The sequence below is a fragment of the Cupressus sempervirens genome, chromosome 3 (genome assembly GCF_028749045.1).
Source record: "Cupressus sempervirens isolate cs-2001-9-10 chromosome 3, ASM2874904v1, whole genome shotgun sequence".
Classification (NCBI taxonomy): Eukaryota; Viridiplantae; Streptophyta; class Pinopsida; order Cupressales; family Cupressaceae; genus Cupressus; species Cupressus sempervirens.
Genome location: NC_143120.1, coordinates 769964863 through 770109041, shown reverse-complemented (window position 1 = coordinate 770109041; position 144179 = coordinate 769964863).

Sequence of the window (144179 nt, the reverse complement as noted above, 5' to 3'; positions counted from 1 at the left end):
GGGTAAAGAATTTGTTTGATAAAAGGGAAAGGCTTAGAAAATTCATGGAGTGTAATTTGGTATTATAATTTGGGATAAGAGACATGAGCCAAAAGGTATGCATTCAAAATTTTAGTCTTTATGGAAAGGACCATTTCAGATCATATAGGAAAATTAGAATACCTCTTTCAAGTTGGCATATCCTACAGGAGAAACCTTGCCATGTTCTTCTGATGGGTAGGATTTGAAGCTATATTGAATGTAAAATTGAAAGCAGGTAACCACTGTATATGAGAAATATGTTAGCAAGTAATACTAATCTATTCAAAAACAAAAGCATTAACTAGCATATAAACCATAACATAAATGAGAGACTAAAGAGGAAACCCCAATTGGAAATGTGAGCCAAATGAATGGACTCTCCCAATGGGATTTTGCTCCTTTCTTGGTAGATGGGTCTAAAGATTTGGATGTATGCTAGCTTCAATGGAGATGAAAAATGGCAAATTGGTAGCTTTGTGAGCTCTCAATTTGGCATCATAAGGGTATGGTTGATGGCTTTTGGCTCTCAAAAGGGCATTATAACTTTAGCTCCAAGATTGTGATGAAATGGCTTGGGAGGGGATTCAATTTATAGGCTAAGGGCTTGAGAGATGGAGGGCTAATATGGAAGGAAAGATGAAAGCTTAAGGAGGGCTAGGATGCACTCAAAAAGGAGCACATGGATTGTGCTTGTTTAGCACCAATCAGCAAGTGACACATGTCACAAGGTGAGTGGATGGAGGAAAGGGGAAAGATGAGTCAACAAAGGAGGCTCAAAGGATAATATCTTCATAAAGACCCTTCATTATGGCTTGTAAGAGTTTGTAAGAGTCTTTATGGATTTTGTAAGAGCATTCATTGTTGGGTGGTTGGGATATTTTGGAGGGAGTTGAGATTGTTGACTTTCCTTGGCTTAAGAAAGTCTTAAGCTTTCTTAGGGAATGTGACAACATTAGGGGGTGGATTAGGCTTGGGTTTAGGATTAGATTAGGGATGTTAGAGATTTTCAAGTGGATGGCATTCATGAGGGTGGGTGAGTTAGTGACTAAGCTTAGTTAGTATGGGTGGATGGGGTGGATTAGGCTAAAAAGAGGGTTTAGGAATAAGTTAAGGGTTATTAGATTTGAGGGTTTTATTTATCAAATAGGTTTATTTAATAAATGGGGATTTTGGATTTAGATAGAAGAATAGGATTTAATTGATAAATAATAGGTTATTTGATTTATCAATTAGGACTATAGATGATTAATTAAATTAATCAGCTAGGGGATGGCAAAGGATTAATTAAATAGGAATTTAATTAATGATGCCTTTAGAGATAACTAAATAGGATTACCAAAGCAATGTAATCAAATTTAGGTGTCTACATTTTGCCCCTCTTTGACATAGTGTTGAGACAACACTATTTCAAAGAAGTTCGAGTGAAGACGACATGAGGAAGATGTTTTAGCAACAAGGTTGCCCCAGTCTCGGATAAGAAGAGGAGAGACTAGACTTAGATGATGTCCCCTCAAGAAGGCGGCGGAGAGAGAAATGAGGCTCGACAGCTTCTTGAAAAGTACAAGAAATTGAGATGAGCAGAGACATAGATTGGCAAAGAGGAGGGGCTGAATTAGCTCAAACTCTCACTACGGGAGAGTGATAAAGGAGAATCAAAGGCACAATAGGAAACAAGCTTAAGACTTTTAGGATTGGGGGGAGGATGAAGGAGTAGAGTGCTATAAAAGGAATCCAGGATGGAGAGATGGACGAGGGGATTAAAAAGATGATGTAATAGGATTTCAAAGAGTCAGATTGGCAGAAGATGGGTTTTGAAGATCCCTAGGACTAGGATTGTGGATCTCGAAAGATGAGGCTTGGTGGATTGATTTGGATTGGTGGATCCCTAAGACTAGGAGATTGGATCCCTAAAGCTAAAGGTGAGGAGTGATTCAAAGAGTACTGATGCACAAGCTAGGATAGGAGAGACGGATGCTGGATTTGGATGGGGGATAATGGAGATGAAGGAAAACCATTGAAGCTGTTTGAGCAGGGGGGATACTTCAAAAAGAAGTACCACCATGTAGTTGAGCACTAGATTTTCTATAGGAATGTTGGTTAATTGCCAAGGTTACCAAGAACATCAAAGCCTGTTCACCAACTATTCAGAGGACTGACAAACTGACTCGAAACAAACACGCAAGGGTTGAACCGACACTGGGTAACCCACAAGCAGAAAATAAAAAAAAATGAAAGACTTGATCAAGACCTTATGCTCTAATTGCCCCATTCACAACATACCATGATATGGAAGATCGTGGCAACCTTGAGGAGGGAACAAGGAGATTGCTTGGAAAAGATACTTCAAGACCCAAAAGGGAAGATTCCAAATCAAAAGAAAGTGAAATCCAAAAGAGAGCCATTTGCCAACGAGATGGGTAGGATGAGGTACTAACGGACCAAGATCAGACATGAGGAAAGCTATATCCTGCAAGGACCTATCGAAGAGCACCTAAGCTAGTGGATCGGGATGAGTGGTGCGTTTGGCAAGCTGAACTAAGAAGGATAACACTTTGGTGACATGAGATCTAGCTAAAGGATGCATTGGAATAGCTAACCAAGGGTTGTGTGATGTGTGCAAGATGCTGATCAAGGACAAACTGACACGAACGCTGGATAGATACAATGGTACTAAGCTAAAGAGGATGTACAAGCTGACGGACCAAGATATGTCACAAATGTACAAGTTTGTTCATGTTTTGGATTTTTTTGAGATGGAAATGTTTGTGAAGGATGGGATGTCTATAATAGTTGAGAGGTGGATAGGTAGATGGTTTGTGAAAAGTTTAAGGAAAATGGGATTCTTTGTGTGCATGTGATAGGATACAAGCTAGGATACAAGATTATCTACAAGCTGGAGTATGGTACAAGCTTTGGAAAAGATTCGGATATACAAGGTATGGTACAAGATTTAAAAGGTATAATACAAGCTTTGGTACAAGATTTATAAGGTATAATACAAGCTTTGGTACAAGATTTTACAAGCTGTACAGGAGGTATTTACAAGCTCCATTAGATTTTGGATATTTGGTTGGAACACCAAGGGAACAAGCGGGTGTTTTATGGGATGGTGGGTGAATGGATGAGGGATAGGATAGTAATAGATAATGGATTAGTCTTAGTATGCAAGGCACCTGAATTACCAAGTTTTCACCAAGGTACCTATCCAAGGTGCTTGAATTGCCAAGTTTTCACCATTGGACGCTTATTTTTCTTTACTATTTTTTTTTTGTATTTTTCAAAAGCTGGGTATACCAAGGATCTTCAAGCATAGAACTTCTTGAGATGAATGATGTTAGTAGAATCATTCAAGAGTTCTCCTTCCGGTGTAGATAGCTAATAGGCTCCGGAGCCAAAGGAAGCAGTGACAACATAAGGACCAAGCCATGTAGGTTCAAACTTGCCTTTCTTTTCTCGATCTGCTTGGACTTTCATGTTTTCTTTGAGGACCATGTCACCTGGCTGAAAGTGTCATGGAAGCACCTTCTTGTTGAAATTCCTTTTGAGATGAGTTTGATAGATTGTGAGATGTTCATAGGCTTGTTGTCGCTTCTCATCTAAGAGATCTAACTGGGTGAGCCGAGCTACTCTATATTCTTCATCTGATATTTGCCCTTGCAAAGATATGCGCAAGGAGGGAAGTTCAACCTCTATAGGTAGTACCGCTTTGGCACCATAGACTACAGAGTATGGAATTGTGCCTGTGGATGTACGAAAGGAAGTTTGATAGGCCCATAGTGCTAGATTTATTTGTAGGTGCCAATCACGGCCGGAATCATTGACAACTTTCTTTAGGATTTTGAGGAGGGTTTTGTTAGTTGCCTCTGCCTGGCCGTTACCTTTGGGAAATATGGGCTAGAAAAGCGATGATGGATGCAGAGGGAAGTGCATAATTCTTCTATGTTGAGATTTTCAAAGTTACCTCCGTGGTCAGTGAAGATGGTGGATGGGATGTCGAAGCTACAAACAATGTGGTATAAGATGAACTTGGAGACCTAAACTCCTATAGCTGAGACGAGGAGGACTGCTTCCATGTGAAGAACCTCCTTATAGAAATATCGTGAGAATGCTCGAAATAACAGAATACAAAGTGATAGCAGAACTCAGAATGAATCTACTGATCGCAGGCCACTTCGAGGGGGTAACCTCCTTTGAGCAAGCTCAATACAATAAATTCGTCCGTGCCCATCAAGGGCCTCAACCTATTCTTATATACTGGGTACGATCTAGAAAAGTAATACTACCTATGCATGTGGGATAATAAAATATACTCACGGGATGACTTACAAAGCATATGCGTCCAACAACACTACTCTAATAAATAGAAGGAACACACAGGTTCCTAACATCCCCTCTCCCTTAGAAAAAAGCTTTGTCCTCAAAGCTTAAGGTGTGGAAATTGTTGTTGAATCTGAAGAAGGGGTTCCCAGGTAGCATCCTCTGGTTGCATGCCATACCACTGAATCAAGACCTCAGAGATGGAGCGAGAGCGAAGTTGGCGAGTGCGCTGGTCAATGATTGCCACCGGCTCCAGGATAATGGATCCTTCCGTATCCATTTCAGGGAGAGTAGTTTGTGCTCTGACAGTGGTACCCAAAACTTTCTTTAGACAAGAAACATGAAAGACTGGATGAATGCGGGAAGAAGGAGGAAGTTCCAGTTTATAAGCAACTGAACCAATCTTCTGCAGAACCTTATAAGGCCCATAAAATTTTGGGGCCAGCTTATGACGCCCTTTCAGCTTTAGGGAGGATTGTTTGTATGGCTGTAGACGAAGAAAAACCATATCCCCAACTTGAAATGAGCGCTCAGAACGGTGTTGATCTGTTTGCTGTTTCATCCGATTACGGGCCATGTGAAGATTATCCTGTAAGGTACGAAGAATCTGATCCCTGCTGCGGAGAACTATGTCAACTGCCTGGACTGGTGAGCTATTGGGAGTGTAGGGAAGGAGCACTGGAGGTGCCTGACCATAGACTGCTTCATATGGAGTCATTTTAGAGGCAGTGTGGTAAGAGGTATTGTACCACCATTCAGCTAAAGGGAGCCACTTGGCCCACTGATGTTGCTGTTCGGAAGTGAAGCAACGAAGATAAGTTTCCAAGCATTTATTGACAATTTCAGTTTGACCATCAGTTTGTGGGTGATAGCCCGAACTCATCTTCAGTTTGGTGCCAGTTTTCTGAAACAGTTCAGTCCAAAAATGACTGGTAAAAGTTGCATCACGATCAGAGACAATGGAAGAAGGGAGTCCATGAAGACGAAATATCTGGTCCATGAAGATTTGTGCAACAGAGGAGGCAGTATAGGGGTGGCTGAGGGCACAAAAATGACTATATTTCGAGAGACGATCAACCACAACCACGATCACTGTCTTGCCACCGGATTTAGGAAGCCCTTCAATGAAATCCATAGAAATATCAGTCCAAATCCATGTAGGGATGGGCAATGGTTCGAGCAAGCCAGGAAGGAGGGTCGTTTCACCCTTGTGGCGTTGGCAAGTATCACATTCAGCCACCATCTGTTGAATCGTCTGTTTCATCCCTTTCCAAAAGAAGTTTCTCCTTGCTCGCTCATAAGTTTTGAGGAAGCCTGAGTGCCCTGCTGAAGGAGAAGCATGGAGTTCATAAAAAATAGCCTGATGTAGAGCTGGGTTCTGAGGAAGCACTAGCCGACCCTTGTATCGAAGAGAAGCACCATCCCAAGAGTAATGTGGTATAGCAGAAGGATTATTGGCTAGCTGGTGAATGATTTGAGATAAAGAAGAGTCACTGTCATAGCCCTGCTAAACAGACGCTAACCAATTGGGAATGGGCATAGAAATAGCGGAAAGGGAAGCTTGATTATCAAATGTGCGAGAAAGAGCATCTGCCACAATATTCTCCTTACCCTTCTTGTAGGTGATCTCATAATCATACCCCATGAGTTTGCTGACCCATTTCTGTTGTGTAGGAGAGGATACCCGTTGTTCCAGGAAGTATTTCAGACTTTGGTGATCGGTTCTAATGCAAAAATGACTCCCTAAGAGGTATGGCCGCCACTTCTGTACAGCATGCAAAATAGCCATCATTTCTTTTTCATAAGTAGAGAGGGCTAGATTCTTACCAGAGAGGGCTTTGCTAGTGAACACAATAGGATGGTCATCTTGTAGGAGAACAGCACCCAATCCATTGCTGCAAGCATCACTCTCAATAGTGAAGGGTTTGGAAAAATCTAGCATCGCGAGAACAGGTGTACTGCACATAGCCTGTTTCAGTTGTTCAAATGCAGTCTCAGCAACAGGGGTCCAGGAGAAGGCATCCTTTTTTAACAGAGCTGTCAATGGTGCTGCAATTTTCCCGTAATCTTTGACAAACTTGCGGTAGTAGCCAGTCAACCCCAAAAAACCCCGAAGGCTCTTGAGAGTTTTAGGATGCGGCCAAGTTTTCATGGCATCTATTTTTGTAGGATCCACCCGCACTCCATGGCGTGCAACAATATGCCCGAGATACTCCACTTCCTTCTGGCCAAACACACATTTAGATAGTTTTGCACAGAGTTGATGATCAGAGAGAAGTTGCAAGACAAGCTCCAGATGATGGAGATGCTCAGCCCAAGTTTTGCTATATATGAGGATATCATCAAAGAAGACCAGAATGAATTTCTGGAGGTATGGTCGAAATATGTTATTCATCACTGCCTGAAATGTTGAAGGAGCATTCGTGAGGCCAAAGGGCATGACTAAAAATTCATAGTGACCATCATGTGTGCGGAAGGCAGTTTTAGGTATATCCTCCTCATTAACCCGAATTTGATGATACCCAGAACGAAGATCTAACTTGGAGAAAAAATGAGCCCCATGAAGTTCATCAAGAAGTTCATCAACAACTGGAATGGGAAACTTGTCCTTTATAGTGAGATGATTAAGTGCTCGGAAATCAATGCAGAGTCGCCATGACCCATCTTTTTTGCGAACAAGCAGAACTGGAGAAGAAAAGGAACTGGTACTAGGGCGAATAATACCTTGCTTCAGTAAGTCACGGACAAGTATCTCGATTTCGGTCTTCTGATGAAATGGGTAGCGGTAGGGCCTGATGTTGGGCGGAACACTGCCAAGAAGGAGCTGAATACGGTGGTCCTCTGGACGAGAAGGAGGTAATCCCACAGGTTCAGCAAATATACCAGAATACTTGTCCAAAATGTGTTGGAGATCGGCAGGAGTGCTAGAGACTGTTGATGGCTGCATCTGAATGGAATGGAGCTGAGCGATGACACCATGTGAATTCTTCTTAAGAAGTTTTTCCATACGGTGTGAACTGATGATGCTGAGAGACCCTGGTTGTAAGCCTTTCAAAGTGTGTTGGTGCCCCTCGGCTGAAAACTGCATCCAAAGTTCAGCAAAATCCCAGAGAATGGGGCCAAGAGTGCGTAACCATTGGGCACCCAAAACCACATCACAGCCACCTAAGGGTAAGGCAAACATGTCAGAGCGCATGTTATAATCTCCAATAGAGAGACGCACATTGCGACATTTTCCTTTACAAGGTAAAGTGCCCCCATTGGCAATCATGACTTCAAAGCTAGAGCAGGGATGGATAAAGCAATCAGCCTGTTTGGCTATTCGTGGATCAATGAAGTTATGAGTGCTACCAGAATCAATGAGTATAGTAAGAGGGATCTTCTTGAAGAAACCCTGGACCCGCATGGTTTGTGGAGTAGTGACTCCTGCCAAAGCATGGAAAGATATCTCTGGTGGAGCTTCTGGTGAAGGAGGTTCAGGCTGGTGAGGCTCAAGCTCAGCATCCACTATTTCCTGAGCATCTACATATTCTTCCAGTTCCGGTGGAGAATCCACATCCAAGAGATAGAGCTTTTGCTGAACACATCTATGGCCCCGAGACCATTTCTCATCACAATTATAACAAAGCCCTTTGTCTCGCCTGACTCGCATCTCTGTTTCAGACAAGTGCTTGATCGGAGTAGTTCTGGGAGCTGGTATGACTGGAGGGTTGTGAGAACCTGTATTTCTGAATGGAACAAAATTAGATCTGGAGCGTTGTAGAGCACTAATCTTGTCTTCCGCTAACTTAGCCAACCCAAGGGCTTCAATCATTGTAGTAGGTCGAAACATTTTGACTTCTGAGCGAAGTGCATCCTTCAGACCACTGACAAAACAACTACGGAAGAATTCATCAGACAAGCCCTCTGTGTGATTAGCTAATTTTTCAAACTCTGTCTGGTATTCTCTTACAGTGCCTGTTTGACGTAGTTTAGTGAGTGCTCCTGTGAAATCATCAAAGGAACTAGGGCCAAAGCGCTCCAAAATGAGGGTGCACAATTCTCTCCACGTTGGGCCTACATTAGCCTTGATGTACCAACGGAACCATTGAAGAGCTTCATGTTCCAAATGAAAAGATGCAAGGGGGACTTTGTGGTTATCCAAAGTATTATGCAAGCTGAAATACTGCTCTACCCTATAGATCCATCCAGTCGGATCAGAACCATCGAAGCGAGGAAAATCAAGCTTTGGTCCACGGAAATTGCCAGAAGAGGACCCAGTATCTCCTGAATGGTTTCGGCTCAGGGCTGACTGCTGAAAGTTAAGACCCAGAATTTTGTCATCCAGATCTTGAAGTTTGGTTTTGAGGGATGCAATTTCCTCTTCCATGATTTTTGCTCCTGTACGCGTAACAACCATAAAACAAGGTTTTTTTTTTTTTTTTTTTTTTTTTTGGAATGGGTAGAAGATGAGAAACAAAAACTTTTTTAGTTACGGCAAACTTGGATTTGGGTAAAACTCATATAGGAAATGGGTGTTCGACGGGTGGTGGGAGACTATCTGGGGACAAGGGAAAAAGAAAAATGAGGGTTTCAAGGGTAGGGAGGCGAAATGAGGCGAACAGTCCAAGAGGGATAAGGGAGCAAAATGAGGAATTGAATCTTGTGGCTCAGTTTGGTGGCGATTGGATGAGAGGTGAAAAAGATAGGGCAAACCCTAAAATTAGATAAATGAGGGATTTAGGGCTTTGATATGTAAAATTTGGGGTTGGGTCGCCAAGGAAGGAAGTATGCGAAATGATATTGCAGACGTTCTGCGGAAGTATGAGCAGAAACAGAAAGCAAACAAGGAAGCTACAACTAAAAAACAGAAAAATTTTTACTCTTTTTTTTTTTTTAAAAATTTTTTTGAACAGTCGACTTAGAAAAATTCACTCACAGACAGAACAACTGAAAAGAGTTATTGCAATAACAAGAGATATTAGAAGTGAGAGGAACCTGAAGGCCACGACAGAAAAAAAATTTGATGTAATTTCCACCCAGCGAGCCCAAGAGAGTGCTCTGATACCAGATGTAAAGAACCTCCTTATAGAAATATCGTGAGAATGCTCGAAATAACAGAATACAAAGTGATAGCAGAACTCAGAATGAATCTACTGATCGCAGGCCACTTCGAGGGGGTAACCTCCTTTGAGCAAGCTCAATACAATAAATTCGTCCGTGCCCATCAAGGGCCTCAACCTATTCTTATATACTGGGTACGATCTAGAAAAGTAATACTACCTATGCATGTGGGATAATAAAATATACTCACGGGACGACTTACAAAGCATATGCGTCCAACAACACTACTCTAATAAACAGAAGGAACACAAGCGATGATGGATGCAGAGGGAAGTGCATAATTCTTCTATGTTGAGATTTTCAAAGTTACCTCCGTGGTCAGTGAAGATGGTGGATGGGATGCCGAAGCTGCAAACAATGTGGTATAAGATGAACTTGGAGACCTAAACTCCTATAGCTGAGATGAGGAGGACTGCTTCCACCCATCTAGTGAAATAGTCTGTAGCTATTATTATCCATTTATGTCCATCAGATGAGAGTGGTGTGATAGTTCCAACTAGATCAAGGCCCCAACAAGTGAAAGGCCAAGGTGGTGCAATAGGCTGTAGATCCTGTGCTGGAGCATGCACAAGATTTGCATGCTCCTGACATGGGAGACTTTCTAACAAAGTCACAGGAGTCTTCTTCAATGGTAGGCCAATAGTAGCCTGCTCTAAGGATTTGTCGCGCTAGGACAATACCACTTGTGTGGGCACCATAAAGTCTAGAGTGTACTTCCTTTAACACCATCGTGGCCTCATTTTGGTCTAAACATCGAGAGAGAGTATCGTGATAACCCTAACGATATAGGGTATTGGCTATGATAACATAGCGAGATGATTTTCAGATGAGGTTCTATTTTTGGGTACGTGTGAGGTGAGGGGATATGATACCATCGTTAAGGTAAGCGTGAATCTCATGGTACCAAGTGGATTGGGGACCAACCAAGATACAAACACAGTTTGAATTCTCATTCACGTAGGCAGGTGTGAGGAGCTGCTCCACTAAAAACTCATACTGTGTAGCTGCTTGGGGAATTTCCAAGAGCAAGCCGATAGTAGCCATAGCATCGACTGCTTTGTTCTGTATTCGAGGCACTTGTGTAAATTGAAGCCTTGTAAAATGTTGGGTTAGCCGATCAACTAGCTCTTTGTAGGGTAATAGCTTTTCATCTTTGGTTTGATATTCATTTAGGGCTTGCTTGATGATGAGCTGAGAATCACCAAAGATTTGTAGCTTAGTAATGTTCCATTTTGTAGCTATCTTTAATCCTACTATGAGTGCCTCATATTCAACTATATTGTTGGTGCTAGGGAATTGTAGCTTGAAGGCTTTTGGAATGTAATCTCCTTGAGGTGTGACCAACAATATTCCTGCCCTTGATCCATGAGATGTGTATGAGCCATCAAAATAAAGTTTCCATGGGGGTTGTTCTTCAATTAGATAGATATGCTCATCTGGAAATTCTGTGATCAACGGATAAGCATCTATTAGAGGTGCATCAGCTAGGTGATTTGCTATAGCTTTCCCTTTGATTGCCTTTTTGTCCACATACTAGATGTCAAATTTGCTAAGGAGCATAACCCATTTGGCCAAACAACCTGTAAGTGCTATTCTGGAGAGCATATACTTTAGAGGGTCAATCTTTGAGACTAGTTGGATGGTATGACTTACCATGTAGTGGCGAAGCTTTTGAGTTGAGAAAACAACTGCCAAACAAGCTTTTTCCATAGGAGTGTAATTGAGTTCATAACCAACTAGGGTTCTACTGATGTAGTAGATGGCTCTTTCTCTATTGTAGTCATCGAGCTGTGCTAGAAGTGCCCCTAGAGCATTAGGTGTTGCTGATATGTACAAAATCAAGGGACGACCATGAACTGGCAGAACCAAGATAGGGGGATTGATGAGATACTGCTTGAGATGGTTGAAGCTGAGCTAACATAAAGGATCCCACTTGAAGTTCTCATCCTTCTTCAGTAAATGTGAAAATGGTGTACACTTATCTACAAGCTGGGAGATGAAGTGCCAAACAGATTGAAGCTTTCCTTGAAGAGAGAGAAGCTGTCATAGTGTCTAGGGAGGAGGCATGTCTAAGATAGCCTTGACCTTCTTGGGGTCAATCTCTATACCTCATTTAGAAACTATAAAGCCTAGAAGCTTGCCAGATGTGACCCCAAAGACACATTTCTTGGGATTCAGCATGAGATGATATTTGGCTAACCTATCAAAGACTTTCTCTAGGTTAGCAAGATGATCCATGAAGGTATGAGACTTGACCAAGATATCATCCACATAATCCTCCAAAATGCTATGGATGAGATCATGAAAAATGGTTGTCATAGCTCTTTGATAGGTAGCCCAAGCATTCTTTAGGCTAAAAGGAATCATGTTGTAGCAAAAGGCTCCCCAAGGGGTAGTGAATGTTGTCTTATGCTAATCCTCTTCTGCAATCTTGATCTAATTATACCTAGAAAATCCAGCCATGAGGGACAAAATTTCATGTCCAGCTGTAAGATCTACAATCATATCTATGTTGGGCAAGGGAAAATCATCTTTTGGACAAGCTTTGTTAAGATCTCTGAAATTAGTGCAAATTTTGATGTCATCGAAAGGTTTAGTGACAGGGACCATGTTGGAGATCCACTCTGAGTAGTCGATAGGTCAGATAACCTTAGCAGCTAACATTCTTTCTAATTCAGCTTTGACCAATAATGCCACCTTGGGGTCCATTTTTCTAAGCTTTTGTCTGACAGGCTTGATCTTTGGATTGACTGCAAGATGATGAACTACAAACTTTGGATCAAGCCCTGGCATGTCCTGATATGACCATGAAAATTGACCAATGTTCTCTCTTAAGAACTCAAAGAGGAGGTCAACTTGGTCCATTGATAGGGATGCAGCAATGTGAACAAGCCTAGGGATCACTGAAGAACCAATGTTGACTTCCCTAGTATCCTCAATTAGAATAGAAGATATCTCTGGTCGATTATCTTGAGGAGGTAATGCTAAATCCTCATACTCTACTTGTGGCTTTGGATTTCCTTGCTGAGGGGTTCTCTTCGCTGCCTTAGCTAGTCTCATATTCACCTTAGTTCCAGTTTTGGGTGTATCGAAACTAGGTTGGGGATTTTCTCCAAAATACCCCTTGGGATCTAGCTTGTAGATATAGGTAGAATCTGGCTTTTTTTTCTTGTGAGGTGTTTCAGCTCTCATGAATCTCAGAAGTGCTTCCTTTGATGTGAACTCATCAATGTGTATGATGCTTGGTTGGTCCCAATCTATGAGTTGTGGATGGGCGAGTGGTAGGTCAATGAGGTGGATGGATAGTTCTTGGAGAATAGAGTCTTCGAGGGAGATTTGGTCTAGGATATTGTCGTAGGCTCTCTTTTCAACTTCCTTAAGAATGTCTTTGATGTCGACAAGGTCGTAGTGAATGTTTGAAAAAGCGTAACCGTTCTCATTGGTGCCCCCAGTTGTGGGTATGCCAAAGCCAAGACCTGACTTTGATTCCCACTTGTGTGCATTGATGGGGAACTGCATGCCTTTTTCTTCTGGTCCTAGATCACCACCTTGATAGTTCCATTTGTCAGTGATGAGCTTATGTTCTTGGGGATACTTCTGGCTAAAGTGATCAAGGCGTGCTTGATTTCTTTGAGGTGCATCCTTATGTAACCATTTTTTGATATCTAGAGTGAGCTTTTCATGAAGAGGGATTTTTGAGGATACAAAGGTTGTTGGGCCAAACTGTTTGTATCGAGGAGGTGGAATCTCCTTAGCTTTGTGATATGTTGGTCTTCCATGGGCATGTGGATCAAGTGGGAGTGCCCCGACAGTAAATGCATCCGACAGACTATACTCTCCACAACCTTTGTTATTGATCTTCACAGTAGATAAGGTGGAGGCAAGAATGGTTTCTGGGTCATTACAAGTGTGGGATGAGCTGGCAATGGATGTGCCGATATCAATTCCAGGGTAGTGGTTTGTATATGAAGCTTCAATCACATTGTAGTAGGTAAAGGGTTCTTGATCGGCATGGATGGTTACCTCAGTGCCTTGATGCAAAAATTTGATGCACTGATGGTAAGTGGATGGAATGGCTTTCATGGCATGAATCCATGGGCGACCAACGAGGATGTTAAATGGTAGGTTTAGATCAATAACATGGCAGAGTGTTTCTTGGATGACTGGCCCAACCTTGATTGGCAGTAAAATAGTTCCTTCTGTGGTTCTTTCCAAGTTGTCATAAGCTTTGATGGTGATAACCTCACTAGTGATATCTGCCTCAGTATACCCAGCTTGTTTTATAAATTTTAGGGTGCAAATATTCAAGGCTGATCCATTATCTATCATTACTCTTTTCACAGCAAAGTTAGATACCATGATGGCTATGCAAAGTGGAAGGGTGTGATCTGGCTTGACTATGGGTATGTCAGTGGGTTTGAATGATAGGGCGCATGAGGAGGATAGGTGTACAACAATATTATGAAAATTAGTAGCGTTGATATCAGAAGGGACACGAGATTCTATGAGAGCAATGTCAAGGATGTTCTTGTACACAGGACTAGTGCGAAGAAGGTCTAAAATGGAGATTTGGGCTGGCATGTTCCCAAGGTGTTCCAAGATATTGTACTGGCTTTTTGATGGAGCTGGTGAAATTGGTGGGCCTGTGATGTTAAATCGGGCTCTTCGAGTGGTGACTGCACACTCATTGTTTGGTCCTTGGATATTGATAACATTGACAGAAGGCTCTTTCTTGGATATACAACCTATAAGGCTACCATAGTCTATATAGGATGAAGTGTGGTCATTGTTCTTCCCATGCTGTTGGTTTGGCTGACGGTTGTTGGTGTTGTTGTTGTTGGTTTGGATAGGTGCTTTTCCAGGATTTTGATTGTTGTAAGGAGGAAAAAAATTTTGATAGATCTGTAAGCCTGCATTGGGAGAGGTTTGGGCACCAACAGTGATTTCCTTCCGATCAATGAGGTCCTGCACATAGTCTTTTAGTTTCATGCATCTGAGGGTAGTGTGACCTTTTACCCTATGAAATTTGCAGTACTCATTATCTTTGTACCATGCAGCTTTAGATTGGCTTGGGTCAATTTGCTGGGTAGGAGGAAATTTGATGAGGTTTTCCTTGACTAATTTCTCAAAAATGACATACAAAGGTTCACCAAGGGGTGTATAATTTCTAGGTGCAGGTTGGAATCTGGGCTTTTGTCCTGCAGCTACATTGATGTCATTAGCTTGATTGCTAGACCCTTGGAAGTTGGGTCTTGGATTGTGGTTTTGATAGCTTTGATTATTCTGTTGTTGGTAGTTGATAGCTTGTTGATTGTTTGGTTGATATGGTGGGTTGGACTGGTTGTGAGAAGGACCGACAATATTCACATGTCTGGTGTCAGTGACGCCATCCGTTGCAACATGCTTGTTTTTGTTCCAATATCTAGACTTGTCATTGGAATGTGATTGATTTTAGTTGGCTTCCTTGTAAATCTTGACCACACCATCTTTAATGAGTCCTTGCTCAAGGATCATTCCTTTCTCTTTGATATCTTTGTAGGTCTACAAACAGTTCATGGTCATGTGGTGAGCCAAGCTAGGATGGGCATTATCAATAAACATTTTCACCACATGGTGCTCTGTTAAGGTGCAGGATATGTAGGTGGTAAGGGTTTGCCATCTTTGTAGGTATTCAGTGAGGCTTTCTCCACCTTATTGCTTAGTTTGGACAAGGTCAACTATTGATAGCTTTGTTTCAACAAGATGGGCATATTGGGCTACAAATGCCTTAGATAATTCAGCAAAGCTTTTAATTGTGCCATAGGGGATTATGTAAAACCATTCAAGAGCTAGTCCAACCAAGCTTTTGGGAAAAAGGTGCAAGAGGAAGACATCATTGTATGCCACGTCCTGGCAGTGCATGTAAAATTCTTTGATATATGTGTGATAGGGTCTCCTTTTCCTCTGAATTTGTCAAATTTGGGTACCTCAAAGTGTTTTGGAAATGGTGTCATGGTAATGGCTCTGTCAAATGGGTAAGGACAAACTTTCTCAAACTTGAATGTCTTCGGATCATTCCCTTCTTGGATGGCTTTAAGAGCTGTCTTCATTTGCTCCCATTCTAAATTGATAGGTGATGGTTGGGGTGCCCCCAATGTAGGAGTGACTTGAGGTAGGTATGCACTAGATGGGGCCACTGAATATGGATGGCTGTGAGGGATTTTCTGATAGGGATTGTACATTGTTTGGGCAGCTACATGGTGGATGATGGGTTGTTGAGGGGGAGGTGGCGCATATTGCTGCATGTGCTGCGAGGCTTGCTGTTGATATGGGATTTGAGGTTGGGATTGAGGAACATAAGCTGGCTGTGGGATAAATGAATGGCTTTGTGGAGGTAAGGTGTAAGATGGTTGTGAAGCTTGGGGAAAGGATCGGGGGGCTTGTGGGGTTTGACCAAGGTATGTGGGCTGTGCCCCCATTTGAGATGGTACCTGCAAATAATTGGTGGGCGGCTGGATTGGTGGGTTACCTCCTAGAAGTGGCACTGAAAAGTAGTTGGTAATAGGAGGTAATGGATTAGTTAGTGGTGGAGGTGGTGGGAATTGAAAGCTAGGAAATGGAATTGATGGGGTTTGATAGCTTGGTGGCTGGATTTGGAAGCTTGGTAGAGTGGTGGTGGGAGCTGGGGTTACTTGGGAGCTTGGTAGAAAATTGGTAGTAGCTTGTGGGGTTTGATAGCTTTGTGGAGTGAGGGTAGTAGCTTGTGGATTTGTGGCTGATGGCGTTGAGCTCCCAAGACCTAATGGAAATGATGGGATTGTGCTTTGGGCTATGGTGAAAAAGCTGGGGGTGATGACAGGTTGATTACTTGGCCCCATGGGTGGAATCCCTGTTGTATATTGCTGAGGTTGGCCAAAGATGCTAGCACTGATTTGGGAGATGGGTGGATTTGGAAGGCTGGATTGGCAAGCAGCAACAACAATAGTGAAGGGCATGAATGGTGAGGTGTTTTGGGTAAAGGGGGTTTGGAGCAGAGAGGTATGAACCAAGGATGGAGTGGTGGAGGTTGGATTGGCTTGTGGAAGGGAGATTTCAACTTGAGTGGAGGCTGGTATGTTTGGGTCGGTTGGATCATATGGATTGGCTGGAGGCTCTTCTTTTGGCATATATTGAGAATAATTTGGATCATAAGAGCCTATGGGTGGTGGAAGCTGCCCAAACAATGGGTGAGATGGATATGATAATGGAGGGGGTCTTCCAAAGTCAAAGGTTCCTACATTGTCCCTTCAAAAATTAGCCATGATTGTCTCTTTGTTCTTGTCTATAATGACATTTACCAATACTGCATTTCCTGGTTGGTTCATGAAAGCTTCAATGTCAGTAGGTGATGGCATAGCTTTCTTTGGGCTGAAGGAGGGCTGAGTGCTCAAGGGGGGTGAGGCTGTTCGATCCAAATGATAGGGCTCCATTGTTTCTTTCTTCTTGTCTAAGCGAGTGACGGGTGGCATGAAAAATGCTCCTAGGGATGGGATGCAACAAATGCTGGTGGATGCAAAAAGGGGGGAAGACTTTTCTATGCAAATGATTTCCTAGGTTGAGGCAAAGCTATATGAAAAAACCTAAGGAGGATTGGGTTGGGGATTCTAACTTCAAAGATATGTTGCCAAAGCACGAATGGTCTGCTTTCCTATGTGCAAGCTTGGTGGTGATTGTGTCAACTTAAGGATAGACTGATGACCCTTTAGGAAGAACACGAGATTGACCACTTGTGGATCCCAACCTTTAGCTCAAGGTGATGAGGGATGACAAGTGACAAAGCTAGATTACCCTAGACAAAGCTCTGTCAAAGGGATAACCTTGGTGAGGTTGGTGGATTTGAAATTTTTTAGGAATGGCAAACTTTTGGCAAGGCGACAACAAATTTTGAAGGCTTGGATGTGAAGATTTTGGATTGCTGGCTAGATGGTTTGGTCCTAAATGAGATGAATGAGCTAATAATGCTTAAGGGGATAACCTAAAATGGCTAGATTTTCTACAAAGATGACTCTAAAGTGAAGCTTATCCAAGAAGATGTGGAGAAACAAGGGGGTCTAATCATCGAAATCATGCCTAGATGGTAAGGCATAAGCATTGTTAACTCCTAGATTTTGGCTAAATTTGATGGTGCGCTCTAACTAGGCCTCTTGAACTGCTTCATCGACAGCTTTGTCCTCTTCTTTGTGGAATTTGGCAATTCAAGGACTTGGTGTTAGTTCCTTTCTCTTGGCTGAAAGTTCTTGGTATGCCTGAGATGGCTTGAGTTAAACTTTGTGGAACTTTTGTTTGGGTTTGGGTTGCTCTGACATGAATTCTTGAATCTGCTTGGCTTTGAGAGACCTCAGTTATTTTGCTTCAACTTGTTCAACTTCTGGGATAGGCAGTGACTACGCTAAGTGTGCCCTAAGCTAGGATTGACCAAGTTTGGAAAACATGCATTCAATAAGTAAAAGACCAAACAATAGATAGAAACAACCAGATAGAAGTTTTGATTCCCAGAATGTGATACTTGCACCAAGGAGTGTGTGTGTTCTACAAATGTTTCGATCAGTCACTTCAAACACATTAACATCCTAGATGGTTGTCTATAAGGCTAACAGTTGGTTTAGCTAGGGAGTCCTCGATATACCCAAAGGTACGTGAGGCCCAAATCCATAGATGAAACCAAAAATATGTCACACAGCTGAGAGGAGCGGTAACCCACTTCTCCTCTTTCACTTCTCAAGGGTATAAAGTTCCTTGAGGCTTAGCCCGAGTGTCAAAAATCTTGATTCCAAGAGAGGTATCTTTGGATTCACCTCCTAATCTTTATACTCCGCCGAAACGCTGGAGTTGAGGTCATCCCAAGGGGTAATGAAATCCCCAAGTAGGCCTCCTAAAAAGAAACAAGGTTTTGGATCCTAATCTTATGTGCCCAAGATGGCCTCGAAAGACGACAAGGTGAGAGAAGACTTGGATGACCTTGGGCTAAAAAACACGCTTGTTTTTTTACCAAGTGACTCTTATGTGTGCTAATCTAGACCTTGCAAGCACTCATGTTTTTAAGAGACAATGTTCAATTCCAACTTGAAGTGCCAACAAAAGTAAATCGATCGAAGAATGCAAACAAGAAGAAGAGTTAGGGTCAACAAAAGCAAACTCGTGCGCCCAGAGGCCCTCCATGTCAAGTATCGATTAATTTTCTTTAAGGCATTCAAGATTGAGTGTGAGTTTGTTTTAAAGCCCAAAGAAAAGATGTGTGAGACTCAATTTGTCAAGCGCGTGCCCGAACTAGTTGTTCAATTTTAGTGCCCAAACTTGAAGTGTGATCGATTTAATCTAGAGTTTTGATCATTTAAGAATTTTGATAAAGTTAAAGCAAACGTTCAAAGACCAAGTGAGTGAGTTAGATTGTGGAACATTTAACACCTTTTTCAAGTAGACCCATCCCCATAAATGGCGCTGAGATTGCAACCAATGGTTGAATTGATGGGTGATTAGAAAAGAGGTGAGTCCAAGGAACTACTCAAATTGATTTTTGCAAATTTGTATTTTAACTTAACAAAGTTTCTTAAATGTCCAAAAATCAAACTTTACCTAAATTGCATGTGGAAAAGAGATTTGTTTTGTTCAATTTTAGAAGCTCCAAATGAAGTGTTTGATATTGCAATGGTTAATTGATCCTTGGCATTCAAGATTGGATTTGTTGTTTTAATCATACATTCAAGGAAAATTTGATTTTAACCCATGGCATTCAAGAGTGTGTTTTTTTAGCAACATTCATTCAATAGAAAATGTGTTTAACCATTTAGGTTCATTCCATGAAAAACCTAAAAAACATGATTAGTCACCCAAAAAGTTGCTCCAACCTGCAATAAGACAAAAAAGAAATTGATTAGTCACCAAAATCTTCAAAAAAAGGAAAGCTTAACTATGGGAAAATTTTTTAAAACTTTTTTTGCTATTTTTCCTATGCGTAAAAATGCTTAAAATGGTCTAAATCCTACGGAACCACTAAAAGTCAAATTTTGATTTATACTCTTTTTTAAAAAAAAAATTTTAAACTACAAAATGCAAAAATAAAGATTTTAAAGCAAAAGTGCAACAGTGATAGGCAAAGATGATAGTTCATCAGGCGCAGATGCCAAACTATGAAGACACTGATCTGTGGAGATGCTAATCTACGGAGATGATAGACGAAGAGGCAGAGATGACAGATTAAGTTGGTGGCGGCGGAGATGACAGTTTGTTTGATGGCGGCAGCGGAGACGACAGTTTGACTGATGGCGGCAACAGAGAGGACAGAGTGGATTTTGAATAAGAAAATTGCCAGGTGGAAATGATGGTTAGAGGCGAAGACGACGATACAAGCCAGACAGAGACGTTGAACTACACAGATGACAGAATTCCCTTCAGAGACGACAGTTTTAGATTGGGAGATGACAGTCAACCAGTCGAAGATGCTGATCTATGGAGACAACACTACGCAGAATTTGGTTTAAAACACGCGAATTTTCTTCAGAAAAATTTTGGAATTTGATTTTTGAAGCTTTGTTTTTTCTCCCTAATGCTTCCTTTAACCCGCAAGAACAAGATTAAACCCTACAACTCACTCAAATGACAAGAAACATTAGATTAATAGAAAAAAACAACATATAGATAAAAATAGAGGATTAAATGACCCATAGTGGGGTCCCACCGAGCGTGCCAAAATGTATATGAGAAATATGTTAGCAAGTAATACTAATCTATTCAAAAAAAAAAGCATTAACTAGCATATAAACCATAACATAAATGAGAGACTAAAGAGGAAACTCCAATTGAAAATGTTAGCCAAATGAATGGACTCTCCCAATGGGATTTAGCTCCTTGCTTGGTAGATGGGTCTAAAGATTGGGATGTATGCTCAAGGTTCCCAAAAACTAGCTTCAATGGAGATGAAAAATGGCAAGTTGGTAGCTTTGTGAGCTCTCAATTTGGCATCATAAGGGTATGGTTGATGGCTTTTGGCTCTCAAAAGGGCATTATAACTTTAGCTCCAAGATTGTGATGAAATGGCTTGGGAGGGGATTCAATTTATAGGCTAAGGGCTTAAGAGATGGAGGGCTAAGATGGAAGGAAAGATGAAAGCTTAAGGAGGGCTAGGATGCACTCAAAAGGGAGCACATGGAATGTGCTTGTTTAGCACCAATCAGGGAGTGACACATGTCACAAGGTGAGTGGATGGAGGAAAGGGGAAGGATGAGTCAACAAAGGAGGCTCAAAAGATAATATCTTCATAAAGACCCTTCATTAAGGGTTGTAAGAGTTTGTAAGAGTCTTTATGGCTTTTGTAAGAGCATTCATTGTTGGGTGGTTGGGATATTTTGGAGGGAGTTGAGATTGTTGACTTTCCTTGGCTTAAGAAAGTCTTAAGCTTGCTTAGGGAATGTGACAACATTAGGGGGTGGATTAGGCTTGGGTTTAGGATTAGATTAGGGATGTTAGAGATTTGCAAGTGGATGGCATTCATGAGGGTGGGTGAGTTAGTGACTAAGCTTAGTTAGTATGGGTGGATGGGGTGGATTAGGCTAAAAAGAGGGTTTAGAAATAAGTTAAGGGTTATTAGATTTGAGGGTTTTATTTATCAAATAGGTTTATTTAATAAATGGGGATTTTGGATTTAGATAGAAGAATAGGATTTAATTGATAAATAATAGGTTATTTGATTTATCAATTAGGACTATAGATGATTAATTAAATTAATCAGCTAGGGGATGGCAAAGGATTAATTAAATAGGAATTTAATTAATGATGTCTTTAGAGATAACTAAATAGGATTACCAAAGCAATGTAATCAAATTTAGGTGTCTACAACCACTGCATAATAGCTAGATAGGTAGGTTTTCCTTCCTTGCATTTTTCTTTAGTTTAGTTGCTTGCTTTCCTAGGTAGTTTGTTGTTGTTTTTCTTTTTTAGTCTATTCTTTTTGTTTTCAATTTGTTACCTTTTGTGTGGAACCAGAGATTGCTAGAGTTCTTTCAAGCATTATCATGCTTGATTCCTAGACAAAGTCAACTTTTGCGCAAGTTTCAATCTATATTTTTTCTCTAGGGTTTTGAGTCAAGTCAAATGTCAATATTTTGAGTATGAGTCTAGACTGCCTATGGGATGGCCTTTCTTCTCATCATTCCTTTGAGTTAACCTAATGTAGGAAACCATATGTGCAATGCATTAGTCCAAAGCTAGGTGATTAAGGTTCGAAGGGTTTGTTATGCATTATCTCGATGAGAAGAAGGTATGGATATTCTACTAATTTATATTTCCTTGTTCCTAATCATGTCAAAGAAAAATATTTATGTTGAGAAGTAGTTCTTCATGAAAGCATTCCTATAATCTCTGAGAAACCCTAACTTTATGATCAAGTGTTCCATTAAAGGCATAATACAGGTAGAATGGATAAATCACAAGCATAAATAGAGCAAATGCAATAGAGAACATCAAAGACTAAAGCTTAAAGATAATATGCAGATCATGAGAATAATTCAAAAGCAAGATCAATTGAATTCAATACAAAGTGAGCACTGAAAAATGTAGAAATGACAAAGAATATAGTCAAAAGTGGCAAAGACCAAAGTTGAAATCAAATAAAAAAATAAAAACACATCTGAACATCCACATCATCAAGTTGAATAGTCAAGTCACCTTCGAAATAAATCATGACTGTCAGATGAAGACTAGATTGACAGATAATGTTTTAAGATGGAATTATAAACTGTCTAATGATGCATCTTGTTGACTGTTAGATCAAAAGAAGATCCACAATCATCATTATGTCACTATGTAAAGTTGCTTGAGCATTATTTATAGTGATGTAATGATAGATCAACATGTGTCCTTGGGGCCATCACATTTCACAAAGCGCAGTCAAAATCTAGTCATGAGGTGCCATGAAGCAAGGAAGTTCATCACCAAATTCTCTGGGAAATGAAAGAGTACCAACTATTTGCCATAGTTTATAGCCAAAAATGGACCCACAACATAGAATGAAATGAAGGGTTAAGACCTTTTTCATCACTGTTTGATCAAATAAGATCTACAAAGGTCATTATGTCACTATAAAAAGATGCTTATTTGATAATCTATGCGAAAAAGTGATGTGAAGGCACACGTCCTTAGTGAACCCACAAAAGATGTTATAAAGGAAAAGACAAAGGAGGCTTGTAATAATTTAATGTTGACCATCAATTTGAGATAAAAAATGGGAATTCAAAGTTTCGATGACCGTTGGAATATGAAATAGACAATTTGGTATAATAGAAGATGAAGAATAAATGATATCTCTATAGGATTTTTTGAGATTGCATGAAGATGAAAAGTCATGGAGTATTTTTAGGAATACCATGGATTTAGAATTGTTAGTAGAAGAGATATTATGTGCTCATATCATGATGCAGATTGGATAATTTCATATTGTATTCTCATTTTCTTTTCTATTGTATGACTGTTTCTCTGCCAAAATTAAGAAAGGCTAACAACAATCTATAAATGTAACCTCATTTGATAATGTAAAGGTTATAAAACTTGATGGTGATTTGGTCTATAATTCTATTTACCCTATTTTCTTGTCATGATTTGTTGTCGATGCATAGATTAGTTTTGCATCAAGAGTTGAAGAACAATTATGTGATCAAGTGATAATTAGGTGAATTCTATTTCATTTTAATATTTGTAGTAGAGGTGATTCTATTTAATTTCTTCATATATGATTCTACTTCCTCTCTTGTTCATTTCATATCATGTTAGATAGTTTCATTTGGAATTGAAGAATAGATGTGTATGAATCTTTTGGTAACTTTCTGAATTCTGTTTCATTCAAGTCTGATTGTCCAAGCAATTCCATTTTCCCTCATGTAAATCTTTTAAAAAAAGATCTCTTCTTGCATTTAGATGATTAACACTGTATTTAGATTAAAAGTAAAAGTTAGGAATCTCAAGATAGTCTATTATAGTCATTCCATTGGATGTGATAGGTTGTCCAAATCTATTTTGCTCGAATTGTTTGTGCCTACAAACAATATGGTTATCCTTTACTGCTCTTAGGTTAAGAGCTTATAATATCAAGAATTGTAATCTTATAAAATAATATTCATTGCATCTCATAGGGAGCTATACCTAATAATTTAGAGGGCAGTGATAGAATACTTACAATGACTCATTTGTTGGTAAGCATCCTTTTGTCTCTCCAAAACATTGGTAATCAAAGAGTCAAGATTACAAAATCTAATAGGAGGACAAACTGTTAACTAATAGTATATATGTATGTATATATACACATATGTTTATGTATATGTATGTATATACATACATACACACACACATATATGTGTATGTCTATATATATATATATATATATATATATAGAGAGAGAGAGAGAGAGAGAGAGAGAGAGAGAGAGAGAGAGAGAGAGAGAGATCTTGTGGATTGTGGAGATATATAATTTTTTTGTCATGCTCTTGTGATCGCTGCATTTCATTGTCATTCCCTTGTGATCTCCGCATCTCATTTTCATGCCCTTATGATCTCTACAAATGTAGACACCTAAAAATCCTTTAGAAAATAAAATATTTTTATTTTCTGAAAAAAGTCCTTAATGACATCATCATTAATTAATTAATTAATTTTTATGCCATTAAATCCCTTTATCTTAATTAAAAATATTTAATTAAGGAATCCCTCCCAAAAATGTTTAAATCTTATTTAAACATTATTTCCTTATTTATTAATTATTTAATTAATAAATTGACCAAAAAACTCAAAATAAATAAAAAATATATTTTTTGCCCAAAACTTGGCCAATTTCCTTAAGACCACTAACCTCTTCCAAAATCTTCTAATCCTTCTTTAATTTTGATTAAAGGCTAATTCCATTATTTCCTACCCCTAATCCCAACTCAAAATATCTAATTAAGATTAAATATTAATCCTCATGTTTATTAAAAAAGTTTTAATAAATATCTCCTCAACCCAAACCCTTGAAATAAATAAAACTTTATTTATTTCCTTAAAATCTATTTTATCCTCATCCTAAGAAGTTCTAGACTCTTCTAGAAAGTTTTCATCCTCATCCTAGGAAGTTCTAGACTATTCTAGAAAGTCTTTATCCTCATCCAAAGTCTAGACTGTTCTAGAAGATGTCTTTAAACCTAATCCTAATCCCCTCCTAACCTTGTCACATTCCTTAAACATGGGTTAAGACTCACTAACCGAAGCCAAAGTTAACAAATATCTCTTCCTTCACCCACCCTCATTAAATGCCATCCACTTGCCTATCCCTAACCTAATCCTAAACCATCCTAATCCATCCTCTAATATTTGCACAATCTTAAGCAAGCTTAAAACCTTCCTAATCAAGCCCAAGTTGAAATTCCTCTCATCTCCCTCAAAATATCCCAATCATAAAACTTTATGAAGCCCACTAGGCCATAAATGACTCTTCCAAGCCCTTTCATTGCTCTTACAAGTCATTATGAGGGTCTTTATGAAGATTTTATCCCTTGAGCCTCCTTTTTTGACTCATCCTTCCCCTTTCCTCCATCCTCTCACCCTATGACATGTGTCACTCCCTGATTGGCTGTAAGGAAGCACAATCCATGTGCTCTCCTCTCATGCAATCTGAGCCCTCCATGAGCTTTTCCCCATCCTTGCATCTTAGCCCTCAATCCCTCAAGCCTCTTGCCTATAAATTGGATCCTTCCCCTTTTCAAAAGAACACAATCCATGAAGTAAAGTCATAATGCCATTTTAAGAAGCCATTTTACATCAAAACCATACGCTCACACCCAAATTTCAACTCCATTTGAAGCTCTTTTTGAAGCATAAGCTTGAGCATACATCCTTTCTATTTAGACAAAGCCACTCAACAAGAGAGCTTCTCATTGAGAGAGCCCATTAATGGCTCATATTCTCAATTGAGAGCTCATCTTAGTCTATCTTGAAGTTTATGAATTTTGTTTAGTTTGTAGAAGCTTTATTTAAATTTGGTTTTTATTAGCATACTAACATTGCTCATATACATTTTGGCACACCCGGTGGGACCCCGCATGGGTCATCTTCATTAGCTTTTTTAGTCAAATTTTGTATGCCATTTGCTAATTTTGGCTAATTTTTCTTGTTTTTGTGATTGGTAGGATTGTATAAATTGGTTTTGTAGGTCCACATGAGCATGAAGAAGACAAAGGAACTCATTGTCTATCTCATAGTGTTTGTAGAGTTTTCAAGCTTATAGGTGGACAAAGCACTTGGAATTCTTCTTCCTCTTCTTTTCTATATTCTTCTTATTCCATCTACTTCTTTTTCTTCTTCTTGTGGGAGATCTTGGCAAGTTTTTTAAAGGAAGAAAAATCATACACAGTTCTGTTTAGTGCTTAAAATGAACCCCCAAATCATACTTAAATCCATTAAAAATTAAAAATTTGCAAAAAAAAAAAAATCTTTTAACAAGTGAAACGAAACCAATCCAATCATTTGCATCCTTGCAACATCAAGGTTTTAGATGCATTCATGCAAAGTTAGGAACACTTCATTTTTGAGAATTTAAAAAGAACTTCAAGTTTCCATTTCAAAAGGTTCAAAATCAACACTAAGTGCACACTAAAATCTAAATCAAACTCAAAGCATCAATCAAGGATAAAATGAACCTCATTTGCAAATATTTTAAAGTTCTTTTAAAAATATCATTAAAACTAAGAGTCCTAAATGGTTGCCAAAATTTTCCTAAAAGCTTTGTTATTTGTTCCAAACAAATGTCTTGTTGCAAAATCTTGAATGTTTCTTAGGTTTTTCATGCATCAAAATAATCTAGGAATATCATTTTTGGGCTTAAAACATGCAAACTAGAACACAAAATCTTGAATGAAAACCAAAGTCCAAAGAGTCATTTTCACTTTTGAGCCCAAAACAATCTTGAATGATCTAAGGTTAAAACAAAGCACTTCAAAGTTCTTAAAACAACACACAAAATCTCAATCTTGAATGCTCAAAGGAAAAAATCACTCTTGAGTGCCATGGATTAAATCAAGTTTGTTTTTTTTATGAATGCATGATTAAAACAAAAAATCCAATATTGAATACAAAAGGTCAATTAATCATTAAAATATCTCACACTTCATCTTTTGGGGCATAAAAAGAATCTACATTTTAGAAACTTTCTAAATTATAAAAAGAAATAAAGACACTTTGAGTGAATTTGTTGTTGGACTCACCCTCTTTAATCACCCATCATTCTAACCATTGGTTGCAATATCAGCACCATATATGGGGATGGGTCTACCTAAGAAGGTGTTAAGCGCTCCACAAAAACCAAATTCCACTCACTTGAGTTTTTATTGGTTTTTTTACTTGATAGAAATTTTTTTGAGTGCACATTAGTCTCGCTAACACTTCATTTGGGCATAAAAATTGAACAAATCTTGACATGGAGGGCCTCCGGGCGTGCGCTTGAAACCTAGTTTTACACATCTTTATTTTGAGCTTAAAACAAACTCACACTCAATCTTGAATGCCTTAAAAAAAAATCAATCGATACTTGACGTGGAGGGCCTCCGGGCGCGTGAGTTTACTTTTGTCGACCCTAAATCTTTTTGGAGTATTCATTCTTTGATTGATTTTACTTTTATTAATGCTTCAAGTTGGAATTGAACATTTGCATCCTAAACATGTGTGTTTGCAAGGTCTAGATCTGAAAAACTTAAGTGTCAGTTGGAAAAGAATTCTGTCTTTTAGCCCAAGATCATCCGAGTCTTCTCTCCCCTTGTTGTCTTTCGAGGCCATCTTCGGTGCATAAGATTAGGATCCAAAATATTGATTGAATTTTAGGAGGCCTGTTTGGGGATTTCATCACCCCTTGGGATGACCTCAACTCTAGCGTTCTAGTAAAGTATAAAGATCGGGAGGTGAATCCAAAGACACCTCTCTTGGGATCAAGATTTTGTCACTCAGGCTAAGCCTCAAGGAACTTTATACCCTTGAGAAGTGAAAGAGGAGAAGTGGGTTATTGCTCCTCTTTTCTGTGTGACATCTTTTTGTTTTTATCTATGGATTTGGGCCTCATGTACCTTGGGTATATCGAGGACTCCCTAGCTAAACCAACTGTCAGCCTTGCAGACAACCATCTAGGGTGTTAATGTGTTTGAAGTGACTAATCGAAACATTTGTAAAACATACACACTCCTTGGCACAAGTATCACATTATGAGAATCAAAAAATTCTATCTGGTTGTTCCTATCTATTTCTTGATTTTTTTACTTGTTGAATGAATGTTTGCCAAACTTGGTCAACCCTAGCTTAGGGCATACTTAGCGTAGTCACTGCTTGTTCCAAAAGTTGAACAAGTTGAAGCAAAATAACCAAAATCTCTCTAATCCAAGCAGATTCAGGAATTTATGTCAGAACAACCCAAACCCAAATAGAAGTTTCACAAATCCAAACTCAAGCCATCTCAGGCATACCAAGAAATTGCAGCTAGGAAAAAGGAAGTAACACCAAGCCCTCGAATTGCCAAACTCCATAAAGTAGAAGACAAAGCTACTGAAAAAGCCCTTCAAGATGCCTGGTTAGATCGCACTATCAAATTTAGAAAGCATTTAGGAGTTAACCCTGCTTATGCCTTACCAACTAGGCATGATTTCTATGATTAGGCCCCCTTGTTTCTCCACATCTTCTTGCATAAGCTCCAATTTTGAGTCATCCTTGTAGGTAAGCCAGCCACCCTTACTCATCCCCTTAAGAATTTTAGCTCACCCATCTAATTTAGATCTTTGTCTTAGAACCAAACCAATCCCCTCAAACCTAGCTAGCATCCCAAAAGCCTAAACTTCACATCCAAGCCTTCAAAATTGTTGTCACCTTGCCAAAGTCTACCATTCCTACCATCTTGCAAATCCACCAATCTCACCAAGGTTATCCCTTTGATAGAGCTTTGTGTAGGGTAATCTAGCTTTTTCACTTGTTATCCCTCATCACCTTGAGCTAAAGGTTGGGATCCACAAGCGATCAATCTCGTGTTTTTCCTAAAGGATCATCAATCTATCCTTAAGTTGACACAATCACCACCACGCTTGCACATAGGAAAGAAGACCTTTCATGATTTGGAAACATATCTTTGAAGTTAGAATCCCTAACCCAATCCTCCTTAGGTTTGTCATATAGCTTTGCCTGAACCCAGGAAATCATTTGCATAGAAAAGCCTTCTCCCTTGGCATCCATCAACATTGTTGCATCTCATCCCTAGGAACATTTTCATGCCACCTGTCAATTGCTTAGCCAAGAAGAAGAAGGAAAAAATGGAGCCCTATCATTTGGATCAAACAACATCACTCCTCTTGAGCACTCAACCATCCTTTAGCCCAGAGAACACTATACCATCACCTACTGACATTGAAGCTTTCATGAACCAACCGAGAAATGCAGTATTGGTGAACGCCATTATAGACAAGAACAAAGAAATAGTCATGGGTAACTTTCAAAGGGACAATATAGGAGCCTTCGACTTTGGAAGACCTCCTCCCTTATCAGATCCATCTCACCCATTGTTTGGACAACTACCACTCCCAATAGGCTCTTATGATTCAGATTATCCTCAATATGTGCCAAAAGAAGAGCCTCAAGCCAATCCTTATGATCCAACAGACCCAAACATACTAGCCTCCACTCAAGTTGAAATCTCCCTTCTGTAAGCCAATTTAGCCACCACCACTCCACCATTGGTCCATACCACTCCATCCCAAACCCCCTTCACCCAAAACACCTCATCATTCACTCCCTTCACTATTACTGTTGCTGCTCTCCAACCCAGCCTTCCAAATCCACCCATCTCCCAAATCAATGCTAGCATCTTTGGCCAACCTCAACAATATAAAATTGGGATGCCACCCATGCGGCCAAGAAATCAACCTTTCATCACCCCCAGCTTGTTTACCTCAGCTCAAAAGACAATTCCATCATTTCTACTAGGTCCTTGGAGCTCAGTGCCATCAACCACAAATCCACAAGTTACTGCCCTCACTCCACAAAGCTATCAAACCCCACAAGCTACTACCAATGTTCTACCAAGCTCTCAAGTGACCCAAGCTCTTTCCACCACTCTACCAACCTTTCAAATCCAACCACCAAGCTATCAAACCCCATTAGTTCCATCCCCAAGCTTTCAATTCCCACCAACTCCACCACCAACTAATCCATTACCTCCTATTACTAACTATTTTTCTATGCCACTTCTAGGAGGAAATCCACCACCACCAACCACCAATTACTTGGCCTCCTTTGCCATGATACCCTCCCAAATGGGGGCACAACCCACATATATTGGTCAAACTCCTCAAATCCAAAGTCAAGTTCCATAAGCTCCCTAATCCTTTCTCCAAGCTTCACAACCATCTTATACCTTACCTCAACAAAGCAATCCATTTACCCATAGCCAGTCTACGTCCGTCAATCCTTATCCCAAATCCCATATTAGCAGAAAGCCTTGCAACACATGCAGAAATATGTGCCTCCTCCACCTCAGCAACTCATCATCCACCATTCAATTGCCCAAGCCATGTACAATCCCTACCAACCCATACCTCAAAGCCATCCATGTTCCATTGCCCCATCTAGCACATACCTACCTCAAGGCACTCTTACATTATGTGCACCCCAGCCATCACCCATTAATTTAGAATGGGAAGCCATGAAGATAGCTTTGAAGAACTTCCAGGAGGGAAATGATCCAAAAACCTTCAAGTTTGAGAATGTGTGTCCTTACCCATTTGACAGAGCCATTACCATGACACCATTTTCCAAACACTTTGAGATACCCAAGTTTGAAAAATTTAGAGGAAAAGGAGACCCTGTCACACATATCAAAGAATTTTACATGCACTGCCAAGAAGTGGCATACAGTGACATCTTCCTCTTGCACCTCTTTCCCAAAAGCTTGGCTGGACCAGCTCTTGAATGGTTTTATAGAATCTCATATGGCACAATTAAAAACTTTGCTGAATTGTCTGAGGCATTTGTAGCCCAATATGCCCATCTTGTTGAAACAAAGCTCTTAGTAGTTGATCTTGTCCACACTAAGAAAAAAGTTGGAGAAAGCCTTCTCAAATATCTACAAAGATGGCAAACCCTTACCACCCGCATATCTTGCACCTTGCCAGAATGCCATTTGGTGAAAATGTTTATTGATAATGCCCATCCTAGCTTGGCTCACCACATGACCATGAACTGTTTGCAGACCTAAAAAGATATCAAAGAAAAAGGAATGATCCTTGAGCAAGGACTCATTAAATATGGTGTGGTCAAGATTTACAAGGAAGCCAACCAAAATCAATCACATTCTAATGACAATTCTAGGTATTGGAACAAAAACAAGAACGTTGCAACAGATGGCATCACTGACACCAGACATGTGAATATTGTTGGTCCTTCCCAAAATCAGTCCAACTCACCTTATCAACCAAACAATCAACAAACTATCAACTACAAACACCAAAATCACCAAAGCTATCAAGGCCACAATCCAAGACCCAACTTTCAAGGGTCTAGCAATCAAGGTAATGCCATCAATGTAGCTGTAGAACCAAAGCCCAAGTTCCAACCTACACCTAGAAATTATACACCCCTTGCTGAGCCATTGGATGTCATTTTGGAGAAATTGACTAAGAAAAACCTCATCAAATTTACTCCTACCCAGCAAATTGACCCAGGCCAATCCAAAGCTACATGGTACAAAGACAATGAGTACTGCAAATTTCATAGAGTAAAAGGTCACACCACCCTCAGATGCATGAAACTAAAAGATTATGTCCAAGACCTCATTGATTGAAAAGAAATCACTGTTGGTGCCCAAACCTCTCCCAATGCAGGCTTACAGATCTATCAAAATGCTTTTCCCCCTCACAACAACCAAAATCCTGGAAAAGCACCTATCCAAACCAACAACAACAACACCAACAACCGCCAGCCAAACCAATAGCATGGGAAGAAGAATGACCACACTTCATCCTATATAGATTACGGTAGCCTCATAGGTTGTATATCTAAGAAAGAGCCTTTTGTCAATGTTATCAATATCCAAGGATCAAACAATGAGTGTGTAGTCACCACCCGAAGAGCACAATTTAACATCACAGGCCCACCATTTTCACCAGCACCATCAGCTCCATCAAAAAGATAGTACAATATCTTGGAACACCTTGGGAACATGCTAGCCCAAATCTCCATTTTAGACCTTCTCAGCACTAGTCCTATGTACAAAAACATCCTTGACAGTGCTCTCATAGAATCTCGTGTCCCTTCAGATATCAACGCTACTAATTTTTGTAATCTCATTGGACACCTATCCTCCTCATGTGCCCTATCATTCAAACCCATCAACATACCCGTGGTCGAGCCAGATCACACCCTTCCGGTCCGCATAGCCATTATGGTATCCAATTTTTCCATAAAAATAATAATGATAGATAATGGATCAGCTTTGAATATTTTCACCCTAAAATTTATAAAACAAGTTGGGTATATTGAGGCAGATATCATCAGTGAGGTTATCACCATAGAAGGAACTATTTTGCTACCAATCAAGGTTGGGCCAGTCATCCAAGAAACACTCTGCCATGTTATTGATTTGAACCTACCATTTAACATCATCCTCAGTCACCCATGGATTCATGCCATGAAAGCCATTCCATCCACTTACCATTAGTGCATGAAATTTCTGCATCAGGGCACTGAGGTAACCATCCATGCCAATCCAAAACCCTTTGCTTACTGCAATACAATTGAAGCTTCATATGCAAATCATTTCCGTGGAATTGATATCAGCATAGCCATCGCCAGCTCATCCCACACTTGTAATGACCCAGAAACCATCTTCGCCTCCACCCTATCTACCGTGAAGATAAATAACAAAGGCTGTGGAGAGTATAGTTTGTCAGATGCATTTGCTGTCAGGGCACTCCCACTTGATCCACACGCCCATGGATGACTGACATATCACAAAGCTAAGGAAATTCCACCTCCTCAATACAAATAGTTTGGCCCAACAACCTTTGTATCCTCAAAAATCCCTCTTCATGAGGAGCTCACTCCAGATATTAACAATTGGTTACATAAGGATGCACCTCCAAGAAATCAAGCATGCCTTGATCACTTCAGCCAGAAGTATCCCCAAGAACATAAGCTCATCACTAAAAAATGGAACTATCAAGGTGGTGGTCTAGGACCAGAAGAAAGAGGCATGCAATGCCCCATTGATGCACACAAGTGGGAATCAAAGTCAGGTCTTGGCTTTGGCATACCCACAACTAGGGGTACCAATGAGAATGGTCATGCTTTTTCAAAAAATCATCGTGACCTTGTCAAAATTGAAGACATTCCTGAGAAAGTTGAAAAGAGAGCCTACGATGATATCCCAGACCAAATCTTCCTCGGAGACTCTCTTCTCCAAGAACTATCCATCCATTTCATTGACCTATCACTTGCCTATCCACAACTCATAGATTGGGACCAACCAAGCATCATAAAAATTGATGAGTTCACATCAAAGGAAGAACTTTTGAGATTCATGGGAGCTGAAACTCCTCACAAGCAAACAAAGCCAGATTCTACCTATATCTATAAGTTAGATCCCAAGGGGTATTTTGGAGAAAATCCCCAACCTATTCTGATACACCCAAAACTAGAACTAAGGTGAATTTGGGACTAGCTAAGGCAGCGAAGAGAACCCTTTAGTAAGAAAATCTAGAGTGACAAGCAGAACATGAGGATTTAGCATTGCCTCCTCAAGATAATTGACCAGAGGTGTCTTCTATTCTAATTGAGGATACTAGAGAAGTCAACATTGGTTCTTCAGAGATCCCCAAACTTGTTCACATTGCTACATCCCTATTACAAGACCAAGCTGACATCCTCTTTGAGGTCTTAAGAGAGAACATTGGCCAATTTGCATGGTCATATTAGGACATGCCAGGATTGGATCCAAAGCTTGTAGTTCATCATCTTGCAATCGATCCAAAGATCAAGCCCGTCAGACAAAAGCTTAGAAAAATGCACCCCAAGGTGGCACTACTAGTCAAAGCTGAATTAGAAAGAATGTTAGTTGCTAAGGTTATTTGACCTATCAACTACTCAGAGTGGATCTCCAACATGGTCCCCATCACTAAGCCTTTCGGTGACATCAAAATTTGCACTGACTTCAGAGATCTTAACAAAGCTTGTCCAAAAGATGATTTTCCCTTGGCCAACATAGATATGATTGTAGATCTTATAGCTAGACATGAAATTTTGTCCCTCATGGATGGATATTTTGGGTATAATCAAATCAAGATTGCAGAAGAGGATCAGCATAAGAAAACATTCACTACCCCTTAGAGAACCTTTGGCTACAACATGATGCCTTTTGGCATAAAGAATGTTGGGGCTACCTATCAAAGAGCTATGAAAACCATTTTCCATGATCTTATCCATAACATTTTGGAGGATTATGTGGATGATATCTTGGTTAAATCTCATACCTTCATGGATCATCTTGTTGACCTAGAGAAAGTCTTTGATAGGTTAGCCAAATATCATCTCATGCTGAATCCCAAGAAATGTGTCTTTGGGGTCACATTTGGCAAGCTTCTAGGCTTTATAGTTTCTAAATGAGGTATAGAGATTGACCCCAAGAAGGTCAAAGCTATCTTAGACATGCCTCCTCCCCAAACACTGTGACAACTTCACACTCTTTAGGGAAAGCTTCAATCCGTTTAGTGCTTCATCTCCCAACTTACAGATAAGTGTACGCTGTTTGCACACTTACAGAAGAAGGATGAAAACTTCAAGTGGGATCCTTTATGTCAATGCAGCTTCGATCATCTCAAGCAGTATCTCATCAATCCCCCTATCTTGGTTCCACTAGTTTCTGGTCATCCCTTGATCTTGTAAATATCAGCAACGCCTATTGCTCTAGGGGCACTTCTAGCACAGCTCGATGACTACAACAGAGAAAGAGCCATCTACTACATTAGTAGAACCCTAGTTGGTTATGAACTCAATTATACTCCTATGGAAAAAGCTTGTTTGGTAGTTGTTTTCTTAACCCAAAAGCTTCACCACTATAAAGTCATACCATCCAACTAGTCTCCAAGATCGACCCTCTCAAGTATATGCTCTCCAGAACAACACTTACACGTTGTTTGGCCAAATGGGTTATGCTCCTTAGAAATTTTGACATCCAATATGTGGACAGAAAGGCAATCAAAGGGAAAGCTATAGCAGATCACCTAGCTGATGCACCTCTAGTAGATACATATCCTTTGATCATAGAATTTCTAGATGAGCATATTTGTCTAATTGAAGAACAACCCCCATGGAAACTTTATTTTGATGGCTCATATACATCTCATGGATTAGGGGTAGGAATATTGTTGGTCACACCTCAAGGAGATTACATTCCAAAAGCCTTCAAGCTACAATTCCCTAGCACCAACAATATAGCTAAATATGAGGCTCTCATAGCAGGATTAAAGATAGCTATAGAATGGAACATCACTGAGTTACAAATATTTGGCGATTCTCAGCTCATCATCAAGCAAGCACTAAATGAATATCAAACCAAAGATGAAAAGCTATTACCCTACAAAGAGCTAGTTGATCAGCTAACCCAACATTTTACAAAGCTTCAGTTTACACAAGTGCCTCGAATGCAAAACAAAGTAGTAGACGCTATGGCTACTATCAGCTCACTCTTTGAAATTCCCCAAGTGGTTACATAGTATGAGTTTTTAGTCAAGCAACTCTTCACACCTACCTATGTGAATGATGACTCAAATCATGTTTGTATCTTGGTTGGTCCCTAATCCCCTTGGTACCATGAGATTCATGCTTACCTTAAAGATGGTATCATCTCCCCTCACCTCACATGTATCCAACGCCAAAACCTCATTCTAAAATCATCCCACTATGTTATCATAGCCAATACCCTATATTGTCAACATTATCATGATACTCTCTCTCGATGTTTAGATGAAAATGAGGCCGCGATGGCATTAAAAAAAGTACACTCCTGACTTTTCGATACCCACATGAGTGGTATTGTCCTCGCACGAAAAATACTTAGAGAAGGCTACTATTGGCCTACCATTGAAGAAGAATCCTATGAATTTTTCAGAAAGTGTCTCCCATGTCAGTAGCATGTAAATCTTGTGCACACTCCAGCACAAGATCTACAGTCTATTGCACTACCTTGGCCTTTTGCTTGTTGGGGCCTTGATCTAGTTGGAACTATCACACCTCTCTCATCTGATGGACATAAATGGATAATAACAACTACAGACTATTTCACTAAATGGGTGGAAGCAGTCCCCCTAGTCTCAGCTACAGGAGTTCAGGTCTCCAAGTTCATCTTGTACCACATTGTTTGCCGCTTCGACATCCCATCCACCATCTTCACCGACCATGGAGGTAACTTTGAAAATCTCAATATGGAAGAATTATATACTTACCTCTGCATCCATCACCACTTTTCTAGCCCATATTTTCCACAAGGTAACGGCTAGGCAGAGGCAACTAACAAAACCCTCCTCAAAATTCTAAAGAAAGTTGTCAATGATTCTTACCGCGATTGGCACCTACAAATAAATCTAGCCCTATGGGCCTATCAAACTTCCTTTCGTACATCCATAGGCACAACTCCATACTCCTTAGTCTATGGTGCCAAAGTGGTACTACCTATAGAGGTTGAACTTCCCTCCTTGTGCATATCTTTGCAAGGGCAAATATCAGATGAAGAATACAGAGTAGCCAGACTCACCCAGCTAGATCTCTTAGACGAGAAGCGAAAACAAGCCTATGATCATCTCACAGTCTACCAAACTCATCTCAAAAGGAATTTCACCAAGAAGGTACTTCCATGACACTTTCAGTTGGGCAACATGGTCCTCAAAGAAAATATGAAAGTTCAAGTAGATCGAGAAAAGAAAGGTAGGCTTGAACCTACATGGCTTGGTCCTTATGTTGTCACTACCTCCTTTGGCTCTGGAGCCTATTAGCTATCTACACTGGAAGGAGAACTCTTGAATGATCCTACTAACATCATTCATCTCAAGAAATTCTATGCTTGAAGATCCTTGGTATACCTAGCTTTTGAAAATACAAAAAATAAAAATAAAAATAGTAAAGATAAATAAGCATCCAATGGTGAAAACTTGGCAATTTAGGCACCTTGGATAGGTACCTTGGTGAAAACCTGGTAATTTAGGCACCTTGTGTACTAAGACTAATCCATTATTTATCATTATCCTATCCCTCATCCATCCACTCACCATCCCATAAAATACCTGCTTGTTCCCTTGGTGTTCCAACCAAATATCCAAAATCTAATGAAGCTTGTAAATACCTCCTTTATAGCTTGTAAATCTTGTACCTCAACTTGTAAATCTTGTACCCCATCTTGTAAATCTTGTATCATCCCTTGTATCATAGCTTGAATATCCAAATCTTGTCCAAAGCTTGTACCATATTCCAGCTTGTATTATATGCCACATCTTGTATCCTAGCTTTTATCCTATCACAGGCACACAAAGAATCCCATTTTCTTTAAACTTTTCACAAATCATCTACCTATCTGCCTATCAACTATTGCAGACATCCCACCCTTCACAAACATTTCCATCTCACAAAAACCAAAACATGAACAACCTTGTACATTTGTAACATATCTTGGTTTGTTAGCTTGTACATCCTCTTTACCTTAGTACCATTGTATCTATCCAACTTTCATGTCAGTTCCTCCTTGATCAGCATCTTGCACACAACGTACAACCCTTGGTTAGCTATTCCAATGCATCCTTTAGCTAGATCTCCTATCACCAAAGTGTTATCCTTCTTAGTTTAGCTTGCCAAACACATCACTCATCCAAAATCCATTAGCTTAGGTGCTCTCTGATAGATCCTTGCAGGATATAGCTTTCCACATGTCTGATCTTGGTCCGTTAGTACCTCATCCTACCCATCTCATTGGAAAATAGTTCTCTTTTGGATTTTCTCTTTCTTTTGATTTGGAATCTTCCCTTTTGGGTCTTGAAGTGTCTTTTCCAAGAAATCTCCTTGTTCCCTCCTCAAGGTTGCCACGATCTTCCATATCATGGTATACTGCGAATGGGGCAATCTGAGCGTAAGGTTTTGATTAGGTTTTTTGTTTGTTTTTCTTTTCTGCTTGTGGGTTACCCAATGTCAGTTCCACACTGCTTCCTCTGGGATTCATGTGTGATGCTGGGGCAATCCTTGCTTGTTTGTTTTGAGTTAGTCCGTCAGTCCTCTGGATAGTTGGTGAAAAGGCCTTGATGTTCTTGGTAACCTTGGCAATTAACCAACAGTCCTATATCAAATCTAGTGCTCAACTACATGGTGGTACTTCTCTTTGAAGTATCCCCCTGCTCAAAAAAGCTTCAATGGTTTCCCTTCATCTCCATTATCCCCCATCCATATCCAGCATCTGTCTCTACTACCCCAGCTTATGCATCAATATCTCTTTGAGTCAATTTTCCCTTTTAGCTTTAGGGATCCACAATCCTAGTCTTAGGGATCCACCAATCCAATCAATCCACCAAGCCTCATCTTTCGAGCTCTACAATCCTAGTTCTAGGGATCTATGAAACCCATCTTCTTCCAATCTGACTCTTTAAAATCCTATTGCATCAGCTTTATCATCCCATCATCCCTCTCCCTATCCTAGATTCATTTTTATAGCACTCCGCTCCTTCATCCTCTGCAATCCCTAAGATCTTAAGCTTGCTTCCTCTTGTGCCTCTGATTCTCCCTTTATCATTCTCCTATAATGAGAGTTTGAGCTAACTAAACCTCTTCTCTTAAGAGAATCTAAGTCTCCTTGCTCATCTCGAATTCTTGTACTTTTCAAGAATTCGTCAAGCCTCGCTTTCTCTCCCCATCGCCTTCTTGAGGGGGCATCTCGCAGTGCATTCTCTCCTCTTTTGCTCTAGCCTTGGGCATCTTATTTTCTTATCTTTGATGCCATGCCACTTGCGGCATCACATCAAAGAGGGGCAAAATGTAGACACCTAAAAATCCTTTAGAAAATAAAATATTTTTATTTTCTTAAAAAAGTCCCTGATGACATCATCATTAATTAATTAATTAATTAATTTTTATGCCACTAAATCCCTTTATCTTAATTAAAAATATTTAATTAAGGAATCCCTCCCAAAAATGTTTAAATCTTATTTAAACATTATTTCCCTATTTATTAATTATTTAATTAATAAATTGACCAAAAAACTAAAAATAAATAAAAAATTTATTTTTTGCCCAAAACTTGGCCAGTTTCCTTAAGACCACTAACCTCTTCCAAAATCTTCTAATCCTTCTTTAATTTTGATTAAAGGCTAATCCCATCATTTCCTACCCCTAATCCCAACTCAAAATACCTAATTAAGATTAAATATTAATCCTCATGTTTATTAAATTTTTTTTAATAAATATCTTCTCAACCCAAACCCTTGAAATAAATAAAACTTTATTTATTTCCTAAAATCTAATTTATCCTCATCCTAAGAAGTTCTAGACTCTTCTAGAAAGTCTTCATCCTCATCCTAGGAAGTTCTAGACTATTCTAGAAAATCTTTATCCTCATCCAAAGTCTAGACTGTTCTAGAAGATGTCTTTAAACCTAATCCTAATCCCCTCCTAACCTTGTCACATTCCTTAAACATGGGTTAAGACTTACTAACCGAAGCCAAAGTTAACAAATATCTCCTCCTTCACCCACCCTCATTAAATGCAATCCACTTGCCTATCCCTAACCTAATCCTAAACCATCCTAATACATCCTCTAATCATTTGCACAATCCTAAGCAAGCTTAAAACCTTCCTAATCAAGCCCAAGTCGAAATTCCTCTCATCTCCCTCAAAATATCCCAACTATAAAACTTTATGAAGCCCACTAGGCCATAAATGACTCTTCCAAGCCCTTTCATTGCTCTTACAAGCCATTATGAGGGTCTTTATGAATATTTTATCCCTTGAGCCTCCTTTGTTGACTCATCCTTCCCCTTTCCTCCATCCTCTCACCTTGTGACATGTGTCACTCCTTGATTGGCTGTAAGAAAGCACAATCCATGTGCTCTTCTCTCATGCAATTTGAGCCCTCCATGAGATTTTCCCCATCCTTGCATCTTAGCCCTCAATCCCTCAAGCCTCTTGCCTATAAATTGGATCCTTCCCCTTTGCAAAAGAACACAATCCATGAAGTAAAGTCATAATGCCATTTTAAGAAGCCATTTTATATCAAAACCATACACTCACACCCAAATTTCAACTCCATTTGAAGCCCTTTTTGAACTATAAGCTTGAGCATACATCCTATCTATTTAGACAAATCCACTCAACAAGAGAGCTTCTCTTTGAGAGATCCCATCAATGGCTCATATTCTCAATTGAGAGCTCACCTTAGTCTATCTTGAAGTTTATGAATTTTTTTTAGTTTGTAGAAGCTTTATTTAAATTTGGTTTCTATTAGCATACTAACATTTCTCATATACACTCTACATCTCATTCATTTTATTGTACCTAATTTGATGACAATTCTATACGATTTTGTAATCAACCCAACAAGTTTTCATTTTCTTTAGAGGTTTGCATAGACCTATTAAATAAATGTAAACATGGGGTTTTTAAGCTTCTTCTATTGTCCATGCATATAGAACATTGTTGCATGTACATTCTTAATTCAGAGTGGTAGAATATTATTTATAATGTGACAAAAAAATGACATACACCATAAGATAGAGAAATGATGTCACTTTTGTAAGTCGGTAACCTTTTTTTTTAAATTTAAATATTGATCATTTCTTAAAGATTTTAGATGTTAATGAGGAATTTAGATGTTAGAGGGGGGGAATGAGCTTCCACCTTTATGTGGTTGGCCTTGATTAATAGAGAATACTAAACTATTCTCAAAACAAAGTGAAGCTCAATATTAACCTATGGTAGAATGCCAACTAACTAATGATAGTAAAATTAATATTGTATCAAAGAGATGCATATTTTGGATTCAATTGTGCCATGTTTTTGCATCAACATTTTAGATTACACTTAGTGATTGATCTCCTCTAGCTCTTTACATCCTGATGATGGATTAAACTTAATGCAAAAATTGGTACACAATCGAATCCAAAATATGGATCTCTCTACTATGATTGATTGTGAAAATTTGTTCATGTTAATATTGTATCAGTTATCCTACATTTTTTATGGGATTGTCATAATCATAAGTGGATGTTGATCATGTTGTATTGTGTCACAAAGGATTACATTACCAATCATCATCAAAATTTGTCTCATGGACAGAAATGAGAGTTTACTCGTAACCAACCATGGTTAAGGTCTAATGTGATAGTTTAAGAAAATAATGGAACTGAAATAGTGTAGGCCTATTAGCTTGAGTTTACCTAGCCTTGCTCAACCACATTTAAAAAGGGATCTTAACTCATGTAGTTGGCTACCTCTTGGCATGTGGATGAAACTACAAAGTGAATCATAGTGGAAAAATAGAAATGGGATTTGTTTGCCACCAATTTTTTTTAAAAATAATTGAGCAAGATGTCGCAATTGTGAGGACTTGTTTCGAAGGATAGTAGTCACACTAAAACCATTTCTATTAGATCCCCATCACAATTGTGATGGACTGTTCTAATAGATAATCATCACTTCCATAACAAGCCTATCACACAACCATTTTAATTTTGACAAACAACTCTGATGGCTAGCCATTAGTCTGATGGTAGACTGGAAGCTTATATAGCCACAATTATGATGGTCTACTATCACAAGTGGGAGGGTAAGAAGATAAAATCTTACCCTTGCATGTTTCAAGTTATGACACCTTTATCCATCATAGTTCAAATGCCCTTGTTGTCGTAAGTTATGATAACAAAAGTCTAACACCCATCCAATGAGTGTCAATTTATGGTATTGTCGCTTAGGTGATGGTTGGCCATCACAATTGTGACAACCTACCATCACAATTTAGATTGAAATGTAGTAGTGGCTCCTCCCATTCTTTATTTTTCTATCTCAACCTTCTATGCTTCTGTCACATTCTCACACTCAAAATAGTTTTCCATACCTTCTAACTAGTCTAAGACATGATCAACATCCAAATTTCCACTAGATAGTGGCACTCCTTCCAAGGATTTTTCATTTAGTGCCTTGAATTCTCTAAGGAATGGTTCTTCATTTTTTTAAGGATCAAGTGTGGCTGCCTCCTCTTCATTAGACACTAGCTACTTTTCCCTACCACACACCTCTTTCTTAATGACTGATCCGCCTCACAATAAGTGCATCATAGTCATGCTCTAGGCCATGCTTAGGAATAATATATTCAAACTAAAGACTATTTTTCACACTATGAGGTGCATTTAATCTTGTGAACCTAGGGATGTATACTTGAAAAGGTCAGCATAGTATGTGCACTAAGTCTCTTAATGAGTCACTAAGCTTATGCTGTAGGAAAGTAAAATGCAAGCAAAAGAACTTACACTATTGATGTAGGAAACTAACACACTTAACTATACGAATATTGGAAATACAACGAAAGGATAAAAAATATTCCAACTTAGTTCATCCACTATAACTACTCTCACATATACTGCAGAAAAATTCACAAAGTGCGATGCTACAGGAAGGAACTTGCAACTTCTACTCACAACACTATGAATGCTTGGAAATAAATCTATTCTATCCTAATCTAATACACCTTCTAAGTGGGCCCCTTGGTTAGCTTCTATAAACTACTAACACAAGATAGAAGCCAAAAACTATTTCATTAGATTTCAAAAATTCATTACATAACACAAAACTGTAAAAAAAAAACTGTAAATGTTAACAATCTATTCTCATAAACTCTTTCTTCTAACTAGCTAAACTAACACACTTGGGTCGATGCCTATATATAGGAGATCAACACTTATTTCATAACATAAAATTAAATGACCTAGCTTTAAATCCACTAGAAAGAAAATAGGAGGATAACAACTTAAGGTGGGAAGAAGGAATAATGGCTTAAGTCGGGAATAATAAAATCTGAACATCCGCTCGCCATAGAATAAATGTAGAGAACTCAATAAGTCTTCATAGATCCTCCTCACTTGTTTCCATTTCCTTTAGAACTGTTACGAATTTCCTCCATCATGGCTGCTCCTTAACATTCTCTTCTCCTTGAATGCTATTGGCGCTCAACTTTTGAATTCCTCCAATCATCTTTCAATCTTTATTAATAGGTTAGTTACGATACAAAGACATGTTTGCAAATAAACATTTATCAAATTAAATTAAAATATAAGAACACACATTTTGATAACTATATGAAATACTACATTATATATATATATATATATGTACATACTAGCTAAAAATGGCATAGTTTCTACCCATAGGTTTATCATAGGTTTGGTAAACATAGGTCCACAAATGTTTTGACAAAGATAAAATAGTGTATCAACAAAGTATCTTAAAACTATCATGAAATAAAGGCAAATTTTGGTCTCATCATCTACCCCCTGCTAAACTGATGCTTGTCCTCGAGCATTGCACTTCCTTGTTAATGACCTGAACTCTCCAATCTCCATCATTCCTTTTTTATTGCTCTTGAAAGTGTAGTAAAATTCTCTAGTTCTCTCCCACACTTCCCTTCTATGATCTTCCTACAGCTTGTCAAGTCTATTGACATTAATGTCATACAAAGGTCATAGGAGCATTGGAGGCTGCATGGTTAGGGGACACCACAACTCTGGTCTAGTCTACTTCCCTAACTCTAAATATTTTGGAACCCTGTGAAGTGCTACCTCCAAGTTGATGTGACTATGTGGTTTTGACTTTTTAAGAGATTCAGATAGTTTGGCCCATTTACTCCTAGCACCAGTCATAGCTCTCTGGAAAGCAAAGTAGGGGAAATTTTCATAATTAGCATAAACCTTAGCTCTGGCAACAAAGATCCTATCTCTTACTTCTAGATTCTTATTTCCATAAGTTAATGTGAACCAATCCTTGAGAGCTTCATGTGGCTTGCTACTCTGTGCTCTTAAAGGCAAGGGTTCTGTCCTTTCCTCATCCTTGTAATTATTCAGCTGCTTGTCATAATTTGCTTCATTGGACATCTAGGACATGAGGGCTCTTAAGCGTATATCCCCTATGTAAAGCAAGGGATTCCATTGAGTCTCTAAAGGGATAACAAAATTATGAACATATAATTCACAAACTAAATTCTATTGCCAAGGTGGTAGGATCTGATATAGTCTATAAAATTCTTGTGCCGATTTGAACTCTACATTAATATTCTTAAGAGTTAACATTAATTGAAACAAAAGAAATTGTTCTTTCAAACAAAGAACATAAACTCTTGGTGGTGGTCTACAAGCAAGAGCCTAATCAACTAACTTGAGGGCATGGTCTATTCATTGCTTTTGGCTTGCTAACTGTTCCTTTAAATCTACAATTTCTTCACCTTGAGATATTATAAGCTTATTCATCTTTTTCTTCTCTTCTTTCCACAAGGTCTCAGCAAATAGATGCTGTCCATACAACTAAAAAAGGAGTTTCTACAGTGTGATAGAACCACTATCTTTTTCATGATCTCTTTTCCTCTTTCTCTATTCCTACCATAAATGTTCTACAAAACCAGTCATGTTGATCTATGGGGAACTAGGGTAGTGTTTGGATCAACATATTTAGGAATTGTTTCATCCCTATAGCTAGTAGGTCTATTGGGGTATCATCTAGATTTTCTTTGATTTCATCCCTACATTCCTCAGTAGGATTTTTGAGAATGCTTGTAATCTCAAGATGGGGAGGAGAGTGGTCAAAAATAATTTGCACAGGGGATTCCCTAGTGGATGTTTTAAACAAAGTAGAATCCTTAGGAACTTTCCCTCTCATCCTAGGGCTTCTCCTTACGGGGGTTTCTTCTTGCATCACAACCTTTTGCCTACTTTTCCCTTTGGGTGTCTCTATTGCAGGAGTAGTTGTTGCAGGACTTTTCTTTGTTCTCTTTTGTCTTACAATTGTAGGGTTCAACTCTTCCTTTTCCTGAATAGAGATTTCTTCTTGTAGTTTTCATTTCCTCTTGACTTTGCTAGAAGTAGATTTTGGGGTCTCTTGCACAGGTGAAGTCACATTTTCTTGAACAGAGATAGTTTCTTGCACATTTTCTTGGGTCTTTTTGGCTTTAGCCTCTTGGATATTTTGTTTAGTAGGCTCATTGGTAGGGACATTTTCCTCACTAGGCTATTCACTAGGGGTAGCTTGGGGTTGCATAGTTTTGGCTTGCACAAATTCATCCCATGTCATGGAAGATACATCCCTAAGCAACCTCTCTATCAATAACTTGATTAAGGCATGATGAGTAAGAAAATTATCTTTTCCTTTATGAGTCTCTTCTACACTAATGCAGAGCATATTATATAAGAAATTTGGAATGTTTGCTACAAGATTATGCCTTACAAAACTAAGTACTTTGAAATGATGTGCATACAAGTATTAGAATTTGCCTTCACATGTAAAATACCTGATAATATGCATGGCTAATTCATTGTATGGCAATGGTAGTGACATTATCTTCCAACCTTTCTTTTCAATGTCCATTTGAGGATCATTTTGTCTAGTAAATTGAGCTCTTGCTGACCTCGCATCATGTGTGTTGGGGTAATGTTCTCCAACTGTAGGCAACCCAGTTACTTCAGCAATGCGTTCCTCTATTACAATCACTGTTAAACTCCAAAAAAAAGCTTCACCCTCATTGAATGTCCTAGTAAATTTTGTGGCCACCTCTTCATCATTTGCAGTCAAACTCAAGAAATACCCTAGCCATCCGCATGCATTAAACCTTCTCACAGCTTCTATGTCTAAGAGCAACATGGTATGTTCTACTAGTTCTCTCCTCTACAACTATCCACCCATTTTCTTAACACTTCTCTGCTTACTCTATTTTTCCCCCTTTTGAATTCAAGCTACTTCGTTATTTTATAGACTCAACTCACACTTCTTTGTTTTAATAGGCAATTAATATCATAACAAATTTTTCTACACAATAATATGGCTTTTAATGTAGGTAAATCATGAATATGTGTGAGAATCATCTGAAAATGAGGTTCGGATCACAAAAAATTTAAACATAAGTCATATCATAGCTTAGCATAGAAAATCATTAAAAAATAGGGAGTACAACACCTCACTTGTGTACTTATGGCAATTAATTTTCATTAATGAAGGGAATGCAAAGATTTGGAAAAATCTTTACGGATAAATAGAAATGCCATTGGATATTAGTGACCTTCCTTGCCCCCTGTTAAATTTGGACAAGTGTGCACACTTGTTAGACCTAGTATGAGTAAGGGACTAGCATAACACCACCATCATATAAATTATGCAGCATTAAATATAATTAACAAAATTTGCAAATTATAAGTGAAAAAAAAATTGAAAATGTTATACCTATCAATCTGATTATTGCATGTACCAAAAAAAAAGGTGGTGAAAGTGATATCATCATCGACAACATCCATCAACATCTCGTGGATTTTAGTGAAAACATGTGAAATTGATGATGTGGAAAGTGGATGGATGGAAGATAAAGAAATGAGATGAGGTGCATGGGTGGAAGGTAGAGAGATGAGATGGAAGAAAAAAGTGAATAGAAAAGTGAACTTTATGTGAACTTAAAGTCTTTATTATGAGCATGCACAAAGAAACTAATGCTGAAGAGTCGCAGTTGGAAGGTTGACACCTTCGGTTGTAGGAAGAGTTACTTGATTTGTATTTGAATCCCACTATTGAAATTGCTACAAGAAGTCCTCTTTGGTTTGGGGCTGTTTGTATAATTTCAATTTGTGACCATTGACTAGCAGTTTGAAAGGTACTGGATCAATGATAGTTAGTTTAACAGGTCCATTATCAAAGACATGACTAATTTCATATGGTCCCAGCCATCTTGTCTGCAACTTTCTTGGCATATCTTTAAATCTAGAATCATATAGTAGTGCCTAGTCACCAACTTGAAATTGTTTACTCATAATATGAGAATCAAGCCATTGTTTCCTTTGTTTCTGTATTAGTTTAGTATGTTCCAAAGTAGCTTTGCACATCTCATCCAAAGAATTAAGATGCAAAAGACGTTCTCTTTGTGCTATAGGAAGTTCAATATCCAATGTCAATGCTATCCTTAGAGTTTTATGTTCAAATTCAATTGGAAGCATTGCTACCTTACCATATAAGAGATCAAATGGTGTGAATCCTATAGTAGTCTTCCAAATTGTTCTATAAGCCAAAACAACTTCCTGTAATCTGCTAGTCCAATCCCTACGGTGTAAATGGACTCTTTTTGTTAGCATGTTCTCCAACTCACAATTTGTGACCTCTGCTTGTCCATTAGCTTGAGGATGATAAGGACTGGATTTCTGGTGCCTAATGTTATACTGTTTCATTAACTCTTAGATTAGATTAGAGGTGAATTGTGCACTTTGGTCAGTGACTAACTCTTTGGGTACACCATAACGAGTAAAAATCTCTTATAAATAATTTCAACAACTTTTTCATCATGAGCATGCTTCATAGTGTTAACTTCAACCCATTTTTTTAGGTAATCAGTGCGCACAAGAATATAGGATTTCCTATTAGATGGAGGATCAATTGGACCAATGAAGTCCATTCAATGCCATTTAAGGATTAAGAGGCATTTCATCTATGCTTGTTGGCCGGCCCATCCTTTGACACTTGTCACACTTCGTTCTATAGTTGACTACATCCTTGTGAAGTGTAGGCCAATAATAACCAATTGTCAAGATTTTAAAAGTTTTTCTTTTTGCTATGAAGTGTCCTCCACATGGTTCATTATGACATGCATGTAGAATGTCATATGTTTCATCTTCTCTCACACAACTTCTCATAACTTGATCAGGTCTAGTGTAGAACAAGAGATTATCTATCTAGGAGAAATGGAAACTCTTCTCTACAAGAAACTTCTTTTCCTTGTAAGAAAAATGTGTTGGTATTTGATTGGCTGCAATGTAGTTAGAAATGTTTGCATACCATGGAGTTTGGACAGAAATATGAAATAAATGCTCATCCAAAAATGCATCATCTACCAAAGTAGTGTCAGTATCATCATGATGGATTCTTGATAAATAATTAGCTACAACATTGGTTTTTTCAGGCTTATCAACAATAGTTATATCAAATTCTTGCAACAATAGTAACCATCTTGCTAACCTACCTATGATAGCAAGTTTGTTCATGAGATATTTAATTACTACATGATCAGTATGAAAAAATATGGAATAGTCAATTATGTAATGCCAAAATTTATTGAGGGCATAAACTACTATTAGAAATTCTTTTTCAGTCACAGTGTAGTTTAGCTCTAGTCCATGAAGGCTCTTACTGATATAATAGATTGCATTTTCAAAATTTTGGGATTACTGTGCTAGGACTGCATCTATGGCATAATTAGAGGCATCTGTATATATGTGAAAAGGTAAATTCCAATTAGGGCCTTGTAAAACTGGGGCTATATTCAAAATTTTCTTGTGTTGCAAGAAGGCTTCATCACATTCAGATGTCCAACTAAATTCAGCTTCTTTTGTGAGTAACTTATACAAGGGACTAGCTATTTTGCTGAAATCTTTTATCAAACATTTGTAATATCTAGCATGACCTAGAAAAGATCTTACATCTTTTGATTTTTTAGGTATGGGCAATGTTTGAATTACCTCTATCTTAGTTGGATCCACTTGTATTCCTACAGCTGATATGAAATGACCAAGTACTACACCTTCCTGAATGAGCATGAAACACTTTTCATTGTTAAGTGCCAAATTATGTTCTTGACATCTTACCAAAACCTTTTCAAGATTCACGATTGCTTCTTCAAAAGTGACTCCAAATGTTGTGAAGTCATCCATGTATATTTCCATACAATCATGTGATATATCAGCAAACATGCTAATAATTTCTCTTTGGAATGTTGTAGGAGCATTACATAGACCAAATAGTAAAACAAAGTATGAAAAAGTACCCCATGGACATGTAAATGTGGTTTTGTCTTGATCTTTAGAAGTAATACTAATTTGGTTATAACCACTATACCCATCTAGAAAAGAGAAATACTTCTTTCCAGCTAGTGTGTCCGGAACATGGTCTATGAATGGTAAAGGAAAGAGATCCTTTTTGGTAGCTTTGTTCAACTCTCTATAATCTACACAAATTCTCTATTTTCCTCCCTTTTTAGGCACTATGACCAAGGGTGACACCCATCTACTATCAAATATAGGATAAATAAAACCAACATTAATCAATTTTTGCAATTCAGTTTTCACTATCTCCCTAAGGCTTGGATTTATCGTTCTCTGGGGTTGACAAAGTGGTAGACAACCTTAATTGATGTATATCCTATGAGTGCATAGTGTAGGACTCAACCCTTTCATATCACTATAGTCCCATGCAAATGCCTTTTTATGCCTTTGAAGCAATTCTTTTAACTATTTTATTTGTGTGAGTGTTAATTTGGGATTAACATGGAGATTATGACCTCTAGTTAGTTCAACAGTAGTGGTGGACTTTATCACAACAACTTTAGAGATTGGACTTGCTTCTAATTCACAAGGTAAAAGTGGATAAATAATTTCAAGTTTTTTGAGAAAAGTACAATACTTATCACATTCCTCATATGTTATTAACTCCAACATAGAACTTTCAAATACATCTTTTTCTACAACAAAACTATTAGTGAGGATACTCTGAAGTACTAAATCTTCCTCTTGCAATTTTAGAAAAGACCATCTATGTGAATTTAACTCTTCTTCTTCATCCCCTAAATCTGGCTAAACAGATGTGCTTAAATTTGGTAATGGTTGGATTGGAGGATATCATTCAAATTTCTTTGTTGCTTGGCCATTTGATATGGTCATATTCCTTGATTCAGCTGTGGATAACCATGGTCTACCTAGGATGAAAGGGTAACCAGATAGATTAACTTTGGGGGATAAAATAATGAAGTCTATAGGATATTCTAGAGAATCTAAGGTTACAACTATGTTTTCTATCATCCCATCAGGGGTAACAATAGAACTATATGCAAGTTGCAGAATTGTTGGTGTAGCTCTTAGTCCTTCGATTTTCAACTTCTTCATAGTATCTGTGGTCATAACATTTATAGCAGCTCCAAGATCTATTAAAGTGTTTTTAACAAACTAACCATTTATACTGACATTCACTACTAGACTTCCTAGATCAGAATATTTTGGTGTAATCAATTTCCCTAACATGATGTTAGCCAGTTGTCCCACAACATGGATTGTGGTGGGGTCCTTTTTCTTCCTTCTAGGTTTCTTCAAGCAAACTTCCCTAATAGCTTTTCCATAAACTAGAACATCTTTAATGGCTTGAAACAGAGGTATTTGGACACACATGTTTTTCAACTGATCAATAATATCAAAAGGTTGTTCCTCTGTTTGTTCAGGTTTCTTTTGTATCAAATTTTTTGGAAAAGGAGGTTCCACTACTGGTTGAACTTGGGTTGACATAGTAACATTGGTTGAGTCAACGGTTTTAGCAACTTAGGGTTTTGATGTTGTAGGAGAGTTTGGTATTTTAGTTATAAGAGGCAGTTTAGGCATTGGTAAAGTTGTACCAGATCTTAGATGTATATCAACAACATTTAGGGTGTAAGTAGGATACTATTGAGCATCAACACTATACATGGGCTACTGTGGCTGTTGGCTATTTGATTTGGCTAAGGTTGTGCAGGGAACTGTGTTTGCTTTTGAGGTCCAAGATTTGTAGGTGGTGGCATTAGAGTAGGTTGCTGAAATGGAGGTGGTAATTGTGGAGCACCAGTATTTTGGTTAGGCCATTGTTGAGATCCCCTCTATTGGTTTTTAGACTGCCAATTCCCTTGGGGTGGTTACCATTAGTTCTACTAGTTTTTCCAGTAGTTCTATTGGTTCTACCACTGGTTACTCTGTTGGTTAGGCCAAGGTGGTTGGGAATTCTGAGGCCATTAGGATTGTTGCTGGTTGTTTTGCCTAGCATTATTCCAATTGGGTTGATTTTGTGGAGGACCTTGGGGATTAAGGTTTTTCCATTGATTACCATATGAATTTGAATTTTGCATGGGGTCCTAAGGCATACCTTGATGATGGGCCCATGGTTGGCATTGAGAAACATAGAATACTTGCTCATCATCTCCATCTATCTTGACGTACTCAGTTGGAAGATGTTGGGTCTCCATGCTTGTGACTAGTTTACATTGGCAATCCCTCTTCTGCTTCTGACAATGAGGGTAGTATTCAGCTTGTTGTAACTTAGCTTTAACTTGTTTCTTCTTTGTAGTCATTATGTCTAGATGTGTAGCGACATCATTGATGATGTCTTGTTTGAAATCTGACAATAGGTTAGATATCTCAAGCTTTGAAATGCCTTGACTAATTCCTTTAGTGACTTTGGAACAAGGTCCTTGGCCTTTCTTCATGGTTGACCTTGAATAGTTCTGACAGATCTTCTTGAAGTCATCTCGAGAAGCTTGATATACATCACCACTAGCCATTAGGTCCAATGCTTCTAGACACTCATCATTCACACCTCTCAGAAAGACTAGCTTTTATGAATATTTGGACAACGTGTGTTGAGGTTTCTTCTACAGTGTATATAAGAAACATGAAACATAGTCTTCCAATGTTTCTTCCTCCTTCTATGATATCCTAAAGATATCATCCCCTCTTGAACCAGATGCTTTGCAATATTCTTTATAATTATCTAGAAACAAAGCTTGCATTTCATCCCAACTTCCTGTTGCATTGGCTCCCAAGCCCATGAACCATCATAGAGTTGATTCTTTCAATGTTGCTAGAAACAATTTAAGCTTATGAGCATCAATGTTGTAGTCAAAACTAAGACAAAGTATATCAAATTCAAACAAGAAAGTATCAGGGTCTTTAGTTGCAAGGAAATAGAACTTTGGAAGAGTAGTGGTAGGTATGTTCTTAAGATTAGCATTGGTTACAAGACTTGGAAGAGGAAATGGAAAAGTAGGTTTTTCCATGATTGGAGGTGTTAGATTATGAGGTTGTTGCTGAAAAGGGACATTGGGTAATAGATGATTAACAACTGGTGGATTCGGAGCAGTGTTATCAAGAAAATTGGCCAATACTTTAGTGAAAGGTTGAAAACTACTTATATCTATTGGTTTAGCTCTTGATGATGATACTGTAGGAAAAATAGGGCTTGCATCTTCAAAAAGTAACTCAACTTCTTCTTCTTCAATTTTTTTGTTCAAATTAATAGACTCCCGTGGAAGAAATTTGTCATATTCATCTTGTTGTCTTCCTCTTCGATGCATGCAATTAAACTTTTCACATTGGTGAAATAAACTTCAAACTAGAGATTTCTAATTTTTTTAAAATCTAAGAACTATGACCCAAAAATGCTCCTAGCTTGACAATATCCTTGGTAGCGGTGCCAAAAATGATCTGCCTCACAATAGGTGTATCATAGTCATGCTCTAGACCATGCTTAGGAATAATATATTCAAACTAAGGACTAATTTTCCCACTATGAGGTGCATTTAATTTTGTCAACCCAGAGATGTATACTTGAAATGGTCGGCATAGTATGTGCACTAGGTCTCTTAATGAGTTAGTAAGCTTATGCTGCAGGAAAGTAAAATACAAAGAAAAGAACTTACACTATTGCTGCAGGAAACTAACACACTTAACTCTATGAATATTGGAAATATAATAAAAGAATAACAAATATTCCAACTTGGTTCATCCACTATAATTGTTCTCACATATGCTGCAGGAACATTCACAATGTGCGATTTTATAGGAAGGAACTTACAACTTCTACTTACAACACTACAAATGCTTGGAAATAAATCTATTCTATCCTAATCCAATCCACCTTCCAAGTGGGCCCCCTTGGTCGGCTTCTTTAAACTACTAACACAAGATAGAAGCCAAAAATTATTCATTAGATTTCAGAAATTCATTACATAACACAGAATTGAAAAAACACAACTGTAAAAGATAACAGTTTGTTCTCATAAACTCTTTCTTCTAACTAACTAAACTAAAACACTTGGGTTGATTCCTATATATAGGAGATCAACACTTATATCATAATAGAGAAGTAAATGACCTAACTTTAAATTTGTAGGAGAGAAAATAAGAGGATAACAACTGAAGGTGGGAAGAAGGAATAACAACTTAAGGTGGGAATAATAAAGTTTGAACATCCACTTGCCATAGAATAAATGTAGAAAGACAATAAGTCTTCATAGCTCCTCCTTACTCGCTGCCATGTCTTCTAGAACTGTTACAACTTTCCTACACCGTGGCTACTCCTTAGCATTCTCTTCTCCTTGAATGTTGTTGGTGCTCAGCTTTTGAATTCCTCCAATCATCTTTCAGTCTTCATTAATAGGTTAGTTACAATACAAAGACATGTTTGCAAATAAAAATTTATCAAATTAAATTAAAATATAAGAACACACATTTTGATAACTATATGAAATACTACATTATATATATATATATATATATATATATATATATATATATATATATATATATATATATATATATATATATATATATATATATATATATATATATATATATATATATATATATATATATATATATATATATATATATATATATATATATATATATATAATACTAGCAAAAGATGGCATAGTTTCTACCCATAGGTTTATCATAGGTTTGGTAAACATAGGTCCACAAATGTTTTGACAAAGATAAAATAGAGTATCAACAAAGTATCTTAAAACTATCATGAAATAAAGGAAAATTTTGGTCTCATCAATCACCTTGCTAGTCACTGCTTCAATCTTGAGGGTTGTTTCCTCAAGCATTGATTCCAAAGCTTCTATCTTTTCCTTCAACTCTAGGTTTTCCTCATCCTATTCTTGAACCTTCTTTGCTAACTTTGCATTTGTTACCATGGTGGATCCTATGTAGGAATCTAATTCAAATTCAGACATACACTTATATCTCCCAGAATCAAATGGCTATGATACCAATTTGATAGGAAAAGTCTAAGCTGTAGTTAATTGATGGACACTCCTTGGATATTCTCTACCTACACAAAGGATTATCTCTAATCATTAAGTGATAATTTTCCAATAGACCAACCTACCAATATAGGCTTTCTTTACTAGCTTACAACTTCTTCTAGGCCTCCATATGGCTTATCTTGACTTACAAGGGTTGGAGGCTCTTCTTAGGGTGTATGTGATAGGATTACATCCATCTTCACAATTTTATTCAATAGCTTCTACTCGATCTCTCAAAAACAAGAGAAATCCCTTCTAGGCATAATAGCCCTCAATTAGCCCTCTTGCTAGACTAAAACTTGGTTTGTGCTAAATTTTCAATAACAAGGCTCCCAATTAATCTCAATTTTAGATACCCTTTACAAATACCTTTAAGATTTTTGAGGTCTTGATTTTCCAAGGTTCACTAGATGTCCTAACTCAAATTTCAAGGGTTTATTAGGGTTTTGCAACATTTCTTGATAGTCTAAAGGAAATTTGTCCTCTTTCGTCGGACTTTGACTTGGATTAATTCTCCTTGCAATCAATCCACATTTCCTCCATGCTCTCACCACCGAATACACCAAATCCTTCAAAATAGTTTACGCTTGCAAGTTATCAACATTCCTTGCTTCAATTTCTAGCTAAGAACTACACAATCTCGCCTAGGGATTCCAAGGAAAATTCATAGCATTTATTTTTCTAATCCATCCTTGCTATGTTACAATGTAAAAGGTGTCTACTAACATTTCTTAGGGTTTCAGAAGTTTCCAACTATAGGGAATGTTGATAGACACCATTTAGTGAAGTCTACCCCAGTTTTGGCTAATGAACAGGAAATTCACAAGAACATTTATTGAAAGAACCAAAAGATTCCTAGAAGTCTAAAACCAATCCAAGAAGTAAGGTATAATTATGCAAAAACTTAATAAAAAATGCAATAGACAAGTCAAACAACATTGTCATCAAATCCATTCTCTTTCATCTGAATCTGTTAACATTTCTCCATTAATTAACTGGCATCCATACTCCCTACACCTCTAACCTCTTCCATTTGATTTTGGAGGGCTTTAATAATTAATTTGGAAATTGACTCAACCAACTCTTTCTTATTGATGACCTATTTGTCCTCTCCAACCACTTTTGCAGCTTCTTGGACAAGAAAATTGCAAAATTATCATTTTGCAACTTTTAGAACATTGATAAATTTTGCATTTTGACACTTCAAATTTTATGAAACTAAAAATTTTGAATCCAAATAAAACATGGAATTTATTTAGTCCATGATTAGGCCATTTCTACTCCTAGCTACCCTCCTGCTCTAAACTATCCCTCTAAGACAATTTTTGGCAATAATTGTCCTAGTTGACAATATTTTGACAAGTTATCTAGAATGCATTTCATTGTTCCCCACATGAATAAGGATCTAAAACTAAGAAAGGACTACTCCTATGTCTATCAAAGACTCTTATTTTCTTGATAACAATATGGAGGACCTAAATCCTAAGTGCTGTTACACCATAACTTCTATTAAACAACAAATGGGTCTTGATAAAAAACTATGATAAGGTGCAATGTCCCTTTCTCCTCAGTGATCACATGTGACATGATTAGCCTTTTTTTCACCATTCTCATAGGCTAATTTGGAGTTATAAGGGATGATATGTTTGAATTATTGATATTTTTAGGCAATTGAGGAATTCAAAGTTATAATATTATATTATATTAGATAAAAGTTACATTTGAAAAAAATAAAAAATAAAAGATAAAGTAATTTTATAAAAAAGGGATATATTAATAAAAATAATAATAAGAATTTGTATATTTCTACAATCCATGAATTTATCTTGGTGAAGCTTGTAGATTCAATTGTGTATATGTTTTTACATCAACATTTTAGATTGCACTAGAAATAGTGGGGCTTCTTGCCTATAGTGCTTACAACCAAGGGTTAATAAATCCTAGGAAATGTTAATAGAACTTGTGTTATAACAATATATAACTATAGGAGAATATGGTGAGTGAGAGTAGGGACAAGGGCGTGGGCAGGAAAGCTAGTTTGAATTTATCAAGTGGGAATGTGACTGATCCATCTGGCTCTGGAGTGCAATCAGAGTCAGCAAGAGATTCTTCTATAGGGGCAATTGATCTCAATGATGGCAAGAATTTTGAGGAATTAGGGGGAGGAATTTGACTGGTTGGCAATTCTATCTTTCCATCGGTAAAAGATATCTCTATGAACGACAAAGGTATGTATTCCATTGAAATCCCAGATCAAATAATTGATAAAAAAATTTCTTGTATGGATTTGACTTTGGTTGGAAGGTTTTTAGGCACTAGGCCCAACATTGAATATGTTAGGGCTTATGTGAGAAAGAAATGGTTATTAAAAGGTTAGGTTGACATTACAATGTTAGGGTGCCTTCCCTTCAACTTTCCCTGTGAAGAAAATAAATGAGATATCCTTTTTTGTAGTCCATGGGTAATAGGGAGGCATACTTTGGTTCTACAGAAATGGACTCCAAACTTATACTCTCTGCATGCTTCTAGGGTCCAAGTGCCGATTTGGATTAGGTTGACTAGATTCCCTCTAGAGTTTCTATGGATTCTATTATTGTCTCAAGGAGAAGGATGAACTATGTTAGAATATGTGTTGGGGTTTACTAAGGAACATATATGCCTAAAAATATTTTGCTTAAATCTAAGTTGGGTACTTGGATGTAACATATTGAGTATGAATCTATCCCCTTTGCATGTTCTAAGAAATCTGGACACTGGGCCAAAAAATTCCCATTCTTGAAAATGGATACTAAAAAGGTTAAGAAAGTTTGGGTGAGAAAAGAATTGAAGGATCATAAAAGAAGTGACAATGGAGGGGAGACTTTGGGTGCTAAAGCTTCCCAACCTAGTTTGGGTTTGGAAAAGGTTAAAGAGATGGGTACTAGAGTTAAAGAGATGAGTATTTGACATGAGGTTCAGGAAAATATGCTAAAATCTAGTAGTAATGATCTTGATCAAACCCATGAAAAGAGAGTAATCCAAAGAAGGGGAATGATATTGGCAGTGGGCTGATCCAAAAGGACCCTCGTGTTGGTGAGAATATTGATGATATAGGTGTTCAGAGTTTGCATGTACCCTTTGCTCCTAATAGAGTGTTAGATAGAAATTTTTTTAAGGGGGTAGTTGAGGACATCTTAACTATGTCACATGAGGAAGAAGAGACTTGGGAAGATGAGACTTCTAGTATTGACTAGATCCCAGTTGTTAAACCATCTAAATCAAAAAAGAAAGGGGGAGAAAACCAAAAAAAGGAGATGGAGGCTACCATGATTAAAACCAAGAGTAATAAGATAGGAGATATGTCTGGTAGTTCTCTTAGCAAAGATTGTAAAAAAGGGGATACTAAATCTAATCTCAAGACTAGAGATGTTGGGTCATCTCCTTCCTCTATGGTCAAACCCTCTAATATGTAGAAAAGAGCTACTGAGACTAATAGAAGTATTGCTAATGGTAGTAAGAGAACTATCCTTGATTAAAAAAATTTCCATAAAAAAAAGGAAGTTCATTTCATGGAATATCAGAGGATTAAAAAATCCTCATAAACATGACATTTTGAAAAACATGATTAGGGATAACAAACTAAATATTGTTGTTATCCAAGAAACTAAGATGTTGAAGGATAAAGTGGAAGGACTATCAATTTTTAAGGAAGGTAGGGTTATTAGAAATGATTCTAAGGGGGCTTTAGGGGGAATGACGGGTTATTGGAATAATAAATGGATTTATGGAGAGCTTATTTCATAGAATAGAAATATGATCAATATAATATTTTCTAACTCAAAGGATGGCTTTGCCTAGGTGCTTACTAATTTCTATGCTCTCAATACTAAGTGGGGCAGAAATGCTCTTTGGAAAGATAACAATAATCAGAGAAAGTTTTTTGCAGATGAGAATTGGGTCATTATGGGGGATTTTAATACCCAATTGAAAGAAGCCAAAAAAATGGGAGGCAGCCAGACTAATATGGATAATAGATTAGATTTGATGAATTTTATAGACAACCATATTCTTCATGATTTGGACTTGCATGGGATTGAGTATGCTTGGAATAATAGAAGAACTAGAAATGAATTTATTTAGGTTAGGTTGGATAGAGCTCTCATAAGTAATGATTGGTTCTTAAGATATAAATGTTGTCTCACTGCTTAGCTCCATTTGGGTTTGGATCATTATCCTATATTTCTTGCGGCTGACCTGCTTAATTATAAGAGAAATTTCCCTTTTAGGTTCAAAAAAATGTGTACTCTTCACTTGGATTTGGAGAATCTCATAAAGGATTAATGGAGTATCACTGTAGAGGGTACTTGTATGTTTAAAGTTGTTGCTAAGCTAAAGAATTTTAAGAAAAATATTAAGAAATGGAATAAAGACACTTTTGGCAACATTTTTGAGAAGAAGAAGATGATTTTGGAGAGGCTCAAAGAGATTCAGGACATGATCCAGATTGATGGATATGACATTGTTTCTAGGGATGAAGAATGTGCTACGTTGGCTGAGATTCATGATATCATCACCAAAGAGGAGATGCATTGGACACAACATTCTAGAAAAACCTTTTTAAGGGAAGGGGATCAGAATACAAAGTTTTTTCACACAACCACCTTGAGCATAGGATAGCAAATAAAATTTCAAGTCTCAAAATGGAAGAAGGTACTATTGAGGATGAGGAAGTTATCAAAAGGGAAGTGATGGAGTTTTTTAGTAACATGCTCTAAAGTGATCCCAATTTGGATGTGGCTAAGCAGAATGTGTTTCTTGACTGCAATCCAAATTGTATCACTAAAGATCAGAATAAATTTCTTACTTCCATTCCTTCTAATGATGAGATATCTAAGGCTATTTTCTCATTTGAGGGAGACAAAGCCCTTGGGCTAGATGGGTTTCCTTTTTTGTTCTTTCATAAGTATTGGAATATCATTGGTAATGATGTGTGTAATGGGGTTAAGGAATTTTTTGGTTCTAGGAAAATTCTTAAGGAATTGAATGGAAACTTCATTTCTCTTATTCATAAGAAGCTGCAAGTGGATAGTATGGACCAATTCTGATCAATTAGCATATGCAATTCTTTTTGTAAGATTATATCTAAAGTGCCGACTCTTAGAATTTTGCTTCTTCTTTCAAATGTTAATTCAAGATAGCAAAATAGGTTTGTTCTTGGAAGATAGATTTTGGATTCCATTATCTTAGTTCATGAAAATATTCATTCTCTCATGGTATCTAAGAAAGAAGAGTTTCTCCTTAAGCTAGACCTTTCCAAAGCATATGATAGAGTGGACTGGGCCTTTCTTCAACAAGGTCTTAAAGCTTTTGGTTTTAACAAGAAGTTTGAGGATCTAGTCCATAGGCTAGTATCCTCTACCACTTTTTCAGTGCTTGTTAATGGTTCTCCTACTCCTTTCTTTAGGGCTTCAAGAGGGTTAAGACAGGGGGACCTTCTCTCACCCATCCTATTTATATTGTAGGCTGAATGTTTGGGAAGATTTGTGGATAAAATGGTGAATATGGAAGACTTTGTGGGCCTTAATCTTTCTTCTAAAGCTTTGATATGTTCGCACCAACAATTTGTGGATGATTCCATTGTCATGGGAGAAGCCTTAGTTAGAAATGCTAGAAATATTAAAGGGGCCTTGGAGAATTATGGACAAGCTTTGGGAAAACTTATTAATTGGAACAAAAGCATGATTTATTTTATAAATGTTAATGTTTCTAGGAAAAACAAAATTAAAATGATTATGGGCTTTGAGATTGGTTCCTTGCCTAGTTCTTATTTGGGGTTACCTCTTTTTCTGGACCCTCCTAAGAGCTTTTGGAGTTCATTGGTTGATAAAATTCACATGAAACTAGCTGGATGGAAAGGCTCCCTCCTCAGTCAAGCTGGGAAGATTGTTGTTTTAAAGTCCATTCTATGGAGTGTTCTGCTTTATGCTTTGAGTGTGTTCAAGATTCCTAGAAAGTTTGCTCAAGCTATTGAAAATTTTTAGAAGCTCTTCTTATGAACTGGTACGAAGATAAAGAAAAGGTTACCTTTGATCACTTGGGAGAAAGTTTGCATGCCTATCAATAAGGGTCGACTTGGATTGAGAAGAATAACTACTATGAATGAATTTCTATTGGCCAAATTATTATGGAGATGGCATAAGGAGGAAGGGGAATGGAGGAACATTTGGGATGATAAATATAACAAGGATAACCATAATTTTTATCAATTTCTTAGCAATGATTTGGTGCAAGGGGGTTCCATGATTTACAAAAAAACTTAGAAATATAAACACATCATCAAGAAAAGGGCTAGATGGAAGGTGGGAAATGGAAGGAATGTTCATTTTTGGGAAGATACCTGGATCTTGGATCATCCTCTTTGTGCTGATTAAAGGTGGAATAGTTAAATGGAGCAATGTAAGAATATCTTTGGAACTTTTATTGTGGATTATTGGGAGAATAATTCTTGGCTAGATCTCAAAAGGGTGGATGAGAATATGGTTGAACTTAATAAGTTTTTAAATGCTGTCTTTTTAAGTCAAGAGGAGGATGAATTGGTATGGAAGCATGATCCTAGTGGGATGTTCTCTATCTCTTTGGTCTATATCAACTCTTTTGATATGCATCCCGAACCTTGTTGGGTCAAGACTTGGGTGAAAGGTATGATACCTAAAATTAATATTTTATTCTAGATTCTTTTGCAGGATAAGATCTTGACTATTGATAATTTAATGAAGAGAGGGTTCAATATTGTTAATAGGTGTTACCTTTGCAAGAATGATGCTGAGTCAACTAATCATTTAACTTTACATTGTTCTTATACTAAAAAGATCTAGGAAAGGGTGTGTGGTTTGATGAACATTGATTAGTTTTTCCCAGCCACTATCCAAATGTTTTTCATTAGTTGGAAGCCTCCCTCTAATAATTCTTTGATTTTAAGATTGTCGAATTTTATTCTCTGATACCTTTGTTGGGGTATTTGGAAGGAGCACATTGACAGGGTGCTTAGAGGTGTTGAATCTAATTCTAATCAAGTATTCTGTAAGATTAAGGCTTTAATGACAGAGAATATCAAAACCAATGGATCGAGACAACAACATCATAATGATTGGGAAGAGAAGGTGATTCAAAATTGGAACCTTGGTGGCTTGATTATGAACTAGAAGGGTCCTAACCTAAGGGATAATGCTAGATGGGATAGCCCATTGGTGGATTGGTATAAGATAAACTTTGATGGTGCCTCCAGAGGCAATCCAGGAACTGCTGGTTGTAAGGTTGTCATTAGGAATGCTTATGGAGAGAAAGTCAGTTGTATGGCTATCCCTATTGGTAGTCAAACCAATCATGTTGTTGAAGCTAGTGCCACCCTACATGTTCTCATTTTTGCTAAGAGTTTAAATTTGATGAAGGTTTGGGTGGAAGGAGATTCTCTCAATATCATAAATTACCTTAATAAAACTACTAAACCTTCATGGACTATTTGTAATATTATCTTTTAGGCCATTAACATAATTAATTTTTTTGAAATATGTGTGGTTACCCATAACTTTAGGGAAGCAAATCAAGCTACTGATTGGGAAACTAATGTGGCTTGTATGAGTAAACAAAACATTATATGGAATAATAATGACCTATTACCTATTGAAGGATTCTTATTTATTGATTATGATAAAATGGGAAGTAGGCAAAGATGTCATAATAATGATGATCATGTAAAAAATTAGCATTTATGCTTTGAACATATGTGGGAAGTGGTGGATTATGATTTCTAGAATGGAGTTCTTTATGTCACATAGATTATGGGTTTCAATTAGTAAATTGCCTCTCGACTGTGATATTGACTCAAGTGTTCTTCTACATAGGGTTTTTTTGAGAGATCATTTTATTGACATTGGAGAGAAGAATATGAGAGGGAAATGGAAGAGAGTTGAACTAGCTAGCTGTAAGGAGTGGAATTAGAAAAAGGAGGTGTGGGAAATTCTGAAGTGCAGGAATATCATCGGCTTTATGGAAAAACTTAGACAGAATAACCCTGTTATCACTAAAAAATTTATCAAGACTTGGAGGGACAAGTCTATCCTTGCTAGAGATCAAAGAGTGGAGGTGTTAGAAGAGATTATTGTGGAAGATGCAGGGCTGGGTATGGAGGGCATCAATTTCTATTATGACAGGAAGCTCTTAGATAGGGTGATTGATGAATTTGTGGACTCTACTAAAGAGCATAATCGACTGGTGAAAATCCATAGTTCTTACTATAATTCTACCTCTATCTTCAGCCTTGGAGATTCGTGCTATTTGTGATCATTAAATACCTTCATTTGGATCGTCGTTTCATGAAGCTTTATGGTTACCATTTTATGTTAGCTAACCATTTCGAGCATAGTATATAGATTAATTTTTCCTTCTATCTTAGACAATTGTTGGTTAATTCCATTCAGGCAATTCAAAATGACCTAGATGGTAAACATGTGTGTCATGAGGGTTTAATGGTATGCATAATGAATTTACTAAAATCAAAGAGGGCAAACAAACCTAGGCATAGTTTGAAAGTAGTTGAATATGATACGGAGGGCAGTGTCTCAGAGAAAGGCTATGATATGGATACTGAAGTTGAAGTGGACAGGGGTGATTTGAGTGTATATGGGGGTATTGGATGTAGTTCTCAGAAGAAGAATAAGAAAGCTAAGGAAGTGATTCTGACCGAGATAATGATTTTGATGAGGGATGGAGGAGGGATTCTTAGAAGAAAGGAAGTGGAGAAAAGGGTTCGAAGAATAGGGGCCATAATGAGGATAGGGTTTATGTCCCTTCAAATGATGAATTTATTATTCATAGAATGGAAAGGAAAATAAAAATGATGATGGCTTAGGAGAAGGGGGTTGAGAATATATCTAAGAATATGGCTCTGGAAAATTAGAATTATGGTGGAAAGGATCAATCCCCTAATCATAACATGAATGAGGGGGAGATGGGTGTTACAAAAGGGCTTTTGGGTAATCCTGGGACTATTCTGAAGGAAGTTGAGAACCTAAAGCAAAAAAATAGACTATTTTTAAGGATTTGGAGAAAATCAACAAGATGACTAGAGGGGAATGCACTTTGGGTCAACATATTGACTGACTATCAAAAGTAATTGGTAATGCTGAGGAGGTAAAAAATCTAATGAAAAAGGTTCCAATGATTTTTGATAAAAACAAGGTATTGGAGAAGGTTAATACTAATTTTTAAAAGAGGATGGAGAGTCTGGAGGCCAGAATGGGTAATATTAAGAAAATGATTAAGAAAATGGCTGATCATAACAATAACATTTTAAAAAAGTTGGCAGATAATAATAACAGTCTTCTGATAAAGGTTGAGTAGGATAAAGGGAATGACTCACCTACTATAATCGAGAACCACGGACCAAGTAAGTGCACTAGGGCTCATTCCGAGAAGGTTGGGGATGTCAATAGGATGGAGGAAATGAAGGTTACCATGAAGAACATGCATGTTTTGGCAGATTAGGATGCTGACCTGCTGAAGATTACGTAGTTGTTTGGGGGCTAGTTTTTTGCCACCTTTTTGCTATTTTGTCAGCTTTGTTTATGGTTGGCCTCCTAATTTTTTATTTATATTTGATATATATGAGACCTATTAGCTGGTGATCTTTGTTGTTAGGCTTTTTATATTTCATTTTAGACTTCTTTTGTTCTATTGTTATTAACTTCTTGATAATTTGTATAAGGTTTCAGGTCCTTTTGAAACCTATTTTTACTTAATCAAAATAGTTTAGATTGCATTGTGTGGTCAATCATCAAGATGATAAAGAGCACCAAGAAAGAATATTCTTTCTTAGTTCTCTCTATCATCCTAATAATGGATCATAGAGGGTTAAGTGCACAAAGTTGTGGTACTAAAAGGGGGGCATAAGATGCCACTTTTTTTTTGAAATCAATGATTTCTGAACTTCAACGAGGATTTGAAGATACTTACACTAAATTTTTTAAGATATGACTAAAACAAAAGTTGTAGTCCTCTGAATCTAGTTTCTAAAATACAATTATATATATATAAAAATGGTGGAGTTTTAAGGCCCTCAAAAAAGGGTGCCATAGAGAGTGGTACTACTTTTTTAGTAAAATCATAACATACTGTGAAGTGTGGCCCCCCTAAAATCCTATTTTATTTTTGAAATCATTTATTCTCTTTGGTCAAAAGTTAGCTAACACCATATAGTTTATCCCATATTTTTGAAGTAATTTTTTAATGTATATATATTTTAAAGAATTTTGTAAGTGAGCTCATCCTAAAAATGTGAAATAACTGTGTGCTCTTACTAAAAATCATTGAGAACTAATCAAAAGTCATTTAAAAAAAAAAAAAAAAATGTGGAGAATGGAGTCTAGTTTCTAAAAAACTAACTTGTTACAAAATCTAATGAATGAGCCAAAATCTAACCCCCAAATACTACACATTGATTTTTGAGAAAAAATGGACATACATTCAAAAGAAATTATAGTTGAAAGGCTTAGAATAGTCTAAAATCAAAAGAAGTTATATGGTTATATAGCTAACACAATAATCTACAATGTCTTGTAAATTAATTCTGTCGATATTCAACCACAAATAAACTTAATGGAGAGCACACAAGAAAAGTTGTCCAGTTTTTGATATGCTTGCTAGAAAATACGTCTCAGGCCTATTTGAAGCCACCAAGCCTTTGGGTTGGATCTCCAAGGAAAATCCAAGCCTTGGGCTTGGTGAATCCTTAAAAAGCACACTTGCATAATAGCACAAGCATGCTATAAAAATATAGTGGTTTCAAAATAGCACTACTGTGCTATAGTGGGAATGCACTATTAAAATATAGTAGTTTAAATAGTGCACACACACACCCTACAGTGAGCACACACATGCTATAGTGGGCACACACCATAGTGCATACTCCCACAACAATAAATAAAGAATAGAAAACCCTTTCAAATAGGGCATACTCATGTCAATCTGAGCACTAGGATCATATACATAAAATATAACATTTATGTATATATAAAATATAAAATATATACTAAAATATAAAATTTAGGGCACACTCATTCCAATTTGAGCTCTCCCTCTCTCTCTCTGCCATATTATATGATCAAATGCATCAAAATGGATCATAAAATATCTTGTGACCCCTTTTGATCCATTTAGAGCATTACATATGTGCTAAGGGGTCCAAGGACCCCTTAAAAAAAATATTATTTGGTTGAATGGGTCAAAAGAGGTCATAGGGTAATGCATGACCACTTTTGACCCATTTGACCCATTGTATCTTTGTTAGGGGGTCCCTTGGCCCCTCAAGACACACATCATGTGATTGAATGGGTCACAAAGGGTTATAGAGTACTCTATGATCATTGTTGACCCATTGTAACAATAAGATGTGTGTTAAGGGGTCCTTAGGCCCTTTCAAACACACATTATGTGATTAAATGGGTCAAAAGGGATCATAAGGCACCCTATGATTCCTTTTGATCTATTTGAACAATTATATATGTATTAAGAGGTCCTTAGAGCCCTTAAGACAAATATTATATGATCAAATGGATCAAAGGGGTGATAGAGTACCCTAAGATCCCTTTTGACCCATTCAAACCATTATATATGCACTAAGGGGTCCTTATATCCCCTTTTAACCCATTCAATAATATTATATATGCTAGTGGATTGTAAAACACTTTTAGACATATTATATATGCTAATGGATCCTCAAACCCTTTTATGCATACATTATGTGATCCAATGGGTAAAAAGGGGTAATAGGGTACCCTATGATCCCTTTTGAATGATTTGAAATATTAAATGACTATTAAGGGCTTTGATGACCCCTCCAGACACACATTATGCAATTAAATGGGTCAAAATGGGTCATAGGGTACCCTATAACTTTTGTTAACATATTCAAACTATTATATATGTTATAAGGAGGTCCTTAGACCCCTTAAGTAATACACTATGCAATCAAATCAGTCAAAAGGGATCATAGGGTACCCTATAACTCCTTTTGACCCATTTGAACCAGTATATATGTACTCTAGGGTCCTTAGGCCCTTCAGACACACATTATCTAGTTGAATGGGTTAGAATGGGTCATAGAGTACCCTATGAAACCTTTTGATCCATTTAAACCATTATATGTATGCCAAGGGGTCCTTAAATCCCATAAGATACAAATTATGTTATCAAATAAGCCAACAAGGGGCCAAAGGGTATCTTATGAGACCTTTTGACCCATTTGAACCATTTTATGTGTGTTAAGGGGTCGTCAAACCCCTTAAGATACATATTATATGATCAAATGGGTCAAAAGGGGTAATAGGGTACCTGAAGACACTATTTGACCCATTCAAACCATTATATGTGTGCTAAGGGAACCTTGGACCCCTTAAGACACAAATCATGCAATCAAATGGGTTATAGGGTACCTAATGACCCCTTTTAAACATTTTGATTATGTTATGCATGCTAAGGGGGCCTTAGACCCCTTAGGACACACATTATGTGATTGAATGGGTCAAACAAGGCTATAGGTAACACTATGACCCCTTTTGACCCATTCAATCATATTATATGTGTTAAGGGGTCCTTAAATCACTTAAGAGACATTATATGATTTGATGGGTCAAAATAGCTCATAAGGTACCTTTTGACCTCTTTTAACCCATTCAAATGATTATATATGTCTTAAGGGGTCTTTGGACACCTTAAGACATACATTATGCTTTTGAATGGGTTAAAAGGGGTCTAGGGTACCAAATGATTCCTTTTGACCCATTCAAACCATTATATGTGTGCTAATATGTTCTTAGTCACTACAAGACACACATTATACTATCAAGTAGGTCAAAATAGGTCATAAGGTGCCTTATGACCTCTTTAGAGCCATTAGATCCATTATATGTGTTTTAAGTGTTTACCCTATGGCAAGACATATTATCAAATAGTGCCAAAACACTTAGTCATTATTTAGGGAGGTTGACTAATGCTACAATCGAGCTTTGCTTGAGATATAATATCTTTGTATAGCTTGAGAAAATTGATAAAATCATGTGTAAATTGAGTATCCAGTATGAACCAAGTAAACAATGTTAATCATGAAAGTAGTATCACTAGAGCACACTGTATCACCTGAGCATTAGCATATCACCCGAGTACACAGTTTGAACCAAGAATCAACATCAATCAACTTGGAGATATAATTTAATTATTGAAAAGACACCTCTTCATTTGAAGTTGACTTGAAATAAAAATATTGATTGGATAGCTATATAATAAATATGTAATGTTGTGTCAAAACATACAAGAGTGCATGGAACAAAAAGTAGATGGAAAAAAGGGAAGTGTGAAGAATAGTAGATTGATTGGCAATTAAGTCTTGTGGCTATTGAGAAGTATAAAAGGGTAGAGAAAAGACACATATATCACAGTCAGGTGATTACAAACTTTAATAGAAGATTTGTATCAACAAATAAAGTTGCAAACATAGAATCATCTTATTGATTACATCCTAACAGTTGCATCAGGTAAAATTCTCTAACAAGGTGGAGCCTTTAGTCATTTTTAAAATCTCCTAATAGTGTACATACTTCATTGTATTGTAAAATCCTTTCACAAGGTGTACCTAGTAGTCCTCTATACTCCTAATAGAGTAGATCACGAAAAGTGATCAATTGTAAGCCCTAGCATGCCAACTTTATTACTGCAATAGCGAAGCATTGTAGGTGTCATCCCCACCCTTGTTTTACCTTCACCTTGGAGGGTTTTTGGGTTACCAAATATTGTGTCATAGTGTTATGGTGTTTATTTCTTTATTTCTTTATATTCATGCATGATAGTAGATTAGACAATCTAATAAAGAATGACAAAAGCAATCCAAGTGAAAAGTTTTAAGTGGTTCTTGATTCACCCCACCTCTCAGTCACATATCTACCATTACATTTCTAACATTAAGGGATTTGAGAACCCCTTAAGACACACATTATGTGATTAAATGGGTCAAAAGTTGTGATAGGGTACCCTAAGACAACTTTGACCCATTGAATCACATTATGTGTGCTAAGGGATCCTCAAACCCCTTACAACACACATTATGTGATCCAATGGGTCAAAACAGGTCCTAAGGTGTCCTATATCATCTTTTGACCAATTCAAAACATTATACTTATGTTAAAGGGTCCACACACTACTTAAGACATATTATGTGATTGAATGGGTCAATAGGGGTTGTATGGTGCCGTATGACCCAATCAAACCATTATATGTGTGCCAAACGGTTTGCATACCCCTTCAAAAAAATTATGAAATAAAGTGGGTCAATAGGGGTCATAGAGTTTCCTATGACCTGTTTTAACCCACTAGATCCATTATATGTGTGTGAAAGGGCTTAAGGACCCCTTAAGACATACATTGTGTGATTGGATGTGTAAAAGCAGTCATAGGGTACCATATGGCCCCTTTTATCCCTTTCAAACCATTATGTGTGCTAGTGGGTTTGTAGATCCCTTAAGACACATATTATGTGATTTTATCATATTATGTGTGCTAGGGGTCCTCTAAGGCACACTTTTGTGATCAAATGGGTCAAAAGGGGCCATATGATACCATAAAACCAATTTTTACCCATTCAAACCATTATAAATATGTGCAAAGGGCTCCTTACACCCTTTAAAATACACATTATGAGATTAAATGGGTCAAAAGGGGTTATAGTGTACTCTATTTTGCTTTTTACCCATTGGATCCATTACATGTGTGCTAAGGGGCCTAAGGACCCCTTAAGACATACATTATGTGATCAAATGGGTCAAAAGGGACCATAAGATAATCTATAACCTTTTTTGACCCATTTAAACCATTACATATGTGCTAAGGGGTCCTTAGAACCCTTATAACACACATCAGTTGAAAATTTAGAATATTTATTTTTTACATAGAAATATATAATGTTGGAAATTTACAAAGTGCACTTGTGATATAGCACACTCACACAATTTTAAAAACCTAGCCTATGGTTCACGCTGTAGACACCTAAAAACCTTTAGAAAATAAAGTATTTTTATTTTCTGAAAAAGTCCTGATGACATCATCATTTATTAAATAATTAATTAATTTTTATGCAATTAAATCCCTTTATCTTAATTAAAAATATTTAATTAAGGAATCCCTCCCAAAAATGTTTAAATCTTATTTAAACATTATTTCCTTATTTATTAATTATTTAATTAATAAATTGACCAAAAAACCCAAAATAAATAAAAAATTTATTTTTTTCCCAAAACTTGGCCAATTTCCTTAAGACCACTAACCTCTTCCAAAATCTTCTAATCCTTCTTTAATTTCGATTAAAGGCTAATCTCATCATTTCCTACCCCTAATCCCAACTCAAAATATTTAATCAAGATTAAATATTAATCCTCATGTTTATTAAAAATATTTTAATAAATATCTCCTCAACCCAAACCCTTGAAATAAATAAAACTTTATTTATTTCATAAAATCTTATCCTAGGAAGTTCTAGACTCTTCTAGAAAGTCTTCATCCTCATCCAAAGCCTGGACTCTTCTAGAAGATGTCTTTAACCCTAATCCTAATCCCCTCCTAACCTTGTCACATTCCCTAAACATGGGTTAAGACTTACTAACCCAAGCCAAAGTTAAAAAATATCTCCTCCTTCACCCACCCTCATTAAATGCCATCCACTTGCCTATCCCTAACCTAATCCTAAACCATCCTAATCCATCCTCTAATCATTTGCACAAGCCTAAACAAGCTTAAAACCTTCCTAATCAAGTCCAAGTCGAAATTGCTCTCATCACCCTCAAAATATCTCAACCATAAAACTTTATGAAGTCCACTAGGTCATAAATGACTCTTACAAGCCCTTTTATTGCTCTTACAAGTCATTATGAGGGTCTTTATGAAGATTTTATCCCTTGAGCCTCCTTTGTTGACTCATCCTTCCCCTTTCCTCTATCCTCTCACCATGTGACATGTGTCACTCCTTGATTGGCTATAAGGAAGCACAATTCATGTGCTCTCTTCTCATGCAATCTGAGCCCTCCATGAGCTTTTTTCCATCCTTGCATCTTAGCCTTTAATCCCTCAAGCCTCTTGCCTATAAATTGGATCCTTCCCCTTTGCAAAATAACACAATCCATGAAGTAAAGTCATAATTCCATTTTGAGAAGCCATTTTACATCAAAACCATATACTCACACCCAAATTCCAACTCCATTTGAAGCCCTTTTTGAAGCATAAGCTTGAGCATACATCCTATCTATTTAGACAAAGCTACTCAACAAGAGAGCTTCTCATTGAGAGAGCCCATTAATGGCTCATATTCTCAATTGAGAGTTCATCTTAGTCTATCTTGAAGTTTATGAATTTTGTTTAGTTTGCAGAAGCTTTATTTAAATTTGGTTTCTATTAGCATACTAACATTGCTCATATACATACGCTATTTGGTACATAGTGCAATCATACTTACTTTGGATTGGAAAAAAAGAAGAAAGTGACATTGTAGTACCTTTCATGTTTGTAGTTTGTACCTTGTCTTTTTTTTTTTGAGAGATACTTGATACTCTTACTATATGTACCTTGAGATGACTTGAGGGTCGAATGTTATACTTTGATTCAGTACCATAGATTCTTTACTGCTATGCCATTTAGTTTATCATATTTGCATGTTGATGCCATTTTGAGATAACAGTAGATCTATGATGATATTTGATTATCTAGTATTTGGACATATTTTCTGATTATGTTATGTGATGGATTTTATCATATGGTTATTCACTTCATTCTTGTATCTTTATGCTTTATGTGAAAATGATTGATGTAAATGGATTAATTAGGTATTTAATGCATTTTTCTTCAGATATGATATTATATGCAATTGCGCTAGATCATGTATTTTAGTGTGTAGGAATTACATCCTTAGTAGTGGCACATGGAGTTAGTGATTTAGCTATTCATATTTTACCAATGTCATCCCTGTATGGTCAACGGATCCTTGTTTTAATTGTTTAGATTTAAAACCTTTCAGTGATTAGTAAATTTAAACTCATTTGCATTATATGATTAGACTAGTGAGCATGTCTATACATTTAGAGGTTCACATTGTAGCAAAAGTTGTTTAGTGATTTCTGTGATTTTGGGTTTTCGGGCTTTAAATCTTCTCAAATTTAATTTCTGGTAGCTTTGCCTTAGGTGAATTCCTATTATAAGGAATACCATATTTTTGTTTAAGTTGATTCAGAGTCTAGCTAGTCTAACTGGCTATTTTCCTAACCAACTATTCATTTGAAAAGTGAATAATTTTTGAAAAAAAGGGATTTTATTATTCACTTCTCACATTTTGAAAAGAGAAATTTGAGAGCTTTTTGAAAATCCTCTTTTGGAGGATCACATTTTCATTCATTCTGGGAGCTATGAGCGTGGGATCTTTGCAAGGTCAGTCTTGTTGGATCTAGCTCGGGCAGACCTTGCTTTGCTATGATTTTCAGTAGCTTTGACAAGCATTTTATTTTATTGTGCGGGTTTCAGTTTCTGCCCCTTTTGTTGTCAGGTAGGGCTTTCCCATTTTATCGTTTAGTTATATTTCAGGTTCCATTTTTTGGTAGCTGTTTGGCTAGAGGATGAGAACTAGTGTTCCCCTCCGTTTCTATTTGTTTGCTTTGCCCAATTGATTAGGTATGAATATTCTCCCTATTTTTGGGATGGGGGTTTTGGGTTTTGTACAATTATGTTGGCCATTTTTGCATACAGTTTTTGAACCTAAATATTATTGGATTTTTAGGGTTTTTGTACCCATTGAAATGTCCCTTTTCTGATTTTATATGATATTCCCAACCTCTAATCAAATTTTCAAGATCAAACAACTAATATCACAAAGATCCACCAAATTTTTCAAGAAACCCCAAATCGGGTATGCTAGAAATTGTGCCAAAAGCTTCACAGCTTCACCTATTATTAATAAATTTGAAAGTGGAAATTTTTACAAAAATTTCAGTAGCATAATAGCCTACAAAATGACATTTCCAGATCTGTATAGCCTTTACACAATAGCTCACAAATGTAGGACAAAAACTATGCTCATCGGGCTCCCGAAATTAACACAAAAATGCCCGGAAACACCACAAAAATACTAATAAACTATCTCAGAAGTTTAATCACGTACCAATAAATATATTCAGCTCTATTTTAATAGCTTAAAGTCTGAAATACAGAAACAACCAAAACTGATATGAAATGCTCAACTGAAAACACCAAACTCATGCAAAAAACACACCAAAAAACCCATAAATCTACACTGTTCAGCACAAAGGCAAACTCTTTATGAGCATGCACATGGAATGGGTTCAAACTCCTATCCTTAGCCTTCTTGGAAACCTACAAACTCCCATTCTTGGGTCTCCCTGGAAACTTGCAAACTCCTGTTCTTGGATCTCCTTCTCCACAGGTTTGGCAGCCTCTGAAGAATAACAAAGAATGAGCAAAAATCAAGTTCTCCAATCCCCCCAAAATGCCTCCAAACCCCTTAAAAGAGGGCATAAATGTAACTCACATCCAAGAGAGGTTAATTAAATATATTTTAATAATAATTTTTATTTATTAGTCCAACAGTTTCCAAAGATTAACCCCCTTTTTTTGAAACTTCACTTTCTTGGGCCTGCCTGCCTTAGCAAAGATTATTATTTTTTAATTATTTGAAAAGGGGACATGAAAAGTCCTCCCCTCCCAAAAATTGCTTGTCCTCAAGCAATGGCTAAACAATAAACCAATCAATCCACCTGGATCCCAAATGTAGTCATGAACTATACTACTACCAATTAACACAGGCTCCTGCAATATCCTCTGCAATATGACCAAGAGGAATCCATAATCAAACTGACAATTATAGCTCAACCAAACTCCAAAATCACAACTTCCATAGTCAGAAACCCATGAGACACAAACTCTTAGAACATCAAAATCTGAGTAAAGTGGACTACGAACACAGTAAATACCATCAATGCATTCCACTAGCCTATACGGAATGTACAATCCAACTCTGCAACAATGGTGAATGCTCCCAAATGAAACTATACCAAGTATGGAGAATCCACATACTATACAATGCCTACAGTCAACACAACTATGTAGATCACCAACCACTATCTCATAACCATAACTACCATGCACCCCTGATGGTGAAAAGCCATCACAAGATAAATATCAAGAATTGGAACCCAAACCAAATTTTCCTACCATCAACTCCTCAACACAAGGATCAAATGCTAACTAATGTACATACCTTGCAATATAAAGTTGATAAAAAAAAACCAACCTCAGTCAACAGCTCACCATGAACAAGTGATACAGCCCACTGTGACTGATCACCAGCTAAGTCAGGAGATGTCATAGCCAAAGGAGTAGAATCAATAACAACACCCGCTGAAGCATCACTCTGAAACTCCTGCTCTAAGTCATGTATTATCAAGCTGTCAACTATAGAACCTATCACCATGTCATGCCCATCACAACTCTCATCCTGAGACGTCAAACTATCCCATAACTGATGACAAGCACTAGGAACCAAAGTACATCTTTGTGTCATCATCTCATCAACATGGTCATCTAAGGTAAATGGATGAGCGTACCTCATAGTGTAATGCCGATAGAATGCACCAATCTCAGTCAGTGGCTGAGACTGTAATCCATATGAAACTAACTGCAATTGATCATTAACCATGTTGGAACTGACTACTACCTCCGAAGTTATCACCAAGGGAGTAGTATTACTAGCAGGAACCATGCCAATTTCCAACTCACCAACATCGCACATGATCTTTGATACATCTCTAGTCTTCGTGCCATTAGTACTAGAGGCCACCACCATGTCAGGCATACAACAGTCTGCTACAACACCCAACTCAACTGAACCTAACTCTAGTGGGAATGAACCTGATATGCCAATGTTAGTATCAAAGATGTATGCATCCCCATCTCCACTATCTCTGACAATCTCGGCCATGGACATCCTCGGATCACCAAACACCACAGCTTGTGACTGTATAGAATTAGGTAAAGACTGTAGTCACTCTAACTCCATGGTCACCTTAGCCAAATGAAATTGTGACTCCTTGAAAGCCAACTGTGTACTCTCAAGAATCTCAGAAGTCACCTCAAGCTGCTCAGTAATCTCACTCACCTCATCTTCCTTGGCCAACAATGCATCATATGCTGTACCGCCCCACTCCATAAGATAATCTCTGTCGGCTACCAACTGCATATAATTCTATCTCAAAATCTGAATAGCCTCCCATAAAGAGTGGAACTCTGTCAAGGAAAGATAACTGCCTCCCTGCTCATCACTAGTAGGAGAACACCATCCATAAACTGCTAACAACTGACGAACAGCATCGAAATGCTGGGAAGTGATAGCAATGTCTCGGTCACTAACTCTCAACTGATTAGACACATGATGGCACTGGCTTGACTATCTCCTACAAGCCTCCTCTGATGCACTGTCTAAAGGAGTATCCTCAAAGTTACTAGTCTCTAGAGTATTACCATCCATATCCTGTGAATCAAATCTAAAGCTCATATAAACATACGAAGTATCAAAAAAATTAGCATTGCTGTCCAACTCCTCTATACCCAAGGAAACTAAGTCTTCAAAACTACCCACTGCATCCTCCTGGATGTCATCAATGCCAATATGATCCTGGGACTCATCTATACACACTGCCAAATATGAAATATCATCAACACATTCCAGCAAGTATGGTCGATTGGATATATGAACAAAGCCCAACATTGGTGTATAAAAACTAATACCAACATCAGACAAGATACTGGCACAAGAAAAGACAACATCGTGTAATCTGCTAATCAAATCCATGATAGCACCCAAACAAACACTGCTACCAAAAAGTGTTAAAGATCTCCAGTCAACTGAATCCCAAATGCCAATATAACAATCTCGAGTCCATATCCGTAAACTAGAATCAACTGGTAACTCAAGAAAACTCCTCACCTGAGTAATATGACCAATACCAACTAACTCCACATACCTGTCATGATGAGATAATGAAGTCACAATACTATCTTTGTTCACCTTCAGCTGGCTGGAAAAATCATGTGAAGTACTACTAGCCTCAACCTCATGTGATGAAGCATCTAACTGTGCCTAGTACTCTTTGTCAGCAAAGTCATGAATGCTCAATGTCTGCTCATCTCTACCAGGTATCTCACCATCCTGCACAACAACATCCTCATAATCATCATCTGAACCCACTACACTATAGTCACTGCCTGTTGTAACTATACCATCCTGAATACCTGTGGCATCACCCTTTGACGACCTGTAAACAATTGTCTCAATTTGAGTATCAAGTTGACCGTTACTATCAATCTGTGTAATATCCTTTCCCACCACCTCCTGTAGCAAAGTAGAATCTGAGACCTCTACCTGGCTATCAGCTAATTTCTCAAACTCCTCATGCAAGTTCTTGGGAATTGTGTCATCTGTCCTATGAGAAAATTTGCCAAATAGAAATCCAGTCAACTTATCCACCTTAGCTGGGTTAGAAAACATGTCATTCATTATACGGTGGTGCTCAACCAATTGTTCAGACATATCATGGCTTATTTTCATAAGTTTATCTCGAATGTCTAAATAACCATCCTTTCTACTTTTTTGACTCTGGATATCAATTGTCCAAGATCGTGTCCTCTGAGACTCTGTACTATACCTGTCCATTCTGGATAAAGTAGAGTGTAACCCCAATAGGACATAACTTCTTCAAACACCAAGAACTAACATGCAAATGATTAGAAGTAGCATGCAACCATAGATTTTTACATGCAATTGATTAGAAGCAACAGACAACCACCAAATTATGACATGTAAGATCTGGGTAGTTGTCAAAACTGACATGCAAGATCTGGGTAGTTGTCAAAATTGACATGCAAACTTCTACAACCACCAAATTCACCAAGAACTAACATGCACATTATTAGAAGTAGCATGAAACCATAAGTTTTGACATGTAGCTGATTAGAAGAAACATGCAACCATAAATTATGACATGCAAGACTTGGGTAGTTCTCAAAACTGAAATGCAAGATCTGGGTAGTTGTCAAAACTGACATGCAACTTCTACAAACCCTCAGGCTGGCGAGATCATGGCTCTGATACCACTAAAATGTCCCTTTTCTAATTTTATATGATATTCCCAACCTCTAATCAGATTTTCAAGATCAAACAACTAATATCACAAAGATCCACCAAATTTCTCAAGAAACCCCAAATTAGGTATTCTAGAAATTGTGCCAAAAGCTTCACAGCTTCACCTATTATTAATAAATCTGAAAGTGAAAATTTTTAAAGAAATTTTAGCAGCATAATAGCCTACAAAATGAAATTTCCAGATCCGTATAGCCTATACACAACAGCTCACAAATGTATGACAAAAACTATGCTCATCGGGCTCCCGAAATTAACACAAAAATGCCCGGAAACACCACAAAAACACTAATAAACTATCTCAGAATTTTAATCACATCCAAATAAATATATTCAGCTCTATTTTAACAGCTTAAAGTCTTAAATACAGCAGCAAACAAAACTGATATGAAATGCTCAACTGAAAACACCAAACTCATGCAAAAAACACACCCAAAAACCCATAAATCTACACTGTTCAGCACAAAGGAAAACTCTTTATGAGCATGCACATGGAATAGCTTCAAACTCCCATCCTTAGCCTTCCTAGAAACCTGCAAACTCCCATTCTTGGGTCTCCCTGGAAACTTGTAAACTCCCGTTCTTGGGTCTCCTTCTCCACAGGTTTTGCAGCCTCTGAAGAATAACAAAGAATGAGCAAAAATCAAGTTCTCCAATCCCCCCGAAATGCCTCCAAACCCCTTAAAAGAGGGCATAACTGTAACTCACATCCAAGAGAGGTTAATGAAACATATTTTAATAATAATTTTCATTTATTAGTCCAACGGTTTCCAAAGATTAACCCCCTTTTTCTGAAACTTCACTTTCTTGGGCCTGCATGCCTTAGCAAAGATTATTATTTTTTAATTATTTGAAAAGGGGACATGACACCCGTGGACCAAATGGGTTTTAATTTTGAAGTTTTCTAGTTTTTGGGTTTTTTACATTGTTTTCCATGTTGCCCTATTTTCTTAGGTTTTCTTGGCCTGAGTTTGGTTGTGGACTTGGATTATCTATTTGGATTTTGGTCAGACCTTTATTACACTTTTGTGTTGCATTGGGATGAGTGCCACATCCATCAACCTGATTCTATTTTCAGTTGAGTGAATTTTTTCTTTGTGTTCTCATCTTGTCCTTATGTTATGATCTTCATGATGGTGGTGTGACACACACAAGTATGTGCACATACATTTTTCGAGTGACTTGTGAGGCCCAATCTGCCATGGTACTTCCAAAAGTTATGATCATTAGGGTTGGGTTGGAAATTTACATGCCTATAGGCACTCATCATTGGATGAGCATGGGTAGGGTAGAGTAGCATATGGAGGGGGCTTCTATCTCATAGCCTTGTGATCATTGTACCATGAGGGTTGGCAAAGGAAGTTTTAATTAAGTGATAACTAAATAAAACACTAGGTGGTAATAAAACTTAAGATAATAAAAAGATGTGGTGTGCTAGAGCCTTCCATCAGAGTTGAATCTATATGATCTAAGCTTGGGCTTTTGGATGCCAAGCAACTCTCCATGATGTCAACCCCTACTTAGTAGCCCATTGAGTGTTTGAACACTACCTATAGGTTATGCATCATCTTTGTCTTGGTTTTAGTCATCTTACTATCTAGTGCATGTGTTAGCCATGGATGTTTTCTTTGTGTGTGTTTGTGGTTGGATCATTATCTCCATCAACATGATAGGAGCGGACCTATGAGTGCCATGTGTTTGGGAGGCATAGCTACCCATACCACTAGTAGGGACCTATGTACAAAGGTGATCTATTATCCTAGTGTGACCCTTGCTAGATGTTTTCACTTGGTACTTTGGGTACTGGAGTATGCTTTCTTGTGATTTATGCTTTCATTGGAATGCTTGTATATCGTGTTTAGATGATGGTAGTTACTATCACATTTCCTTATCATGATGATTAGCATATGATAGGTGATGTTATCTACTTTGTAGGATTATCTTATGCTTTACTTCTAGCATGTTAGATTTCCTTATGCTTATGTTGTAGCATGTTTTAGTAGTGATGTCCCTATTACGATAGTACCAACAATCTAATCAGTAGCTTGGAATGTTATGCATATTTAGTTTGTTTGTATTGTTCTTTGTAATGTTATTTTTGTTCACTGCGATGTTGCTTTCAGTACTTTGTGATGTTTCCCTTCTGTTCTTTTCCTTTGTTGTATGATTAGATGGTTAGATGCTATTTTCTAGCTTTCTGTCATTCAATATTGTATTTGAGTGTATGGCTCAAATTGTGGATCTGGTACTCCTTGGTGTGGAGAAACTTTTTTTTAGAGTTTTTTTACTTTTCTTATATGTTTTTTATTTTCATTTCTTGGCATGCTGACTTGGGATCTCACATGAAATTGCACTTTCTTGTGCGAGTCTGCAAGTCCTTGTGTGGTGTAGTGGGCTTCTTCATGCGGAGTGGCACTTTCTTATGTGAAACCCTACACTAGGCTTATGTGATTTGGCTATATGTTAAAGCACTTTCTCACACTACATTGTGCACATCCACATGTAGAATGCACTTTCTCGTGGGGCATGTTGCACATCTTCATGCAAAAACCTGTCAGTCTATGGTTCTCACATGAAAAATAGGGGCATCTCCACTGGTTTTCGAGGATTGATTTTTGGTGAATCTAGTGCCCTTTGGGTTTACTTAAACTACCATGTTCTAATAGATCTTAGAATCCTTGTATTGTTTTCATTTTTGGATTTCGGTTTCCTATTGTGTGTGTGTTATTTTGGGTAGTGGCATTCAGAGATTCATTGGTTGGTAGGATGGTAGTTAGTCTTCCATTGTGATCTATGTGATCCATGTATGATATTTTCATGTGCACTCATGCTTTTTTTTTTTAAAAATATCTTGGCTTGTATTTCATCCTTGTTCTAAGGATCTCTAAGTGGGGCATTACATCTGGTATCAGAGCCCAGTTGCAACATTGGGATCTTTGTGTTATGCTTCCAGTATGGTTTTGTTTTCCATTGTGTATTACTATATTATGAATTTTATTTTGATATTTTTTTAGGTCATGGTTTTGACTCTTATGCTTGTGATCCGAGTATTTTAACATTATCTTGTTGTTTCCAGAGAGATGCTTCCTATACGTAGACCTGGTGGCCATGGTGGTACCTGTAGCGGTAACTATGGAGATGAACACTAGGAAAAAGGATGTTAGGAATGAGAGGGAGAACAAGGTAATAATACTAATTAGAATGGTTTAGGGGCATTGATGCTAGTGCTCCAAGAGATTCTTTCTTAGTGGGGCTCTCATGTTGAGGAGTGCCAACAAGATCATGATCAAGAAGAGGAATCTTATCATAGAGATTCCCATAATTTAGAGTATAGAGAGGAAGAACATGAACATGAATGTTCTCTTAGTCCACCAAGTGGCAAAAGGCACTGTTGGGGTGTTCGAGATTGTAATAGTGAAGATTCCATCAAGTTGGTTATCATGAAGTCTCTTCATCTATCCAAACCATAATTGTTCGATAGTAAGGGAAGTGACCTCAATGCAAAAACTTGGTTATTGGACATGGAGCACTGCTTCACCATGTATCCATATGAAACCAATATGAGGGCACATTGTGCAATCATGCAGTTGAGGGAACACACATCTGTATGGTCGAATATTAAGAGTCTAATGCTCTAGATTAGTGTTGCAGATCTCACTTGGGAGATCTTTGAGGAGAGGTTTTGAGAGAGATTTGTATCTCCTTAGTTTAGAGAGGCTCGTGCTAATGAGTTCCATGTAATCCAAAAAGGATACATGATTATGGATTAGTACAAAATCCAATTCTTTGAGCTTAGGTAGTATTCATGCTACAACCATGATGATTTACTCCTGGCTCATCATTTAATTCAAGGTCTTAAGGATGCCCTCATTGGAGAAGTTCGTATGCATCAACCTATGAATCTTATTCTCATTGTTGAGAAGGCATGTATTACAGAGGAGAATCTGGCTAGAGGTTTTAGTAGTAGATTTGGTTCTTAGAACCAAAGTGGTTAGGATTTAGGGCAGGATACTTAGTTCACTCAATTTTTTGGGAAGGGCCAAGCCCAATCAAAACCCTCTTAGGGTGGTTACCACCATAAGAATAAGAAGAAATTTTTGGTAAGGGTGGACAAGATTTTGATACCTCAAGTAAGAAAGGAGATAACTAGAATCGAGGACAAAAATCTCAGCAAGATCATCCTCCTTAGAGTGTTCAATAGAATTCTAGTAGGGGTAGTGCACCTTATCCTAGTGCTACCAAGGGTGGTCATAGAATAGGTTTCAGCTTTTCAAGGAACTATTATTCTTGTGGCTAGCCTAGCCATAGATCTTTTAAGTGCTCCATTAAACCATCTGTAGGACCTGATAAGGGTGTAGCGAGATTTAAGCCTACTATAGGAGATGTGGGTAAGAATCAAAAAGTCTTTGCAGTGGTTGACAATCATCAAGCAAATCATCATGGTATGGCAGTTGAGGCTATAGGTACATTGCATGGTATTTAAACTTTAGTTTTGTTTGACTCTGGTGCTTCTGATTCTTTCATTTCAACATCTCTTGTTCAGTGATATGGGATAGTGGCAATGTGTCAAGTCGATAGGTGGTAGGTTGAGTTAGCCACTTGTTTGATCAGTAAAGGGAGCATGAGTGTTCTCAAAGATTGATCTTAAGTTGAGATACCATCAACTTCATATCTAGGTGGCTAATATTCATTGAACAATTCTTTTTCCATGGTATGGGTATTATGAGTTCACGGTTGTACCCTTTGGGTTAACCAATGTGCCATCAATATTTATGAGTTTGATGAATGGTTTATTTCACACTTACCTCAATTAGTGTGTCATTATATTCCTAGATGACATATTGATTTATTCAAGAATATTGGAGGAGCATGAAGTCCATTTATGTCAGGTATTGTAGTGCTTGAGAGACCATCAGTTTTATGGAAACTTGAGTAAATGTGTGTTCTTCTAGTCAGAGGTGATGTATTTGGGACACATCATCACTGGTGATGGAATTTTAGTGGACTTAGAGAAGATTCATGCTATCATGGATTGGCCAATACCCACTAATGTCTCAAAAGTTCATAGTTTCATGGGATTAGTGGGTTACTACTATCACTTCGTAAAGGATTTCACACGAGTAGCTAATCCCATCACTTCTCTTCAGTCAAAAGGGAAGAAGTATGTTTGGTTAGACCAATGCAAGGAAAAATTTAATGCTCTTAAGGAGTGTTTGAATAGTGCACTAGTTCTTGCAGTGCCTAATCCTGTAGGTGATTTTATGGTTTGCACAGATGCTCCATTGGAAGGCGTGATTACGGTGTTGATGTAGGATGGTTGAGTGATTGCATATGAGTCTAGAAAACTCAAAGACCATGAGCTTAACTACCCCACTCATGATTTGGAATTAGCAACCATAGTGCATGCCCTTGTCCATTAGAGGGATTTTCTTTTGGGACATAGGTTTGAGTTGCACAGTGATCATAGGAGCTTGTAGTATATTTTTACTCAGCCAAATCTGAATGCATGAAAATGTCACTGGATGGAGTTCTTGTGTAAGTATGCCTTTTACGTTCATTACATTAAAGGGAAGTAAAATATCATCATAGATTCTTTGAGTAGAAGGAAACATGAGGTATCAATGATGTCATTGGGAGTGGATTTGTGAGGCCATATCTTGGACGCTTTGCCTAGTGACACTTGGTATTAGGAGGTGAGGGTGGAGATCGAGTCTAGACATACCATTGAGGGGAGATTTTTTGGTTATGTTCTTGAGTCTAATGGACTATTGCGACACATGGGGCATATCTATGTACTCGTGTTAGGTGATCTTCATACCTTGGATTTTTTGAATTTGCATTGTACATCATATTCCACACATCTCGTTATTAAGAAGATGCATACTAATCTCAAAAACATGTACTTATAGGCAGGGATGAGACACAATGTTGCTAATTTTTTTGCTTGATGTCTTAAGTGCCAGAGAGTGAAGGTAAAGAATCAACATCCGATAGGTCTTTTGTAGCCACATACCATTCACAAGTGGAAGTGGGATACAATATCCATGGATTTTATTATAGGGTCACCTATATCATCACGGAGACACAATTGTATCATGGTGACAATGGACAAATTGTCCAAGGTAGCACATTTTTCACCAATGAGAGAATCCTACAAAGCTTCTTCTATAGTGCATGTTTTCTTGGAGGATGTTGTACATTTGCATTGGATCCCTTGTCAGATCATTTTGGATAGAGATTCAGTGTTTACTTTTGCACGTTGGATGTCTCTCTAGCATGTGTTGGGTGCACAACTCAATTTTAGTTTGGCTTATCACCTAGAGATTGATGGTCAAATTGAGAGAGTAAATTAGGTTCTAGAAGATATGCTTCACATGTATGTTATGGATAGGTAGGTGAAGTGGGAGGACTATTTGTACATTGTTGAGTTTGCATACAACAACGGGTATCATAGTTCTCTTGGCATGTCATCTTTTCAAGCCTTGTGTGGTAGACCATGTTGTACCCCTTTCATTTGGGATTGCTTAGAGGATTGAGTTCTTTTGGGTCTAGAGATGCTTTAGGATATGGAGTAGAAAGTTGTTCACATTAGGGAGCATTTGGTTACTGCTCAGGATAGGCAAAATAAGTATGCAAATGCCCATAGGTTGGATCATCACTTTTCTATTGGTGACAGAGTGGTTTTGAGAGTGTAGCTGAGGAAGAGCCCCATCCATAATGGGAAAGGCTCTAAGTTGGTGCTATTTTTTGTTAGACCATTTGAGATCCTTAAAAGGATTGGTCCTGTTGCTAATTGACTAGCCTACCACCTAGCCTATCATGCATCCATGTTGTTTTTTGTGTTTTTTTTTTGAGGTAGTATTTTCTAGATGCGACCCATGTTCTTGATTGGTATGCTTTGCAGGTAGCGGATGGGTAGCTTACTTTGGAGCCCATTCATATCCTACATTAGTGGAGGCTGACCTTACAAGGTTGGAACAGTGAGAAGTTAAGGGTCCAATGGGACCCGAGTGATGAGACCTCTGTAACTTGGGAGGATGCTACATGATTGAGGGGATTGTACCGTTATCTTTTTGCAGGCGTCTAGGAGTAAGCCCATGCTAGTGGGGGAGGATATAGTGCCTCTCATGTTTGTAGTCTATAAATTGACTATTTTGTTTTGAGAGATGCTTGATACTCTTACTATATGTACATTGAGATGACCTAAGGGTCAAATGTCATACTTTGATTCAGTACTGTAGATGCTTTACTGCTATATTGTTTAGTTTATCATATTTGCATGTTGGTGCCATTTTGAGATGATAATAGATCTGCGATGATATCTGATTACCTAGTATTTGGACATATTCTCTTATGATGTTATGTGATGGATTTTATGCTATGGTTATTCACTTCATTCTTGTATCTTTATGCTTTATGTGAATGTGATTAATTTAAATGGATTAGTTAGGTATTTAATGCATTTTGCTTCGGTTATGATATTATATGCAATTGCACTTGATCATGTGTTTTAGTGTGCAAGAATTACATCCCTGGCAGTGGCACATGGAGTTAGTGATTTAGCTATTCATATTTTACCAATGTCATCCCTATATGGTTGACATATCCTTGTTTTAATTGTTTAGATTTAAAACCTTTTGATGATTTGTAAATCCAAACTCATCTACATTATGTGATTAGACTAGTGAGTGTGTTTGTACATTAAGAGGTTCACATTGTCACAAAAGTTGTTTAGCAATTTCTATGAATTTTGGGTTTTTGGACTTTGAATCTTCTCAAATTTAATTTTTGGCAACTTTGCCTTAGGTGAATTCCTATTATGAGGAATAAATTTCTTTTTTTTGGGTTGATTCAGAGTCTAGCTAGTCTAACTAACTATTTTCCCTAATTGACTATTCACTCGAAAAGTGAATAAGTATTGAAAAAGGGATTTTATTAGTCACTTCTCACTTTTTGAAAAGAGAAATTTGAGAGCTTTTTGAAAATCCTCTTCTAGAGGATCATGTTTCTATTCATTCTAGGAGCTGTGAGCATGGGATCTTCATGAGGTTGGTCATGTTGGATTCAGCTCAGGTAGACCTTTCTTTGTTGTGATTTTTGATAGCTTTAGGGGGCATTTTATTTTATTGTGTAGGTTTTAGTTTCTACCCCTTTTTCTGTCACGTAGGGCTTTCCCATTTTATTGTTTCAGTTCCATTTCAGGTTCTATTTTTTGTAGCCATTTGGCTGGAGGATGAGAACTTGTGTTCCCCTCCATTTCTATTTGTTGGTTCTACCTAGTTGGTCGAGTATGAACATTTTTTGTACTTTTGGGATGGGGATTTGGGGTTTTGCACCATTATGGTGGCCATTTTTGCATACGTTGTTTGAACTCAAATATTATTAGATTTTCAAGATTTTTGTACCCATGAACCAAATGGGTTCTAATTTTGAAGTTTTCCATTTTTTTGGGGTTTTTACCTCATGTTGTGTGCCACTCTATTTTCTTGAGTTTTATTGGCATGATTTTGGTCATTGACCTAGATCATCCATTTGGATGTTGGTCAGACCTTTATTGCACTTTTGTGTTGCATTGGGATGCATGCTACATCCATCATCTCAATTCTATTTTTAGTTGAGTAACTTTTTGCTCTGTGTTCTCATCTAGTCCTTGTGTTATGATCTTTGTGATGGTGGTGTGCCACACACGAGTACATGCATGTACATTTGTTGGGTGACTTGCCAGACCTGATCTTCCATGGTACTCTTAGAAGTTATGATCATTGGGGTTAGGTTGGGAATTTGCATACCTACAGGTACTCATTGTTGGATGAGCATGGATAGGGTAGGGTAGCATATCAAGGGGGCTTCTATCTCGCAACTTGGTGATCATTGTGGCCAGAGGGTTGGCAAAGGAAGTTTTAATTAAGTGATAACTAAATAAAAAATTGGGTGGTAATAAAACTGAAGATAATAAAAAGATGTGGTGTGCTAGAGCCTTCTATCAAGGAGTTGAATCTACATGGTCAGAGCTTGGGATTTTGGATGCCAAGCGACTCTCCATGATGTCAGCCCCTACTTAGTAGCCCATTGAGTGTCAAATTAGGACCTATAGTTTATGCATTGTATTTGTCTTGGTTTTAGTCATCATACTATCTGGCATGTATGTTAGCCATGGACATTTTCTTTATGTGTATTTGTAGTTGGATCATTATCTCCATCAACACAATGGGAGTGAACCTATGAGTGCCATGTGGTTGGGAGGCATAGCTACCCATACCATTGCTAGGGACCAGTGTATAAAGAAGGTCTATTGTCCTAGTGCAACCATTGTTGGATGTTTTCACTTGGTACTTTGGGTTCTAGAGTACACTTTCTTGTGATTTATGCTTTCATTGGAATGCTTGTATATCATGTTTAGATGATGTTAGTTACTATCAAATTTCCTTATTATGATGATTAGCATATGATAGATAATGTTATCTACTTTGTAGGATTATCTTATGCTTTACTTCTAGCATGTTAGATTTCCTTATGCTTATGTTGTAGCATGTTTTAGTAGTGACGTCCCTATTATTATAGTAACAATGATTTGATTGGTATCTTGAAATGTTACATGTAGGGGATGGCTAGGGCCCACGATGGTCTTATGATGCTATTGATGGTTGGGAGGAACCACATATTTAGTTTGTTTGTGTTGCTCATTGCAATGTTATTTCCATTCACTATGATGTTGCTTTTAGTACTCTACAATGTTTCCCTTCTGTTATTTTCCTTTGCTATATGATTAAATGGTTAGATACCGTTTTCCAATTTTCTGTCTTTCAATATTATATTTGAGTGTTTATGCCTTCAATTGTCGATTTGATACTCACTAGTGTGGAGGAACTTTGTTTCTTAGTTTTCTTAGCTTTCTTCTATGTTTTCTATTTTTGTTTCTTGGTGTGCTGACTTGGGATCTCACACAAAATTGCACTTTCTTGCACAAGACTACAAGTCCTCGCATGGTGTAGTGGGTTTCTTTGCATGGAGTGGTACTTTCTAATGTGAATCCCTACACCAGAATTAGGGTTTTTGTTTGTATGACAAAGCATTTCTTCGCAAAACATTGTGCACATCTTCGCATAGAATGCACTTTCTTGTGGGCATGCTACACATCTTCATACAAAAACTTGTCAGTCTATGGTCCTCACACAGAAAACATGGGGCATCTCCATTGGTTTTTGGGGATCAAATTTTGGTGAATCTAGCACCCTTTGGGTTTACTTAATTTAGCATGCTCTGATAGATCTTGGATTCCATGAATTATTATCATTTTAGATTTTGGTTTCCTATTGTGTGTGTGTTAGTTTGGGTAGTGGCATTCAGAGATTCATTGCTTTCTAGGATGGTAGTTAGTATTCTGTTGCAATCTATGTGATGCATGTATGATATTGTCATGTGTCCTTATAACTATTTTTTCTTTAAAAATCTTGGCTTGTATTTTATCCTTGTTGCAAGGATCTCTAGGTGCGACATTATAGACATCTTTTTGGTCCACAACTTTGTGCACTTACCCAGAGCATGATTTGAAATGTTATGCAAATAATATTACACAAAATTGAATCCAGAAGCTACACCAGTATAAATTTTTTATTTCAAAGCTATTTGAATATTACACACAATTGAATCCAGAAGCTACATAAGGATAGTTTTACTTAATTAATTTAATTAAAAATGGTTGAAGCAAAAATGAACAAATATTAGAAAGTCTCTTAGTTAAATTTATTGAGGTGTATCTTTTAGAAGGCTTTTAAGGAGGTTAATTTTGTAATCTTCTAAAAGAATTTATGAGCCTTTAGAAAAGAAAAAATCAATTTATTTAAAAATTGGATGTTTGAGAATTTTATTATAGATTTTTCCTTCATGGCTAAAACCTAGTTCAATGAAGGATTCAAGAAAAAAAAACTTCAAATCCCTTGTGGGTTTGCCAAAAACCTAGCTTACATGTGAGAGGAGCTCATTACATGACTCCATTTATGCTTCATTGATCAATTTGGAAGATTATTTAAACTTCAAAGAATATTAGTATACAATAATTGATGCAAGAGCATCTAGTGGTAGTTGGTAATCTTGCATCACTCTAAAATATTTCCTGCATGTTTGTCTATAATTTGTTCCAATTGGATAGTGTCCTATGTTTTGGGTAATGATTAGTTTAGTTGTCTTGTTTCCTTATGTGATTCTTATTATATGATCTAGGCATTTTGGAGATCCTATCTCTAGCTTCACAACTCAATTTAATAATTCTACATGAATGGCTGGTTAGCTTGATACCTTACTAACAAAGGATTGGACATCCTTTCATAGTGACTCCATGATTTAATAAAATCATGTGTTTTCTTAAAATAACATACTAACTTCATTTTATTTTGTCAACCTGGGAGCGTAAGCTTGAGAGGGTGGCTACAAAATATATGCTCTAATTCATCTTTAAGTCATTACAACTAAAACAAAGGAAATGTTGAAGGAGACTTTAGCTAAAAACTAAAACAAAATCTTAACTTAGAGATTAGAGTAATGCTACAAGTATTAAACTTATCTGTGCACCTATGCTACAAGAATAGTTCACTAATTCTATTATCAATGGTTGCAGGAACAATATAATTCTACCTTGCAAATAAACAAACAAAGAAATGAAATCTATTCTAATGGAGTAGTTCACTCGCCAAGTGGGTCCCCTTTGATGAGTGAATAGAAAAGAGAATTAAGATAGGAGATGTAAACTTGAACTTTTTGTTCTAGTCATTCATGATAAGAGATTACATCTAATTAAAAACAAGATCACACACTACTATTATGAAAATCAATCTATTCTACCTTCCTTCCAAAAAACTTCTTTCAAATCTACAACATGCATTATTTAAAGGGAAACTAAAAAACCTTCCTAAATCTACTATCACTCCATCTATGAGGATCAATTATAGATTCATAAAGTTAGCAATAGAAATATAATTAACCATGATTAATTTCTCCAAGAATATAGCAGGTTGAGGGAGCTATATTTGTGTGCTACCATAATAAAATATATTGAATATCTTGCTTCTTTGTGGTAGTCCAACAATCTCGTCGACTTTGACGTAGCATTGAGGTGCTGAATTTGAATACATGCGGCTAGTACCTATAAAATATTGAATGCATACAACTTCTACATACATATATTCATTTCATCATCATTGTTAAAAAAAGGTGTAATGTTCAAACTATTACTCTTTTCGAATCCTATGGCTATAGGAAGGAATCTACGCAAACATAATATGGATGAGGAAACATTTATCAACATGCAACACTCCATTATACCATAGAAGTCCATAGATTCAAGAAAACATAGCATATCTGAACTATCTATACTTTAATCTTCATTTCTTGACATAGTGATAACATATTCATAAAAACATAAGTTCATTTTCTTAAAACCATAGAATCATAACTATTTTTGCAAGATAATTACCTAAAAACAAGATAAAAGGATCTGGAAATAATGGCCTTTTAGAGGTTCATCATTCTCCCCAATTGAGCTATTGCTGGTCTATGAAAATCATGAAGTTCTTGATTTAGGCCCAAATTCTCTAGTCACTAGGTGTCCTTTCTCCTGGCTCATCTTAGACATAGTTGAAGTAACAATAATTTTCCTTGAGCCTTTTCTAGTGCTGAACTTTAGTTATCATATCATGATCTTCTGCATTGTCATTTACTGCCAGTAGTGGCTATAGGAGAATAGGAGGTTGATACCTTAATGGAAGCCAATGTTTGCACTGATTTCTCCCCAAATTAATATAACATGGAATCCTAATAGTAGCAAGAGTCAAATTTTGAGGAATGTGGGGATCTCTTATCTTTAGGTCATGCGACATCCTAGTCCACCATTGCCTTGAAGCAACAATTATTGTCTTAACATCTTGAGATGAGTGCTATTCCAAGTCTATAAAATCTCATTCTCTGACTAAAGCAACCTTACTAGATCCTGCAAGGTTATCCATAATAGAGATCCATTCCAAAAATGTCTATCTAGAGTGTTGAACTTCTAGTCTCATGAGTAACTATGTTGTTGTTTCATTATCCCTGTATGGTGTAGCTTGACATTCTCTACTTATCTTTTTATGTATCCATGACATTACTACTCTCAACTATACATCCTCTACATATAGGAGTGAGTTCCACTTTGTGTCATTAGGTACTTCCAAATTATTGAGATACAATTCACAAAACAAAATTTTCATAGGCATAGGAATATATTAGAATGCATCATAAAAATCATATAGAGTAGAAATAGAGGGATTAAGACCTTCCACAATCCTAGTCAATTAAAATTTTTCAAATTTCTCTTTAAGAAACAAGGCATACACTGGTGATGGTGACCTACATTCCATTAATTCAAGAATCAATCCTATGATCTATTTAATTCTTCTTTTCAAGACTTCATTTTGGTCTAAACTCTATTTCAATTGATAGCTCTGCTCATTAATAACATGTTTCAATTTTTCTTTTTCTAGCTTCAATTGAGCTCTTTCCCATAACAACTATTGAAACAAATTAATACTTGTAGACAAAGGTGTAGATAGATTGGGTAGTGGCAATGGTTCTTGGTTAAAGATATCTATCCATTCAAATGCCAAATTGGAAGTTTTCTTGACACTCTATGGTGTGGAGCATTCTCCTTTTCTTATGACAATTGTTGTCACCACATTTTTTTTCCTACTATTTTTAGTAGTTGCTATAGCTAATGTGTCTAGCCCATCTTGATCAAGTCTTTTATTACTTCCTTAACAATTTTTGGTCTAAAGTCTAGGTAGTCCTTTGAAGGGAACTCTATGGAATTTTCACCAATATCCTACATATCAAGGATTTTCCCAAACTCCTCAAATAATTTAGGCTCACAAAACTCCTCATCACTATCAATAAGAATATAGTTAACACTACAGTCAACTTCAGGTTGTGGATTCTAGGATTCTTATTCATTCTCACTGGTTATGTTTTGTTGCAATTTTTCTTCTAGAGAGGACTCCTTTTCACATTCAGAAAACTCAGGGTTAACTATTGGAATAAAGGTTTTAGAAAGCCTATTCCCCTTAGAAAGCCTCATACTTGACCTCGTGGGTGGTATAGATAAGCATAGAGGATTCTTTTATTTCCTCTTGCTTATAGATATTTCCACTATAGGTGCTTGAAGAGGCTTTTCTGAATCTTTTGCCTCTTGTGAGTGTAGGGTTTCATTAATGTTACCCTCATCATTTAATTGTTGTTCTAACCTTTTTGCCTCAAGTTCTACAGGTTTATCATTACCTTCCTTAATGGTAGACCTAATCTTAGCAGATGATGGGGTCTCAAGGGCATTAGCAACTTCTCTATTATTGCTTCTCTTTTTGCTAGCAATGGAGGCTTCAACTTTGTAAATCCACTTCTTAGTCGGTCTAGAACTAGAGGGAGAGGCTTTAGGAACATTTTTTGTTTTGAGAACAACCTTACAAAAACTAGTAGATGTCCTTTCCCTTTATCCAACACTCTAGCCACTAGGGCTAACCAACCTAGGCTATACCTCATTTAATTGCAAAAACTCTTCCTATGTCCCAATTGATTGCTTACTCAACTCTCTTTTTACAATTACTTTTATTAAGAAATGGTGAGAGATAGACTAATCCTTCCCTGATTGTACTAAAGAAGCTTGCTTCTTAACAATATTAAACAATAAATTTAAAAGTTTTACCTATCTACAATCATGTCATAGGTGAGCCAAAATCTTGAAATGTAGGGCATGCAAGTATGTATAACATCCTTTTCAAGTGAAGTATTAGATGATAAACACTACTGGTTGGATAAACTCCATCAGCAAGGATAATCTAGAAGTACCTTGCTTCTTGTCAATTTCCAATGGAGGATCCTAGTGTACATTGGACTATGCCCTAGCTGTTTGTAGGTCAAAATATTTTTCCCAATTCTCCTTCCTAAGGTAACCCAATGACCTCACTACCACCTCTTCTATGAACTCAATTCTTAGGCCTTTAGCTACTACAATGCCATCCTTTAAGGTTCTCATGAATTGAAGAGTGATCTCTTCATCAAATCATTTTAGACTAAGATAGTAATCTAACCATCCCTTTCTTCTAAACATCTCACAATTGACTGCATCACCCAGAAGAACCTAGTGATCAACTAGCTCATACCTCTGGAGTCCTCCACCCATTGTTGGCTTCAACAAAATTTTGGAAAAATCATGATGTTTTAGAGCTTCATGAATCAAAGTTTTCAATATTTTGGCACTGGTTATCTTAGAAAAAACATGTTCTTGAAGAGTTTAACGCACAATATCTCATAATATCCTTGTTGCATCAAGTTTCATAATTTTCACTTGTGTATAGGTCTATCACCCAAACATGTTGCAAATTATCACTATAATTTAAGTAACTTCTTTTAATGTCCTTTATTTTATAATGACACAATCATAAAAAGACAAGTCATCAACATGTAACATCAATCATTTCAATTACTTCTAGTCATCTTAATTAAGTTTTAAAGTTACATACGATTTGAAATTGATTTGAAAAACAAATATTTAAATATTTCCCTCCCCCAAACTATGGAAAGGCATGGGTCCCACTAGGCTAGTATAGGCAAGAGTGAATAATTATAAAAAATACCAATTCCTAACAAAGCATGAATAAAATAGAATGTATGCAAAGTTATGTGGAATGTACCTAGCAATTGCTGTAGGAAAGATGTTCTAGAAAAGATCATCAAAATTGTCAGAGTGATGGGATGGAATGGGAAAGAGAGAAGGTGAAGTGGAGTGGATGGTGAAGAAATTACTTTCAAGAAGAAAATGTTTATTATGAATTCTTTACATGGAATCGAGAAGTAGTAGGAGTTAGGGTAGGAGACCTAAACTCTTTCACTACAAGAATGAGAATATCCTCGCTATGCTGAAACTGCTACAGGAACTCCTCATGGCTAACTAATTTATTGTAAAGCTTGAGGTGATGTCCATTGACAAGTAACTTGAATTGGATAGGATCAATGGTAGACAACTAAATTGCACCATTTGGAAATACAAAAATAATCTCATACGATCCTAACTCAAATGTTTGAAACTTTCCTGGATTGTGTTGGTATTTGGAGTCATAAAGGAGTTCCCAATCTCCTAAAACAAACATTTTATCTTTGATAAACCTATCATGCCATTGTTTCCACTGGTCCTAAATGAGTTCAATGTTATTCAATGTAGATTTCCTCCATTCATTAAGATTATTTAAACTCAGGATTCAATCTTGCTATACAATAGTGAGTTACATACCAAGCTCCAAGGTAGTCCTCAATGTTTTATATTCAAATTCTATAGGCATTACTACTAACTTACCATAGACAAGCTCAAGAGGAGTAAAACCATTTGTGGATTTCTAGGTGGTTCTATAAGCCTAGAGGGCTTTAGGAAGGTGTGTGACCCTATCCTTCCTATGGAGTGCTATTTTATTTGTGAGGATGGCTTCTAGATCCTTGTTGGCAAGTTCTACTTAACCATTACCTAGTGGATGATAAGGTGATAATTTACCATGCCTGATAGTCTACTACTTCATAAGAGTAGTTATCAATTTTTTTGTAAACTGAGCCCCTTGATCAAATGTTAACTCCCTAGGGACTTTGAATCATGTAAAGATGGATTCATGCAAGAACTTTGCCATGCTAATATCCCTTGGGTGTTTCATGGGTTTAGCCTATGTCCATTTGGTTACAAGGTTAGTGCAAACTAGAATATAGGATTTTCCTTGTGAAGAAGGTTCAATAGTTCCTACAAAGTCAATCCCCCATTTGTCAAAGGGTGCAATAAATACTTGAGGCTGTAGGGGCTCCTAATTTGATTTAGTAGGCCTTCTCATATGTTGACACTAGTCACATTTCTTTATGTATCTAGCTACATTCTTGCAAACTTGGCCAATAATACCTAGTTGTCATGATTTTGAAAGATGTTCTTTGGCTAGAAAGTGACATCCATAGGTCTCATCATGACATGCCCTTAAGACATTATATGTTTCATCCTCCCTTATACATCAATGCATTACTTGATTAGGTCTAGTATAGAACATAAATCTAGAAATCCATAAATAGTTAAAGATCTTCTCTACTATACTTAATTTTCTTGCTTTGGTAGAGAAGTGAATTGACATTTTACTTGTGGTGAGGTAGTTAGGAATATCTACATACCATGGATTCTATGCTGACAATAGAAAAAGGTGTTCATCTAGAAAAATATCATCAATCACTGTAGGATCATCAAGGACATCTAACCAAGAGAGAAATTTGGCTACCACATTGACCTTGCTAGGTTTATCAACTATGGTGATATCAAATTCTTGTATGAGTAACAATAGTGAGCCAATTTTCTTGATATTGCAGGCTTGTTCACCAAATAATTTATAGTAGAATGGTCAGTATGGACAAGTATTTCATATCCAGTAATATAGTGCCTTAATTTATTAAGGGCATAGATAACTATGAGAAATTCCTTTTTAGTAACTGTGTAGTTAAACTTTGTACCTTACAAATTTTTATTGAATAAATAAATGACATGTTCAACTGAGTCTACCTTTTTTCCTAGCATGATACCAATAGCATAATATGGGGCATTTGTATGAATGTGAAAAGACAGCCCTAATTGGGACCTCACAAAATAGGTGCTGTAGTAATGACTTCCTTAAGCTATAGAAAAGATTTAGCATAGTTAGAGTCCTAAACAAATTCAAAATATTTTTTTAATAGGTTTTAGAGGTGTGCTACAAGTTGATTGAAGTTTTTAATGAATCTTCTATAGTATCCAACATGTCCCAAAAACTTCGTACATCCTTCTTCTTTAGCATAGGAAAGGTACTGATGAATTCAATCTTTGTTGGATCTACTTGGATGTCCTTAGATGAAATGAAATGGCCTAGCACTACACCTTCCTCCATCATCATAAAATATTTTTCACTATTTAAGGAAAGGTTATAGTCTTGAAATATTTTGAGTTCTATTTCTAAATTTTCTTTTGCTTCCTCAAAAGTAGTCCCATAAATAGTAAAATCATCTATGTAGATCTCCATACAGTCAATAGATATATCTGAAAAGATATTGATGACATCTCATTGAAATGTGGCTAGGGAATTGCAAAGCCAAAAGGTAAAATTGAATAGGAAAATGTTCCCCATGGGTAGGTAAAAGTTGTTTTTTCTTGATCTACTAGAGTTATTTGTATCTAATTATAAACATTGAAACCATCTAGAAAAGAAAAATACTTTTTACTAGCTAGGTTGTCAAGTACTTAGTCTATATATAGCAAGGGAAAATGGTCTTTCTTAGTGGATAAATTGAGTTTCCTATAATCTACACAAAATTGCCATTTCCCCCACTTCTGACATACTATAACTAGGGGTGGGACCCATTGACTATTAGGATAGGGTATATAAAACTAGCACTTAGTAGTTTCTGCAATTCATCCTTAACTATATCTTTTAGAACATGGTTAACTCTCCTCTGAGGCTCTTGAACAAGTTTGAAGTCAGAGCTAATGTAAATCTTGTGAGTGTAGAACATAGGATTTAGTCCTTTCATGTCCATGTAATCCAAAGGGAATTCTCTTTGATTTTCCTACAGTAACTAAACATAATCTTTTGTTCTGAGGGTGATAAGGTATTGTTGACATTCAATTCTCTGCTTAGACCAACTTCCATCTTAACAACCTTATCCACCTTGAATAATTGGGCAACATGAGAAGAATCCATCTCATGAGGTAATAATGAGTGGAGAAACTATGAAGCTTTTGAATGATGTGGTGAATCCAAGGATGGTAATATGGTCTCTAAGATATATGCAACTTGAGGACACGCTTGGGAATCTATTTCATATTCATTAAGGATAATAGATGAAATTATTTCATCTTCTTCTTGAGTAGCTAGAAGTGATTCTCTACCTATCATTATCAGCTGATGAATATAATTGACTTCTAGATCATCATCACCCAAGTTTGGCTAGATTACTTGGTCATCTAGCAATAGTGGTTGAGTCAGGTTCTTAGTATGAATACCATTGGATATTGTCATCTTTCTAGATCAACAAGCTATCTCAGAATCTATAGTGGCCAACTAGCATCATCCTAAAATTAAAGGATATCCTCTCGTATCAGCCTTTGGGGAAAGGGCAACAAAATCAACTAGATACTCCCAGGAGTTAAAGGTGACTATGGCATCTTCTATCATCCCATCTAGCTTAGTAATAGAGCTATCAGCAAGTTGAATTATGGTGGGTGTCTTTTTGAGGCCAATGATATGTAGTTGAGACAATACCTCCATTATCATGACATTTATAGATGCTCTTAGGTCAAATAAAGCATTTTAAACTTGGATCCATGAAAAGTGACTTTATTACAAGACTCCTGGGGTTAGAGTAATGGTAGGGACTTCCTTGATAGCATCTAGTGATGGTATTTTTACTATCATTTATTTTAGCTAATTAAGAAAATCAATGATTGCATGATTTTTGATAGGATGGCTTTGTTCCATAAACCTATGGGGGAATGGAGGTTCTTTGGCTACTAGAGAGGTTCGCTAATTTGACTCATTAATCTACTTAGGTGGAGAATCTTTAAATTTAGTTATTATAGGCTTTTTTGGTGAAGGAAGAGTGGTGCTTGATGTTAAGTGAATATCATTCAAGGAGATAGCATAGCTTTGTTATTGAGCTCACTGTTTAGTATTGTTTGGATTAGGATTAGGATGAACTAGTAGCTGGGTCTTCTTGGGAGCACTATTAGTGGCTATAGGAGGAGGCATTCAAGATTTCTACTAAGGTGGTGGCAAAAGTGTTTACTGACTAGGTTGGGTATTCCAATTCTTAGTTTGTTGCCAACATTGTTGAGATTGTTGCCAACTATTATTTCCACTAAAACTAGTATTTTGATTTTTTTGCCATTGATTTTTATTATTATAACTTTGAAGAGGATCTTGTGGCATACCTTGTCTTTGAGCCCATGGCCTTCGTTGAGAAACATAAATCACCTCTCCACTTTCATCAATGACTTTGAACTTAGTAAGCATTGTTTGTGTCTCCACACTTGAAACATACTTACATCTATAGTGCCTTTTCTTTCTTCCTTATTTCCTACATGGTGTCTAGCCAAGCCTTTCTTGAAATTTTATAGTAAATTGGATAATTCCATCTTTGATACTCTTGAACTTCCATCGGACTTATGTGGTAGATCTCTAAGTCCCCTACCTTTCTAAATAGTGGCTCTGGAATAATTTAGACATATATTTTGTATATCAGGACCCAAGTTTTTTGAGTGATATCTCCTCCTTCCATAAGATATAGAGCTTCAATGCTACCATCATTCACACCTCTCAGAAAAAGATGTTTCTTTGATTCCTCGTTCAATTGAGTTGTGTATTACGTTGTAGGTTGAACTAAACTGAGAAAGATAATATTCTAGGGTTTCATCATCCTTTTGGGACATTTTGAAAATTTCATCTCCTTTTAAATCTTGACCCCTCCAATATTCTTTATGCTTTGTGATAAAAAAGTTGCTCATTGTAGGCCAATTTTCTATAGTGTTGGCACCAACCCCATGAACCATCTCAGAGCAGCTTCTTTTAGGGTAGAAGGAAACAACTTTAGTTTATGGGCACTAGTTGTAGAGTCATAACTTCTACAAAGTATGTCAAACTCAATGAGAAAGGTTTCGGGGTCTTTAGTGATTAGGCCATAAAACTTGGGAAGTGCAACATTAGATATGTTATTCAAGTTTTGGTTACCTTGCTAAGGAGGGATAGGAAAAAGAAATGTAGGTTGAGGCTAAGGCTGAACGATTCCTAAAGGAGGTAATGGTGGTGGTGGTTGATAGATACAAAGGCCAAGTGGATTATCTTGGTATATAGGTTCAACAAAACAATAATTCAATGTAAGGATTCTTCAGAGGATGAGGGTATTCATTCTTGAGTAGAAATAAATGGATTTTCAAAAGGTTCTTCTTCTTTCTCACTGTGAGGTTCTTTAGGTTCAAGATTAAAAATGTCTTCATGAATATTATAGGGAAGAAATCTTCCAAAGAGATCTCTTCTTCTATGCATGCAAAATAATGAGAAATCTAAACTAATATAGTGACTTTGGGTTGAATTAGATTGACACCTTCCCTGACAACAATGCCAAAAAATGGCTAGCCAACTTAATACCTTAGTAACAAAGGATTGGAAATCCTTTCACAATGACTCCATGATTAAACAAAATCATGCATCTTCCTAAAATAACATGCTAACTTCATTTTATTTTGTCAACCTAGGAGCATAAGCTTGAGAGGGCGGCTGCAAAGTATATGCTCTAATTCCTCTTTAAGTCATTACAACTAAAACAAAGGAAATGCTGAAGGAGACTTAAGCTAAAAATTGAAAAAAAATCTTAACTTAGAGATTAGCGTAATGCTATAAATAGTAAACCTATCTATGCACCCATGTTGTAGGAACAATTCACTAATTTTTTTATCAATGGCTATAGGAACAATACAATTCTACCTTGCAAAGAAACAAACAAGGAAATGAAATCTCTTCTAATAGAGCAACTCACACATGAAGTGGGCTCCCTTGGATGAGTGAACATAAAAGACAATTAAGAAAGAAGATTTAAACTTGAGCTTTGTATTTTATTCATTCATGGTAAGAGATTACATATGATTAAAAAAAAGATCACACATTGCCATTATGAAAATCAATCTATTCTACGTTCCTTACAAAAAAATTCTTTCAAAGCTACAAGCATTATTTAAAGGGAAACTACAACAACTTCCTTACTCTATGATCACTCCATCAATGAGGATCAATTATAGATTCATAAAATTTGCAACATAAATATCATTAAATATGATTAAATCCTCCAAGAATATAGTAGGTTGAGGGAGCTAAATTTGTGCGCTACCATAATAGAAAACATTTAATATATTGCTTGTTTGTGGCAGTCCAACAATCTAGTCAGCTTTTACCTAGCACTAAGTTGCTAACTTTGAATACATGCGACAGGTACCTAAAAGTCATTGAATATATACAACTTCCACATACATATATTCATTTCATCATCAATGGTAGAAAAAGGTGTAATGTTCAATCTGTCACTCTTTGCAAATCCAATGGTTATAGGAAGGAATCTACCCAAACATAGCATGGATGAGGAAACATTTATCAACATGTAACATTGCTTCATTATACCACATAAGTCCATAGATTCAAGAAAACATAGCATATCTGAACTATCTATACTTCAATCTTCATGTATTAACATATAGATAACATATTCATAAAAACATAAGTTAATTTTCTTAAAACTATAGAGTCATAACTATTTTTGCAAGATAACTATCTAAAAACAAGATAAAAATGATCTCAAATTAATGGCCTTTTAGAGGCTCATCAATGAATTTATCTTAAGATTGGTCTAGTCCTATATTTGATTTCCTATTCTAACAACCATGTTGGTAATATTCAACTTGTGATGGAGATCCTACTCATGTAAAACCTAATGATGCATATTTCTATGCTTTTATTAACATGACAAACCTCCTTGTCTGTTAACACATCATTATGCATCAAATTTGTAGAGGTTTTATGAATTTGGTTTCTAACCTTTTTTTTGTAATATATTTCTTTGTCTTGGATTTTTTTGATTGTATAAGTTGAATTGTAACTTCCTTTTCAAAACTCAACCTTTCCACTTAGGTTCTATTTTTATGAGCAATCTTACAAATCCTCTTCATCAATCAAAATAGATATGACATTTAGATCAGATAAAAACATGTCGTATCAATAGATTTGACATTAATGACAAAACAATAATTGTTCCAGTTGTAGTCTCCAATAGTTAGGAGAAACCTTGATAATAAAGATAAATTTGAAGACGTTGTTGAAGATCTCGAAACAACTAAAGTTGAGATCCTTACAAAAGAGGAAATATTACTAAGAATTATGGCACAAATGGGTTAGAGTCGTGGAATGGATTTTTTTCTTTGCTAGTTCATTACATCCTAAGGAGTTGATTAATTAGATTAATTAATTAGAGGGTTACTTTGAACCTAGAAGATGTTAAGGATCCATAGAAGGTTATGTTATCTTAGAATAAGTTGAATGGTCATGATGCATTATAGTGGAAAAAATTGTAGAAAGATACATAAGATAGTGACGAAGAAAGATCACTAGGTGGATGGTTATGGTTTCTATACTTAAGGACAAGTTCATACTAGAGGAAAATGAACTAGAATTTTTTTTAAGAAACTAAAAAATATAAAGAAAAAGTATTTGATGGTTAAGGAGTGTACTCTAGATTTCTACAAGATGACACTCAGATTTGGACACTAAGAGTAATCTAAGGAGAAGGACACTAGGTATGTTAATGATCTAAGACATAGTATTCAAGATGACTTAAGCATATTGAGGATTAGTACAATTGAATATTCTTGTCAATATACCCTAAAGGAAGAAATTAAATTCAAGGGAAGACAAGTTACCTCTAATGTAAGTATACTGAGGATTAGTACAATTGAATATTCTTGTCAATATGCCCTAAAGGAAGAAATTCAATTCAAGGGAAGACAAGTTACCTCCAATGTAAGGATTGAACTAGTTGGTGATAAAAGCAAGGATAAGCTTGTGGTTGAAGAGGAACCCGATCAAAGGATTCATAGAAGAGGCAATAGAAACACAGGGTTCAAAGGTACTTATTTCAAATATGGAAGTGTTGGACATAAATCTTTCCAATGTTTGATTAGCTCTAGCAAAGGAAAAGGAAAATACAAGCTAGTGGCACATGAGGAACAAGTTGATGATGATGAACTTGTTGAAAGAGAGTTTACACATGAGATGGGAGAATGACATAGGGAGGATAGGAGATAACTAGGGCCAAAGGCACACCCAGCTATCCAAGCCACTTGTGAGAATAAACACAGTGGAAAATAACACAAATAACAACAACCAAAGGAGATAGAAGAGCCAAAATTCTTTATAGATTCATCAAATCATCAATATACATGTCCAACTATAAGACCTTCTAGGTTACAACCAACATTACAACTTAGATTTCAATCTTTAATGATAAACTTTTTGAATTCCAACTTTTCTTCTACTCTTCCTACTCTACTATTCTCTCTTTCTGTCCTAAGACTCTACACAAGACCCCCTTTAAATACATGCATGACTACAAGTTGACTTGTTACAAATACTAAAAAAACACACCCTTATATTAAATGCCAAAAAAATCCACAAGTCAGCTCTCAAAAAGTATTAAAAAAAACATGAATTAACTCACAAGGTCATCCCAAACTGGAACCAGACACAAACAAGTAACGAAGAACCAAACAAAGATGCTATAACTTGGAAAACTCGACAACTAAAGGAACTCAATAACCAAATGAACTCAATAATGCAAGACATTGCAAATCGACAGTACCTAAGGACCTTGACAAACATGTAAGATAATCATGCAACTCAATATCTTCCCACATTAGACAATCGAGGTTGAAAGAAATGATTCTCTTGAATCATGCAAGTTTCACAACTTGGGCTGAACCCAATTCAAATTGGGAAATCCATGTAGCATCTTCAACTGGTCTATTTTTCCACTTTACCAAATACTCATAGTAAACTTTTCCTCTTGTGCTCTTACCAACTCTCTGATCTAGTATTTGTTCAAATCTTCAATCCATTTCTTAGGAGAATTATTTGATACAAAAAGTTCATCATCTGATTCATGATATTTGTACAAATCAGCAACATTGAATATAGGAGATATATCCATGTCATTAGGTAACTCAACCGCATAAGCATTGCCACTATCAAAATTTCTCAAGATTTTACAAGGTCCAAACCTCTTCATCTTCAACTTATTGTATGTTCCAATAGGAAATCCTCCTTTCTTCAAATGAACCATCACTTCATCACCAATTTCAAAAATATGATGTCTTCTACACTTATCAACATTCTCTTTATACTTTAGATTAATGCAAAGACTTCATAAAATCAGCAAACTCTTCCCCTAAAAAACTTCTCTTCTCTTCAACAATAATATCCCTTAAATCTAATATCCTTTTAGGCTGCATTCCAATAACAATCACAAAAGGTGTTTTTCCTATACTCTTATTCACAATATTATTATATGCAAACTTAGCTTGTGCCAATACCAGCTCCCAATTACTTGGCTTATCTCCAAATAAACATCTCAAAAAATTACCCAAGCTTCTATTCACAACCTCTATCTATCCATCTATCTATGGATGGAATATAGAACTAAACTTCAACTTAGTACCCATATTCTTCCACAAAATCTTCCAAAAGTAACCAAGAAACTTACTATCTCTGTTAGAGATAATACTTCTTGGTAATCCATGCAATCTAAGAATCTCTTTGAAGAAAATTTGAGCAACATTCTTGACATTTGATGTCTTCTTAAGCAAGGAAAAAAATTAGCCATTTTAGAAAATCTATCCACAACGACAAATATAAAATCATACCCCTTCACTATTTTAGGCAATCCAAGAAAAAAATCCATACTAATGTCACTCTAATGTTTCTTAGGAATAGAAATAGGTGTACATAAAAACCAATATTTTGACTTACTCCTTTTGCAACTTGACAAACTCCACAACTCTTTACAAACTTTTGAACATCCTTATACATTTGGGGCTAATAATACTTATCCTTCAACAAATTTAGAGTCTTATCAATTCCAAAATGTCCATCCAATCCACCACTATGCTTTTCTTTAATCAAATTCAACCTCATACAAATCTTAAGAATACACAACTGAATTCCCTTAAACAACATACCTTCTTGAATAAAATATTCATCAAACTTACTTGGTTGCTCTATCAAGCAAGGTGCTCTGCACTCTCTCCTAGTCTCATAAAATCTAGATCAGTATCATACAACTCCTTCATCTCATCAAAATGAAGAAATTCAACCTTAATCTTGGTCAAAAAAGAATGTCTTCTACTCAATGCATCAATGACTTGGTTTGTGACTTCACTCTTATGTCTAATCACAAATGTGAAACTTTACAAGTACTCAACTCACTTCATGTGTCTCTGATTCAACTTATGTTGACTTCCCAAGTTCTATAAGGATTTATGATCAGTATATAATAAAAAATCCTTAGGATTCAAATAATGTGTCCACTTCTTTAATTCTTGAACAATAGCATAAAACTATTGATCATACACAAAATACTTCCTTTTAGCATCATTCAACTTCTCACTAAAGAAAGCAACAGGTTTACCTTGTTGACTTGATACAACTCATATTGCACTACCGATTGCATCACATTCAAATTGAAATACCTTATTAAAATCAAGCAAAGCCAATATAGGTAACTCAACAACCTTTTCTTTCAAAATCTCAAAACTCTTATCAGCTCCATGTGTCCACTTGAATTCATTTTTATCTCCTCTCATTGTCTCAGTCATAGCATTACAAACAAAACTAAAATTCCTTATAAACTTCTTGTAAAAACTAGCCAAACCATGAAATGATCTTACCTCACCCACATTCTCAGGTGTAGGCCATTTCCAAAATTTCTTTAACCTTCTCAAGATCCATTCTCAAACTATTAGCTAAAATCATAGATTCCAAATACACAATCTCCTCTTGCATAAAGGAATATTTCTTTAGATTAATCATCAACTTCTCCTCCTTCAACCTTTGCAATACTTGTCTAACATGCTCAAGATGTTCTTCCTTAGTCTTATTGAATATTATAATATCATCCAAATAAACAATCACAAACCTACCCAAAAATATCTTTAGAACTTCATTCATTATCCTCATGAAAGTACTTGGTGCGTTAGTCAAACCAAAAGGCATTGCCAACCATTCATAAAAACCATTTTTTGTCCTGAAAGTAGTCTTCCATTCATTACCTTCTTTGATTTTGATATGATGATGGTCACTCTTCAAAAAAATCTGTGTAACATACTTCATCCACTCGAACAATCTATTATGTCATCCATCCTTAGCATAGGAAACCTATATTTCACTGTGATCTTGTTAATAGCTCTGGAATCAGTACACATTCTCCATTCTCTATTCTTCTTAGGTGCTAATATAGAAAGTGCAACACATGGAATCAAAATTTCTCTAGTCAAACCTTTCTATAACAGTTCATGCACTTGTTTATTAAGCTCTTCATTTTTATTAGCTATCAATCTATATGGTGCTTTATTTATTCATAAAAATAGCTCCAAGAATCATATCCATGCAGTCACTTGTACTTCTTATTGGAGGAAAACCATTAGGTATATCCTTTGCAACAACATATTTATACTCATTTAATTTTTTTAAAATTTCCACTCGCACTCCATCAATACTACCAATTTCTGCTGTCACTCAGTTACCACTACCTTCTGTCACTTAGTCACTACTGATTAGTACTTGGTTAACACTATTTTTTGATACTTGGTTGCTACTAGCACAACTTGATCTCTTATGAATTATGGAAAAAAATATTTCTTTCTTCTTCATTTCATTTTCAAATTTCTTTCCATTAACCATGCAAATTCTCACAGTAGTACAATTAACCTCATCTAGACTTTCAATCAAAGGCAACAATATTTTCTTTCTCACATTCACCCAAAGAGTATATTGATTCAATCTTCCATCATGCATACCATATCTATCATATTGCCAAGGTCTACCCAAAAAAAATATGACAATAATCCATAGGCATAATATGACACAAAACTTCATCAAAATAATGTCCAATCTTGAACTTCACAATACATTGTTCACTTACCAATATCTTATGCTCATCTTTGATTCATGAAACATGATAAGGTTTACGATGCTCCAACCTCTACAACTGTAGTTACTTTGTAACCAATTCTTTTGATGCCAAATTTTTAGAACTTCCACTATTAATGTTCATTTTCTAGCCATCTTACGTCTGGTCTTGAAAAGACTTCTCCTTAGGACATGTTCCTCATCACTTCCCTTATTACATAAGATTATTCTCACCATAAAATTTTCTCCAGCATTAGGTCCACTTGGTGAACCCTCAGTGTCTCCTTGAACCACAAATTTTTTGTTACATTTCCTACTTTCAAAGGATCTACATTCTAAGGATTTGTGCCCTTCTATACAACATCTAAAACAAATACCATGCAAACCACCTCTAGGATAAGAATTACCTCTTCCTTGATAAGAACCAATACCTCCTCGATAATAATCACCACCTTTCCACTTGATCTTTCCTTTATCATCATTCTTCCATTTAGATTTGCCCTTATCTTACATAGAATTGTTAGATCTACCATCTTCTCCATAAGATCTATCTCTCTCTCTGGAATCTACTACCTCTACCTCTTCATCTTTGTTCATGCTTCTTTTTCAAGATCTCCTTAGCTTTCAAGGCATATTAATACACTTCCTCCACACTTTTCAATTTCACAAAACTTATCTCATCTTGAATCCTAGATCTCAATCCATTTATGTACCTTACAATTTTCTTAACATCATCGTCCACATGTCTAGTTTTGATGTCCAATCTATAGAACTCCTTAGTATACACCTTCATAGTCATGTCTCTTTGTCTCAAATTTTACATCAACATATACATTAACAAGCTAACTTGGTAATCAACATAAAGGAACTTTTTCTTTATCTTTTTCACTATTTTTGGCCAAGTCCTGATCTTCTCCTTTCCTCTCCTTTGTCTATCAGTTTGAAAATGCTCCCACCACAATGAGGCATGACCCTTCAACCAAGTAACCGCAATCTTCACCTTCCTATTATCAGGAGTGTTTTCATACTCAAAGAACTTCTCTATTTTAGAGATCTAATCCAACACAACATTAGAATCCAATTTTCCATCATAAGGAACAACTTCAACAATAGGATTTTAATCTTCCTTAGATAATAATCTCAACAATCTTGCCTCATCTTGATCTTCTTTAGGTTTTGTGTTAGGGTTTGGTGCTGCTACTTCATCATCACTCACATCATCAAGATGCACTCCTCTTCTCTAGGTTGTCTCTACAACATCTAATCTAGCTAAAATTTATCTAAATGTATCTAATATGACATTTTCAACATTTTTTCTACCTTGAACCATCTTTACAACTAGGTTCCTGCAAGATTGCAACCCTCTACAAGTTGTAGATTAAATCCATAGATCTACAACCCTACAACCAAATTAACTTAGAGTTCTACATGATCAAATATCCATAAGGATGAACCTCTTGCTTTGATACCACTTGACACAGGGAGGACATGAGATAATTAGGGCTAAAGGCAAATCCAACTATCCAAGCTACCTATGAGAGTAAACACAAAAAAAAAAAAATGCAAATAAAAGCAACCAAAGGAGATAGAAGAGCCAAAATGATTTATAGATTCATTAAATAATTAATATACATGCACAACTATAAGGCCTTTTGGATTACGACCAATATTACAATTCAAACTTCAATCTTCAATGATAAACTTTTCCTTCCAACTTTTCTTCTATTCTTCCTACTATACTATTCTCTCCTTCTACCCTAAGACTCTACCCAAGACCCCTTTAAATACATGCATGACCACAAGTTAGCCTGTTGCAAATACTAACAAAACACACCCTTAAATTAAATGCCAAAACAAGACACAAGTCAACTCTCAACAAATATAAAACACAAATTAACTTGCAAAGTTTTCACAAACTAGAACTAGACACAAAAAACTCAGTTAACAAAGGACCAAACATTAATGCTATAACTCAGAAAACTTGGCAACCAAAGGAACTCGACAACCAAAGGAACTCAACAACACAAGACATTGCAACTTGGTAGCAACTAAGGAACTCAATAAACATGCAAGATAACAATGCAACCTAGGACACTCTTGCATCAAAGAACCTCTAATGTTTATGAGATTGATTTTGAGTAAGAAGGAACCAAAGCTTGTGTAAAGAAGGCAATTATTCCAAATTATTTACAAATTTGGAGGAAAACATTTCAAAATGATAATGGATGGTGGTAGAAATGATATCCTTGTATCAAAATAAATGGTACATAAACTAGGATTAAGGAACTTAAGTGCCACTATTCATGTATCATATAATTTGGTTTTAGGATGACCATCTGGTATAAGTGAAAGAGAAGTGGCAGTTTAAGTTCAATATTGGACCTTATTGGGATAACCTATATTGTGTTATGTATTTAACATGAGTATTTTCCATGATTTGTTAGGAAGATATTAGCAATATGATGTTTGAGATATCCATTATTATTAAAATGATATTATTTCAATTGTAAAGGATGAAAAAAATCTTACTTTAATTCCTTTGAAGGAGGAAGGAAGAAAAATTAAGAACCTAAGTGTAGTGAGGACTTACACCTTAGGAAATTAGATTGCTTCAGATCAAAAGGTGATGAATTTGTAGTAAGTGGTTGATAAGGTTATTGAGGTTGTACATTTGTTGAAGGATTTGAATAAATGGATCTAAATTAGTAGATTTGAAAATTGATGACAACTAGATGCTGTTGCAACAATAGGTTATTGAAGTAATAGCAGATGAGAAATAAGATCTTGTGAGTAGATCAAAGACGTCAAAGAAATTGATGAGAAGTTATAGTAGTAGAATCAAGTATTAGAAGAAGAAACACACATTGGTTATTAATTATATAAGAGAACAAGGTAGAATTAATTGGTGTAGATTAGAAAATTAGAGCATAGTTTGTAGGAGCAGCAACACAAATATACCTAATAGAGCATGGTATACTAATGGACTTCTGAATTTAGATAGTCAACACAATAATGTGTAGAGAATGCACCTTAAAATTGAGGAGGACATGCAAATTAAGAATTATCACATGATTTATGTCTTGAATAATATCATATTTTCATGATTTCCTCTTACAAGACATCTTCTATTCACCTTAGGTGTCTAATGTAGGAGCATCAAGGGGTAGTTGGCAATTTTGCATCAACCAAAATGATTTCCTTTTTGTTTGTTTATTTTCTATTCCAATTGGAAAATTTTCAATATTTTGAGCCTAGTTATCTCATAACCTTATGTGATCCTTATGGTGCGATCTAAGCATCATGGAGATCCTATATCTATCTTTGTAGCTCGATCTAAGGTTTTCATATTAGTTTATTTGAAGATTGGTTCTGTCCTATGTTTGGTTTTCTATTCTAATGACCAATTTGGAAAGATTTGGCTTGTGATGGAGATCAACATAATGTTAAGCCTAATGGAAGATATTTCTATGATTTTATATACATGATATACCTCCTTTTTGTTTCAACACCATGGTGTATCTAATTGGGAGTGTTCTTATGGATTTGGGTCTTGACCGTTTTGTTTGTAATGCATCTCTTTGTCTTGGAGATTGTTGATAAGATAAGTTGACTTGTAGTTGGTGCTCTTGTATATTAGTAGGGTAGTAAATTTATTATTTTGTAATAGCATTTATATAGTAAGATTGGTCATGTTGAGAGCCTATATATTTGATTGTAAAACTCATAAATAAGGCTATGGTCTTAGTAATGAGGCATGTTTGATGAATGATTTGTAATTTGCACCTGTAGGTCAACTTGATAATAATTAAAGATCATATTTCATTATTTTTTGGTAGTTTTAATTATTATTATTTACATTTCCCTTGTGGTGATTTAGCTACAAGGTTGGACATCTACTTTGGCAATTTCTCTTTCCTTGATCATGTCAATAACCTATATTTTTTTACAGTGCTATTATAATAAAACTATGATATTTTCTATATTGACACTATAGAAATTGGTACAATAAATTCATGGAGTTTGGTATATTAATTAGGGTTTAAATATTTATAATTTAGAGTCAAAAGGCAAGGAACATTAATGCTTGAGGTTCTAAATGTATGCAAAATTTAGGGTTTGGCACATAATAAGCATGAGAGTTGATATTTTTTATACACTTTTGTACATAAATGAAATATGATGATTTTTTTTCCTTCTAAAATTATCTCTTTAAAAATAAGGAAACAAGTGGCTCTAACTAGGGAGTACTATAAGGGATGTCGAATGAATCCAAGACCTCCTAAAAACTAGTGCATTATCTGATGAGTAAAATAGTGAAAAATTGGGAAAAATTAAAGTAAGACAAATCGAGATCAACAAAACAAAAAATCTACCTATTTAGGTAACTGATACCTTTGGAAGGTCCAAATGAGTAAGAAAACTCGTTGAAGGTTGAGAAAAATAAATGTCATTATGACTTAACATGTGACAATCCTAGAGTATATGTGAACTTAGTTGTAATCTAACTCCTTGAACTTCAATTCTAATATTTTTGGTATGTACAAGTTCTCTCAGAAAGATGACACATCCAAATAACAAAGCCTAGTAAAAATAATCTAAATATGGATTATCAAGGTAAAAAGAGTTTCAATTAGCAATTTGATGTGAAGCAAAGAAATTAAACATTGAGACTGAGGTTGATAGATAGGACAATACTACAATTAATATGATGCAATGAGAACTTATATGTCCAAGATCAGATTAATCACCTACCCGAGCAATTTGATGTTATGCGATGAAATTAGATCAATCACTTGCTTTCTATTTTTACATACATGTTGAACAAAAATTTGATATGGTTGTAATATTAGGAAAATATGTGCTTTCACATATTTAAGAGACATGTTTTCATTGATGTCAACATATTTCTCTGTTCAGACAATAGTATAGAGTTGTTATTGGAATGTTAAGTGAAATGCATGGACCAATGAGACTACTATATCAAAAGTTAGAAGGTGAAAAGGAATAGAGGTAAATTAAGGGATGTCTATAGTTGAACTATGTCAAGTTATAGTGGTTTGCAATAAGATTGTAGTGAGTTATGGGGTATTTATCAGACACATGTATTTTGGTGTTCAAGAAGCATTTAGAAATAGACAAAGTGATAGTTATTGCTTTGGTATGCATTGATGTGACAAAATTTTGGGATGTGATGGATATGACATGTTGAGGACTTGGAATTGTGTCTAACATGATTGGTTCATTAGGTTGAGGATAACAATATAAGATGACTACTTATTTTTTCTTCATGTTCTTGGCTAACTTGATGGTCGTAGCATGTTTTAATGGATCACAAAATGATTTATGGAGCTATTATATTCTTGTGGATGTTGTTAAGGATAATTTCTATGTTTTGGCTAATATTCAATTGATCACTTATAATTTGAGTTGTATTAAATAAATCTTTTTTAATTAGGTGTTTAGTTCAAGGCCGACCTTATTTATTTCTAAAAGGTTGATAAAATATATAAGGGGAAGAAATTAATTTTGATTGTGAAAGGTGTGTTTGGATGTGAGCTATATACTAGTGACTATGTGAAGAGGTATGAATGGAATCTAATGCACTTCGTTGGAACTAATTACCTGCATATTGTAGATGCTACCAAGAAGTTTATAACTTGTGGATTATTTCCACCTTTAGATTATTGTCCAAATGTTCTTCCCTTGTGTAATTGAGTAGTGATCTCTAGGCAGTGTGCTTGAATGCATGTTCATTCCCTTTGTACTAAATCCCTTAACTAGGTATTGCTTCTAACAAGATAGTTATTCGTGGGTATCATCCCCACCATGTTTTTTCTAGATAATAGGGTTTCCAAATCAAATTTTGATCTATGTTTTAAAGTTTTAATACTACAAGTTGATTAAAGTTTATGTGACCTTATGACACAAATAATTCACCCCCCAACCATTTGTGTGGTGTTGCTACGATATCAATAGATATATTGTTAAAAACCTATGTGTAGTTTAACTAAAAAATAAATTCATAATAAAATTAATATATAAATTAAATCATAATAATTGGAAAACTCACTTTGTGTCCTACCATCCTACATTTGGCTTGTCAGGATTGTTCTATTAGAGCCTTAAAATGCCAACAGTCTATAGAAATTTAGAGAGATTGGGGGACATATATTTAGGAAGCATATTTGATAGAAAATATGTTTGATCAAAATGAGATCTAGAGAATTGCTAGGGTTAGCAAACATATGTGCCATAAGCTCTTCAAAAACATGTTCTAGTGTTTAGTCAAGCATATGCTCTAGGGTTCAATCAAACATACATTATATTTGATAAAAAATGGTGTGTATCATTAGTTGTGATTACGAGTTTACATAGATCATATTCAATCAAAATCTCATGTGTTTGATATTCAAATATGCATCATAATCATTTTTTTCTCATCCTTGTTTTTCCTTTGTGGGTGAAAGTGACCTACTAATGTGAAGCACCCATGAGAAAACACATTACCTTATCACTTTAAAACCAAGATATCAAAGTTCAATTGTGTATTATCAATTTCATACTTCATTGAATTTACTAATTAATTCCACCAATAGATAAAGGGATTAATAACTTAACTTACAATAAATTATCAACAATAACTCATGGTTACATTCGAGACATACAGATTCAATGTCATCTTTTTAATTTAAAAATATACAAGTTCAAAAAACTCTCAAATACAAAGTGCAGACATAAAAAGCTTCAAAATTTATCCTTTATAAGAGTTACACCCTTCACATTACAAATTATCTTGTATATATAAGCTTCCCTAGTAACCATTTGTAACTACCTCAATAACTACTTAAATACTTTTTTGAAATGCAAACTTATCAACCTTATTTAATTATGTCTTATATCATTTTACTCATTTTTTATTATGTTTTATACCATTTTAAAAGAAATAAAATTCATTTCTAACTGTTACATATATTATATAATGTAAGTCACTATTTATTCAGAAAAATAATTTGATATCCATAATTTCTAAGAAAAACCAAAATATTGTTTTATCATCCTGCTATTTCCCATATCTATTTGCTTCATCTTACCTTTGATGATGTTCTTACAATAAGCATTCTCTTTCTTGTCCTCTTTGTTGCATAACATGAACTCATGGTGTATAATGAAGAATGACTAAAGTATTCAAAAGATAACATTTTAGATGAAAATGAATATTTTAAAACTACTGGCAACTCATTCTCCACCCGGTTATTTAGTAATCCATCTACTCCCCTTTGTATTTCATCATGCTCAAGGGAATCACTTTTAAAGGAAAACTTGTATATCAACTTGGAAAATGCATATTACAATTGAGGCCAACACACATGACATTTAAATCTTACATGGCTTTCAAGAATCAAAAGTTGATTCTTTTGCATACTTAAAAGGTATCTAAATTATCATCCAATTACCTTCAAGTGAATCAATCCTTCTTCATTTCATGGAGACTTGATAAATCTATAAAGCTTATAAACTGCCATCATTACATTCCACAAGATGACAGTTCTTTGAGGCATTGTGTCAAACGATTCCTCTATGATTCCACATTTTGCTCTTCTTTGCCTACATCAATTTGTATATTTGCATAGGAAAACATTTCAGTAATGGAGCTATGTGGAATATTATTTGTACTAGTAAATTAGTGTCTGATAATATTATAAGAAGACAATATTATGTCTAATATTTCTATAGATTCATTATATTGGCAGAAATTCTGATTATTAACTGCCGCAAAAGTCCAATTTTCAATTTTAACTATTACGATTTATTTTAAAATAATATTTGTATAGTATTGGATTGACTCCACATATCTATGGTCATATAAATTCAACATTACCTAAAATAATATTTATTAGATAAAATAAACATCTAAAATTGATCATAATATAATCTGATGATTTCCTCAAATTAAATTTTTTGAAAGTTATTTTTGATCACTCTTATCTATAGTTTTCACAATAAAATTTATATTTGTTGGACTTCAAAAATAAACTGTAGATTCATTTTTTTTGAGTTCTTTCATAGCATATTGTTACAAATAAGAAATAGAGAGAAATTCTTGTATATCTAGTGAAATTTTGATATATAACTTTAAACAATTATTAATTTTAATTAAATCATAATAGTTCTTATTTTATTTAAGAAGAAATATATATATTCTATTTATATAACCACTTGCATATAATAGCTATTTTGAATAAATATTAAAATTGAAGTGAAAATATAAATTAGACCATATAAATACCAAAAAAGACATGTACTTTTTTAAAATTTGAAGGTGAGTGACCCCTTCTTTTTTAAACAATATAATAGACAACATGTAATAAATTCAACACAAGAACATTATTTAATATATATGTATAACTATAGACTTTTCCCTTACACTCTTCAAAGGTGCAAATGCTATTTTCTAAGAACTCCATTACATGGGCTACGAGAGGCTGCAACTCCATGAAGTCAAATATTTGGAAGAGAAAATAAACACAAAGGAAGAAAACACAATATATATCATTATGAATAAAGGATTCATGTCAAAAATGTTGCAATTATAACCAAGAAAAATGATGCATCCACTAATTTGGAGACGTTTTACCTTTCAAAATAGCTTCAACCTTGAACATTCTTATTTTAAAGGGTTATTCTTATTTGTATTCTAGAGGTGATGTGAATGATGGAAAATCTGTTTGTGCTTATTATTTCTTTATTGGTTGTGGTGAAGTCTCATGGAATAGTGAGAAACAATAATCTACTTATTTTGACTCCACAAATGTTGGATATAGAAATTGTACAAAGGAATCCATTTATGCACTGAAAAATTAAGTCTCTTTTTTGGCTTTCCACTTAAACATCACACACTAAAGTTTGTTTCTTAAGCTAAAGTATTAAATCATAATAGACGGGGTAAAATGGAGAGGTCTTTAAATTGTATAGAACCATTCCAAACGTTCGACTCTTCCATTTTGACTTTCCTAATTTTCAAAGTTAACTTTTCTTTTAAAAAAAAACTTTTCCCTCCTAAAATATTTCATTTGTTTTCTTATCCATTTACTCTTTTTCTAGATTGAGAAGGGCCATTTAAAAGAAATAGTTCCAACTTTTGTTTTCCATATATTTTTTATTATGATCCACATTTAGTCTTTTAAAATAAAAAGATACTTTTTCATATCAGATTATGTAAAATATGATATTAAAAAAAATATTTAATAATTATATAGTTTATTATTAGTATAATTTCTTATTTCATTTTATTAAGAGAATAAAAAAATATTAATTAAAATAATTCAAGAATACACACACACACACACACACACGTGTGTGTGTGTGACATTTGTACATAAAAGAATCATAGATTTTGTGACTGAACTTGTAATACGAGCCTTTCATCTTAACAAGTATTAGTAGGGTTTTGAAGATAGTATAAGTATGCTTGGACTAGGTTGGGAGATAAGGTTACTTTTGACACTCCTTGATTTCACAACTTTACAAATTCATGCATACATAAAATTATAAGATAACATCCACCAATATTAACACAAAAGAATGATACCTATCTACTTAGAAATCGATAATCAACTAGGTTCTTATGTTATAATATGTTTAGAAGTAGTTAAATATACTTATCATACATATTATTTCTCTCTTATGGTGATTAGATATAACTTTGTATTAGACACTTGATCACGGTCTATATAATCTCTTTAGGAGATTAGGTATATGGCTGATTTGCATCATGCTCTTTATGTTATTCTAAATTCATTATTAATGCTTTCAATACCTTATTTATAATGTTTCCTAATTATCATTTGTTATTAAACTAACCCAATTAACCCACGATGCCTTATATATGTGTTTGTGTGCTCTACTTGGGTGTGTCTTTTGGATGAGGGGAGGCAGTAATAATCACTTCTTCAAGGATATCTACACGATGTCACACTCCTCCTTCCTTGTTTGTCTTCACAATTGTAGGTTTTGAGAAAAGAATAACACACATTCTTACTAGTCCATGCTTCATCTAGAATACCACAACCCAAAGGAGTAGAGGGACCTCTATTAATCAAATATACAATAGTATTGACAGCCTCCACCCACATGTTTAAGGGGAACCCAATATGCAACCTCATGCTCCTTGCATGCTCCATTAAAGTCCTGTTCATGTGTTCAACCATTCCATTTCCTATGGAGTCCTTGGAACAATTTTCTGTCTATGAACACCATTAGTCAAGCAATAATCTTCAAATTCATGACTGCAATACTCACCACCATTATCAAATCTGAGACATTTTAATTTCCTACCAATCTCATTTTCAACCAAGAATTTCTATTTCTTAAAAGTTTAAAATACATCAGATTTAAGTTTAAGGAAATAAATCCATACTTTTCTAGTTGCATCATCAATAAATGTAACATAATAATGAGAGCCACCAAGGGAAGATACTTGAGTTGGTCTCCATACATCTGTATGTACAAGCTCTAATTTATCACTTTTATTTTCATTCCCACTCTTCACTAAACTCACTCTCTTTCATTTTCCATACACACAACTTTGATAGAAATCCATAGTAACACATTTTAGACTTGGTAGAACTTTCTTTTAATGAAGTAAGTATTTCATACCTTTCTGATTCATGTGCCCAAGTGTATTGTGCCACAACACTATATCAGAATCTATAGTAGCTATTTGTTCTCCTTGCTCAACTACAACAACTATTCCTGAACATTCATTTTTCTCTGAAACAATCAGAGTAGGAGGAACAATATGACCTGCACAAAGATATAAGGTGCCTACTTTTACCCCTTTTTCTACTACAAGGGAGCCTTTTGAAACCTTCCAATTTTGATCATTAAAAGTAACTACACAATCCTCATCACCTAGTCTCCTTGTTGAAATTAAAATCATACTCAGCCTTGGAACATGCCTCATGTAGTAGCCAATGATTCCCATTCTGCAACTTAATCTTAACTTTTCCCTTTCCACTAATCTAACATGATTTATTATCCCCCAAATAAATAAGCCCAAAATCCCCTTCGACATAATCAATGAAATAACCTCTATGAGGTGTAGCATGAAATGAAGCACCAGAATCTAAAACCCATGAATCATCAACAATTTCTAAAGATAGAAGAAAAGAATCCTCTTCATATTTGTTAACATATTTGCCTCCTTATTTCCTTCTAATTTATCTCCTTCATTTTTCTTTCAAGCATGAAATAAAGCACTAGAATCTAAAACCCATGAATCATCAACACTTTCTAAAGGCAGAAGCAAAGCATCCTCTTTAGATTTTTTACTTACCATATCTGCCTCCTTGTTCCCTTCTAGTCTATCTTCTTCATTTTTATTTCATGTCCAATAACCTATCTTCTTATGCCTTGGTTTACCATAGTACTAGCAATCATTTTGTCCTCTCGATTGAGACCTCTTCCCCTTTGACTTTCCTCTTGATTTCCCACAATTTTTGGAATTATTTCCTCTCTCAATCATTCTGCCACTACTTTGTGCATTCAAAGCATTTCCTGATGTAGATCAACTTGAGGTTTCCTATGAGTATCCTCACTCAAAATAACACTGATCAGATCATCATATTTTAGGGTATTAGGTCTAGAAACAAAATTACTCACAACCATTACCAATCCATTCCAACTTTTAGGCAAATAACACAAAATCAACTAAGCCCTAATTTATTCATCAAAATTAATATCTACAGAAGATAACTAACTAGTAATAGTATTAAACTCATTTAAATGATGTGCAACAGATCCACCTTCTGCTATTTTCATATTAAATAAACACTCCATGAGAAATACCTTATTCGAAGCAGAGGGCTTTTCATATAATTTTTCTAAGGTTTCCATCAGCTCTATCATCATCTTCACTTTTATAATGTTAAATGTCACCGGTGGTGCCAAGCATAGTCAAATGCTTCCAAGTGCCTTTCTTTTTAATAGATCCTAGTCCCCATTTGGCATATTTCCTTGATTCTTGGTTTTTCCTTCCAATGACTTCCATAAATCCCTTTGATAAAGATAGTCCTTCATTTGCATTCTCCATAACTAAAAGTTCTATCCATTAAACTTGTCAACCTTCAACTTACCCTCATTTATCATTGCTACCACTCAATCATGAGACTCCCACTCAACCGTGAGACTTTCTTGCAAAGGATAACTGAAAAAAACCAACAACTAGGCTCTGATACCACTTGTTAGGATTAACCTTAGACATAAATAACAATTAGATACAAATATAATGAATAAAAAAAAATAATAGATCACATAGAAGAGAACACAAGACACCAAGATTTAATGTGGTTTACCCAATCCCTGGGCTGTGTCCACCAAATAGCAAGTCCAATATTATTACAATCTAGTGATTATAATTTGTAATCCTTTATAGCTCAATATTGCCACAAGAAGCAATATTTGCATCACACATTATGAAAAATCGCTTACCCTAAGCCCTTTTATACACGTATTTTTTCTACTTTAGGATTAAAATTAGTTACAATATGCTGACCATAAATCAACAAATAATTGGCCATACATTGGTGAATAATAGCCAAAAAAAAATTAAAAGAATTTATGAAGTATGTAGTATACTTCCCTGATCAATCACCACAAACTAACATGTATATATCAACCTAGCTAATCAACAACTAGACCCATTTAAATGGGTTATGGATTGTTTCTTTCTTAAAATACGTGTTATGATATGTTTTTATAAAATTTCTTGCAAACTCTACCCATTTTTCCTAGTCTACATTATTTTTGTGGAGGATCTTTCGGTAAGTCATTTACCACCTTAAAAAAATCTCTCTATACATACATACATACATGTATGTATGTATAGTTATATATGTATGTATGCATGTATACATGTGTGCATTTATAATTGTATATATGTATGTATGTGATTGCCCTTGTGATCATTGCATTTCTTTGTCATGCCCTTGTGATCTCTACATCTCATTGTCATGCCCATGTGATCTCTATATATGTATGTATGTATGTATATACATACATACGTACATACATACATACACACACACATATGTATATGTATATGTATGTGTATATGTATGTATGCATGTATATAAATAGAGAGATCTTGGCACACAAGAAAATAATAAAACTCACTCAATAGGTAGCACGACCACAGATGCAATGGCAATGCATATTGGTAAATAGATTCCTCTTTTTCTCTCTCATTTTTCATGTGTTTATTTCACTTGAACTATATAAGGAGTGAGTTACGACGTACATAGGTTAACCTTACATTAACTATAAACTACAACATAAAGATTGCATCAGGGTATTATAGTATTCTAATTATAGAAAATAGCCTGATTCACCTGAGTGGGTGTATGATGGTGAAGAGCTATATTAGGTGAGTAAATATCACTAGTGGTTATAGGAATACAGCTACATCAAAATAATTAGAAACTAGAAATACATGTTTGTTAGAGTGAGTAGTCAAGGGTCTTGATCCCATGGATACGGGTATGTAGGCATCGTCGTAGGTAGAGTATGCCTCTAGTGTGCAGATTCCATGGATATAGTTAGGTAGCACTTAAATCTTTAAAGACATTAAATGTTAATTCATGAGGCTCATTTCCTTGCAAAAGCCTCTCACCAAATCACCCAAGATGGCTAGAATATCTGGCTAAGCACCTCCTATATTGCTCAATTTCTTGAGTTCATCTTTGACATAATTCTAATTATGTATAAGAGGATTATATGTTTCTTCATTGTTGCCAATATCTATGTTCATTCTAAATATACAATTTTTTTTTTTTTTTTAGCACATTCTTTGACAATTGTTGCCAATATCTATGTTCATTCTAAATATACACTTTTGCTTTTTTTTTTTAGCACATTCTTTGACAACAATTTACCTTTTGACTATTGTTAGGGCCTAAGCTTCAGAATCAATGTAAGTTAATTTGCATGGTAGTATAATTTCTTGAATTTATCAACATAGTGCTAAGTGGAATTCAAAAAAAATGCATTTCAAAAAAAATGCATTTCAATTCTTTGTTGGGGACATAATCGTATTTGATTCCTTGATTTTGGATGTAGTAATGAGGGTTTTAGCTTAGGCCATGGGAGAGAATTTGAGTTGTGAACATAAAATTGGCAATTATTTATGCCATGTTTTTTTTTCTAAATATCTAAAATCAACTTCACATTGTGATGTAACTCTGGCATAGGTGTTTGATCCTCGATAGCTTTCATTTCAGCATTTAAACATTCAAGTTTTCAAGTTCCCTCTTCATTATATATTTGGTTTATCAATGATTTCCTCTAGTTTGATTACAGTGCATCTCAATTAGCTGCTCCAATGATGCAATTACCCATCTATCTCTAGATTATGCAAGAACTTGTTGAATTCTAGAATCTAGATAAATACTAAGAGATCCAAAGCCATAAACTTGAAGATTATCATGTGTGCATCCCACTGTAGCAAAAAATTAGATGTCATGTTCTTGTGCATATATTATAATCACTTCCTTCAAAATTAACTAAGGTGCACCCATGGAATTATTCAAGTGAATCCCACTACCCATGGAGGATGAGGCTTGTTGTTGAGAAAATGCTTCTACTACTTGTAGCTACTGAAGTACCTCAAATTGGCACTTCTTCATCACCCTAGGATAGCTTACATTCTATCTAGCCCCAAGTTGTTCCACAACCATACACTCTATAGCTTGATTTATTGTTTCAAGGGCTACATCTCACTAACTTCTTATCCTCTCATTAGCAATAAACTCAGGGTGAAATAGTCCTTTCCACCCCAAAAACCACTTTGTTACTTCATTAAAATCAGGACTTGAACAAAGCCAATGATACAAAGCCTGCTACCACTTTCAAAAAAATGTTGCCTCCAACATTGTAACCATATGATAAATGGGAATAACACATGCTCAAGCCATAACCCAGTTAAATTGGTCTACTTGCTGATTAGCTAGGTATTGAAGTTAATTTGGGAATCACCATAGAGATCTTGTGGATTGTGGATTATGGATTATAAACAAAAAAGAAAAGAAAACATGACATTAATAATTCCCCATTTGTATGTATATAAATATAGAGATCTTGGCACAACATAAAAATAATAGAACTCACTCAACAAGTAGCATGGCCATAGATGCAATGGAAATGCCTATTGGTAAGTAGATTCCTCTTTTCCTCTCTCATTTTTCATGTGTTTATTCAACTTGAACTATTATTTCTTAGGGGGAATTTTATAATATTGGATTCATTTTATGCAGAAGGTGATGAGGACATTCTTGGATGTACCTGTGTGATGAATTTCTTGTGAGTAATGAAGATGGGCTTCCCTTGAGAGTACCGAGAGGTGATGAGGACATTCCAAGTACTTTAAAGATTGATCCTTTCTTAAAGATTTTAGATGTTAACGTGGAATTTAGATGTTTTTTTTTGTGTGTGTGGGGGGGGGGGGGGGGTTGGGGTGGGGGGAAAATGAGCTTCCACCTTTACGTGGTTGGCACTAATTAGTAGAGAATATTAAACTATTCTCAAAACCAAGTGAAGCTCAACATTAACCTATTATTGTATGATAAATAATTTTGTAAATATCTTGGTTTCAGGCAATGCAGAAGGATGCCATAGTTCAATATGTAATGCCAATTCATATGCATACGCCATCAGGAAAAACTAAAAAACACAATAGGTTTGCATTTTTGTTAGAGGTCTTTAATTAGGTATTTTAAGTTATAGACTATAATTTTAAAAACTTAATAGACCTATTAAATAAATGTAATCATGTTGTATTTTATCAACTTCACCTGCTATCCATGAATTTGAATGTAGCTGCATGTGCATTCTCAATTCAGAGTGGAAAAATCTTATTTTGGATGTGATGGAAAAATGACATGCACCAAAAGATGGGAAAATGATGTCATTTTGCAAATCTGGAACCTTTTTTTGTACTTTAAAGATTGATCCTTTCTTAAATATTTTAGATTTTAATGGATAATTTAGGTGTTAGGGATAGGGTGGGGCCAAATGAGTTTCCTCCTTCACATGGTTGGCCCTACTTAGTAGAGAATATTAAAATTTTCTCGAAACCAAGTGAAGCTCAACATTAACCTATGATTGTATGACAACTAACTGTGTGAATCTATTGGTTTCAGGAAATGTAGAAGGATACCATAGTTCAATTATGTAATCACAATTTATATGCATACAACATCATGTGGAGCTAAAAAAATCCAACAAGTTTTCATTTTTGTTAGAGGTTTTCATAGACCTATTAAATAAATGTAAATGTGTTGGGTTTTTTCAGCTCCTTCTATTGTCCATGCATACAAAACGTAGCTGTATGTGCATTCTTGATTCATAGTGGAAAAATATTATTTTGGATGCGATGGAAAAATGACATGCACTAGAAGATGGGAAAATGATGTCACTTTTGTAGGTCTGGAACCTTTCTTGTGCTTTAAAGATTGATCCTTTCTTAAATCTTTTAGATGTTAATGAGGAATTTAGATGTTAGGGAGCGGGGGTGGGCCCAAATGACTTTCCACCTTCATGTGGTTGGCCTTGATTAGTAGAGAATATTAGAAAATTCTTAGAACCAAGTGAAGCTCAATATTAACCTATGATTGGATGACAATTAACTATGCAAATATACTATGAGATATGAGAGCATCATAGCTATTAAATGTTTGCCGCCATTTGTTTTTATTAATACAACATGTCATCACAATTGAGACAATCACTTTTGATGACAAGCCATTGGCCATGCAACATTCTTGCCACGTGCCCATCACTATTGGGATGGATATTTCTGACGGATTTCTGTGGGTCCCATAACATTTCTATCTCAAACACATCACCATTGCACTGGTGTCTTTGACAACTTTCTGTCACAATTAGAATGGTGAAAATATCTCTTTTCCAGTGACTTGGCTCAATTTATGATAGATATGTCCATTGCCCTTGTGATAGTCACCCTTGCCATAAAAAATTGCGATGACAAAAGTCTGACGCCCATCCAATGGGAGCCAATTCCTCTTTCTTTTAGTTCGGCAATGTGTATCTATTGCAATTGTGATAGTTTGCCATCATAATTCAAGCCCAAATGCAGTAGTGGTTATGTAATTAAAATAACTCTCAATATTCTTATTAATTTAAAAATGTAAATAGTAGATGCACAAATTGAAATTCTAATTGAAGAATTAAAAGAGATAAATAATTATTGAATTAAAGTTGCACAAATGATATGAATTAATTTAAAAGTCAAGTTACATATAATATTTGCCTAAAATTATTAATTATAATTCCTCAATATTGTTTTAAAATTATAATTCTAAATTAAGTTATTTTTATACTTTGTAAATGCACGACAACTAAATAGGAATTAACAATTAACTCCAAGCTAAGAAGTTGAGTTAATTGACTTAACTTAGGAATTAAAAATATTATATTTTATTTTTGAAGGTTGATTCCTATTTTTAGAACACCTAATAAGTTGTTTCTATATATTAAATGAGATTTTCATCTTAGGGATTCATTATTGTATTAGGTGGAAGAATTTTGAGGTTTTTTTGGAGGAAAAAAAAGGTAATTCAAAGCTAGAAGTTTTGATTGAAATTTTGTTCTCTCTTCTATTCCAATTGCTTCCTAGTTTTGTTGTAGGTTTTAAACCTTTGTAATTTCAATTTAATAAAAAAATAAAACTTTAAATTTGGTTTGGAGTTGGTTTCTTTATTTTTGAAATTGGTTCTTTATTTTTGAAGTTGAAGTTGTTTTCTTGAGGTTTTCTTTATTCAATTTCATTTATTGTCTTCTTCATGCTGGTATGAGTTTTCATGTATTATTTTTGAGATTTTTCTATGTGATCGTTGAAAGAATTATTCAAGTTAGGGTCTTGGTAACTCGGAGTTTTCATATAGAGGCTTGGTGAGTATCTAGTTTATGTGATGGTAGTTATGTTAAGTACTTTTTTTGTTGATGTTTCAGTCGCAATTATTCATTCCCAACCAATTTTCTAAGCTCATTTATTTTGTACTATTGAGAGTGTGTTATGTGACAATTTGAGGACCAGTCTTAGATTTATTATGATGTGGTTTGAAGACCCATGTGTACTTATGATAATTGTGGTAGTAGAACCAATGGTGTGTTTCAAATAATTTCTTTATGGAACCATACTTGGTTATTACTTGATTTCATTTATGATATTCTTTATGATCTATGAGCTCATAATAGGTTATCTAGTTGTATAGATGGGAATGGATTACAATAACCATCGGGGATCACAAGTGGCTCCTAGGATCACTTATTATAAGTAAATTAATGAAGTGATAAAATGATACATTAAATACATTATTTTGAAATGAACTAATAAGATATTTTCCATGCCCATGTTTGAGTACTTGATTAGGGTCTTGACTAGGATGAGAGTGGGAAAAGATGCTTGATTATGGTCTTGCATGGTTAGAACTCTTTTATGTATGATAGTTTTATTAATTCTACATATGGTCACTTTATTTTTAGAGTCTAGAGAGGCTATTGGGACAAAAATCAAGGGTTAGACATATGTGACAACACTTCCTGATATATATCTTAGGTTCTACATGTGTTGTTGCCTCTGGATTAGTGTGTACGACCTACATAATTGAGTATTGATCTTGAGATTGGATAGATTTTAGGATTCCATTATTTTATCTTTGTGAGGGTTTTATGGTTTGGTATTTGTATGGAGGCTATTGTTATCTCCTCAATATAGAGAGAGTGGGACATTTTTGGGTTTCACAAGGTCAGGTGTTAGTGTGACCTTTATCATTGAGATATGTTTCAACTTCCTTTTTTGTGATTTAGGATCCTTAAAACAATTGCATTTTCTTGATTCATATTTGGAGACATGTTCTATCTTTCTTATCTTATCCTTGTATAGAATATTGGTTATGAAAACTTTACAAGATGTTGTACTTTATACTTTGATTTGTATCTCATACCATGCAACTTTTGTAGTAGATGTAAATTCTTATGTATTTGGGATATAGTATTAGTTAGTTTTGAGATAATCATATGTGATTGTGTTCTTAGTCATTGGTCTACATTATGTGACTTATATTTTTAAGCTATACTTAGTGGTTTATAACAGGTACATATTTCTACATTATGAAACCCTTGAGATTTTTAATCTATGTTTGATTTTTATTGTGTGCATGTGTTATCTTATTATTACTTACTTACACATTGTTGTTATATTATTGTTTGCAAACTCTTAAGGGAAAAAAATTCAATAAACTTAGTTCCATTATTTAGGTTAATCTCTCTTGGGTTCCCTAGTGGGGCCTTCACTTGGTATCAAAGCACTATTTTTTACACTAGGAACTTTGGGAGTATTGTACACCCAATGGATATCGAAATAGTTGATCTTGAAAACTTGTACATGTAACTCTCTTGTATTTGTATGATTTATGACCCTAGTGGTATAATATTAATTGTTTCTTAATGTTTGGATTGATTTCTTTTTAAGTGTTCCATATTTTGGATTCATCTCTCTTGGGTTCCCTAGTGGGGTGTTACCTATGATATCTACTAATCTCTATTGGATTCTCTTCCTCTACCAATTTTTTAATCTTATGCAGTCCCTTCAATTACTTCTATGCTTTGGTGCCCTTTTATTATTGGAAAACCCCATATGCCATAATGAATGCTTCTTTTAATTTTTTCTTCTTCTATCTCATATGAACATTTTGATTGAGTTTTGTTTCATATTTATTTTTCATCCTTTAAGATTCTTTCCTTTATCTCCCTTAGTTACAAATCTCTACCCATTTGCACTATTACCTTATCAGTTTCAATTGGATTGATTCTCTTGGAAAATTTGGACATTGGTAATACTTTTTGAAACAAACAAAATGGAAAACATTTTTCATTCATGTTAATTATCAATTCATTTAAGATTATCCTATATCAGACATGTTGAGTAGGAAATTTAATAGTATGGGGTCACAAAATGGGGTTTAGTAAAACTAATCTTCTACATTATAAAATAATCTACACAAAACCCCTTCACCAGTAAGTACAACAAAAGTTTTCTTACTTTGCCTCTTCTAGTACTTAGTTGGGTACTTTCTAACTTCCTCTACTAGGTGTGTCATTTTCTCCTCTTCCCTCTCACAAACTCATATCCATCATGAAACATTCTCCTTTACCAAAGGTTATCTCTTAAGTCTTCTACTCCTCAAACAACTCTCTATTCTCCTCTTCCTCTTTATGGAATCTTATCCGTTCCAAATCAAACATCTCCACCAATATCTTATAACATCATTAATAGATATACATACAAACACTCAACACCCATATGAAGATATAAAATTACATTATGTCTTAGTTTCAACCTTACAAATAAAGGAGAACTAAGCTCACCATTTTCATATTTTACTTCATGCTCTTTTACTACTCCAATGTTCACTACATGCTCATCTTCTTCATCTACAAATTTTTCACATTTCATCACTATGTTATCATTTTATTAGTGCTCTTAATTAGCATCCACTATTGTAACTTCCTTTTTTTGTGTACTAAATAACTCTTCATTTTTCACAATCTCCTCTCTAAGAAATGCTCATTCATTTTTTGAATCTTGATCACATAGTGGGAACTCATTAACCTCTTCCTTCTAATCTACATATTCTTACATCGCTTGATTTTGTGAAGTTTTTTCTACTTCATCAAGTTTTCATTCACTAATTGATGATCTACCTATGACTATTTTCTCTTCTATTTTCACTTTATTTTTGTGGGCTTCTATCACTTCTTTCGCCTTATAGTTTCTACTCTCCTTCTTTAATGAGAATCCCCACATGCTATAGATATCTTCCCTATAAGACTTTAGAAAATAAATCAGCATAGGTCTCATCATGTTCCTCCTTGTCCTCTTCTTTGAATTCATCCTTTTATATTTCTATATTTCTTATAAATTCACTATCTTCCTTGAGAGTTCCACATCTTAACCAATCAAGACTTCAAACACTTGCAAAGATCCTTTTGAGTTCGTGACAACATCTTCACATTCTCAAATGTGAACTACCTCATAGTAGATGATATATTCACATTAATCCACTTTTCACCTATAATTTATGGACTATATTTCATCATGTTCAACACACTACCTATGTGAAAATATATTCTTCACCCTTATATGTCCTTGTGTAGATTACCTCACATTAGGTAACTTGTCTGCACACTTGGGACCACTAACTAGAATATAATTTTATGCAAACAACTCTTCCCTACAACCTCAAAATAAAAATACTTGAAAATATCAAGACTCTCCTCTCTTATAGTAACCTTCACACATATATGAAATCTCATTCAATTCCATGATAAAATAGAGAAGCCTGTAGAATATGGCTTTGCGATTGTTGGTTATATCCATGTGATGACTTCTCTTTGATATATTTTGTCAAGTAGTTACATTCTTCTTTTTGGAATAATAAATAATAATTGATTTAAACCTTTCCAAGTAAATTTTTTAATAAATTTATTCCTTGAGAAGAATATTTGTTCATGACATTTGGAAAACAATTCACATGCACTATATGCATTTTCTTCATAATTTTTTACCAAATGACATGGATAGGAATGAGATAAAATGAGGCTTAAATAGAAAATATTTATCAAAGGGTACTCCCAATGGTGGACTACAAAAGGTGTATAAATATGTTGTTGCATGGAAGGATAAAATATCTATTTTATCTATTATGATTAAGACAAAACCTTGTAAGAGGAAATAGGAAAATTGAAAAACTTAAGTTAAAAAAAAAAAATTATATGAAATTTATTAGAAATACATTTTCTTCTAGAAATTCACAACAAATTTGGGATTCATCTTAATACCATTAGAGGAAATACCATCTTCTACTTTCACTATTTACACCTCAAAATAACCAATCTTTGGTCTAGCCATTATCAATTCATTTTCATATCCTAAAGTCTAACATTATTCTCATAATGAATGTGAAGTTTTTTATATTTTTCTATGTATTATGAATTTGGAATTCTTAATGCAATGGAAAATATGATGTAAATAGTCAAACAGTTGATGGAGTAAATATTTATCAGTCCCCACTTTATATAGACAAGAGACTTATGTTTCCACCTAACTTATGCCTATTAATTTTGTTTTTGGAAAATGTAAAGGCATAGTCAAACCAAAGTGTTTACCAATATTTTTATTAAACTCAAATTTATCACTATTAAATTATTTTTATAGATTTTCCCTTCCAATTTTTCCCAGTGGTTTTAAATATTTTTGTGAAAAAAATTGAATAATTTTGATTTTCCTTGTACGTATGGGCAACTTTTTGCTGGTGGACCACAAAAAGTAGCATTTTCCTTTTCTTCTTCCATCACCATGATATTTTCATTGATGATTAAGAGATTTTTTCTTTTACAAATTATATATTTCCCACTAGAAATAGACTTCTCTACATTGTTAGAATAGACTATTCCACATTTTGATAAATGCCATATTTGCAACCAAAAGAGGTATGTGGAATTCAACATTGTCATCATTTTTCTAGGATTTCTCATATGCTAAGACATTTTTCTCCTCTTTACTGCATTTCAAATTTTATCTTCCTATTTTTTCCCTTGTGATTTATATACTACAGGGAGTACAATATTTTTGCAGATTTGAAAATGATTTAATTTTTTCCTGTATTATGTTATAAATTATTGTATTTATGCTCTTAACCCTTTTCTTTGTATTTTTCGGTGCTAAATAATAGATTCCATAGATGTGCCATTGATCTATTCTAAAATGTGTGTTTTAGGGTTGAAATTTTTTCTATGTCACTCTCTTTTTATTTTCTCAATATTGTGGGTTTTGTGCTACTTTCTAAGAAGAGCCGGTAGATCAATGTAGAGGAACATATCTACATTAAAGGCCTACATTGTAAACTTGACTAGTGTAGAGAAAATAATGGAGAGTGTAAAATGTACTTTATAATAACATCCATAATAGTAGTTAAAGATGGCTTATGAATGTTTTGAAAGGATGTCAATGAATCCATGCAAACCCTAGGTAGCATGCAAATTTTAAAAAACTAGGCACTTACTTTAAAAAATAGTTGTCAGGAAATAAGGTTAAATGGTGGGGTTACAAGGTTTTGAGGTAGATACCCTTGTATAGAACTAGGTATATAGGGAAAAAGATGAGAGCAGATGGATTTGATGACTTTATCTATAAAACTCATCAATCCTTAACTTCTTTGAACAACTAATATTTAATTGACCTTATTTCTCTTAGAAAAATATGTCATTCAGCTTGATCATTAATAGAATACAACCAAATCTTTCCATGCTTGATTGTCTAGTATAAATTCAGAAAGGGAATTTTAGGATATCATGAAAAATAGGAACAATATTATCATGTAAATATTTTTACTAGAACTTATAGCTTTGAGAAAAGAGGAGATTTATAGCATTGACCATCTTGATTGGATAAAATCCTTGGAGATTACAAGTACAATTATTTTCTATTTATTGGCATCTTTTAAAATGTGAGAAATGAACTTTTCAACCAATGGAAAGCTTTCAAGATCCTTATGCAAGAAGCATGATACATCTTTTATTTGTTAGCTGCTACTGTAGCTCCTGTTGACCTAAAAGGAAATATTGAAATTGTCTATTAGTGAAACAAACATAGTCATTCACAAGGCAGAGTTGGTTGGTCAATACTGTGACTAAGTCACAATGAAGGTTGAGCTACAAAGAGTAGAAGTGCACAAGTTCAATACGTGTTGAGTAGTCAATAGTTGTTGAGCATAAAATAGTTGTTGAGTTATCCAAAAGGCAACATATGATATAAGATGATAAATTCATAAAGAAAATATTTTAAACCGAGCATAGTATATTCTAGGGATCATCAAGAAGAAAAAAGCATGACTAGGAGTTAGAGGTTATATGTGCCACGTTATATAGTTTGAGTATATGAGTTTGGAATGACACAAAGTCTAGTGTAAACCATTTTTTCAAGCATAAAATTATTTTCTTTGATCAAGGTGAAAATCAAGGAGGTAATTACACTTGTAACTCTACATCACTAATCCCTATGTACTATGAAGAACCAATCAAAAAATTGGAAAGCTTAATTGGAGAAATGGGAGGATCATTTATTTCATTCTAAAAAATTCTTGAGACAGCTATTTGAAGTAGGGTTTCAAGACAAAATCATGTTGCCAGTGAGTTGTGAGTTGAAGGGTTGCATGTATGCAAAGCTAAAGGAGAATCAATGAGTTGTAGAGAACTGCAACAATCAAGCAGTATAGTTAGGTGTTATTGCAGATTAGTCATAGTGAGGTGACTTATTATTGGAAAGAGAGGATTTATTAGCAAAAACTAGTGCAAACCAAAGGATCAAGGTACTTTTATATTCTAATTAGTGTATCAGTTGAATCTCTTAATAGAGTGGTCCTAAAAGGTCTTTTATAAATCTCCTAATAGAGTACTCACTTAATTATGAAGTTCAAATCCTTTTGTAAAGGTAGACTTATCAGTCTTGTATTCTTTTAATAGAGAATACCCCTCAAAGAGTAGATCATTAGAAGTGATCAAATTGTCTCCCTAACATGAAATTTTTTACCACAGTAGTGAATATTTAGTGGGTTTCATTACTATTGTAGTTTTACCCTCACCTTGGAGGGTTTTTGCATTACCAAATCTTGTCAAGCATTATTTACTTATTTATGTGTTTTGGTTCATGCTATTAGATGTTATATCTAATATTACATGTTATTACATGATGTTGCATGAATAAGGTTAATGAGGAGTTGGTGAATTACGTTGAGTATGGTTTATGTTTGAATTGATAAAAGTTTTTGGAGATCCTAATTCACCCCCACCACCTATCAACATCTCACTTTCCCATTAGATTTATAATAATTGGTATCATAGCACAACTCTCTATACAAAAACTATAACCACTTGAGCGTAACAGATCCTGAATATGGAAGTCTACAAATTGGGAAAGGTGATTGAGAATCATAATCTTGATTAGCAGATTGCATTGAAACAAGTTAAGGCTCCAAAGGAGGAATTGAGGGAATATTTGAAAAGAAGGAAGGAGATGGAAATCCAAAAAAATGACACACAATACCAAGAAGAAATAATTGAAGACATATGTGATCAAGGAAGATCTAGTGAATTTGATGGAGCAATAGAAAGTTTATTGGAAAAGAACAACAATCTAAATGAAGAAGTAACAACACTGAAGATAGAATGTGAAATTCACTTAGTAAGAGTATGTGAAGTCATGGAACAAAAGAGAAAAGTTGGAGATGATAAGGTAATGAATGATGAAGATAAGAGGAAAATAGATACAAGAATTGATGAAAGGATCACTGATGTACAAAGGCTGACTGTAGTGCTTGCCCCTAGTTCACATTTTGTTAACATTGCTGAACTCTTTTAGGCTAATTTTATGCTTGAGGATTAGTGGCATTGTTTTAAGATTATTAGTTATTGTTTTACATTCAGTTGATTTTATGATGAGATTACTTGGTACTCTATATTTCATGTATGCATGATGATTATTATAGTGTTTTCAGTTATTGATGATGATTAGTTAGATGGATTATTATTGTTGGTGTAAATAAGTATTTACTTATTACACTTACTTAAGTTTACTTAGGTTAATGCATTATATTAATATTTATTTATTAATCACCTAGGAGTATGTGCACTCTTGTGAGTTGTCATGATGACATCATAGGGGTCCACACCTCTTTTAAGTACATGTTGTCTACAACATAGGAATCTTCTACACGCATATGACACTTTTTCATTCTTATCCATTCATCTAGAATGTTGGATAAGGTGCTTAGTTGTCTTATCTCCTAGTTGTTTCTAGAGACATTCTAGGTGCTTCCTAAGAGGCCTTTATATACAAGCATATTGAATGAATATCATCATTTTGATCATACTCTGTCTATTTTGGTCTACTATGCGCTTGTGTTGAGTTCTATAGTTCTTGGGTGAATTTTGGCCTAAGCCAAGTTCTTACATGGTATTAGAGCTAAGGGAGATTCTCATCACATAGCCATTTGAGACTATTCATGCTTCAACAACTTGACATGAATCCAAAGGATCCACAGAAATTGGGAGCATCTAGAGCCAGATTTGACCTCACTGTTGCATTGATTCAGTGCAGATCGACTATAAATTTTCCTATGTTGGGTGAAAGTTGATCGTGAGGAAATTTTTTTTTGCAAATCGAAACACAGAGGCCCCAATTTGCAGATTGGGTATGATCATTTATTTGATTTGATTATTGATTTTTGGGTCTAATTTAATTTTCATCTCAACAATTTTTTCTCCAATCAGGTATTTTTGGATTTTTTATTTGCCTTATCAGAGAATTTCTTTTTGCCAAACTAGGCAGTGACACCCTGGCTCGGCTCTCTGTATTTTTGGCAAATGTTTTTTGCAATTTATTGCAGGGATATTATTTATTGGCAAAGGCATTTATTAATTACAGGCTAAATATACTTGCGGGCTGTACCACAAATATTCCTCATAGATTCTATAGAGCAGTTCCCTCATGAACCTCTGGCTAATGAACTTCGAAAACCAATAATTGCTAAGCATCCAAGTCCAACCACAACTTGTGTTTGTTTAACACTCCAGTAGTAGTCTATTTACACTTTAATATCATCGCTCACCCAAGTGATGTGTGATAATTCCCATGGACTTCCAGTGATGTAAATTGAGGATTCTGACCCACGAACTTGCAAATATGGTGACCCTTGTGAATAGGTAGTTGGACATGCATTGGCACCTATTTTGCCCACGAAGATAGTGGGCAGACTAGTGTAGGTCCCAACTCAACTACGTGATGAAAAATTACTGGCCCAATCTATGGAGACTGGACAACATGTGTACACAGTCACCCTACATGGTCAACATTCTTCAATACATCATTGAGCCCACATCCACAAATCTGTACCTAACCTAGCAAGCCATGTCTGCATTTTTTGTACATTCTATACAGTCTGTATGGTATGGTTCAGACACGTCTTCTACCATGTCATTGGGGCCCAAAATTTTTGCTAATGTCATCACTTTCACGAGATTAAATTTGATGCCTATCTGGACATCATTTCAAGGCCAATAACAATAGCTATGATGGTCATATGATCGTTAAATTTAACTCCATTATTTGCTGATGCAACCCCTCTCCTGATTGATTTTGGTTTTTGAAGTCAACTTCGAGAGGCCATAACTCGGACATCTGGACTCCAAATTAGGTGCAATTTTTTTTGAAATTGGGTAGAATTTCCTAAATTTTTTAGTGGTGTAGTCCTTTTCTAGTTTTGGTTCACAAATTGTTTAGAAATTGCATTTTTTGGTGACTATAGTGGAATAATCCTACATTTTGCAACTTCAAATGCTCCATATGGGCACATTTGGAGTAGAAAATAGGTTCCATTTTTTTTTTAAATTGTATTATTTTTTATCTACTTTCTAGATCTGCTATCAAATTATAGGGTTGTGTGGCCAAAAGTGTCACTTTTAGCAATAGGGTCTTTCTTTGCTTTGTAATGCTTCAAAATTGTAGCACATTGTAAACTTTCATATTTGTGCTCCATTAAGAGGTTGTAACAAGAAAAATCAGAAGTTCATGAAGGCCAAAATTGGCAAGTGGCCCATTGTAATCACACTATTGATAAAGTGCCCAAAGCATCTATTTTGGGGGGGGGGGGGGGGTTCTCGATTTAGTGAAAAGGGGGGGTGTTCTTGGTGTTGTGTTCTCTCTTTTTTGCACATTTCTTTCATTTTCTGCATAATGGGCAACTTTAAGTTTCCTAAATTAACTCCTCATAACTATGCTACATGGTCAATCAAAATGTGGTATCACTTAATGCATAATGGAGTTTCACAATATGTAGATGGTACTCTTCCTAAATTGGCAGGTGATAAAGTATTAGAAAGTGATATTTTAGCATGGGTAGCAATGGATAGGAAAGCCCTAGGTGATATTTATTTGGGGGTAGATGATAAGATCATGTATCAAATCAAGAAGTGTTCTTCATCTAAGGAAGCTTGGGATACCCTCGAAAACCTTTATAGTAAAGTGTCTTAAGAGGATGTGTTCAAAATTGAAGATGAGCTTGTCTCCTTAGATCCTAAGTCATATGATTCTATACAAGATTTCATCATCAAGGTGAATGAACTAAGGACAAAGCTTATTGATTGTGGGAGTTCTATCAAAGATGACAGGCCAATCTATCTCATTCATAACAAGTTGCCATCAGAATATTCCACATTTGTATCTTCTTTTAACACCTCAAAGGCTACCTTAGGGTCTGCCTACAAGAAAGTCACTTTTGATGAATATGCTAAACTATTGGATGATGAAGAAAAGAAGTTGAAATCAATGGGGATTCTGAAATCACCTCAGTCCAAAGCATTGGTGGCCAACAATGAGGGTTCTCAAAATTCAGCAGGACAATTTTCAAACAAAGGAAAGGGTAAGAAGAAATGGAAGAAGGACAAATCAAAGGATGTAGAAAAGACAACACCATAATCGAATCAACAAGGCAATTCCTCAAATTCCAACAAGAATGGGGACAACAATAAGGAGAAGAAGAAGTACACTTATTGCAAGAAATCGGGTCATGAAGAGCATGAGTGTTATCTCAAAAAGATTGATGAATTAACCAACATCATGAAGAAACATAATGTTCCATTGCCTAATGCTTACAAGGATAAATGGTCATCTTCTGATTCAAAGGGTAAAGGGCAAGCACTCATGGCTAATTCCAACTCTTCAAAGGAATAGATATTTGACTCAGGTGCCTCATATCATATGGGTTCTTCAAAGGAGGATTTTTCTTCAATGAAGAAAACTAAGGTACCACACATCTTCATGAGGAATGATAGACAAATGGAAGTTGAAGGGAAAGGAAATGTGGAAATGGAAAATGGAGAGTTTCAAGAGGTTATCTATGTTCCAAACCTAAGTTCAAATATCCTATCAATCTACCAAATCACTCACCTTGGAGATGGACATAGAGTTGAGTTCCTTCCAGACTCAGTAAAAGTGCATAGTCTCAAAGATGATTCCTTGGTTGCAGTAGGGAAAGTGAATCATAACAAAATCTTGTACTCTTTGTCCCATTTTGTGCCCAAGTCTCCTTTAAAGGCCTTATTATCTCAATCAAATTTAAACATGCAATTATGGCATGAGTGATATGGTCATCTTGACTTCTGCTATCTTCAGCAAGTTTGTACATACAAAATGGTCAAAGGTCTACCTCAAATCAACTTTTCTAAAGGTGAATGTTCAACAGATTTAGTGGATATGCATCCAGAGGGGAATTTATAGAGAGGGAAATCTTCAAGAGCACCAGGTGTTCTACAGATGGTTCACATATTATTAGTAGGTCCTTTTGCATTCAGCTAGGGTCGCTACATACTTACCTTTGTTGATGAATTTTCAAGGTTCACTTGGGTTTATTTCCTTCATAACAAGAATGAAGTGTTGGACACATTTCTAGCCTTCAAGACTCATGTAGAACAAAAATCTAGGAAAGCCATCAAAGTACTTTGAATGGATAATAGAAGCATGTATGTGAACATAAGACTTATGGACTTTTGCAGACTTGAGGGAATTGATCTTCAGATTCCTCCAACATTCAGTCTGCATAAGATAGATGTTGTAGCATTGAGGATCTGAACTCTTAAGTCTATGGCAAGTTGCATGATCCATGCCAAGTCTCTCAATCCATCATTAGAAGTCAAAGCAATCTCAAGTGCCACTCACATTCTTAATCCTTCTCCTCATCCAACCTTAGATGGAAAAATTCCCTTTGAGGCATGGTGTGGCAGAAAACCTATTGTGACACACTTTAGAGTCTTTAGTTGTCCTACATGGGCAAAGAGATCTTCCAAGGGATGCAAGGCATAGTCATCTTAGCCTTGTACTTTCATTGGATATGAAGACAGTGTGAAGGGATACATACTTATAGATCCTGAGACACAGACTTCTAGATCCTAAGACACATCAGATTTTTGTGGAGAAGGATGTATACTTTGAGGAAAATTCACCCAGCTTGTCCTCTACTCCTCTTTGCACATCATAAAGTGTGGATACTAATAGTGACACTAGCAATAGTGCTTCAACAGATTCAGACATGTGGGGTTCTATCGATAGTTACAGTGAGAGGTCACTTCATCAATTATTTCTGCATGCATATATTGCCATAGTGATAGGTCCAGAATAGTAGGGTACATCCAATCTTCTAGATATAGGTTCAGTGACAGATTTGGGGGATAGTATTGATGATCTATCTCTTCTTCTTGATGTAGAAGTACCTTCTTTAGTTGTCACGAGGGCTCCATCTGACTCTCTTGTTCATTCTCTACATGATCAATCCTCACAAGTTGAAGTGATTGTGGATACTTATGATCAATAGTTGCAATAGGTTCTTTAGCCAATTGAGCAGGTTTCAGAGACATCACTTATTCATGGGATTCTTTCCACACACAACAGAAGTGTCTCATTTGTACCTTTGGCATTGTTTCTTCCTAAGGGGAGGAACATCATTATGTAGTCTTGGATTAGCTTCTTCATTGGAGCAGTCACTATTCAACATTCTTCTTTGGGGGGGGGAGCCTATCCTGTCTCTCTTCCTCATCTCATCATTCTCTGATGTATATGCTGGATGTATGTTGTAATGGGAGGGTCTTGAATACTCCATCCATACATGCATCCCTATTCATCTCTCTTTTTGGGGAGGGTTTTTCCCATGAGGTTTTCCCTCTTTCTCCACTTTATGGGAGATTGCATATCATTATGTACATGGGTACCTAACATGGCCCAGTAGTCGAGATCCATCATGCATTGCATCCTAGATTTCGTAAGCTTAAGGGCATTCCCTTAAGTTGCACTTAAGGGGGGTGTTGGTGTAAATAAGTATTTACTTATATCTACTTTGTGCTTGTAAGAAAATTGTTTTCTCAAATCTTGTTGCATGAATCTTGACACCCTTCATTCTGAATCTTTTGCTATTCGATTTCATCTGAAAATCTAGATTGAAAAACTATTTAGGAAACCTCATTCTACAATTGAAAGAAATTAGAATTAAATTGGGATTTGGGTTTGAATTAAAATAGAATTGAGAAAATTAAATTTGGAAAGGGTTTGATTTTGGAAATGAAAATTCTAGATTGAAAATTCGAATGGTTCAACTTATTTTTCCTATCAGGCTAATATTGTAAAAGTTATTAAAAATAAATAAATATATTAATAATAATTTAAAAAATATATTAACTTTGTTTTGGAGGGGTATGGTTTTATAAAATTCTAAAAAAACATATATAATTTTAAACAAGTTATAATAATAATTTAAAAAAAAAAAAATTAAAAAAATTAAAAAAAATAAATAAATAAATAAATAAATATATATATATATATAAACATTTGTGGGGGGAATTTACACACCCCCACCTTACTTTTTTTTACCCCTGCTGCCATGTACCTATAGTAGACCCTGCTGCTGACATAGTAGGTATGGCTATTGACACAGCCTACCCTACTGTGGCAGTAGTAGAGAAGTCATGTGAGTAGACAGGCTGACTAGCCTTTATAAGCGGTTAAACATTTACTTTAATTTTTTTTAAATTAAAGTTTTGAATTATGATTATAATTTAATTTATATAAATTTTAATTTATTAATATTTTTATTAATTGATATTAATATTATTAAATGATAATTAATATATATATTAAATATTATTGAATGTTAATTAATATATATTAAATATTGAAAGGTTTTTAATTTATAAAATGTCAATAAATAATTTAAGATAACTAATAAGTTGTTTAGTAATAATTTAAAATTATATATATTTAAATAAATAATAATTATTAATGATTTAATTAAGTGACTTAAATTTTAATAATATTTAATTAAGTTATTATTAAAATGATTTGGGAACTTAGATTGCGTATTATATAATTAATTAATTAATTAAATTAAATGTGATTTAATTAAGATTAATTAATACAGAAAGTTGTTTAATTTAAGTCTTAAATTGATTAAATTATTATAATATTGATTTTGATGAATTCATAGATCATTCTCTTGAAAATAAAAAAGCATTATTTTTAATAATTAATTTACTTGTGGAATGTTTTAGAAAATGGACTTAAATCAAACGGGTAATTGGACTTTATAATTGAGTATAAGAATGGGGCAAATTATGGGGGTAAACGATGAATCTTATCTACTTGAAGACTTGCATTGAAAACGAAGACTAAAACCTTACATTAATTCAACAATATATTATTATTCAAATCCAACTATGACACTATGATGTTTTCTATGTATTGTTTATGCTTTGGGGTTTGGGGGTTGATTTAGCATTGACCAATCCTAGGTTGTTACCAGAGGCTTGGGGTTATGTGTTTGTGATGACATGCTGATGTTGATCTCGATCTCTTAACCCAACCATGGTAATGCGATGGCATGCTCTATGATGTGTATGGATTATAGATTGTTATTGCTTTCTAGTTTCCTTGTGTGAAGCTTAGGTGTATGTTTATGAGATAGCTAACTTAACCATTTTTGAGTCATCAATCAATTATATTTGATTATCTTTCCAGTCCCTTTGAGAGGACTAAAGTGTTTTCTTTGTTCTTGATGATGTCATGTTGTGATATGTTTGACTTGACCATTTTGGAGTCTTTGATCAATATTATTTTGGGATGCTTTCTAGTTGCTCATTGAGAACCAATGGATATTGTGATTTACTTTGGAATATTTTCTCGTTGCTCGTTGGAGAACTAATGGATATTGTGATTTATCATTTGATGCTTTTTAGTTACTCATAGAGAACTGATGTGATTATTATGATTATATTTATGATGCTTTCCAGTCACTTGTATAGGACTGAGGTGGTTTTACTATGATTTTTTAATTTGTGATTCATGAGCTTAGGGTAGGTAATCTATGTGTAGTGTCAAGAAGTGGCTTGCAATGGGGGCCGGGGCCCTAAGTGGCCACCAAGGTAACTCATTGTAGGTTATTTTAATAGGTGATAACATTTACACTAAATGAGAGTACAATGAACCTAATAAGATTAATTGTATGTTCTCACCTATGCCTTGAGTGCTAGTATAGACTAGGATGGGAGTAGAGAGAATGCTTGGTTACGACCTTGCATTCCGTAGTATGCCTTGTCAATATGAGAGGATACTAGTGGCTGCATAGGGATCATTAGGGACCCTAGAGTCCTAAGCTAATTGCCAGGGTAACTCCTACATGATTTGTACGATAACACTTGCCCGCTTACATAGTAGATTCCTACGTGTCTTGTGTGCCTCTAGGTCTAGATGTCAATCTATGTTGGAACCTTTGACTTATTATACTTTTAGGATTCCTAGTCTTAGAGAGTATTTGTGTTATGTGATTCGATATCCTATTTGGGACTTGAGACTATCTCCTTAGTGTGGTGGGAGTGGGCCATTTAGCTTCCACACGGTCGGGTGGTAGTGCTATTTCACTCTTACCATTGAGATCCATATGTAGTCACCATGGCTAGAGCTTCTTGGGATGCTTGTTATCATGTTTAGATGATGTTATTTATTGACACATTTCCTTATATTGATGATTAGCATGTTAGATTTCTTTATGTGTATGTAGTAGCATATTTTAGGAGTGACGTCCCTATTACGATAATATCGATGATCAGTTCGATGGCTTGGGATGTTATGCATGGGGGATGGCTAGGGTTCATGATGGTCTAATGATGCTATTGATAGTTGGGAAGAACCATGTACTTAGTTAGTTGTGTTTTATGATGGATGTATATATCTTTTATGATGGATGGATGTATCATGTATGTTATTAGTTTCATTTATTTTATGGTATTTGTATAATGGATTCAAGGATGATGATGTATCTTTATTTTCACATATGTATATTCTTTTAGGCCTTTCATACCTTGTGACATGTACAGTGGATGATTTAGCATTTTGAATTAATTTGCCAAGAGGCATTTAGAACAAATGTATAATATGGACATTGGACTTTCTGATTATTCTTTCATGTGGATGTGGTAGTTGTTAGACTTAGTAGTAGATTAAATTAAAATGTAACTCAACATCTTGGGATCCTTAAGGAATGTAACCTATTATGTATGTTGTTGGTGATTACATGCTATTGCTTTCACTTCTATGTGTTTGATGTGCATGTTATTCTTTCTTGTTTCAAAAAAATTAAAAATGTTTGGCAAACTTAGTAAAACTTTTGGTTAATTCTTTTGGATCCCTTGGCAGGGCATTATACTGACATATAATCAATTTGACATTGTCAATCAATTATTAAGTGCCAATCATGAAACTATTACCAACTTGGAAGAAATTGTAAACTTGAGATCATAAAATAATGAATTGAAAAATTAATTGAGAATTTAAAAAGAAGTTATTGAAGGAATGAACAAATCTAGAGAGGCCATGAGAATAATTGATGAATAGTTAAAAGTACAAAGAAGACATCAGGATACTATTGGATTAGGTTACACCAAGTTTGTATCATCTATGGAGAAAGGAAAGTCACCAAAGCATGGAGAAAAAAGGAATGCAATACCAAAGAGAAAGAAGCCTACATGCTATCACTATGGAAAACCAATTCATACAACAAATATTTTTACTAGAAAAAATGGTAAGTCTGATGCTAAGCCTAAATTTGATGTTTTTTTCTTTAATCTCAACAAGTATGGACACCAAGTATATGAGTGTAGATCAAAGATTAGGAAGACACCAACTACATCTAGATTTGAAGGTTATTCTTATACATGTTACAAGTATCATCACAAGGCACAAGATTGTAGATCTAATGCAAAAAATAGTTGGACACCTAAAAGTCAAGGCGATGCAACTAGGCAAGGTAATGCAATAAATTGGGACTATAATACTTGGGTGACTTTTTAGTTATGTGGAAAGTATGGACATATTGAAAAAAATTGTGCAAGAATACATTTTAGAGGAAGATTAGGAAACTAGAAGAATTTTTTCCTCGTATATTTTTACTATCAAAAGTTCAGTCACCTAAGCAGAGATTGTAGGAAATAAGAACCAACACCCAATAATGAAGAGAACAAAGGAAAATAAAAAAATAGTGCTAAAGAAGTAAGAATCCATATGAATCAAACTTGAAAGAAGAAATCTAAGAGAAGAAACAAATCAAATGAAGTAGTTGTGATAACCCAATCCAATGGATATGGTGATTCCAACACCTCAAACTAAGATAAATAAATAAGTACAAAACTCTATTTCAAATTGTCAAATTATACATTAGTTCCTAAGATTGTAAGCATAAAAGACCAAATGAGCATAAGAATAGATGTATAAATATAAATTGGTAATATAAGTCGAGTGAATAATTGGATATTGAGTTGCAAAGTTGGTAATGCCCGAGTGTCAATATTAAAGTTTGAAAAGTGTTTAGTGACCGAGTAAATTATTGAAGTTGTACTACCAAGTTTTACAGTAGTAGTTGAGACAACCTGTATTGCACCTACTATAGGTACAAAATATTAATGAGGACCTAAAATCATATTTTTGACCTATATAAAAAAATTCAACATTCATTTCGATTGTGCTTTGCATTCAAAATTTCAAGAGAGAATTAAGCTTGAGAAATTTATGACATGATTGAGCATATTTGAAAGGATTTTAAAGAGTGATGTCAAAATTAGAAGTGGATTTTTTAGATTTATGTTGAAGCTGAGTGAAGTAGAGTTTTTTTGTTCAAACCCTAGTCATGATTATGGCATCTAGCTCATCATTTGCAGGGAAGAAGATGGAATCAAAGGCATCAAAGTTTAGTAATATTGAACTAGTTAGAAATAAAGTATGTAAGCCACCAAGATTCAAGGAATATACTAAGATTATGACAAAGGGAGATTCTTTTGGAGCCATATTCTCCATCTTGTCAAGATTTATTTTGATCCATGATGTGTGATCATGTTATATGTGCAATATTGGTGAGGTTGGAGATTTTTAATTAAGAAGTGCATTTGAGAAGTTATGTGTAGATGGAAGGTTGAAGGATGAACATAATTATATTGTCAACAAAGGGCTTAGTCATGCCCTAAAATTTCCTAAGGTTTTCAAGATTGAGTGGATGAAGATTGTGCTAAGTCAAGTTCATGATATGAAGTTTTGGTTGGAAGGAAAACCAATTGAGATCACAAGGAAGATCATTTAGTGAGTTACTGGCTATCCCATTATGGACAAGGTTAAACCCATTCATTGTGAGAGAAAGGATGTTATTGAGGAAAATACATTAGTAGTATGGAATAAACATGGAATGAAAATTTCTACCATTATAGATGCAAAGATTGAATTTATAGTTAGGGTGATTGTACGTAAGTTTTATCATTCTAGCTAACTAGACAACATTCCTTTTGTAGCTATAGATGTTACATGGAATATTTTGAAGAAATATTATAGTTAAGATCTTTCTGGGCTAATTGTGGTAGTTAGTCAAAAACCTAGAGAGCATTAGGAAGGCAAATAAAAATATGTGTATTTTCAGTTCTCTACTTATTTGTGTTGGAATTACAGTAGAAAAGGTAAACATTGAGAGGGGAGGATGAATCATGCTTTAAACTTTAACCCATAAAAATATTCACCACACATCCATATGAAATACAATGTAAAGCATATACATCTAAAGTATATAAACAAGTAAACATTCGCACATATATGACATGAGATATGATTACCTAGAAACTCTCCAATAAGAAGGTACAATTGGGGGGTGGAGGTGACACCCACAAATCTTCACTACTATAGTAATAAAGTGCATCCAATGAAGGTTACAATGTTTGATAGTGAAACTTGATCTACTATGTCAAAGGTCTACCTTGTTAAAAGCTTACAAAGATTGTTAGGCATTACCTTGTTAAAGGATTTCAATAGCTTATTAGAAGTATGATTGGTTAAAGAACTTCAACTCACAATTAAGCAAGCACCTTGTTAGAGGATTTCAATACAGCCTATTAGGACTAATCTATTAAGAGATTCAACTCATTCACCTATTAGAATGTCTCAACAATGATCCTATGATTAGAAATTTTTTTCTTGATGACATATCACCTCTATACTGTTGTGTACTTGATCCTTCTTGATCATATGTCTCTATGTTGTTCACTATTTCCTACCTCTATTCTCCTTTAACTGATTCTATAATACAATTTAGATCATAATACCTTGGTCACCATGAATATCCCATTTGAGTATACGAAACTCTCCTTGCTCATTCATTCATTCCCAATCCACTAATAAGAAGTTTAGGGTTTGTCCTCCTTAAGACAATATAGGTGAGCTAGGGTTAAGTATGAATCAATGGCTATGATTCATCCATATTACTACTTAAACCTTTAATTTATATAATTGGGTGGATGTAATAAACAAGAATTAACAATTAATATTCATCCTTATCAAAAAAAATCATAATTCAATCCTTAAGTCATCCCAAAAAGGTTTACATAGTAGCTTGTGCTAATACAAACAACTATGTCAAAATTGTGTTACTTGACATCTAAAGTCCTTGGTGCTTGACACTAACTGTGACTTCAATACTATCACTCAACATCTAAATGAGTTGACATGCACTACCTGCTCAGCTCTTGAATCACTGGGCACATACTATCTGCTCGAAACTTGAGTGACTTGGCATATGAGTGACTTGACACTCACTATTTACTAGACATGCTCTAACTTATGTGTTGTGCTAGACATATGTTACTTGTGTGATATGAACTAATTAAATGACTTAAGTGTATAGGCACTCACTTGTGAATACTAATCTAAGATTAACAATCTCCCCCTTTGATATGAATTTCAAAAACACTTGGTCATACATTAATACTCTTATTCTTACAAGCATAACATAAATGATTATTTAGCTTCTATGCAAAATTTCAAATATCAAAATTTTGCAACATGAGTTATACTTCAAAATCTCATAACTCCTCCTTTATTGTTTGATCTATTTTGTTCTATACTCTATATCAAAATCTTTCTCTTGGTTTCTTCTTGCTTTCTCTCCCACTTTCTCTTACTCCCCCATTCTTTCTCTTCCTTTGCTCTTACTTCCCATTTTTGACACTAGTGTCAATGGGTTACACACTAATAATTTATTTTTCCAAAAAAGATTTGTGGACCTCAAGTATAATTTTAAGAGCTACATCCCAATTATCACAAGCTACCTCCAAATACTTAATTTGGATGGCCAACTCGACAACAAGGTGTACCAGGCCATCTATGTAGAAAGATTGGGGTCTTTCTTCACTAGTGTTTCTATATAACCTAACTCCTTGTGTAAAATCTCCATGTGAGGAGTCAATGTAGACTAGATGCTGATGAGTTTAGCCTCAATATTGGCTTCATCTACTTGTAAAATGTTGCTGACTTTGGGATTGCAAAAGGGTCAGAAAGTGTTTCTCACTTTAAGCTAGAGACATGGCCAATTTTGCACTAGATGACTACATTTGACTTTCCAAACTTAGGATGTGATTCCTTATCTCCTATATGAAGAGTGTGGGATTACACAATTCGATGCATAGAGAGAAAACACTCTCTAGTCCCTTCTTCACACTATCTATCTTAGTTGCTAATGCAACCTATGTGAGTGCAATAGCACTAGATATCTTCTCATTCACTTTGTTTTGAAACTTCTTATCAAACCATTCTAATAGTTTGAAATTAGTATCTAGGTCCATGTCACTTACTCTTTCCACTATATTGGTCATTTTTTCAATATTGGGCTTTGTTTTATCTAGAGTAGGCTGACTAAATGCATCTAAGAAAATTTATTTGATCTCAATCAAAGCTTTCTTCTACCTATGGTCCCTTTTGAGTAGTTTTTGATGTTTCTTCCTTGCTAGGATCACTTGTAATATACCCATTTTCTCAATTGTTATTATTGCATAATCAAATTTGGGCAATACAAAATCTTCATCTAGGCTAACATCTCCATAAGTAATTACCTCTTTTTCCTTAGATGAGCTAGGACTTGCACTAAGAATTGCAAAGGTCTTGCATCTATGCTCAACCTCTAAAGAGTTTGACTAAAAGGAGTTCCAGATTCTGGTAATGTCACTAATGCTTGGATTTCTACTAGCTCCTTTAGCTTGAGTGTCAAATTTGTCTCTTCAGACTTGTCCTTTTTTCCTCTTTGATTTCAATTGCACCTTGATCTTATGCTAGAGGTGCAGGTGTATCTACCTAATCTATTTGGCTTTATGTCCCATTATTTACTAGTGTTTCCACCTTGTCTTCTCCGGCTGTCTCAACCTTGTCTTTTTCAAGTCCTTGTATATTTTATAAGATTGGAGTGCCTTCCATGAGCGTATTGAGAGTGCATCCTATTGTCTCCTTCCTTTGATATACAACTATGAGTTGTGAAGGTTGTACACTTGTGACTTGAGGAGTGATTGTAGATGTTTCATGTGTTTTCATCTCCTCCCCTATAGTTATAGTCTCTGACTTTTGAATTTCATCCACACTTACCAATACAAGGTTGTCACATAATTTAGTTTGGAAAGTAGATTGGATAAGTATCCTTTTCAAATCTTCCTCTATTAGGGGATTGATGTTCTGATCAATAGGATCAGAGACATCCTTTACTTTGATAGTTTCAGTGATTATACTTGTCACTTGTGAAGGATTGACACTTGATATTAGTGTATCTTGTACACTCTATTCTTGTTGTTTCTCTTCCTTAGCTATTGCCTAATTATCAACATTCATATTAGTCCGTCTCTCAACTATTTCTTGATCTTTATCATCTTCTTCATTAGCTCCTACCTCAATAGGTTCTTGGTCAGTATTTGTAGCTATGGCCAGTCCATATGTAATCTTCCACATTTGTTTGGATTTTTGGATAACATCCTCTATGTTGTTCTATAATATGCTAAATGACCTATTCTTAGGCACAAATCTGGCAACATATTTCTTAATGACTTTTGACATTTCAGCCTTGCTGAGTTCTGGCATAGCTTGAGCAAGGGATGTCTCCCTAATTTGCTTCTCTATGTCTAAACAATAGTGTCATTTTTTCTCAACTCTTTCATATAAACTTGTAGGTATGGAGTTGACAATTTCTAGAGGAGCCTTCTTAAATGTAACCATCATGGCATACATTGCCTCCTCTAATTATTTAGTCATATTTTTATCATATTTAGTCTTCTCCTCATCATATTCAGCCCGAGAAATGTACTTTCTTTTTTATCTTTTCTTTGCTCCACCTTCCTACTCTTTAGGCTTGATGCAGGAGCATCCAGAGGTATAAGGGCAATCCTGTGTCACCCAAAAAAATGTACTTAGACTTAGTTTCTATTTTATGTCTTTGCATTTTTGGATACCCATTTGGCTCAAATAAAGGTTCCAACTCTCATAGTTCAACTATCAGTGCATTTAAAAATCCCAAAAAAATAGGAGCATGCAATT